Genomic DNA, 144179 nt, shown 5'->3' on the forward strand with positions numbered 1-144179 from the left:
CGAATGGAGTTTTCCTGGATCTTAGGATAGTTTGCAAGATGCACAAACTTAGGTATTTATAAACCAAGGTTGTTTGGACAACAAGGAAATTCCAAAATCGAAAGATTCTTAAGATATGCAATAAGTACTAATTTCGGTTTTCGTATTTCCAATTAATGTCAAATAATAAATCAAAATCTCTCATAAAAAATTCCTATTATTAGTTTAGCACATTAACTAATAATCATTTTTTAGAGTATATGCTTTACTTGCTGGTAATTAAAATATATAAAATCGAAAATCATAGTTAGATGCTTTTCAATTATTTCGGTTTGGGATCACCCATCAAGGAATATCTTTGAACAATTAATGATAAGAGTTATGCACATGTTCAAATAATGTAGACATTTAGAAGTATCCTATCTTAGTAAAACCTAATTCCAAATTCACACACAACATAAAAAAAAATGTAAATTTTGGAAACTTGGTTTAGCTCTTGGGACCGGTTCTACCATGACTCCCAAATTAAGTTAGGATCAGTTATACCATGACTTCCAATATAGGTTATGACTGGTTATACCTTGGTTCCCAATACTAGTTAGGATTGGTTATACCATGTCACTAGATATAGGTTATGACCGGTTCTACCTTGTCTCTCAATACTAGTTAGGATCGGTTATACCTTGTCACCTTGCATTAATTGTAGGAGTAAAATACCGCACACCTATTAAGACATGCGAAACAATGACCATCAGGACTGAGCAAAGACAACCGCATACATCACATCCAGAATGACGCAGCAGATGACGTCAGATTAATCACGAGGAAAGTGTGAAGAGCCGTGCGATGTTATAGAACACGTGCAGAAAGAGTCAATGTAAGCGTGCGTTAATATCGCACGCCAGATCCGAAAATAAGGGCTTTATTAGCTGCCATCCACTATGTAAACCCCTATATAATGGACCGAGCGACCTTGTAGAGGAGATATCTTTTTGAGAGTTTAGACAAGGAATTTAGGAAAGAGAAATATTGTTTGTTCTCCAAGTTAGAGTTTCTTTGTTATTTTGTATCAAATTGAAGATCTAATAAATGTTCTTATGAATTTTAAAATGTTTACTTGAATTGTTCTACAGATTTCATTAAGGGTGTGGTTGTAGGATTTCCTGCAACTACATTTTGGCGCTAGAAATCATCTCGGAGTGTTATACCATGTTGGTGGAGTTTCTTGAAAAAAGTTAGAAGATCTTCATAATCTTGGAAGAGTTTGAAAGATTCAGTGAACAATCTTTGTTGTTTCAGAAAAACAATCATCGTTAGTAAATTTTTAAAGAGAGAAAAGATGGTGAGACAAGACATTGCGACAGAACAAGTGGTAGCAATTAGAAGGAGTAGAAGAATCGCTGGTAGAAGAAGGAGTGAAATTGCAGAATCGTCAAGGATGGGAGAAAGAAACAACAGAGGAAATCAAATACAAACTCAGATTCAAAATGAACCAGTGCAGAATAGAGTTATTGATTATGATAGAGTAAGTGTTCATACTTCACAAACAAATTCAATAGAAGAAGAAGGATAACGAAGAATTGTAGACGAAGGAATTATAGAAGGAAATGAAGAAAACATGACGATTGAGGAACTTCAACAGAGGTTGGTGGCGGAAAGAAGGAGAGTAGATGAAGAACGTGAGAATGTCACATGCCAGAATAATGAGTTAAGAGAAGATAACTAAGATTGCAAGAGCAAAGATCAAGAAACGCCACGCGCTCAAGGTCAAGGTCAAGGTCAAGTAGAAGAGATATTAGACAAGAACCACCTTTGGAAAACATTTTTGAGAACTTTCAGATAAATGAAGATTTACAGAATCCACGCGGTGAATATCGCATTGAACGACAACCAATTGATGATCGATATGTACATCATGTCGAAGATTACCGCACACAAGAAGGTAACAGAGACAATAGGCATGAACAGAGGTGAACGATACCGCATTCCTCATGATCAAGATGATGGGAACGATCAAGAACAAGGAAGGATGATTTTACAAGGAGAAGAAATACTCCGAAATCATGACGAGCGCAAAAATGAAGCTGAAAGATACAATGACGCACATGACGAATTGAGGCGCGAAAGGGAAAGACAGAGAAGAATGGAATGAGCTGAAGAACGAGAATTATAAGAGGTTGTGCGTCATAACAATCATGACAATCGATTGAGAAGACGCGAATATTATCGCACACTCCAAAACCAGAATGGGGAAATTGATGGAGATATGGCAAGAATTTCACAAGATCGCATAGACGAAGATGAAAGGTATAATGACGCTCAAATGCATGCAAGGGATGAAAGAGAGAGGCGTAGGAGAAGAAGAGATGAAGCCGAAGAACAAGAACTACGGGAGGCAATACGACAAAACAGGCGTGAAAATAGAGAAAGACAAGCAAGGTTGAAAAAACCAATGCAACAGGATCAAGTGATGAATGAACAAATCTTAAGAGAGTTAGCAGAGGTAAGAGAGATGATGACAACAAGAAGAGAGGAAGGAAGGCGACAACTGGATGAGGCCATTGAAGAAGCGGGAAAAACACCATTTGCAAGACAAATACAGATGATGGGAATAGCTTCTAAAAAATGCAATTTACCTGTGTTCACTAATATTTTTGATGGAACGACCTGTGTTGTACATCACATCAAAGTGTATGTGAGATCATTATTACAGTGGGAAGATCATGATGCGGTTCTATGCAAGTATTTTCCATCCAGCTTATCAGGAGAAGCTCTGAAGTAGTTCGAAGGATTACCCCTAGGAACAATAAGGTCATTTAATCATCTGCAATCAATATTCCTAGGAGCATATATAAGTAATAATGTATTACGCCCAGGCATAGAGGAGGTGTTTGGTCTGCGAAGAAGGACAAATGAAAGCTTGCGAAGCTTAACCATGCGATGGAGAACGATGTGTAGTGACATGGCTGGACGAGTATATGAGAGAAACTTCATATTAACATTTATTAATGCATTCTTTGCAACAGACTTGCTGTACACACAAATATTTAGAATTAAAAATACCATATCAATGACAGAGCTAGGCGAGCATCATGAGGAGTACATCGCTCTCGAAGATAAACATAATGAAATGGAATCTTATCCTGTTGCGAAAACTAGTACAAAAGCTGGGAATGCAAGTCTACTCCCAAAAATAATGACCACAGTTACAAGCACATCTCAAGAAAGACAAGATAAAGTGATGGTTGAAGATCAACCGAAATTAGTAGAATGGGGAGTCGGGATCAAGAAGAATTTGAAATAGAAATACAGTTCAATAATCGCGGAGGAAATAATAAGATTCAAAGACTTGATAACCAGCCAGAAGGGTATGGAGGCCAAAAGCAATATTATAATCAAGGTCAAGGAAGCAATAAAGTAGTATGGGAACACATAAAGATGCCACATCTAAATATTGCAATAGACAAAATTTGGGAAGCAATAAGTTTGATGGAGGAGATACCAACACCACCAAATATGAGACATGAACCACCACCAGGAAGGAGAAGTGGAGAATTCTGTGCTTACCATCGCTTTCATGGCCACACAACAAATAAATGTAGGAATATAAAGAAAACCATACTAAGAATGATTGATCAGGGGAAATTAAATCATTTTCTGGTACAACAACCACAAAATTTACCACCAGCACCACCACCGCCAGAAGGTCATGCACCAGGTGCGGAGAAAGGAAGGAATACATATTTGATTGAAGTAGGGGCAAAGGCAAATAATATATATTGTAGTTCAATAATACATTCATTCAAGAGCATAGAGGATTTATATGATAACGTCCTGAGCCGAGTTTTCGCAAGAGACAGTGATGGAAGAGAAATATTGAATCTTGCGAAGATATCACTCTTGAAGGAATGGAAAAAGCAACCTATTTCTTTTACCGCAGAAGAAGTACCAGGAGGAGGAGGAACACACGATAATCCATTAGTGGTTAAGCTGGAAATCATCCCGAAAGCAAAAGATGACGAAGAAGAAGAGGAGAACGCGGACACATGGGAAATCAATAGGATATTAATTGATCCTGGAAGTTCAGTTGATATTCTGTTTTATCACACCTACAAGACTATGGGTGGTAGAGATGAAGAATTAATCCCATCTACTTATAAGATTTATGGTTTCAACGGGACAGCCAATAAGCCAAAGGGGGAGATAACAATGCAAATTCCTTTAAAGAGCATATCACCTAAAATAGTATTCTGCGTTGTTGACGTAGAATAACCCTATAATGCTTTGATCGGGAGACCATGGTTACATGGTATTCTACGAGTGGCGTCAACTTTTTATCAATGCATCAAGTTCCCACTTCCTCAAGGTGTTGGAGTAATAAGAGGAGATCCGATTGAAGGAAAAACATGCCATGAGATTGATGTTGACAAGTGTGAAGAACGCGCAAGCAAGCGAAGAAATTGGAAACATCAGATACAAGAAAGTCAGCGAGGTGAAAGATTGTTGGTGGAGGTTGTCATTAAGGAAGGTGAAATAATAAAGACCTCCACAAAGGCGATAATAACGCACAGAAGTACAAGCAAACATCCCATGAAGGAGATCTAGTACTGAGGCAGAAACCACGTTATCAGAAAAGTGGTAAAGGAAATGTGGAAAAAATGTGGGAAGGACTATACAAAATCAGAAAAGTAGTTGGGGATGGAAAGTATGAATTAGCATATGAGAAGAATGAAATATCATCTAATGAGTTGTGGAGCTAAATGTATCTGAAGAGATACGACCTTTTCGGAAGTTCTCGCACATCAGAAGAAATGGAACTCATACGAATCAATGTGTTGGATAACATACGCGAACTTCAGGAAGCACAGAAGGACAAAGAAGCAAGCAAGAAATCTCAGATATAAAATTTTCTAGAAGACAATTGTCAATGATGCAAATAGAAAAAGATAAGAAGATAGCAGAATTGTATTAATCAAGCATATGAAAGTGATAAACATCTTTTGATTATGATGATATTACACCAGAAAAAGGCAAAAATAAGACCTTATAATAAGACCTTAATATAAGGCATCATAAGTAAAGACTCCAATTAGGGAGGCTAGGTAACCAATTATGGCGTTGTTTGTGGGTGAAAACCGTTTCTGCTGATTTTGGTAATTTTGGGTGTATGGGTGAGAAACGAACCTAAACCCTAAACAATATACTGAACGGGAGTACTTTTGATTCGAGAGATCAATCTGTACTATCCTGGCCTAAACCAAGAAATGGTCGTTCCAGGCTTGCTTCGGTCACAAAGTGAAGGAGAAGGGTTAGTATTAGGGAGGGAAGCGAATAAAGTGTTGAGACCAGAATAGTTGATTCTGGAAGTGTGGGTGTTTTGTGACTTGTATCAGAAAGTAGAACTGGTGAGTCGGATGGAAAGCTACCAGGTGATTTCTAGATATTGTGTGTTGCCGACCAAAAAAACTTGTTCTTTGTAGGAAATAGGTGAAACCTATTTATACAAGTCATAGTGAAATGTACCCTGGTCTCATAGGAAGTGGAAACGATTGAGTGGTGGAAGAAAAGAGTAACGTGTAACTACCAGACGTTATGTTTCCATGATGAAGAAAGTGAATTCGTCTAATCGCCGGTCATTACTCTTCCATGATGAAGGAAATGAATTGTTTACACCGTTAATTTTCACCACCACTAATCATCCTACTTCATGACACTTTCTTGTAACGGGCGCATTGCACGCCGCACGCTGTAAACCGCCAGACCAATACCCTGATGAGCATCCCCCAGTTTGTGACATATTTTGATGTCTCGAGTGTTTTCATAGAAAACATGTAGCACTTTGCTAAGTGTGGCAAGTTAAAATGGAGAGGCTTGACGCAGGTAAATAGCATGTAATGCTAGGCTCGTCTTGGATAGTCGCCTAAAACTTGTCGCGAGCTCATCAGTTCGGTGGTGAACTTGGATGGCTGAGATTGCATCTCATGAAGAAGGATGGCCATTAATTATGGCCACATCTTGTTGTATAGTGAAGTGGCGTCATCCACATGCTAATGGCATGCCATTGGCGTATCCACGGCATGGAGGCATAGCGGCATGCTAGTAGTCGCGGCATTGCGGTATGCCAGTGATGATGCGGCATGGGCAAAGCTAAAATTTGGCTCCGCAGCCAAAGTTAGGATTTGGCGTCGTGGAAGGATTTGGTGTGGCCAAGTCTTGGTGCCGTGGAAGGATTTGGGGGTGGCCAAGTCTTGGACCCGTTGGAAGGACTTGGTGTGGCCAAGTCTTGGCGTCGTTGGAAGGATTTGGCGTGGACAAGTCTTGGCGCCGTTGGAAGGACTTGGCGTGGCTAAGTCTTGGCGCCATTGGAAGGATTTGGGCGTGGCCAAGTCTTGGTGCCGTTGGAAGGATTTGGATGGGGCAAAGCCTTGGCGCCATTGGAAAAATTCTCCGTTGAAGAATTAGGGCTTGGCGTGGCCAATTCTCCATGAAAGAATTAGGGCTTGGCGTGGCCAAGGCGCCATGGAAGAATTCTTCGTGGAAGAATTAGGGATTGGCATGTCCAAGGCGTCGTGGAGTCGGATCCACATGTGGCGTGGAAATGTTGGCCATGTTGCCACGCCCATCCCGTTGCTCTGGGAACGTTATTTGGCTTTGGTAGCAATTTTCTCAAATTAGGTTTTGTCGAATACCCTAAGTAGTGCACGTGGAGTGCGGCTGCGGCATGACGCTAATTTTGTGCAAATGGCGTCATGGCTATTCCGAAGGAACCATGGAAAGGCCATAGTGTGGAAACGTCCACAGGAGTAGGAATTGCCGTGTGGTGGCTATTTATGGTAGGTTTCCACGAAGTGGCATGTTTGCGAGGTAGCATGTTGCGAAGTTGCCGCGGTAGGGTGCGTTTGGCCTTTAATGTAAGGTGGGAAGTTTAGAGCAACCTGATTGGCCACAAAAGGGGGCTGGGGCCGGCCAAACATAAGGCACGACCACACTTCTGGTGAGAGTGTGGCGCCTTTAGGGTGACCTGATTGGTCAATGGGAAGTGGGGCCGGAAAGCTAGGGCGTGGCCACACTTCCAGTGCGCTGCGGCGGATTTAATTAATTTTTACAAGCAAGGTCTGGTGTATTATGCGGGGGGCGAAACTCTAACTTCTGCAAGTTAGTCAGGACGAATGACTGAATTCTATGTGTCGACACGGAGTTCTCTTAAGTTCGTTACAAGAGAGAAGCATGCTTTTCTGATTGAATACCTCATGCAAAGATCTTATTCTTGATACTTGGAGATTCGTGCTACTCTGCTGCGCGTGAACACAAATCGTCATGCCATATCAATATTAAGAGTTCAGCCGGGGAATATAGCATAAAAGGCATTCAGGGGAACTTATATTAAGTGAATATACGCGAGGCACCGAAATTTACAGAACATCTGGGATTAAACGGTCTGGATAAATTTCATATAAGTATATTAAGCGACTCAATAAATTTTCCAATGGAGAGGTTAGCACACGTGGCTCTGTTTCCTTACAGAGTGACGTCACATCAGATACAAGGTTTTACGATTTTAACCCTAAGCTAAAAACCACCATCAACATTAATTCCCCTGCTTAGCACGTAACAGTGGCGTTGTTGCGCGGTAAGCATGAGATAGTGACGGACAAGAGAAAAATCTAAGAGGGCGAGACGTGAAGAGTTTGCCAGGGAAATTCAACTAACCTTTAGCGGAAGGCATGAGGAATCCGTGAACCTTGTATTGACGACTTGGCGCATTTCCTTCTTGACCATGGGGTGTTGGAATAGAGTTTTACTTCCCGGAACGTTGGTACCAATTTGGGCCATGGGGTGGTGAAGATGGCGCTTCCGGCTTGGGAATGGCAGACGACGCGACTTTGAAAGGTGGAGATTGCGTTGCTTTGAACGGCGAAGATGGTGCTTCAATCTTGGACGAGCGAAGATGATGCTGCGGAATAGCGAGTAGCGCGGCTAGCTTGGAAGGGCCGATGACATGACTAGCTTGGAAGGGCCAATCGCGTGGATGGCTTGGAAAGGCCGATGACGTGGCTAAGAGGGGCCATGGAGCATTGGAGATGGAGTGGAAAGAAGGCGCTGGCTAAGTCACGGAATGACTTGGATACCAAAATCCTAATTATTCCGTATAAACAAATATTTAATCCAGCTGGTATCACGCATGTGAATCCTTAATTCACGGCTGGTAAAAGATTTTCTTCTGAATATAAGAGGTGATCTTGAATCCTTCGCTCATACAGATCATCATAAAATCGCATCCACCTTCTTCACGGGTATTGTCTCGTGTTTCTTCTCCTAGTCCCATTTTGTCTTTCTCATCATGTAGATTGCCGGTGCAAACGTGGTAAATATTTTTTTTGTGTATCATATAATGGGATCTTCTAGTGATAATCGTACCTCTTCGGAAAGAAATTCTGAACCCGACGAAACCCAGTTTTCTTCTCATGAGGGGGTATTAGACAGAATTGATACTCTGTTCCGTGAGGATGACGAGATTATGCAAGGCATGTCTCTCGTCCATTTATGCAGAGTGCGGATGTGTGTTCAGATTCTCTTGGCTTCAGTGTACATGGAGGAAAAGTGGAGGCACGATGAACCATCCCAGCTCGTCGGGAGATCTCAGAGCAATGAAGCTTCTCTACAAACCAATGCTAGGGCTGAATGATTCGCCTCTCGGTTGAAGCGACGGAAGACTGAGTCCACGAAACTTTTAGATGAGAACCAGTTTAATTACCCTGTCCATGATGGTATTGTAATCCTTGACTTTAATGCGGACGAACCGGGACATCCTCGAGAAGCTGTTGGAAAAGCTCATGAGGAAGATGTCGACATGGTTCACGAGGCTGAAATAGCTTCTGGAGTGGACGCCGAAACTGTTGTCAAGGACGTTGACGCAACCGTTGAGGATGTTGTCAAGGCGAACGAGGAGACGGATGCAACGTATGTTGGAGCCATTGGAGAAGCTACGAAAACATACGCCGGGACTGTTGTTGAAACAAACGCCGGACAAGAAGTGGAAGCTGCTGCTGAGGTGGCTTCTGGATGGGATGCCGGAGTTGTTGCTTCCGAGGCGACGTTTGGATGGAACGTTTGCTGCCAGAAAGGGTGTTGGGGAAAGTGCTTGAAAAAGCTCTGATGAAGGCGCTGTTGATCCAGACGTCTGCCATTAACACCCAATCTTTCCACTTTTGCTATTTCTTCTCGGCGTGTATCCTCTTTTGGTATTCCAAAAGTTTACTTTCACTTTCTTGTTTTCATGGCGGAGTTAGGGATTCGCCAAGTAACATTCTGTTATTCAGTTTTATGGTTTCACATCTCTGAATGAATTAATAAAACCTTCGTGCTGAAAAGATCCAAAAACCCTTTATGCGAAAATAAGTTGCTCTCCCCTCTTAGTCATCCAGTAGACGGACGGACGTCATACACAAATAGTGTGGATGGAATTTGCCGCCGGTACTGGCCGGCCTACTGCGTCGCCAATTCCTCCGAACGCCTTTCAATTTGTCAGCATTGATGAGTTTGCAGTAACCACCCAAGATAACATCTGCCACTAGATACGGCTCGTCCTCCTTTTCTTTGGGTGGACCGGGTCGAGCAACTATCTTCAGTGTTATATTTCCAACTTGAAACGAGGTTGTCTTGACTACCATATCTCCAATTTGAAACGGGTTTGGGCGTTGTGCAACCACTTGGTTTTTGAACTCATCATCTTTGGCTGTGACAGCTTCCAGATTTTTGGAAAAGCACTTGAAAGGCCTAACGTCCCATTCACATCTCCTAATGGCACCCGGGTTGATAATCAGAGAGAGTCCCCACGCCTAGCCTAGAGGAGATGTGACTGGGTGCAGAAAGGGTTGTTTAACCAGACTTACTTGTGTTCGGAGTCTACGGATGAACATCGACGGGATTTCTCTAGGTAATTTGAGTTACATTGGTAAGTTTTTGATACGGCAAATTGTAATCTTCAAAGTGAGACGGCTTGTTGGAAATCCTTTCGGGTATCGACATCGACAGATGGGATACTCCTAACTTTGGTTTGTTGTCGTGTACCCATGCGACCCCAGAATCATGTCGTAATTTGAGAGTTCTTTGACAATGTGGAATTTTCCATGTGTTAGAGTGTCTCCCACCTTGATTTCAAGGGTGATATATCCATACGCTTCCATCGCCTCTCCTTCCAAGTTTTTGACCATGGTTGGGGAATGGGTAGCCTCCTATTTCGAAACTCCTGCATCTCTCAGGGTTTTGATGATAATGATGTTGAAGTCAGAGACCGCGTCGATTAATGTGTTGTCGATCTCGGCGTCCCTCAGATGAACCGTGGTCAGCAGTTCCCAGTTGCAATTACCAGCACCGCTTCCCGAGAGACTTTGGGGTTCTGGCGTGGTTTCTTCAGTAGGAAAGAGTCGCTTGCCTGATAAAACACGATTAAAGGCTCTGAAGATATCTTGACGCTGTGTCTTGGAGAGATAGAGAATTTCGCACACACCCTGCATCATGGATTGCACAGTCTCGTGAACTCCTTCATTGCCCAGTTAAAGTTCCCCTGCTTCTATATTTTCTTTGAATATATGCTTTAGCTTGATGCAGTCACTGGTCGGGTGGTGGACAAATCTGTTATAGCGGCAACATTTGGGGTTTGCCATTTTCGCTTCGGTTGGTGGGCATCTGGTAGGAGGTATCTTGATGGCGTCGTCTTAGATCCATGCTTCCAAGAGTTCAATTACTTCCTCAATTGGGAACGGGAAATCCAAGATGTTTACTCCAGCTTCTTGATGTCGCATGGGAGCTTTAGCGGTAGTCTTTCGAAGCGGAGCTGCATGTCATGCTGGCGCTGGGTGCTTGGATTGTTGTTCTGCCGCTGGAGCCTTCCTTTATCCTCCTTCGTCTACCACGCTCACGGAGGAGGGACCAGTGTTGTATTGCTTATTGATGAGGCGTATGTTCCCTCGAGTTTCGCGTGCGTCCTCGCCTCTGGTTGGCTTGGTTCTTTCCAACAACGCTGGTGCTGTTGTGGCCGACCGTTTTGCATCTTCATGAAGTTCAGAGAACGTCTGGAATCACAGAATCTCTAGTAAGTATCGGTAGATGGGGATCATGCCATTGATGCAAGAATCCACCAATTGTTGTTAGGTCACGTTTGGGTCATGACAATCCAGTGCTTGAATTATAAATCTTTTGACAAAATCATTCGGATGTTCGTTGTTTCGTTGGAACATCCTTCCTAGATCTGAGAAGGTAATTTTCTCAGACACAAAGAAGTACTTCTTGTAGAAAGCCAAAACCATGTCAGACCAGTTGGGAATGCTTCCTGGCGTAATGCTGTTATACCATGTGTATGCTCTTCCAGTAAGTGATTTCGAAAATTCCCTCAAACGGAGAACGTGATTGCATTCGTGCTCCCACAAGGACTCCAAGAATCGAGAGACATGTTCACGCGCATTACCGGTGCCATCATACAGAGAGAATTGAGGGTAAGAGTACCCCCTAGGAAGAGGAATTCTTTGTACTTCCGGAGGATACGGGGGTTGATGCTGATGTATGTCCATAAAATCGCTTTTGTCTCGGTTTCGGAGAAGTTGTTCCAAATCTTACAAGGGTGCGCCCTGTTGAGGTGCTGGCGCCAGGGGTATTGGAGTTGTTCCTCGTGGGATCTGGCTTGCGTGATTCTTGTGGTATCCGCTCCGTTAGTGTCTTGAGAAAAACAAGCACTTCCTTCTGAGTCGAGGCCATGTCCGTTTGGGCTCTAGCGAGAACCTCTTGTCTTTCCATCAAATCAGCAATAGTGATATAGGATCGGCTCCCTCTGGGTCTTCCAGTTTCTCGTCCTGACGACGGAGTAGCTGCGGCTCTGGTGACGGTTGGATGTGTCATACTTGACCAAATAGTGGGAGCGGCGGCAGCAGCTCTAGCTCTGGTGATTGGAGGTGTAACACCTGAAGGAGTATTTTCCGCGGCAGAGGCTCTGGCTCTGGTAACCGAAGGTGTAACGTCTGATGGAACATTCTCCATGTTGTTGTTGTTGTTGACAGGTGGCGTATTAGCACCGCTGGAAAGAACGTTAACACCGAGAATAATTTCTGCGCCAGTGTTCTTAGGGTCTGTTGCTGATCCGGACCTGAGTTCTACCATCTTGAGATCGGGGTTGAAGGATAAGATCGAGAGTTGAGAAATTGATATTGTAACTGAGAGATTAATCTCTCACTTTGGTCGCCAATTGTTTGTGGGTGAAAACCGTTTCTGCTTATTTTGGTAATTTTGAGTGTGTGGGTGAGAAACGAATCTAAACCCTAAACAATGTACTGCACGGGAGTACTTTTGATTTGAGGGATCAATCTGTACTATCCTGGCCTAAACCAAGAAATGGTTGTTCCAGGCTTGCTTCGGTCACAAAGTGAAGGAGAAGGGTTAGTCTTAGGGAGGGAAGCGAAGAAAGTGTTGAGACCAGAATAGTTGATTCTGGAAGTGTGGGTGTTTTGTGACTTGTATCAGAAAGTAGAACTCGTGAGCCAGATGGAAAGCTACCAGGTGATTTCTAGATATTGTGTGTTGCCGTCCAAAAAATCTTATTCTTTGGTGGAAATAGGTGAGTTCTATTTATACAAGTCATAGTGAAACGTACCCTGGTCTCGTAGGAAGTGGAAACGATTGAGTGATGGAAGAAAAGAGTAACGTGTAACTGCCAGACGTTATGTTTCCATGATGAAGAAAGTGAATTTGTGTAACCGCCGGTCATTACTCTTCCATGATGAAGGAAATGAATTGTTTACAACGTTACCTTTCACCACCACTAATCATACTACTTCATGACACTTTCTTGTAATGGGCGCATTGCATGCTGCATGCTGTAAACCTCCAGACCAATACCCTGATGAGCATCCCCCAGTTTGTGACATATTTTGATGTCTCGAGTGTTTTCATGGAAAACATGTAGCACTTTGCTACGTGTGGCAAGTTAAAATGGAGACGCTTGTCGCAGGTAAATAGCATGTAATGCTAGGCTCGTCTTGGCTAGTCGCCTAAAACTTGTCGTGAGCTCATCATTTCGGTGGCGTACTTAAATGGATGATATTGCATCTCATGAAGAAGCATGGCCATTGATTATGGCCACATCTTGTTGTGTAGTGAAGTGGCTTCAGCTACATGCTAATGGCATGACAGTGGCGTAGCCATGGCATGGCATCATAGCGGCATGCTAGTAGCCGTGGAATACGGTATGCCAATGATGTTTCGGCATGGCCAAACCTAAATTTTGGCTCCGCAACCAAAGTTAGGGTTTAGCATCGTGGAAGGATTTGGCGTGGCCAAGTCTTGGCGCCGTGGAAGGATTTGGGCGTGGCCAAGTCTTGGCGCCGTTGGAAGGATTTGGGCGTGGCCAAGTCTTTGCATCGTTAGAAGGACTTGGCGTGGCCAAGTCTTGGCGCCTTTGGAAGGAGTTGGCGTGGCCAAGTCTTGGCGCCGTTGGAAGGATTTGGGCGTGGCCAAGTCTTGGCGCCGTTGGAAGAATTTTCCGTGGAAGAATTAGGGCTTGGCGTGGACAACGCGCCGTGGAAGAATTAGGGCTTGGCGTGGCCAAGGCATCATGGAGTCGGACCCACATGTGGCATGGAAACGTTGGCCCTGTTTCCACGCCAATCCCGTTGCTCTGGGAACGTTATTTGGCTTTGGTAGCAATTTGCTCAAATTAGGTTTTGTCGAATACCCTAATTAGTGCACGTGACGAGCGGCTGCGGCATGGCACTACTTTTGTGCAAATGGCGCCATGGCTATGCTAAAGGAACCATGGCAAGGCCATAGTGTGGAAATGGCCACATGAGTAGGAATTGTCGTGTGGTGGCTATTTATGGCAGGTTTCCACGAAGTGGCATGTTTGCGAGGTAGCATGTTGTGAAGTTGGCATGTTGCGAAGTTTCCGCGGTAGGGTGCGTTTGGCATTTAATGTATGGTGGAAAGTTTAAAGCAACCTGATTGGCCACAAAAGGGGGCCGACCAAACATAAGGCGCGACCACACTTCTGGTGAGAGTGTGGCGCCTTTGGGGCGACCTGATTGGTCAATGGGAAGTGGGGCCGACAAGCTAGGGCGTGGTCGCACTTCTAGTGCGCTGCGGTGGATTTAATTAATTTTGACAAGCAAGGTCTGGTGTATTGCGTGGGGCGCGAAACTCTAACTTTTTCAAGTTAGTCAGGACGATTGACTGAATTCTATGTGTCGACACAGAGTTCTTTTAAGTTCGTTACAAGAGAGCAGCATGCTTTTCTGATTGAATACCTTATGCAAAGATCTTATTCTTGATACTTGGAGATTCGTTCTACTCTGCTGCGAGTGAACACAAATCGTCATGCCATATCAACATTAAGAGTTCAGACGGGGAACATAGCATAGAAGGCATTCAGATGAACTTATATTAAGTGAATATACGCGAGGCGCCGAAATTTACTGAACATCTGGGATTCGCCAGTCTAGATAAACTTCATGTAAGTATATTGAGCGACTCAATAAATTTGCCAGTGGAGAGGTTAGCACACGTGGCTCTGTTTCCTTGCAGAGTGACGTCACATCAGATGCAAGGTTTTACGGTTTTAACCCTAAGCTAAAAACCACGATCAACAGGCGTGCATCCTAGTTCGCATACAACACGAGGCAATAATAAGACCTAACGCGCGTCATAATTGGGAAAACCTAGTTAGCATGGCTCAAGTGAAAGCTACACCGGCCCTGGATCTTGAGTCATGGAGATTTGGGGTGAAATAAAAGCCCATCCAGGAGAGGCGACTAAGTTGAAAAATTAAGGTGATAAGGTCTCTCCTAAGGAGTGCAGAAACTCGATCAAGGCGCCGAGGTACACGGTTGAGTCAAGAGTTCCTGGGCGTCTGGAGCGTACCTGGACGCTCTTGAAAAGTCTTGACTATGATGCACTCGGTCCGAAGAAACCCCACTTAGGGTGTGGTCTTGTAACCATAAGTCATATCAGCAGAGGGATAAGAGGCTGCGAAAACAACTGATTGTCGAATCACTGGACGTGAGGAGCCCACCCTAACCCGGTAGGGGTAAGCCTCCTTGAAGGGGAAATCATGGGGAATATAAGGACGAGACCCTCCATTAGGGAGCTGAATTGTGTCAAAAGACGCAAATATCATGAGGATTTTTACTCACCGGAGTATTAAGGCTTGTCGTATTTACGCGTCAATAAAACATGAAGAAGCAATAATACAAGAAGATGATAACGCGAGATCAATGGGCCGTTACACGAAATTGTAAAGGCCTCCTGCGATCTCGTCGCACAGAAACAAAATCATATACCAGGAAAAATAATACCATTAACTAGGAAGGAAAAATAAGACCTCATGAGAAAAGTCCAACAGAAATTAATAATCATTGTTTTGCAGGATATACTAATGAGAGAGCAGCTAAGCTTGCGAATATAACCGCATGAAGAAAGGGTATTTATCACAATAAGAAATCAGCAGATGCATAAATGTGACACATTAAAACAAAATATAGCTGAGGCAAATCAACACATAGTAGATCACCGCACGAGTTAAATACGCACATACATGATCACAAATAATCCTTCATAGTGCCTAATTCATTCATTTGGTGGAAACTAACAGAGGCAAGTATGGGAATGCAAGCATATAAAAGGGTGTTATTCGCCCACGTATGATAGACTTAGGCACAGGTTATTTGTCATCATAATTAAATATTATTATACATATTATTACCACCAAATTAACTCCAATTGTTGGAAAGAACGATTTCTTAACGCATGCATATCACAAGGAGAATTTAAAGTAAGAGATCTTAAACACTTAAAGAATTTGCGTTGAGGAGAAGTTTTAAAAGTTAGAAAATATTTGATATACAAGGAGCTGATAAATAATTTACAAGCATGACAAGATAGAAAGGATCTGCAAGAACAAAGATTTACTCCCTGCCTGTATAGTCTCCATCAGTCTCAGAGTCATTATCTTTCTTCATCAATCTCTTCACACTCTTCGTCTTCTCCTTCACTATCATAGATATCGGAACTTTCTTCGTTAAGAGGAACATCAGCAAGATTATATTGAGAAAGAGGAATGCCATTATCAGCATATACTTTCTTAATAGCTGCATCACGGACACGAATAGCATCCTTGCTATTATTGGAAACAGTGACAACTAACTTTTTCTTAAGCCTGCGATATTTAGAGTCACGAGCGGAAATCTTTGCTTCAAGACCCTCGTATGCGACAAGCTTCGCTTCTAGATTCTTAATTTGTTCACGAAATTCCTTCTCAGCCTCTGCGAAAAGAGATCAGAAGGTTAACATCGCTTATGAATATTTTTCGAGAAATGACGGATAAAAAAGTATAATGAACAACCTTCTTTATTAGAAATAATATCCTTAACCAAGGCAGTATGATCTAATTCAAGACTAACATTAACAGCTAAATCATTCCTGGCATTATCTAAGACCCTAGAAGCCCATTTAAATTCAGTATCACTCTCTATAAGAAGTTGGGAGCGTATCTGATTCCCTCGCTCAATTAGTGCGTCTTTTTCGCTTATAGCACGATCTCGTTCTAGTTGAACTTGAAGGATGGTTTCTTGAAATCCCTTCAAAGCCTTAGCACTTTTGAGAGCAACTTGATCCTTCTCATTAATAAGAATGTTAATTCTTAATTCTAAAGTGTTGATCCTTTCTTTGGATTCCAAGAAGCGACATCTAAAACCAGTACTTGTAGACAAAGCACTGCTGTGATCAGTCTTAAGAAGTTGAAACTTCTCCTTGAGATCTTCCAAGGAAAGGGATTTCATTTTGTCATCGTCAAAGGATTTTAGGGAATCATTAAGATACTCGAGGAGAATAAAGAAGATGCCTCATCAGTAAGACTGTAAATCTCTGCAAGAATAGATAATTACAAATGGAGCGAAAGTTACAGCTAATCAGTTTGACAAAAGGAATAAGAAATTACGCACCAACTAACTGATCGTGTATCCTCTGAAGATAGGATACATAATTCTTGTAAGAAGAAACATTAGTTTCTAATTGACTATTCTTCTTGCGAAGATCAGACGCGTCATCCTCATAAGAGGAAATCTGGGCCTTGAGCTTATTATTTTCATCCTCAAGCTTGCGAAGTTTTCTATGATAGTCTGATGAAACAACATAAGACATGCGGGCCACCTGCGAAGACATAAGATAAATATTAAGCATCATCCTTATCAAAGATATTAAAAGTATTATTGCAGAGGGTGCAAAAGTGTAAGGATTACCAAAGATCCAAATGAGAATTAAAAACTTGGAATTATCGCTGAGGCAACTCCACGAAGGGATTCATGATCCAAGGAGACGGAATTACAAATCTTCGCAATCGTTCCATAAGTACGGATAAGTTCTTGATTACCCACTGCTGACATAGGGTCAGTGAAGATGCTAGATAATTTCCCCATAGAAGAGGCAATAGAAGGTTTTTCGGTGAGGAAGATATCATCATCATCTTCACTAGAGTGAGAACTTGAAGAAGAGGGAGAAGGTGCTTTCCGCTTCTTTGAGGGATTCTTGGAAGAGGTTTTAGAAGCAGTCTTCTTAATGCGAACTATACCTTTATCTTTGACACCTACCGCCTCGCCAGAACCACTAACTTATATATCTTCAACCTTCGCATACAGATGAAGATAAGAAACAGAGGCAACAATATTATTAAAATATGAGAAAAGGTATTTCTTACTTCATCTGTGATTGAACGTAATGCTTCCAACGTGACCTGTTTCCCGGAGTCCTTATATCCTTCTTCAACTTGGCAATCTGAAGTCAATGAGAATTAGCAGAGCAAACAATATGATGAATAATGAAAAATAAATGAGCGAAGTTATGAATAACATACCACAGTCTCTCTCTCTATCCACTTGAATTCCCAAGGATTGTAAACGGGAAAATCCTCAGGGAAAGGATTAATCGATTCATTAACATCAACACCATAAATGTAAGGACCTTTTAGGATGATGGGGAAAACATTCCAGCGATCATGCTTGGAATGTCGTGCGGAATTATTGGTTTTGCATTAAAATGAATATCTCGCATGATTCTATTATCCCTTGCAATTCCATCCTTCCTTTGCAAACAGACAGCCAAACGAGATGACTCATTCATTCATGATAGCAACATCATAGTGAGCGAAGAAATTCTCTACTGTATACTCGTTGGGGTTGATATCTAAATCCGCATACTCCGCTTTCCTAGCCTTTTTGGGATAGAGGGAGCCTAATCCAGCTGCACGATGAGCGTACTCTACCATAATCCTGATGGAATCACCGCTTATCTGAAAGAACGCACGCGAGAATCTCGCATCAGAAATAATCCTATAGAACAAAGGAATCGGAGGATTGTACAGAGGAATAGGAAGTCCAGCGAGGATCTGCCCAACCGAAATGATGATCTTTTGGTCATTCCAGTGATCAAGAGAAAACCATCTGGGGTTGAGAGTATAAAAGTATTTTGAATTGGGAGGAACAGATAACGCAAAAACTTTATTCTTGAACTCTTCTCGAATCTTTTCTAATTATTTGTCATTCTTCCAACTGTAGATGCGGAAAAACAGTTTGCTGGTTTTCTATGAAAGTGGAGAGTCGAGCGTGCTGTCGAGACTCCTCAACCGAGCGAACTGATGAACCTCACACAGATGCACCGCTGCAAAGGGGGTGCTTAGATTCGGGAAATCAATCTATATGACTCCGGCCTAAACCAAGACAATGGTCGTTCCAGAGTCAATTCGATCGCAAAGAAGGAGATCGGTTGATCTGCAGGAGGGAAGCTGAGAGTTGTGTAGGATCAGTGATAATCAAGGATTGTGGGTGTGTTGAAGGTTTCTGCAATATTGCTGAACTGCTGAAGTTGAGTTCTGTGAATAAGTTTATATCGAGTTGTTGATGGATAATGATGATAATCGATGATTGATGATATCCTGATGTCCTCGACTTAGCCTTATTTATATTGCCAGAATGATTGATGATATCCTGATGTCCTCGATTTAGACTGATCCCTGTAAGTGTGACGGTTTCTTGATTGAAAGAGTGGGAAAGTGGGATATCGTGGTAAAGTTAGTTCCATGTCGTGCGGAGACTTGACTGATCATGCACCCACTACTTTGCTAACTCCTTCAACCGTTTACACGACTTACACACATTTCTCGTTGTGGATGAATCCACGTGCCATAGACCTCCAGACCAAAACCCTAAGTGATATACCCCCATTTGTGACGTGATTGATATTTCACGAATCGTGGAGTCTGCAAGGCAGACGTGTATTAGTTTGTTAGTTGTTGACTGATTTAGACTGTGAGTCTAGTTTTGTTGAATCGAGCATAACTGGTGAATGCTCAGTGATTCATGGATTGAACATGTAGTTCTCTGAGATGTCAATGAATTACTGACTAGAGAGACTGAGCAAGTATTGCTCAACTCGACGAATTGCTGAATATTGAGAGTTTGTCGAGAAATTGAGCAAGTATTGCTCAATTCGACGAATTTGATAATTTTGGCGTGCAACTGAGCAAGTGTTGCTCAATTCAACAAACTACTAATGAATTACTAAACATTGATGGTTGGATCAATATTCGAGCAAGTATTGCTCAATTCGACGAATTATTTACTGATGCCGTGACCCAATAAAATATTAATCAAAAATATTGGTGAATTACCGAATATTATTAATTTGGATGTTGATTGCTGAATCAACATTATTGTGTGTTTGAACTTGCTCAGAATGGTGATTCGTGGAGCGTTTGTTCGAAACCCTAATTTTTATCAATGTTTCATCAATTGGTGAATTGCTGAAAATTGGTCATGAGTGAGGAGGGACCGAGCACATGGGATGATGAGATTCCATGGGTTCCCAGTGCTCGAGTGAGCACGCACCAGGGTTCTCAGTTTGAGATTTGGTGAAAGAACGATGATTAAATGCAGGTTTCATCATTTATTGAAATATTGCTGGATTCAGCATTAGGCGATAAAACTTACGTATGAGAGATGAGGACCGACCAAGAGAGCATGGAAACGGATCTTGGTGGTCACCGGACCAGTTTTTGGTCATTTGGAGAATCTCCTAGTTGGTTGGAGAGAGTCCGGGACCAGTATGAGCAATTGAGCAAATTAGGTCAGAATTATGAAAACCTATGAGACCGGCTTTGTGCAAGACCTAGGAATGACTCTGGTCGGTCATGAAGGCATGCACATGTTTCCGTGGTGTCCGTGTTTCCATACTGAGAATTTCAGTATTTTCTGATGCGCGTTCGAGCTACATAGTGAATTTTCAGAAGAGTTTCATCTTGACTGAGAATTCTCGATTTTTGTTGGAATGAGCATTATGCTCAATTCATCAATATTTTGGGAATACTAAAATATAAGTGTTTTAATATTTAAAATTGCTGTGATAGGCTAGGCAGTCGTATGACTATGTTGGCTTTTGGTTTTTCGTGATTTGAGCAATATTCGAGAAAATAAGGAGAAATCATGAATTTTGCTCAAACCCCAGGAGTTTCATGAATTAAGGAAAATAATAATTATGAAAGATTAGGGATTGCAAGGTGTGGGACCGGCCATGGCTAGGGCATGGACGGACGACTAGGTTGCCCGGTCCCGCACACCTTTCCCTATATTATTATTTTTCATGAATCCTTGAAGTTATGGAGAATCCACGAGTTTTTGTTGAAACGGAGGAGTTTCGTGAGATTAGGGAATAATAATTATAAAAAGCTAAGGATTGTGAGGTGTGGGACCGGCCACGGCTTAGGCATGGCCGTCCGGTTAGGTTGCTCGGTCCTACACACCTCTTCTTATTTTATAATATTATTTCGTGAATCCACCAAGTTATGGAGAATTCACGAGTTTTGCAAAAACAAAGAAAGTTGCTAAAACCAAGGAGTTTTCGTGAGTTCATGAAATAAAAAAAAAATAAGAAAAATAATGGGAAAGGCACGGACCGAACATGGCTAGGGCATGGCCGGACGGCCGGCTGGTGGGTCCGGCCCTGGGCGTCTCTTATTATTTTATTAATATTTATTATTTTCTCCTGTTTTGCGAAGGATTCCTCGTTATTTCATATTTTTGGACACTCGTTTGTGCATCCGGGTGCTCAGTCGTCCATCATTGTCGAGTACACTCGCACCATTTTTGTGGGGCTTACTCAATGATGGTCCAAATGCCCGGTTGTTGAGTATCTATTACTAATCTATGAATGCAGTGGTGAATAATCCATGAAACTGAGTAATAAAAATGAATAGTTGTTCATTATTAATTCGCAGGATCAGGTGTGCATTCTACTACGAATTCAAAATAATAAAACAAGCATTACCATTCTATGGGATCGTGGATTCAACCATAGAATCGGAGTAATTAAGATTATCTAATACCATTTCATGAGATTTGTGGATTCGATCATGAAATCGGAGTAATAAGATAGCACAGTTGTTTTACTTCCATTCTATGAGATCAAGTCGTGGATTCGACCATGGAATAGGAGCAATTGTTATTGCCATTCCATGGGATCAGGCCGTGGATTCGACAATGGAATATGAGCAATTGTTAATGCCATTCCATGGGATCAGTCCGTGGATTCAACAATGGAATAGGAGCAATAATAGATTATTCTGGGAATTCAGTAGTGAATGTCACGGCAGGATTAATCTATTGAAGAAAAGATATTAGCCAGTTAAAGCGTCACATCTATTCTGAATGGTGCATAGTCATGGAGTCACGATGTTGTTTACGACCTGAAGGCGTTAGTATTCTCAATCTACGGAGAACCGCCTGAATCTATGCACAGTCTCTCCACATAATCAGGGAACGGTGAGTGTCACCGACGTCCTGAAGGCGTCCGCCTCCCAACTATTCTTCTATGTGGAGGTGGGTTTCTCTCCTGCAGTCAGGGAACAGTGAGTATCACCGACGTCTTGAAGGCGTTAAGCTATCAATCTACGGAGAACCGCCCAAATACTTTATTCTGCATAGAGGTCACGACGAAATGCCAGGAATCGAACGCTCAGCTGGTGGAGGCTTTTTGAAAACATATTCATCATGGCTTCGTAAAATATGAATCGTTGCATGCCTGAAACCCGTGTCAAAACATGCCTCATTATTTTACGGTTTTTGCCCTTTGTTGAAAATCCACCATCTACATTAAGTCCCCTGCTTAGTGAAGAACAGTCATGTTCCGCAGTAAGCATTAAATGGTGATTTTCAGTCGGCGAGATCAGTGGTTGAACTCGGTCTACAAAGGTATCGTTAGAATCCTCGATTTTCTCCAATGGTGTCATGTACGAGCAAATGTTTGGGTGAGGACCCTGATGGTATGATAGAGTGTGATTCCGTGAGCACGGAGATGAAGCATCGCTGATTTGGTCTGTTGAAAGTCCAGTTTTGGTCAGTTTAGCGTTTACGGGCTCGGCCAAAAAAAGGAAATCCTTGTTTTAGGAACAGACGTTCATTCGTTAGTTTAAGAAACAAACAAAATAGACCTGAGTCTATTGACATAAAATTTTGTCTATGAGATTTCATGAAAAAATTTATTTTTGAAAATATGCTCTTGTTTCAAAGACGGATGCTCGCACAAGGGAGCAAAATATATATTTTCAAATTTACGTGAGTTTCACGTTAAAAATATTTTCTGTAAAATCAATGTTTTGATTTTGAACAATTGTTGAAAGTAGAGAATCATACATGGTGAAATAATGTCCAAGTTTTCACAATTATAGAATGGACATTTGTCCAATTTTGGAAAATCAGTGGATGTTCACACAGTAAAATTTACGTGGGTTGTTCACAGTTTTATGAAAATCAATATATGATTTTTGAGCAATTGCTGAAAGCAAACAATTATATATGTGAGGAAATAATGTATGTATGAGTTTGGTGATTTTATAGTGTATGGACACATGTAGAAAATCAGCGAATGTTCACATGAAAAGTTATGTGAACTATTCATAGTTTTGTGAAAAGTCAGTGTTGACTCTAGAATGATAAGTTTTGCTCGTCTTCGCAGGTTTGAAGGAGTGAGCAAGTTTTCAAAGTTTCATGTCATCACTAAAGTCTAGTGATTCGTAAAATAGGTAAGAGTTGGGGATTACCATTTTTGCAGACGTTGATGTGAGCATCTCTATTCCATGATTCATTGTTTTGTTGAATCGTGCGCTTTGTATGAATGATGCGCTGAATGTTATGCATCTGTCACAACCACTTTGCAAGAATGACTGAATCCCATGATGACACTTTGAAAGACGACGTTTCCATGGATGACATCTCTACGGATGAAACTTTAAGAAATGGTACTCCTGGGACCTCTGAGTGATGGTGAGAGATCCTTCATAGCGAGTTGTACTTCTGGTTATTTTATTATCTTTACCGCAGGATGATCGTATAGTGAAATCCCGGATCAATGTAGACTCCACGAAAATGGAAGAAAGTCTACGGGAGCGGAGAACCCAGAAGTAAGGACTACAAGAGGTTAGCAAATGACGTGCAGTCCCCAGAAGTTTCTTTGGTGAGTTGTTAACGCTCCTTGTGTCATGAATTTGACGGTGAAATTAGGATCACGATACCAAGGTTTGTTATTTCTTTTCATACTTTTGCTCCATAGATTGACGGTCTTCAACTTGTTCCCCGGCAAAAATCAGGAATCCAGCACTGATGAAGAAGTCGATGTAAGTATCTTTTTTGTGCGCATCTCCTTGAATGAAATAATAATAATTATTGTTGATGAATCCAGGAAGAAATCATTGTAGATAAGCAGCATGTTGATGAAGCGTTCTCTTCTTTGGGACATGGGAATATGGAGAATTCCCGAAATCCCGAACCGATCCTTCAAATGATTTAGATTTAGAGACTCCCTTAGTAAGTATATCTCCTGTAATTTATTCATAGAAGTATGAAATTTTTGATTTGTGAATGAATGAGAATCCATGTAAATTTATGGATAACTTTGTCGAAATACGTCACCAGAAAATTTCAGACTTCAGATTTTACTAAAAATGCTGTAGAATCCTCGTCCGAAGTTGTATTTTCACGGTCTGCTTATGTATCTTCAAGCCCAGGAAATTTCCAAGCTTTTTGAAAGAAGATTTTTGAATTTTGAGCATTTTTAGGGCCTGAAAAAGGCGAAATAATGAACTTCCAGGAGACCTTCAGAACTTTTCCAGGTTGCATGTTGTCCGATGTTTTGGCAACATCTGTTAGCTCGTTCATCCGATTGCTATGAAATTTTGATATGTTGTATAAACAATCCATACGAAGAGAATGGTATATGTACCAACCTTAAATTCCTTACCAGTTGCTCCCAGTTCGTCGTAATATAGGGAAGTGTAGAATCTCTTCAGATGAGCTTGTCTGAAAAACGTGTTTCATGGCTTCTACACTATTTGCTCATGTTTTAGATGCATAGTAAAGAACTTAGATGATGTTAGTTCACTTACATGCTGGATTTTATGGTTGTGTTGGGTTTCCACACCTGAATCATTTTAATCCCATGTAATCTTCACATTAGGTGTCAAATGCTGAAGTTAGGAATAATGGATCCAACAATGATGACTTGAGTAACCATGGAGCCGTTGATAATGATACCTCCATCCTTGTACTTCAAGGTCATGTAACACTTGTTGTTGATGCCGTGGAGGTGACTGAAACTCCAATTGTGCGTGAGATGGTGGAACCCGATTCGAGAATGGAAGAAGCTGCTCCAATCGAAGTTATTCCTATGATTGCTGACATTGTTCCAGCGATTGAGAACCGGATAATAGTGCATGAGTATCCCAGCGCAGGGACTTCTTTTACTCCTCCATTTGGGGAGATACTCCCATATCACAGGTTTCTTGGTGGATTTAGCGTTCCCATTGCATATGTTGCTATGTACAAGAAACCGTGGAAGATGTATGGGCACATCGTCGTTACCAAGGATACGGAGCATAGATATTTCTTGAAGAGGCAAGTAGAAGTCATCTTGCGTGTTATAAATGATATCTGTATCACAGCTATAAATACTGTTGGTAGGTTCGGAAACCTACAATAAAATACTGCAAGTGCACAGTGTCTAACTAGCAGAACAATGGCAAGTACAGGTCGTTCCCACGAGGAGTGTGAAATACTACTACTAATTAATATCAAAACTAACTAATCGACAAGATGATGTTTGAACGATTTTCAGAAATTTGGAACAAAATAAAATAATAATAATTCTAACAGTAAACAAAATGAGAGCAGGTTATTAGGATTTTCGGTTTCCACCAATTAATTATGCAAATTCTAATAGTCATTAAAAATATATTCCATGCATTTTCAAATATTGTTTCTCCGTTGTAATTTTCTTCGCTTCATGGGTAGTGATTATAAAGAATTACCTATCAATCCTAAAGCATATCACGTCAAAGAACTTAACCAAAGCACGCCATATCAATTGAAAAGTATAAATAATCAAGAAAATCACATGAACAATAAAATATCAAGCCATATGAAGAAAAACTACTAGTCATTCAAATCATTATTGAGCATATAAATGTAGAGTTTACACAATTAAATTGGTTTCTACCTAAACCCTAACATGACTCTAGCTAGACATGGCTTTCTCAAAAGCCATAAACATATCAAAATCAAACTCTAGCTAATGAAAAATGAAGAATCGAACACAAAACTTCAAAACCCTTCTCTATGTACGGCCCTATGGTCGGGCTCTCCTCTCAAATAGTCGACCCCCTTCTTATAACCTTCCTTTTCTTTTATTTCATTAATCAAAGAATCAAAATAAATTATTCTATGAAAATATCTTGCATGCAAGTTGATGTCGTCATCAGTATATTTCCCCAAATATTATTGCCACCTCGTTTTTCCAATGAAATAATAATCTCTCCTTATTTCCAAAATCTCCCAAATGAAGAAAGAGTTACTTTATTTCCAAAATAATCTCACGTGTAAATATTCCTCAATTAATTCTTCACATGGCAAATAAATTATCTTTCCCGGTGGAATATATTTGTAATAAAGTAAGAAAGATAAAATACTCCCATTTTCAGTTTGCATGTGCCAACCCCACTTTGATTTCAATTCATTTGTTGCGTTTGTGCCTCGCCTATGGAACAATTTTATGCTGCTGATATATATGGAGATACCAGGCCAGCTACATTTTGTCATGTTTTTCATTGTGGTTGTTGATATATGGAAATACCAGGTCAACCTCATCTCATCATTGTGGTTGCTGATATATGGAAATACCAGGCCAACCCCATTTCATAATTGTGGTTGCTGATACATGGAAATACCAGGCCAGCATAATAAGTGTTGCTGATATATAGAAATACGAGGCTAGCATAATTGATCATTGTAGTTGCTGATACATGGAAATACCAGGCCAACCACATTTCATCATTGTGGTTGCTGATATATGGAAGTACCAGGCCAACCACATTTTTCCATTTTCGTCGCAAACACCATTAAGTCTCACATTTTGTTGTTTATTCGCTGGATGATCGAATTCACTTGTACTTTCTACAAAAGCACTAAAATAGTATTAGTAACTAAAATATTGTATCATAGATAATATAAATATGGGTATAAAATACAGCATATACATGCTTATGAACACCCACACACTTATATTTTGCTAGTCCTCGAGCAAAACATAGATATTATGCAATTGATTATTTTTTTCAATTCTAAGAAAAGTGAAAACCTGCAAAAATATGGATAATTACCCACTCCCCCACACTTAAACATTACATTGTCCTCAATGTAATTGAGTCACCCAACGTAGAAATTAGGATGGGAAATACAAAAATAAACAATAAAAATAAGAGATGGAGTACATGGAACAAATCTGATGGGATGACTCCCATGAAGCGAAATGTATTTGTTCCCCAACTTGCCAATAGCATGTAGTCTCAACAAGGTGAGTTTGGTACCCCAAAGTAGACATCCAATCATATATGTAGAGTCTAAAAAGTTGAGGATCATCCCAACTAATCCGGTCAGCTGAAAATATGCACCTGCAAATACCATAAACCTCCAGAAATATGTTTAAATTCATTCCCACTAGAAAATTGTAAGTGCAAATTACATCACTCCCATAAGCAACATGTTCAGATTTTTTGAGAATTTCTATTCGCAGAGCACTCTCTAAATCAGGTTCTAAATCAGCTGAAATGATTTCCGCAGCTAATATTGGTTCAAATTCATCCGCGGAACAATAGCTCAATGGAGCAATAATATCACGACTCATAGACCCATTATCATTTAAAATGGTTTCATTATCAATATCATCAAGACAAAAAAATTCACAACTTAATGACTTAAGGGTTAAGGTCGGAGCTTTCTCGTCAAATAGAACTAGTCGAGACTCTGACAAAATTAGAGGTTCTAGTTTGGGTTTCCATTTATTAGTGTCTAGCAGTTGTGTGGAGTATAATAAGGCATTGAATTCACATATAACACTATCATCATCAAAATCGTACCCAAAATGAGCTAATCAAACCTCTAGTGGATCTTCCAAGTGGCTCTTGCAAAAGCTTTGCGAGTGCATCTTTTCGCTGGTAGCACTTCAAACTAAGGTACCTGGAAAATTCCAAGCAAACTGCGTAAAAAGAACTAAAATAAAAATAAATTATGTATAGAAAAAAGAAAAAAAAATTAAAAAATAAAATATATAAACTATGTACAAGATATCAATCAGAGAGTATTATGCAACAGCTCCCCGGCAACGGCGGCAAAAACTTGGTAGGTTCGGAAACATACAATAAAATACTGCAAGTGCACAGTGTCTAACTAGCAGAACAATGGCAAGTACAGGTCTTTCCCACGAGGAGTGTGAAATACTACTACTAATTAATATCAAAACTAACTAATTGACAAGATGATGTTTGAACGATTTTCAGAATTTTGGAACAAAATAAAATAATAATAATTCTAACAGTAAACAAAATGAGAGCAGGTTATTAGGATTTTCGGTTTCCACCAATTAATTATGCAAATTCTACTAGTCATTAAAAATATATTACATGCATTTTCAAATATTGTTTCTCCGCTGTAATTTTCTTCGCTTCGTGGGTAGTGATTCTAAAGCATTACCTATCAATCCTAAAGCATATCACGTCAAAGAACTTAACCAAAGCACGCCATATCAATTGAAAAGCATAAATAATCAATAAAATCACATGAACAATAAAATACCAAGCCATATGAAGAAAAACTACTAGTCATTCAAATCATTATTGAGCATATAAATGTAGAGTTTACACAATTAAATTGGTTTCTACCTAAACCCTAACATGACTCTAGCTAGACATGGCTTTCTCAAAAGCCATAAACATATTAAAATAAAACTCTAACTAATGAAAAATGAAGAATCGAAAACAAAACTTCAAAACCCTTCTCTACTTACGGCCCCGTGGCCGGGCTCTCCTCTCAAATAGTCGACCCCCTTCTTATAACCTTCCTTTTCTTTTATTTCATTAATCAAAGAATCAAAATAAATTATTCTATGAAAATATCTTGCATGCAAGTTGATGTCGTCATTAGTATCTTTCCCCAAATAGTATTGCCACCTCGTTCTTCCAATGAAATAATAATCTCTCCTTATTTCCAAAATCTCCCAAATGAAGAAAGAGTTACTTTATTTCCAAAATAATCTCACGTGTAAATATTCCTCAATTAATTCTTCACATGGAAAATAAATTATCTTTCCCGGTGGAATATATTTGTAATAAAGTAAGAAAGATAAAATACTCCCGTTTTCAGTTTGTATGTGCCAACCCCACTTTGATTTCAATTCATTTGCTGCGTTTGTGCCTCGCCTATGAAACAATTTTATGGTGCTGATATATATGGAGATACCAGACCAGCTACATTTTGTCATGTTTTTTATTGTGGTTGCTGATATATGGAAATATCAGGCCAACCCCATTTCATAATTGTGGTTGCTGATACATGGAAATACCAGGCCATCCGGCTAATGATACATGGAAATATCAGGCCAGCAGAATAAGTGCTGCTGATATATAGAAATACGAGGCTAGCATAATAGATCATTTTGGTTGCTGATACATGGAAATACCATGCCAACCACATTTCATCATTGTGGTTGCTTATATATGGAAGTACCAAGCCAACCACATTTTTCCATTTTCGTCGCAAACACCATTAAGTCTCACATTTTGTTGTTTATTCGCTGGATGATCGAATTCACTTGTACTTTCTACAAAAGCACTAAAATAGTATTAATAACTAAAATATTGTATCATAGATAATATAAATATGGTATAAAATGTAGCATATACATGCTTATCAACTGTCCCCCGGGATGTACTCTTTGATTGGGAGTACAACTTGAAGAAAGCTGAAGAACTTGGCTTCAATCTGAAGTGGCTTCGTCAAAAGATTGATGTTATCAGGAAAGCAGTGGAAGGTGACACTCCTTTCACCACCAGTGACGCCGTGTTGAAGAAGATGGATGAAGCTGCTGAGCTGACCAAGAAGATGGAGGCGGAGAAAGCTGCTTTGCAAGTCTTGGAGGATGCAGAAAAGCAGAAATCTTATTTTTCTGATTTTCTTTAGTTTTCTTTCCATGATATCTTGAACCTTGGACTTCTAAGAGATGCGAGGTTTTATTTTGGTTTTTATTTCTTGATTGGTTTTGGATTGTGAAATCGATCGTCTTGACCAGTGGACCGTCAGTCCCCAGTATTTTGTTAAGTCTCTCCCTTTCGTTTTCCCTTCTTATGATGAGACCTAGATAGAGGACCCGGGTAGAAAAATTGATGTAAAGACCTAGGTGGTCGAAGTTGGAGGTACCTTGATGGAGGACTTAGAGGAAGGACCTGGTGGACATCGATCGACTGTGGAGGTTATGAATCCCATCTAAGAATTGCTGCTTGCATGTTGTATGCTCTGGAAGCTGTAGGAACCTCATACGACGTCAGAATTCGATGCTTGACCCCAAATTTTGAAGCTAAGAGACTGAGTTATCACATGAGAAAATAATAACTCAATTTTTAGTTGCATAGATCAGCCAACTAAGCGTGCACATTTGTAATTTGTAATCCCGTACAAATTTTTCAGATGTCGTAGACCTGACGGTAAAGGCCATATCTTTCAGCTCGTATGCCCGATTGATGTGCCCTTTTGGTATGTTGCAGGAGAAACATAGACAAACATCTTTCGTTGAGGAAGTATTGTCTCATTCCTCTCCCATTGGTACGTTTTTGTAAACCCATGTCCCGGAGCATGTCGTATCTCACTTGTAGAGGCGATGAGAACATCTTGTAGAAGATTTTGGTTTTGTACCCGTCTGCCCGAGCAAAATTTGGGAAGACGTTCATGTTAGCATGTTTTCATGTTTACACATCTTGATATGAATCATTAGGGATTGAAGAAGTATGATCCATAGAGAATGGATAGTTGATGAAGCCGGATGTTGCTCCCGAGAGTGATGTTGAGATTACAATTGGAAGTTCTCCATAAATTCTTGTTGATGCTGAGACCATGAATAGAGTTCCTCCACATGCTGATGCCGATACTATGATTGGATTTGATACAGATACCGAAGATGATAGTCTTTGCTCTTTCGTCCAGTGAGCATGCACGAACTAATTGGTGAGTTGAGCATTCCTAAGATGAAGGTGTATTAGGATTTCAACCCAAATCCTCCTGTTATGACTTTACTGTGAAGTGGCTTCATCATGGAATCGATGTTGTTGCGTGGTAGATAGCAGCAGCAATCTTCATTCTAGATATGATTGGTGAAGAAAGGAAGTTCCCCAGTCGTGCAGAGGATTTTGATGTAGAGAGGTTCCGTTTGACGACGTTTCATGGAATCACATTAGGTTGCAATGACTTTTTATGTGGATAACATTTTTTGAAATATATGTAATTGATATTTCCAATAAAATCAAGTCCCCAGTGCATCCCTCATTCACTTAGCAGAGTTGAAGGAGTTTGTAGCATCCATTGATGAACGGTGTTGCATCTACTTCAGAAGTCTTATCATGGGATAGTGAAGGCTTATCGATTGTAATTCAGCTATACTTTGATCGTGTCGGTGTTGAACCGGTGTGTCACGTTGAGATATTGTGTTGAAGCTAGAGGAGTTATTATTGAAGGTGTACTCTTTGATTGGGAGTACAATTCGAAGGCTTCTTATGTGCTTGAGCGCTGAAGCGTCGAATGTCTTATGCTTGATCGTCTTGGCTCCGTGTATCTTATGTTGATTCAGCATTCCGCTGCGTGGGATTTAACACTTGTGCAGACATCAGAGATTTCTGATTTTGTGGCACTCGTGGACATTCCTGCAAGTCTATGGAGAAATTCCCAAAGTGTTCTTTTCCATGCTTCCGTCATCTCTCAGTGGTGAATGTCACAGTGAGATGCTCGATTCGAAGCGGTGTCAGGTTCAACCACTTGGTAAAATATTTCTGGAGTGAGATTACCCACTCATAGCGTCTTGTAATAGCAGAGATGCTAGGTGAATTGAGTCCGCATGCTAGAATAACATGTGAGGGAATGAAATATATAGACATGGAAGGAATGAGACTTTTCTGAATGCGAAACCTCTTGATGAATTTCTATGTATCTTTTGCAGGTTATTGTTTCAACCTCGTCAGAGTTCGAATTTCCTCCAAGTGCTCTGATGATGGAACGTCCGCCAAATCTTCTGGATCAGAACTTTCTTTGTTGTAGAGATGTGCAACAAAAGACGCTTTGTTTGTAGTTATGTTTTCATCATGGGTCCATGCTATCGCGTCATATCTTGGATTTTCCTGATTATGTGAAACTTATTATATGTTCAGGTTGAACGTATTTTCACCTTGAGAGTGATGTAGTCATAAGAATATTTGAGCGTTCCTTCATGGTCTCTAATTGAGATGGGTGCATGAGTAGCTTCTTGTCGACTGATGCCTGTGACTCTGAGGGATTTCAGTGGAATGATGTTGATGGCGGTGTCAGCATCGATCAACATTCTTCTGAATTCATTTTCTCTAAGATGGACTGTGGTAAGAAGGCCCCAGTCATGCATCTCCTTGTCTGTGGCGGGAGGTTCTGGAGGCACTTCTAGAATATGGTTCAAAGCCGTGAACATGAGCCTTTGACAGATAAAGCAATTCGCATACATGCCTGACTGAACAACTTCTTTGACTGGTTATTCGGAGATTATGAAAGTTCTGACTGGAAGAGGGTCTCTGTGTACTCTTTCAGTCCCCAAGTTAAGTTCCCCGGATCCGACTTTTCCCTTGAATATGCGCTTCAATATCCTGCAGTCGCTGGTGGGATGATTGACGAACCTATGAAAACGGCAGTAGCGAGGGTTCTCCATTTCTTCTTTAGTTGGTTCATTTTTGACATATGGCAGCTTGATTGCACCATCCTGGATCCAGAAATCCAGTATTTCGATCACCTCTTCGATGGAGAAAGGGAAATCAGGTTCTGCTGGATCTGCATTTTGAGTTGGAGCTTGTACATCCTGGATTTGACTACCCCTTTTTTGGTGATTTCGGAGGAGCTAGAGAAGCGTACTTGCGCTGTGATTCGACTTTATGTTTGCTCCTTTCTGCAACAACATTTGTGGAAGGCTGGAGATTGTACTGATTGTTGACTAGGCGTCGGATGCTTCGAGATTCCTCGACCTTGAAGACTTCGCTCTTTCTAGTAAAGCATTGCTGATCGCTTGGTTGCTCCATGGAGTTCTGAGAAAGTCTGGAATCGCAGATTTTCCAGCAAGGCTCTGTAGATTGGGATCATTCCGCTGTGTTCATGCTCTCCTGGTGCCTCCATGAATCACGTGTTCTCGAGCGTTCCCAGTTCCGTTGTATAGTGTGAACATTGGGGAAGTGTAGCTCTTTGGGAGAGGAATTATTTGAGTAGCAACAGGATATGGAGGTTGATGACGGTGGACAGATGGTGCCTTGTCTTTTCCTCGATCCTCCATCAAGCGTTTCATGTCCTCACGGGTGATGAATCCTGCAGGTTTCTTTGTTGGTGGGTTATCTGCAGCCTTGTGAACTTTATCATCATCTACTACATGGATCAGAATGACTTCAGGACCAGCGGCCGGAGATGTTTCTTTGGATTTTCCTTTCTCCTGAGCTTTCCCTGACATCTAGGAAAGTGGAGAGTCGAGCGTGCTGTCGAGACTCCTCAACCAAGCGAACTGTTGAACTTCACACAGATGCACCGTTGCAAAGGGGTGCTTAGATTCGGGAAATCAATCTGTATGACTCCGGCCTAAACCAAGACAATGGACGTTCCAAAGTCAATTCAGTCGCAAAGAGGGAGATGGGTTGATCTGTATGAGGGAAGCTGGGAGTTGTGTGGGATCAGTGATGATCAAGGATTGTGGGTGTGTTGACGGTTTCTGCAATATTGTTGAACTGCTGAAGTTGAGTTATGTGAATAAGTTTATATCGAGCTATTGATGGATAATGATGATAATCGATGATTTATGATATCCTTATGTCCTCGATTTAGACTTATTTATATTGCCAGAATGATGTACCACTTATCCATGTAAGTGTGACAGTTTCTTGAGTGAAAGAGTGGGAAAGTGGGAGATCGTGGTAAAGTCAGTTCCATGTCGTGCGGAGACTTGACTGATCGTGCACCCACTACTTTGCTAACTCCTTCAACCATTTACACGACTTACGCACATTTCTCGTTGTGGATGAATCCACGCGCCGTAGACTGCCAGACCAAAACCTTAAGTGATATCCCCCCATTTGTGACGTGATTGATATTTCACGAATCGTGGAGTCTGCAAGGAAGACGTGTATTAGTTAGTCAGTTATTGACTGATTTAGACTGTGAGTCTAGTTTTGTTGATTCGATCATAAGTGGTGAATGCTCAGTGATTCATGGATTGAACATGTAGTTCTCTGAGATATCAATGAATTACTGACTAGAGAGACTGAGCAAGTATTTCTCAACTCGACGAATTGCTGAATATTGAGATTTTGTCGACGAATTTGATAATTTTTGTGTACAACTGAGCAAGTGTGGCTCAATTCAACAAACTACTGATGAATTACTGAACATTGATGGTTGGATCAATATTCGAGCAACTGAGCAAGTAGTGCTCAATTCGACGAATTATTTACTGGTGCTGTGACCCAATAAAATATTAATCAAAAATATTGGTGAATTACCGAATATTATTAATTTGGATGTTGATTGCTGAATCAACATTATTTTGTGTTTGAACTTGCTCAGAATGATGATTCGTGGAGCGTTTGTTCGAAACCCTAATTTTTTTCAATCCTTCATCAATTGGTGAATTGATGAAAATTGGTTATGAGTAAGGAGGGACCGACCACATGGGATGATGAGCGTCCATGGGTGCCCAGTGCTCGAGTGAGCACGCACCATGGTTCTCAGTTTTAGAGTTGGTGAAAGAACGATGATTAAATGCAGGTTTCATCATTTATTGAAATATTGATGGATTCAACATTAGGTGATAAAACCTAGGTATGAGAGATGAGGACCGACCAAGAGAGCATGGGACCGGCTCTTGGTGGTCACGAGATCAGTTTTTGGTCATTTGGAGAATCCCCCAGTTGGTTGGAAAGAGTTCGGGCCCAGTATGAGCAATTGAGCAAATTAGGTCAGAATTATGAAAACCTGTGAGACCGACTTTGTGCAAGACCTAGGAATGACTATGGTCGGTCATGAAGGAATGCACATGTTTCCGTGGTGTCCGTGTTTCCATACTGAGAGTTTTAGTATTTTCTAATGCGCGTTCGAGCAACATAGTGAATTTTCAGAAGAGTTTCATCTTGACTGAGAATTCTCGATTTTTGTTGGAATGAGCATGTATGCTCAATTCATCAATATTTTGAGAATATTAAAATAAAAATGTTTTAATATTTAAAATTTTCGTGAGAGGCTAGCCAGTCGTGTGACTATGTGGGCTTTTGGTTTTTCGTGATTTGAGCAATATTCGAGAAAATATGGAGAAATCATGAATTTTGCTCAAACCCCAGGAGTTTCATGAATTAAGGAAAATAATAATTATGAAAGATTAGGGATTGAAAGGTGTGGGACCGGCCATGGCTAGGGCATGGACGGCCGGCTAAGTTTCCCGGTCCCGCACACCTTTCCCTATTTTATTATTTTTCATGAATCCTTGAAGTTATGGAGAATCCACGAGTTTTTATTGAAACGGAGGAGTTTCGTGAGATTAGGGAATAATAATTATAAAAATCTAAGTATTGTGAGGTGTGGGACCGGCCACGGCTTTGGCATGGCCGTCCGGTTAGGTTGTCCGGTCCCGCACACCTCTTCTTATTTTATAATATTATTTCATGAATCCACCAAGTTATGGAGAATTCACGAGTTTTGCAAAACCAAGGAGTTTTTGTGAGTTCACGAAATAACAAAAAATAAGGAAAATAATGGGAGAGGCACAGACCGTCCATGGCTAGGGCCCGGCCGGCTGGTGGGCCCGGCCCCGGGTGTCTCTTATTATTTTATTAATATTTATTTTTTTCTCCTGTTTTGCGAAGGATTCCTCGTTATTTCATATTTTTGGACACTCGTTCGTGCATCCGGGTGCTTAGTCGTGCATCATTGTCGAGTACACTCGCACCATTTTTGTGGGGCTTACTCAGTGATGGTCCAGATGCCCGGTTGTTGAGTATTTATTACTAATCTATGAATTCAGTGGAGAATAATCCATGAAACTGAGTAATAAAAATGAATAGTTGTTCATTATTAATTTGCAGGATCAGCTGTAGATTCGACTACGAATTCAGAATAATAAAACAAGCATTACCATCCTATGGGATCGTGGATTCGACCATAAAATCAGAGTAATTAAGATTATCTATTACCATTTCATGAGATCAATGGATTCGATCATGAAATATGAGTAATGAGATAGCACAGTTATTTTATTGCCATTATATGAGATCAACCCGTGGATTCGACCATGGAATAGGAGCAATTGTTATTGCCATTCTGTGGGATCAGGACGTGTATTCGACCATGGAATAGGAGCAATAATAGATTATTCTGGGAATTCAGTAGTGAATCTCATGGAAGGATTAATCTATTGCAGAAAAGATATTAGCCAGTTAAAGCGTCACATCTATTCTGAATGGTGCATAGTCAGGGAGTCACGATGTTGTTTACGACCTGAAGGCGTTAGTGTTCTCAATCTACGGAGAACCGCCTGAATCTATGCACAATCTCTCCACATAATCAGGGAACGGTGAGTGTCACCGACGTCCTGAAGGCGTCCGCCTCCCAACTATTCTTCTATGTGGAGGTGGGTCTCTCTCTTGCAGTCAGAGAACAGTGAGTATCACCGACGTCCTGAAGGTGTTAAGCTCTCAATCTACGGAGAACCGCCCAAATACTTTATTCTGCATAGAGGTCACGACGAAATTCCAGGGATCGAATGATCAGCTGGTGGAGGCTTTTCGAAAACATATTCATCATGGCTTCGTAAAATATGAATCATTGCACGCCTGAAAGCCGTGTCAAAACATGCCTCATGATTTTACGTTTTTTGCTCTTTGATGAAAATCCACCATCTACACCAACCAGCAGGAGGCATTTTTAGTATGGGAATGAAGGATAACGAAAGAACGATAATCAAAGGTGATCAAATAAATCAAGATCAGAGTGATGATCAAAATATGAGGGGTAAAGCACGAAGATGAAGAGGTAAGAAGATAAGGATAAAAAAAACAATAAGAGAAGAGTAAGATGGCGATCAATTTTAAAAAGAAAGGTTGAATTAGAAGAACAGTATCAGAAGAAAATAGTTGTAGAAAGAAAAGGAAGAAAATAAAAGAAGAAAGAAGAAGACGATCGAGAGTAAATAAGAGATTTACTCCCAAATCCCAAAATAATTACTGAGTTAATGCGATGATTGAAAGTGAACGGATAGGAAGAGGCGGTTACGAGAGACGTGTCAGATAATGAATGGTTGAAAAGACACGCGTACGTTGACATGCCTAAATTAGGGAAATATGTCGGCAGAGAAGAATACGAAAAGATGAATGTGCGGAAATATAAATTAAAGGTTCTCACACCGCTCCCTTGTTCAAAATAACGATATGAGAAGAGGCAAAATGTAGGAGTAAAATACCGCACACCTATTAAGACATGCGAAACAATGACCATTAGGACTAAACAAAGAAAACCGCATATAGTACATCCAGAATGACGCAGAAGATGACGTCAGCTTAATCACGAGGAAAGTGTGAAGAGCCGTGCGATGTTATAGAACACGTGCGGAAAAAGTCAATATAAGCGTACGTTAATATCGCACGCCAGATCCGAAAATAAAGGCTTTATTAGTTGTCATCCACTATGTAAACCCCTATATAAGGGACCGAGCGACCTTGTAGAGGAGAGATCTTTTTGAGAGTTTAGACAAGGAATTTAGGAAAGAGAAAGATTGTTTGTTCTCCAAGTTAGATTTTCCTTGTTATTTTGTATCAAATTGAAGATCTAATAAATGTGCTTATGAATTTTAGAATGATTACTTGAATTGTTCTATAGATTTCATTAAGGGTGTGGTTGTAGGATTTCTTGCAACTACATTAATCATCCAAATATTCTTCAATGAAAACTGGACCAACACACTTATTGATTTCCCTTTCGATTACTAAACAAGTTCTTACATCTACTTCCTTAAACCAATGTAATAATACATAGTTTCCTATGATGAAATCACACCTATATCCCACACATAATCAAGTAACTAAATACATAGATTATGTTGATGTCGTATTTACGAAGTTCAAAAGGTAAGCATTATACTTCGTAATTAAATATAATTCTTTGATACTTTGATCATAATGTTATGACCAAGTCTAACCACTAGAGCGTTATAAATATGACTTCTTATGTTATGTTTTCAATATAAAGCGACTTGAAAATATACGTTAGGAATTGAAACAAGTCAAATCAGTATTACTAACCTCAAGTGAAAGGATTATGTCTTCGTTGTAGTTGTTACTTCTTCACATTCTTCAATCCTTTAGAGTAATACTTGTAAGTCTCAGCATTCCTAGACTTTCTAGTCTAACATAAACGAAATTGACTCTAGTAATTAATAAAGTGACTCTATATGTGTTTTGATAACATTCATATGCCCATTCACTATAAAATGATAATTGTTTCAGGGATAAATGTTATATTCACTAAAGTCTTGTCTCAAATAACCTCGAGTTCATGCATAAATGTATGTACACCGTCATTTGAATTGTTCCATAGAGTAAGAAATTGTTTCGATAAATTAGAAAGGTATAATTGAACAAGAATCCAAATGAAATCAGTAACCACATACATTTGCTGATGAAGTCCTCGTTGATATCTTCGTTTGATCTCCAATCTTCAAGGGTGTTCGATGGTTTCTGATACTCAACTGCACACTTCTAAACCTAATTCTGAAACTTGACTTAGGTAGACTAGAAATCAAGATATAGTTTTGATCAACTAAAATTGAAAACAAGTTGAATATAGCAACACTTGTGAGTTCGACCGAGTAATGATCTAGCATTTACTAACTTTCTCATTTCCGTATTTCCCTCACTTTTGATAGACTACAACTAATACCCTACCTGAATCTCTCATGGCCTTTTTCAGATCCTCTCCGATAGACAAAACCCCTATCGAACAATGTTAGTCGTTTATAATAGCACCAAAAACAACTCCACATTCGAGCCAATACTTAGCCGTTTTAACATAACTGGTCATTAAGGCCTTTTCCCGAACACTCATAAGCATTTTTCTAGTACTATACAACACTGATGTTAATATCTACCCATTTCACATATCCTGACCCAAAAGTCATTTTTTCATGTGTAGTTTTTGGAAAACTAGTTTTTCACCCGTGCGATGCACGGGTTGGTTTCTCGCTAATGGAATGTTGTCATGTAGTTTTAAAATAGAAAATTAATAAGAGTATTATGAAAATTTATAATGGGTTTGTGCGATGTACGGGTTTGCTTCTCATTTTTCAAAAAAAAAGAATTGAAAAACAAATAAGAGTACTAAAAAGTAATAAAATTGCGAATAATAAGCTCATGACCATGAAGATTAATAAAATAATCAATAAACTAATAAATATTCAATGGAAAACAGAAAAAAGATGCTATGCGCTCGTAGTTAACGACTTCTGATCCTTTTTTAAATTTTGGTATTCATTAAAGAAATTCATCTCAAGCTTTGTTCGTCTTTTTTTATCGTTACCACTTTTTTTTTACACAATCGTTATGCACTTTTACATCATTAGTGGAAGGGTCATCGAGATCGTCATACATCATATCTTCAAAGTAATAATGTTGTTCAGCAGTTTGATGAAATTTTTTTAGTTAGCGTGATATAAATCTGGTATTTTATTAAGATGAAATTTGCATGGAGCAGTGATTTTCTTATTTAATTTACTGATCTCTTTTTTGTTTTCTTTCTCTCTGCACAATCTTTAATAAATATTTTCATATGAAAATGATCTAACGTAAAATAAATCAAGAGTTTTACATATACGGCATGTAAGTGAATCCCACATACATCGAGTGTATTTAAACCCATGAGAGTATCTATGAGAGTGTTCGTTCCTTCAGGAACCATAAAAAATTAGGACACAAATTAAGAGATTATATATAGGTCGAGTGAGTGCACTATGTGTACCTTGGGACTATAGGATGAATCCCCAAATGAACCCTCAAATCAATATTTACTAAAAGAATGTGAGAGTGTCACTATATTGTAGGATGAACTCGTGTATTTTAACATATATTATATGTGTATATATATATAGAGAGCAAATCATCATGAAAATATTATGCACGTGTAATCCCTGGGAATAAAAGACTGTAAAAAAGCGAAAGGGGAAAGAAAGCAGCAAGGACTCCATCGCGTCAAAGAGAGAGTTACCTTTTTGAAACCGTAAGTTTATATATATTGAGCGACTGTACATATGGATATGCGTTTGAGAACTAAGAAATTAACACTTGAATTATATACACATTGAGGAACTCCGCATGTATCTGTGAATGCAGATGAGTTATATATGGACCTTGTTTAAGTGTACCCATGGCTTATGTGGTGAATAACGCCTTACATTGTTAAGTGTAAATATTAGTAACACATAGATTTTGATTAAGATATTTATCTCGAACTATTGATATATTGGTTACACTTGTGAGAATTGTGCATGTAGGTGTGTACATGAATTCGATATATATCGGGTGTCTTACGCCGGCCCTTGAATTCCATGAATTATCATGCTTTTTTATTTTAATCCCGTGAATATGTTACGTCACGTTAATTATGCAATCATGTATGCACACTCATGATTGTTACATATTGAATAGTGTGTATGCTTCATTTCAGCGCACCAAAAAATAAGATTCAAATTTAATGAAAAAATATTTATATGCACCTTAGAACTGCATGCAAGGTGAACCCCTAAGTGATAAAAAGAACCCATGAAATAAGAGAATGTAATATTACCACTAAATTATGAGATGAGGCCGTATATTATATAATGAACTATATGTATATTGAGTGTGTGTGTATGTATGGATGTGTATCCAACAACTATAAAATAGAAATTTCATAAAATATGAACATGTGAAACACTTATACACGTAGTTGTTTTATCTTTTATGTGTTCCCATCAATTATGCGGTGTAATTTATTGGTCGTATTTGAATCCAGAATTATATGCATATAACTGTAGGTGAACTGCATATATATTGAGAGTTTTTTATATAAACTTTAGATTACAATATCGTGTATATGCTAAAACCTTGAATGTACAGTGTACAAGACACAGTTTTATATAATTATTGTATGTTTACTTGTGGATTTTTAAATACTGAAGAGTGTGTGTTTCATTACTGCACAAATTTCCTTTTCCTTGACCGTGTTACACTGTAATTTAACAATCATTAGTATTTGAATTAAGAAATGCTACTTATGTTGAATGCATGTGAACTCTCAAACCACCCAAGGATGTAAAGAATCAAGAGGATTAATGCTCCAATTTTTTAAGGTAATGGTAGGAGGATGAACTTATTAGGAGATTTCTTCTTCAATTATTTATCCCAGGCCATTGCAGATAATTCTCTCAGATTATACACAACTTCAAGATAAAGACTAAAAAACCTCACCATACATATACCATAAAGTGCTTTGGTGATCTTTTTTCTGGTCAAGTCTGTGGTGAATACACATGATTGATTATTGAGCCTCAATTTTCGTGCTCATGCAGTAACACTACTCCAATAGATATGGATTCTGAAGGCTTGCATGTTACCTTTGTGATTAGCATTACCAGTCGATGGTTAGACCTGACGGGCCACGATTTATAAAAGGGGATACAGGCATCACTTGGGGGATGATACCAATAAATATAGGACAAATAAATATTAACAGATCCAGACCATTGGATCGCTGAATTAGTTTCACCCCCATTATAGTGGTATCCCCTTTATAAATCATATAATTGGCCAGTCACAATTTCGTAGGTTGTAGTTTAAAGAACATACCTAATGCATACACCAGTAGAGATAGGCGTAAAATAACACCGACACGTCCTTATCTTGGAGCATTTCCAATTTCCAACTAAAATATATAAATTTGTTTAGTCCATTATATTTCGATGATATCTCTTTCATGGATATCCATTATTTTTCCATAATAAGAGATTTAATACATGAATTTGTCATCGATTCTCGTTTGAGTAAGAATCGAAAACTCATCGTTTTTTTGTTGCTTTTGATCACATAAATAGGTTTGGATTTGATCAAATTAGGGATTTTGAAATAGTCTCAGAAATACATACGGTTAGGAAATATTGGTCTTTCCAACCATCAATCAATTATACAGTTGGGAAAATAACTCCCAACCGTATTTAAACCTGGGTTTTTCTACGGTTTGGAGTTCCATTGGAAAAATATAAACTCTCAACAGTATCTATTTTGAGGTTTTTTTAACGGTTGAGAGTCTCAACCGTATATGGTAGTTACTTTTGGGAAAATTAGAGACTCCTGATCGTATATTAAATTAAAAATATATATATATATATATATATATATATATATATGTTTTTTTGATTTTCAAATCCTAACCATTACTTAATCACGAATCATACTTAATTTAGTTATTCTAAAATTATACTAAGAGGTTTTGTTAATTGTTATTTCATGACTCTTTATTTTGTCATCTTGTGGGCCCTAAAACCTAAGAGTATGGAGCCCTATAATAGGATTCGAAATACAAAAATTCGTTTGTGGTTCCATTTTATATTGGCTTGGACTAAATAAATCCGTCTCCAAATAGATACCGTTTGTATTTTCCAAACCCCAGATACTTAGCCTCGGTCAATATGGGTGATAGGGATGATAATGTTTTAGTAGGGTTTTATATCCTGCAACATAATCGGTTAGATGAGAAAATCCTTTTTTTCTTTAGATGAAAGTTGGTAATTCTTTGTGTGTTTTCAATTTTTTCGTCAGTTCATAATTTTGAGATTTTACAAAAGCTGAAAATAGGCGATGTATTACCACGATTAAAACTGGTGCATTATACCCGCAACATCTTGTTCAGTGGCGTGTTGCCTGTGCATAAATGCAACGAATACATCTAAGTATATGGAAGTGGTTAATGAAATATATGGAAATGTTCAAACCTACTACAAAAATATATAAGTTGCATGGCTATAACTAAATCTAATTTGGTTTTGTTCTAACTATCAAGGAAAACTAAATGGATTAATGAATTATAGTCAAAGTCTCGGTAGAGCCTCCCTGAATTCCAAAGCTTACCTGCTAAAATCCCGAAAGAATATGCATTTACTATCATCATTTTAATATGGTAGCACATATCAAGTGCAAGCTCGACTCCCCAAACCAAACTCATGCCCGACATTACATGTTTTTTTACACCAGATGCGGCCCTCCATGTCCATGCTCCCAAAGGAAAATGTAAGCACAGAATTAAATGTAATTAGGACGACCTTGGTCCTTGACTAATTGTTGATCTAACAGAATCGGTCACCTTAAATACCACAAAGAACTAATTTACGGCATAACAATCGCCTAAAAGAATAGTTGATTCTGAAATGGAAAAAAAGATTTTGAAATGGAAAGAAGAGGACATAATAAACTGTTTCTTCCAATATATTATTGATCACAACAAATATATCTCAGAATTAAGGAGTTGTGGCATCATTTTATACTAATGCACAGATAGTGATACTGATTCTATAAACTAAATTAATTATATTGGATACCCCCTTTTCTTTTTCTTTTTTTTTTTGAAAGGAAATGAAGGTCTTTGAACCTTAGCTTAGTGTCATTTATTCAATTCTTTTTGTTTATTCCAGTTACAATTACCACAAATCAGTAGAGTACATGAAGACCCCAATCACTACTCAACTAATGCCCAATATCAAACTAAAACATCATTTAGAAAACATAATTCATATGTTTCTAAACAAACAAAAAACATAATTCACTGAATAGATAAAAACAGACAAAGAAAATGTATGAGAGCGCATAGAGAAGTGCTATGAGCGGGAGTGTGAATTTGGCAATCAGTAATCCTGGAAGTTAATAACCTGTAGTTCTTACCCCTAAGCAGAGGTAGGCAACACACGGACTGCGACTATAACGAAGAGAAAAAAATTGAGCGATAGGGAACTGGCGGGATATCCATTGAGGCTTACATTGGAAAAAGAAATGCAAATGGAATAGATAATAAGTAAAATAAAAAATTCTAATAATGATTCCATTAAATATACATCAACATTTACAGCGACGTGAAAAAGAGTAGAAGTAAGCACCACCACCCCTAGTACCTCCACAACCACCACAATTGCCATAAATAGAGCGAAGATCAAATGAAGATGATTACCCTCTACTTCCTCAAGGCCAACATGAATGCATAACCAAATAAAAATCAACCCGATGTATGATGCTAGATACAAATCGAAATAGAATAATGGCATGATTCCAATAAAGCGACAATCGCATCATAGGTATAGCCATCACAACCCGATTGCATCTTTGGCATCTCATAAATCCTCCATCTGCAAATCAAAAAACCAAAATAACAAATATTAAGAGAACATATTAGAATTAGTATCTTGATCTAGGGGTTATATAACCAAGTATAATAGGAGAAACAAAGATTTACCTCCCTAAACAGTATGTTACCAACAAACAAAACCCTAGTAATTTTCAACCCGAACGAAAAAGCACTACCAATCGACTAAACATTCAATACCTGCAAAGCAAACAATAAACACAAATCAGATGACAAACCCGTTCGGAATGAGAAATGAAAAGAAAAAATAAATACGCGAACATAAAGCGAAGCGGTGCAAAAACGGACAAAGAAAATCTTGGTTGAACGCCTTGTATAGGGAAACAGCGAGTCACAAAAGACTATTTTCAGAAATAATATTAATATGTAAATCTAAAAGTATCCAAAAATTTACTTATTAACGTATAAATACCATGTGTAGATGGTGGGGTTTTAATGATTATAAGCCAATGGACTTAAAAAGGGAAGAAAATCCCCCGTTACATTTTAAATACACAAAATTGGTAAAAAAGACCAAAACCAACAATTCCTGGGTGAAAAAGACATTTAGATTTTGATACTGTTTAAATGGACAAAAATGTAAAAATAGCGAGGATATAAAAAGTTTCATCGTACCCATTGTTAAATACTTTTTCTTATTTATAATTTACATCAACCTTGCTATTTTTTAAGTTTAAGTCAGGATGAATTCAGTTTCATCCTTGCTATTTTTTTGGTGTGCATTTCACCCATAATAATTTTTACTCGTCCATTTGAACCATGTTTTAAAAATATTTGGACAAATGACCCATTTTTCATTTTAAATATAGCCAATACGCCACCTATGCTTCCAGAAAAACGAAAGATACGCCTAAGGCTACCTAAAATAAGATATCCCTCTAATTTATTGAGTAAATCGAATTTTATCTAATATACTCATCACTATTTTCAATTTCTACTGTATTGAAATGTTTCTTTTTTATGGAATGAATAATATTAAGAAAAATAATAATGAAACCCATACACTGCTATCAATTGTTGTTTTTTTTTTCCCTTCTTTGCAAATTTTTTTGTTTGACGATTTTCACTCCTAATGATGTTGTATTATTTTTATTTGTACAAGATTAACAAGGCCTTTTGTAATCCATCGAAAGAAGATTTCTTGATTCATGTGTGACATCCATAAATCAGGTATTTTCTTTTAATTATCAATCTAAATTTTGTATTTTATTTTAATCATCAATCCAAATTTTATCAATGGTCGAGTTATTTAATACCAACTGAAAGTGTAATTGCAAGTATTTTCTTTTAATTGTACGTAGTTTGGAGTTGTAATTAAGCGTATTTTATTACTGTAAATGGACATTGGACATTGGATTTTTTTAATTCATATTGATTTGATTTTATGATGATATCATGATGAACATTGCATATTTAATTCTGTTTAATTATATCATGATGAAAATAAAGCTTTATGGACTAAAATGCGGAATTCTGCTAGAGAAATGAAATGATTTAATGGGTTAAGCCCAAAAGGAAACATGAAGAATTATTGGGCCAATTGTTTGGATATGGGAGTGTGTAGAAGTGTATCACGACATGTGGAGACCATGTGCAAGATATTATGATAAAGGATATTTTAAGATAATTTGTTTAATAAAGAAAATATTTCTTTATGATGTGGAATAATGAAATATATGAAGATTTGGGAAAGAATATTCTTCTTTATGGTTGGAAATAATAATTAAGATATTGATTGCAGTATTTGACACATGGCGCATTTTGATCGGAGGATATTTATGTTATTTGACACGTGGCATACTTTCATTGGATGATGATGTGGTAGTGGATATGAAAAAGGAAAGTGGTTTCTTTGGGAAACTATAAATATCGGTTGAAGCATATGGAAAAGAAGGAGGTTTGGTGTCCGTAGTCCAGAGCAAAAATAAAGGAGTTTTCATTTTTCTTTTCTTCTTGTTTTCTTATGTAATCTCTCCACTAGAGTCACTCATGAAACCCTATTATATGATAAAGATTTCAACTCATTTTTAATACTCCCTCTGTTTCCAAAAGACAGTCCGCTTTGACTTTGTCAAAATATTAAGGAGATCGTAGTAGTTTATATTCATACCCTTGGTTACTTGTCTAATTTATTTGGATAAAAATGTTAGTAATAAAAACTACCAAAAATTGTTATGGGATTGCAAATAGAAAATAAAAAAAGAAAGCTAAAAGGAATGAAGGATATATTTGTTTCCTTAATTATACAAATCTCATTAATATTTTAGATTGAGACCATTAAAAAAGAATTTATGAATATAAAACTTTAAGAGTATATTAGAGAGTTTATTAGAAAAATATAACTATAAACAGAAGCTGGACACAATTTTGAAACAGACCAAAATGGAATAGAGGGCGGTCTTTCAGAAACAGAGGGAGTAATACATTATCTTTGGTCCTATATTCTCGTGCTTTATCGATAATAGTTTTATTCATATGTCCTTGTGTTTGTTTTCTTTGTAATCATTTTCTAATTAGAGACCAGCACCTAAATGGGTAGAATTATTAGTATTTTGTGAATTTTAATGATTATAAAGCTTTATCATCTGAGACGTACCTGTGTCCTAAATCGCCTTGTGCTAATGAGAAAAATATTATAGAGAAGTGTTGAATGATTTACACATAATAGTGGTGGATTGTTGGAACCCTAGGTTTTTCTTTATTTATCTTATTAGTTTTAATTAATTTTTATCTTATATTATTTTCTTTCTCACTTTATTCAATTAGAAATTGAAGGTAACAAATTTAGTCCCTGTGGAACGAACCTGCATCTGTATAATGTCCAATCGGCAGCCATACGCTTGCGGTACACAATTAAAATCCCATCATTAATTATCAACTTCAAACTCTAAAACCCATTGGTTATCTTTAACGGCAATCACTAGAACCACGCCAACCAAAATCTAATAGATTTCAAGCTTCGTCGAGTTCTTCGACCACCATAGACTCCTCTATCAATCCACGACAAACGAGTTCTTCTCCTCTATTTCCCCCGCTCACAGAAAGAAGGAGACGGTTAACTGATTAATTATTATTTTAAAATAAAATTTTATTTATAAACAGTCAATTGGTCAACCGTTTGACCTGGATCCATTGGGCACCAAACTCAACTTTGGACAAAGTTGGGAACCAAATGTAAAAGTACAAAACTCAAAATATGTCTTTTATTTTCTCATTACAACATTTGGTTTTGGTTTATAAATGAACCCTTTGCCAAATATTACTCCCTCTGTTCCTTTTAATAGGTTGGTTTTGTTTTTAGAGAAATTTAAGGAAATTTAAGAGAACTAATCATTGAAAGTGGTCCTAATGAAACTTGTCAATAAAAGAAGTGAAGTGAAATGGTCTCCATGACACTTGTCAGCAAAAGAAGTAAAGTGAAATGGTCCCCATGACACTTGTTATCAAAAGAAGTTAAGAGAAAAGTGGTTCCAAAAAATTAAAGTAACATTTGACTTTCCCAATTAGGAAATTAACCTATTTTTTGAAACATATATTTATAAAAACCAGCCTATTAAAGAGGAATGGAGGGAGTACAATATTAGTTCAATCACTCCTCCAAAAAACACAATTGTTTATTTTTGGTACAATCCTACTATGAATATGAAGGGGACTGGAGATGATGCATACATAGAATTTACTTAATTTGATATTCAGGTTGTTCTTCATTGGGTTGCACAATTTTCAACAGGTTTGAGAGGTTCGAAAAATTATCTAATGTGCATGGGCTTTTATTACTTATTAGATTTATTTCCGAACCTAATTTGATTGGAAGGCAGAGCAACAAAGCGTGGTTGTTTCTTTGCATTTAAATTTTGCTGTTACTTGTAAGTATAAGAGGTACTTATAATGGCTATGCTTCTGATTAAAAGCTTTAAGCTATGGAAGCGAATAAAAAAATAAAAAAAATCCAATTAAATGGTTTTTGATTAAAAGCTTTGAAGCAATCGAAGCGAACAAAAAAAATAAAAGTAAGAGAATTTCAATTACAAGGTTTTTGATATAGATGTTGGAATCTTGCAACAATAAAAGAAACGTCAGATGCATCAAACAATAAATATAAAGAACCGTATCAAACAACTCTACCACGAACAAATTGATGAGGGCAGAATCACAGGTTCCACAAGCTTTCCTTAACACATTAGTTCGCGGGTATACTCTGAAGTAATCCTAAACCCCAACTTGCGAAGATGTGTCCAGGATAAGACTGCCTGATATAACTTGAGTTAGCACAACGCAAGTTACCCACTCTTGAACTCAGCAACAGGGATGGAAGTAAAAGGCCGCACAAAAAACAAGAAGAAGAAGAAAAGTAGACCTAGAGATAGTCGCTGCTTGTGTGTTTTGAAAACAGAATTTCGAGTCATATTTATAGGATGAGATACTTGCAAATCAAGTTAGGTTTTGGTTTTCTTTAAAAACAAGTAAAACTCGTAAAAGGAATTTCCCATAAATAAAACTCTTAAAAAAATATTTTTGGAATTAATTTCTTAAAGAAAAATTCGTCAAAAATAAATACGAGTAGAAGAGGAACTTGGTGCTAGGGTTTCGTTGTGAGAGCATATTGGTGAGGAACAAGAGACAAGGTTATCGTCTCGGGTAATTGTTACGGTGTAACCAAGGGTTTGCTGGGATTCACACGACGTTGTAATCATTTTTCTTCATAGTGGATTTGAGTTGGTGCGGCTCAAAGTGGACGTAGACAATATATACAAGTTGTATGTATTGGTCGAACCACTATAATTCTTGTGTCTTGTGAGTTGGTTTATCTTTCTCGTATTTTTAGAAATAGAATTCCCCAGGGAAATAATTGGATTGCTGAGAATAGGAATTTATTTATTTGTTCTATCAACATTGTTTGGTTTGGATCCTTTTTTTTCGAAGACGACTGAACACTTGTGTTTCCAAATAAACCATAGAGCAATAGCAATTTTTCCTGCTGCTTGAGCATAATTCGGATCATATATCCAGTTGCTGACCCCGTTAGTTATTGAGTCTATGGGAGACGGATTATTAATATTCCTTAGAGATAAACCAAACCAGATTGCTCTTGCAAATGGGCAGAATCTGAAAAGATCTTGTTCATTTTCTTGCACGTGAGAGTTACACATGTGACAGTCTGGAGAGATATCGGTCATATGTGCTGCTAGTCTACTTGAGGTTGGTAAAGCTTTTTGCACTAATTTCCAAATAAATAACTTAATTCTTGGAGTTGTTTTAATTTTACATAATAGGAAACGCAAATATTTACCTCCCCAAACAGTATGTTACCAACAAACAAAACCCTAACAATTTTCAACCCGAACGAAGAAGCACTACCAATCGACTAAACATTCAATACCTGCAAAGCAAACAATAAAAACAAATCAGATGAAAAACCCGTTCGGAATGAGGAATGAAAAGGAAAAATAAATACGCGAACAGAAAGTGAAGCGGTACAAAAACGGACAAAGAAAATCTTGGTTGAACGCCTTGTATAGGGAAACAACGAATCACAATAAGACTATTTTCAGAAGTAATGGTAATATGTAAATCTAAAAGTATCTAAATATTTACTTATTAACGTATAAATACTCATGTGTAAATGGTGGAGTTTTAATGATTATAAACCAATGGACTTAAAAAGGGAAGAAAATCTCCCATTACATTTTAAATACACAAAATTGGTTAAAAAGACCAAAATCAACAATTCCTGGGTAAAAGGGAATTTAGATTTTGATACTGTTTAAATGGACAAAAATGTAAAAATATCCAGGATGTAAACAGTTTCATCCTACCCATTTAAATACTTTTGATTATTTTTTATTTACATCATCCTTGTTATTTTTTAAGTTTAAGTCAGGATGAATCCAGTTTCATCCTTGCTATTTTTTTGGTGTCCATTTCACCCATAATAATTTTTACTCGTCCATTTGAACCATGTTTTAAAAATATTTGGACAAATGACCCATTTTTCGTTTTGAATATGGCCGATACGCCACCTATGCTTCCAGAAAAACGAAAGATACGCCTAAGGCTACCTAAAATAAGATATCCCTCTAATTTATTAAGTAAATCGAATTTTTTCTAATATACTCATCACTATTTTCAACTTCTACTGTATTGAAATGTTTATTTTTTATGGAATGAATAATATTAAGAAAAATAATAATGAAACCCATACACTGCTATCATTTTTTCCCTTCTTTGCAAATTTTATTGTTTGACGATTTTCACTCCTAATGATGTTGTATTATTTTTATTTGTACAAGATTAACAAGGCCTTTTGTAATCCATCGAAAGAAGATTTCTTGATTCATGTGTGACATCCATAAATCAGGTATTTTCTTTTAATTATCAATCTAAATTTTGTATTTTATTTTAATCATCAATCCAAATTTTATCAATGGTCGAGTTATTTAATACCAACTGAAAGTGTAATTGCAAGTATTTTCTTTTAATTGTACGTAGTTTGGAGTTGTAATTAAGCGTATTTTATTACTGTAAATGGACATTGGACATTGGATTTTTTTAATTCATATTGATTTGATTTTATGATGATATCATGATGAACATTGCATATTTAATTCTGTTTAATTATATCATGATGAAAATAAAGCTTTATGGACTAAAATGCGGAATTCTGCTAGAGAAATGAAATGATTTAATGGGTTAAGCCCAAAAGGAAACATGAAGAATTATTGGGCCAATTGTTTGGATATGGGAGTGTGTAGAAGTGTATCACGACATGTGGAGACCATGTGCAAGATATTATGATAAAGGATATTTTAAGATAATTTGTTTAATAAAGAAAATATTTCTTTATGATGTGGAATAATGAAATATATGAAGATTTGGGAAAGAATATTCTTCTTTATGGTTGGAAATAATAATTAAGATATTGATTGCAGTATTTGACACATGGCGCATTTTGATCGGAAGATTTTTATATTATTTGACACGTGGCATACTTTCATTGGATGATGATGTGGTAGTGGATATGAAAAAGGAAAGTGGTTTCCTTTGGAAACTATAAATGCTGGTTGAAGCAGATGGAAAAGAAGGAGGTCTGGTGTCCGTAGTCCAGAGGAAAAATAATAGAGTTTTCATTTTTCTTTTCTTCTTCTTTTCTTATGTAATGGAGTAATCTCTCCACTAGGGTCACTCATGAAACCCTATTATATGTTAGAGATTTCAACTCATTTTTAATAATACTTTATCTTTGGTCCTATATTCTCGTGCGTTAACAATAATAGTTTTATTCATATGTCAGTGTGCTTGTTTTCTTTATAATCATTTCTAATTAGAGACCAACACCTAAATGGGTATAATTATTAGTATTTTGAGAATTTTAATGATTATAAATCTTTATCATCTGAGACGTAGCCGTGTCCTAAATCGCGTTGTGCTAATGAGAAAAATATTATAGAGAAGTGTTGAATGATTTACACATAATAGTGGTGGATTGTTGGAACTCTAGGTTTTTCTTTATTTATTTTATTAGTTTAACTAATTTTTATCTTATATTATTTTCTTTCTCACTTTATTCAATTAGAAATTGAAGGCAACAAATTTAGTCTCTGTGGAACGAACCCGCATCTGTATAATGTCCAATCGGCAGCCATACGCTTGCGGTACACAATTAAAATCCCATCATTAATTATCAACTTCAAACTCTAAAACCCATTTGTTTTCTTTAACGACAATCACTAGAACCACGTCAACCAAAATCTAACACGATTTCAAGCTTCATCGAGTTCTTCAACCACCATAGACTCCTCTATCAATCCACGACAAACAAGTTCTTCTCCTCTATTTCCTCCGCTCACAAAACGAAGGAGACGGTTAACTTATTAATTATTATTTTAAAATAAAATTTTATTTATAAACAGTCAATTGGTCAACCGTTTGACCTGGATCCATTGGGCACCAAACTCAACTTTGGACAAAGTTGGGCACCAAATGTAAAAGTACAAAACTCAAAAATATGTCTTTTATTTTCTCATTACAACATTTGGTTTTGGTTTATAAATGAACCGTTTGCCAAATATTACTCCATCCGTTCCTTTTTAATAGGATGATTTTGTTTTTAGAGAAATTTAAGGAAATCAAGAGAACTAATCATTAAAAGTGGTCCTCATGACACTTCTCAATAAAAGAAGTGAAGTGAAATGGTCCCCATGACACTTGTCAGCAAAAGAAGTAAATTGAAATGGTCCTCATGACACTTGTCATCAAAAGAAGTTAAGAGAAAAATGATCCCAAAAAATTAAAGTAACATTTGACTTTCCCAATTAAGAAACCAACCTATTTTTTTGAAACATATATTTATAAAAACCAGCATATTAAAGAGGAACGGAAGGAGTACAATATTAGTTCAACCACTCGTCCAAAACACACAATTGTTTATTTTGGTACAATTCTACTATGAATATGAAAGGGACTAGATATGATGTATGCATAGAATTTACTTAATTTGATATATTCAGGTTGTTCTTTATTGGGTTGCACAATTTTCACCAGATTTGAGAGGTTCGACAAATTATCTAATGTGCATCGGCTTTTATTACTTATTAGATTTATTTCCGAACCTAATTTGATTGGAAGGCAGAGCTACAAAGCGTGGTTGTTTTTTTGCAGCTAAATTTTGCTGCTACTTGTAAGTATAAGAGGTAGTAATGGCTATGCTTCTGATTAAAATCTTTAAGCTATGGAAGCGAATAAAAAAATAAAAAAATTCCAATTAAATGGTTTTTGATTAAAAGCTTTGAAGCAATCGAAGCGAACAAAAAAAATAAAAGTAAGAGAATTTCAATTACAAGGTTTTTGATATAGGTGTTGGAATTTTGCAACAGTAGAAGAAACGTCAGATGTATCAAACAATAAATATAAAGAACCGTATCAAACAACTCTACCACGAATAAATTGATGAGGGAAGATTCACAGGTTCAACAAGTTTTCCTTAACACATTAGTTCGCCGGTATACTCTGAAGTAATCCTAAACCCCAACGTGCGAAGATGTGTCCAGGATAAGACTGCCCAATATAACTTGAGTTAGCACAACGCAAGTTACCCACTCTTGAACTCAGCAACAGGGATGGAAGTAAAACGCCGCACAAAAAACAACAAGAAGAAGAAAAGTAGACCTAGAGATAGTCGCTGCTTGTGTGTTTTGAAAACAGAATTTCGAGTCATATTTATAGGATGAGATACTTGCAAATCAAGTTAGGTTTTGGTTTTCTTCAAAAACAAGTAAAACTCGTAAAAGGAATTTCCCACAAATAAAACTCTTAAAAAAATATTTTTGGAATTAATTATTTAAAGAAAAATTCGTCAAAAATAAATATGAGTAGAAGAGGAACTTGGTGCATGGTATACGCGCATGTGCATGGGTCGAAACATGTATTTTTCGCACCACCCGCTCCACCCACATTGTTTTACAACATATCCATGAGCACATGGTTATATAGTGGAGCACCTCTTTAGTTTTCCACAATGTGGGACTAAAAGTTCTATTTCATTCACTAAAAAATGAGTGAGTATCCTTAGACTCTTAGGTCATGAGATCAAACCACACCAAGACCAAAAATCCATTTATTAAATAACTCATTTTCTCTAACAATAGGTGCGACCTACTTGCCATCCATCTTAGAATTTCTAAACATATTTTACTTTTCAATTGTAACTAGGCTCGGACATATTTTTTTCTTTTAATTTGGTGTGTGCGTGGTTTCCCCATGGCAATGTATTTTTGGTTTGTTGTGTACGGGATTCGTCCCGCCCCGTGGCTAGGCATTTTGATTTGTTGTGCGCGGGGCTTCGCCCCTCCCCATTACGATGTATTTTTGATTTGGTGTGGTGGGAAAAATACATTAAATAAGCGGAGAATATGTGTAGAGTTTATTTATTTATATATTTTAACTTGGTGTGCGTGAGGCTTTGCCCTGCCCCACGACAATGCATTTTGATTTAGTGTGCACGGGCTTCGCCTCTCCCTGTGGCAATGTCTTTTTGATTGGGTGTGGAGGGGAAAATATATTAAATAGGTGAAGAATATGTGAAGATTTTATTTATTTTTCCATTTGTTTTCATTGAAAATATGTGGAGTATTAATTTGGAAAAAGAGTCCTAATACAGTAGTTATTCGATCTCCAAATTGGATTTGGACTTCCATGAAATTCCAAACAGGGTAAGTTAGGTTTTCTTTTCAAAATTTTATTTTTAAACTAATTATATATTGCCAAGTGTCTTCACATGAATATTGAATCTGATTTCCTTTTTTTAATCTTTTTTCCTATCTGGTTTCATTTTTTTAATCTTTTTCCTATTCTTTTTAGAGTAATCATACGCCGTTAAATGTCCTTACCAAAACACTCGTTTCACAAAACTCAAAAAAGGCTTATTTCAGCCAATAAGAGCGAGGATTTCCTTACCGTTCAACGTGGGAGCTTTATTTGCCCAGATCTTTAAGTCTTTTCCTATTAATTAACCACCTAAAATAATTAAACATACAAATACGTCGAACCAAAAAGAATAAAAAAAATCAATTAAAAGGTCTATGATCAAATCTAATCTATTTCTCCAGGACAAGCGGGCCTGCCGTGGCCTCTCAGATCCAAAAATGGGTGTCGAACCAAAAATAATAATATAAGATTTTTAATTAAAAGGTCGATGATCAATAAATCTAATCTAATCATACTATTTCTCTCCGGGACAAAAAAAATGGGTGATGATCGTGCAACCACAACACAATTCCTACACTAGTGCTTGCGGCTGAGATTCTAGACTTGCAGTTTATAAACCAAGAAAAATTTCTCACCTCCGCATTGTGGGACAAAACACCCTAAAGTAAGAACCCTATTTCAGGGCATACAAGAAAAATTTAGGGCATCCAAATCATTGAACTAACTAGGGTGGGGTGATAAAGGGTACCTAAAGATAAGTAAATTACTTAGTTACCCTTGATTAATTTATTAATATAATTATTATTATTTTTAAATAATTTTTTTTTATTTTTCAATTTTTTTATTTATTTTGTTTAATGAATACTAGCGACACTGTGACATTTATATAAAAAAAATTGATTTTTTTTAAAATTAATTTTCTTGTATTTTGTTGATGGATTACCTTTAAATTAAAAAACATGAATTTTTCGGTAGTTACAGAATGAAGTTCAGCTTATGATTGAAAAGAATTATCAGCGGAACTTCTCTTCTCACTCTAAAGGTGTTGATGAACAGTTCGGCTGATAATTAAACACGAAAATAATAGCCGAATTTCACTTTATGAAAAAAACACGTTAGGATACCCTATTTTTCTGTCGAATCACCCGAACCTAGTTTGGCAATTACAGAGTGAAGTTAGGTTGTTAACATGTTAGTCGGACCTAGGTATGTTCCCAAAAGACCTAGGTTCGGCTGACTAGTTATCAGCCGAACTGCTCATACCCGGAAGTTTGGCTGAGAAGTTATCAGCTAAACCTAGTGTGTTGTAAATATAAAAAAAATAAGAAAAAAAAATTAAAAAAAAAGCTAATAAAAATCTTTAAAAAAAAATTTAAAAATAAAATAAGATAAGTTTTGTTATTAAGCAAAATATATGGATAAGGGGCTTTAAGGATTACAGTACTATCTAATGACCCATTTTTGTCCTTATTTAATAGTCATGAAATTTTAGCGTATGCTCTAAAACATGGTTCTAAAGTAAAGAGAATATACAAACCAAATTGAGAGCCCTGCTATATCCCTGAGGTCCCAGTTCGAAACTACACGAACCATTTTTAAGTCCCAGTTCGAAACTACACACGGACCATTTTTAAATAAAGGGAAAAACTAGTAACATTGAAAAATCTCATGTCTACACCGCTTAAGGTTTGAACCAATATTTATTAAAGGAAGATAATTTGCTACAGATAGAACTCAGTCTTATATAGACTCGACACTTTACTCAATCTCTGAAAATCTCAATAGACTCGCACACGTGCATACAACACACACACTGCACACTCACAACTCACATGCTCTCACACTCTATGTTATTACCCTCCCTCAATCTCAAGTGGGGTGTTAAGCTAACTTGAGATTGCACTCACAACTCACATGCTCTCACACAAACCAGCATGTACTCTCTATCCGCACCAGAAGTATGAAGACCAAATGACAAAGGAGAATCAACAACAACAGTTTGTTCAATAGTTGATGCAGTGACAGAAGTAACAACAGCAGTTTCCAATGTTGCAGTGAAAGCATAAAGGGAGAAGTCTGAGAAATGACCTTGCGCAATATCTGGAAAACAGTATCACACTCATATTGTACAGTTGAAACAGTTGTGGCATTAGTAGATGCAGTAGAAAACTTTCGCAGGGAATAGAAGGCATAGATGTTGAGCATAATAGGATCAGGTATAGGAGAGAAAATATGTTGTTGCAGATGAGTAAAATAAACCATAAAATCTGCAACCAGAAGCACAAAATTACACCATATCCATACTCATTAGCTCCATTGGATCTTACAGATGGTGAAAATTTGTCGCAGAGATAAACAAATACGCTGGCAAGAATGTACTTCCAAATTTGCACCATGCTGAAGATAGGACCAAGCAGAAAATTTTGTTGGTTTGTTAACTGCCATCACACTGTCATAGTTCCCATGATGGTGACCAATTTACTTAAAAACCATCTGAAAATCTCAATAGACTCACAGACGCGCATACAACACACACACTGCACACTCACAACTCACATGTGTGAGGACTGCCTTGAAGTAAGATATGAGACCAACAACTTCTCAATCTTCTGCTGAATCCAATCAATGGAACGACTTTAAGTTTTCGCCCTAACTAGACCTTGGTGTAGCGGACTAGAACACGCTCAGACTCTCATGGCATCATGGAACAAGAACAACGGATCTTGATAAAGAAATTAGATACAAGATACATGTTAATTATGATGTATAAGGCAGTTGAAGATGAAATTGGATGTAGTTGAGCAAGTGATGTAGAAATTGAACATATGAGTTTAAATTTGAAGTAATCTAAACATATAAATGGAGACTACCAGCAGAGACTTGAATTGAACCAGTTGAGGTAAATGAATCCAGCTCCAAATGAAAAGGGTAACCAAAAGCATCAAGAGCTCAAGTGATTCAACCAAATTTCAAATCTAAAAATCATACTTAATCTTGTTTGTCGACGTAGCAGGGGTATCAAACCAAATCAAAACCCTAATTCCTACCAGAAAACACCATTAATGGAGGTGGATGAAGAAAATTACCTATTGATGTTGTTGATGTATATAGAAACACATGATTCCATCAAATCATCCTTCGAATTTGGATTTACAGTAGCAGCAGCAGAAGATGATGGATTAATGGTGGTGATGATTGTTGAAGATGAAAGTAATGGTGGTTTTGATGAAAAAACAGGCTAGGATCGGTACCCTCAGAAATTGATTTCTGAGTCTCATACCATAGTAACATTGAGAAATCTCATGTCTACATTGCTTAAGGTTTGAATCAATATAAAAGAAAACAGTGTAGAGTCTGTAGAATGAAACTTCGGTAGACCAAACCTTAAAGCATGTTTATTATCTGACAAAAAGTGAGCTGATGTGTGCGCCATCTGTGGGAATTGAACCCACAGCTACATGTCTCAAATGAGCCATGTGCTCTACCATTGAGCTAAGATGGCATGTAGCTGCACAAACAAAACAATAGGGACCCTGGCCTGGTGATGCTGCTCCAGCAGGAGGAGGATTGGAATCACAGTTCCTCCTCCGTGACTCGCATTGCTATACCAAAAAATAAAAAACAGAATTTCGTGAATTTTGCAGGCAAAAGATGATTCACAAAGTTCAGTAACTTAATGCTGGACATATCAAAGGAATATGACGCATATCAATCTACGTTTTTCGCTGATAGTATAAGTACATTCGATGTAAGTTTAAGTTTACATTAATACCTTGTTACAAGCCCAATCATAAGGCCCTCTGAGTTAATAACAGCACCACCACTGCCACCAGGATGCACTGCAGCTGTTGTTTCAAGCATAGCTAGATAATCACTTTCTGCGCTCTCTTGCAGACCTCGTCCATTGGAATGGAGTGGTTCTGTGCTTTTACCACACGTGCTACTACACCAGAGCAAACTGATGGGTATGCATCTGATTCAAAATACAAGCAAAACAAGATAAATGCTGTATCCTTTTTCTAATAAAATCACGATTTTTGCCTGAAACTAATGTACTAAGAGACTTACCACATCGTGGTCCAATCAATCCGTGCCCAATAACATGTGCCTTTGATCCAGCAGATGGGCATTTAAATTCTGGAATAATTGTGCATAGCTGGTCCGGAACAGACTCGAGTTGTAGTAATGCAACATATAAAGGACCCTTGGATACGTATACTAACCTAGCATCACACCAAGTCCAGGGATTTGTATGATCCAATCGAACACGTATCCTTCTATGGGTATTAAAAACTGACCCACCTCTATACGGATTTTGCTCATCATCCTTATATGCCTTGGATGTCTTCACCATCCTCGGAAGCATACCTTCCCTCTCCTCTTGATGCTCTCCACTTCTCACACCCCATGTAACCCACAGATTCCGTGGAATTCATGGAGAGTGAAGACAGTGTGGATTGATACATTCCACCCTGCAGGGTGGTTTTGCCAAACCTCCATGGTTCCAACAGGTGAGCGTTTGTGAGTATTAGACCCTGACTGTTGATTACCACTCCTGAAGCCCAAGCTCCCTCATTTATGGTTATCAGAGCAATAGAGGTCATTGCCTTCTCAATTGGAGATTTAAAAGGCTTATGAACAATAAGGCTGTCAGAAGAATGTGCATTGTCTCTCCACACAGATGCTATCGCTTCCCGTGGAATCACCAGCTGTTAGCCAGAGCTAGAGGGTCCATAATAAGTTAACCAAAAAAAACTATAGATGGGACACAAAGATGTTCAAATGATACCAGGTTACCTGAATTTCAGCACCACCAACTCGTTGTCTTATAGGTCTGCCAACAAGACCAATAAGACGTGCATGTTCACCAAAAACAGGACCACCTTCCATCCCTGATACATCAAATATTAGAATGGATTGAAGAAAACTAATAGCATATGAACTCACTGGGTACCGTAAGCCGAATACTATCCTACCAGGAAGGCAGCGGATATCGGCCATCAGTAACGAGCTTTTACTAGAGTCCGAGGGATAAGAATTTGCGACAGATCCAACAGAAATGCTGGTTCAAGCGAGAAACGTGTCACAACAAAATAGCCAAATCACAGCATTGGAGGTAACTGAATAAAAAAAACAGCAGTCCTTAAAAGAAATGCACCACATGGAAATCCACCTGACAATTAGGCATCACAAATTGGTCATGCCTAATAACTTTCATAAAGAAGTTCACTGACACATGAATTGGCTCTTTCACAAATTCTAAATCTAAGTGAACCACACTCTATTTTCACAATTTAGGGATCAGAAATAACTTTCAAGAGCACTTCCATGACATCCGCTTGACCTTATAAAGATAACCAGAAAGACTCGTAATTTTAATGCTTTATGGATCCACTATTTTATTTTGTTTTGCGTAAAACAGGTACTGTAACCTCCTTAACATTTTGGCAAAACAAAAGATGTGAGGAAAATGACAAAAGTTGCATCACAGCCAAGAAAGAGAAATTGGAAAACATTTTAATCTAAAATGTTCTCTAAGTTTCACTGCATTACCTATTTAGGAAGTGGACTGGTGACAAGATACCAAATGGAGATCCCATAGCTACAAGAAGATCGCCCCTTTTGTTTGATGGTGCAATATGCACATCTGGGAGATCCTGAATAACCATGATCCATCCAATCATCTTGATGAGCATATAACTGAAGTAAAATGCATGGAAAAGTACAAAATAAGTACGAAAGAGGCCAAATTTTTGTGATGACTAAACAATTTCCGTAGAACCACCTGGTAACCAGAGAAGGAAACTATCTATCACCTCAATATGAAATGAAACTCCAAGAAAAGCAATTCTAGTGGTTGACATGGCCATCCATCTTGAATTGGTCGATTCACTCATTGGACGACCTTGCTTCTCCAGTGAAGATCTGGTGTCATTCCCGACCCGGATGAGTTGATAAGAGCGTTAGAAAAGAAACATATCCTTCAGATGCTCATCATGATACTGAATCATAATCGAAGGTCCAAGATACATCCAAGCATAAATTCAAGAAGCGCCTTTCCGAATTTGATGAGAGTTATCGTGGTTCTTAGTGCTTATTAATTATGATCTTTAAGTCTCGGTAATTAAGCATCTAGTGACATTAAAAGAATCTAGTGAAGTTACAACTGTTGTTGCCTACATCACTTGGCTACAGTACAATGGTATTGTATAACTCTGATGATACAGTTGATTGTATACTCAGAATCCACTAGTTACTTCTCTGCCTATCAATACAGTTTCTAATATTATCCCAATGGTTTAACCCAACGAAAGAAGGATACAACTTCAACAGATGCTAAAGAAGACTAAATGAAGCCAAACATGCCATGAGTGCGACCGCGCGAGTGAAAGCCTACTTTGACTAACCTGTTGTCGAGGTGGGTCATTGAAAGCTTGATGATTAGTATTCGATGAGGCCAAGGACCAGCCTACTTCCCATGACCCTTGTTCAGTTAAGCTGGCAGGAGCTTCAACTAGTGCCAAGAGTGAACATGATGCTACGGGGACATCCACCTTATAAACGCAGACTTCATTAGTTGCACGGAAAAATAAAAATAAGAAAACAGCAACAATTAGTGAATATTGGAACCTGCTGATTACAGTACATTAATACAACTATATATAACATATCATACATGTGATGAATTCCCATCTCAGAACGACATTACTAACATGAATCAGTATTTGCCCTACCATTTATATTGTATCTTTATATGAAACTAAGTTATACCTACTAACCATTATTAACATGAATCTGTTTACCATTTACTGGTTCAAACGGATTTCTGAAGGGGGGACCTTATACCTACTAAGTTATAATAGTAGATCTTTTTACAGTAAGGTAGCTTAAAACTACTCTGAACTCTGGTGATCATGAGGGACAACATCATAGCTGACAAATTTTAAAGCTTATTATCACATCGAAGGAAGAAGCCACACCTATATCCTAATCGTAAGAAGAGCTTTCTGATATCTTGTAACTAACAGGAGTCATGTGACATACCCGACATTCCTACCTCTAGACATTTGCTCTTAATACTGACCGATACATCAGATAATCTAATAGCGAAGTGTAGACCACCCAAAAATCACAAAACCATATTAAGCTAAAAGGACGTAGAAAAATACCAAAGCCAAGAGTTGTGAATTCAACCACATAGGCGTTCCTTTATCAAGCTCATCATCATTTACGGTTTTATGTGCACTCACTTTTACCTGCACATCAAAGTAAATAGATAAACCATATCTAATTAAGCTTAAGGCCTGTCGAACCTCCATTACAAAAAGAAAAAAAAAAGTTTAATATCTTGTACCTCAGTCATTACATCAATTTGAACTCCATGAATCAACTCGGGAATTTCCTGAATCAAATTATATACACACGGAAAAAAAATAACAATAAAAAATATCAAACCTAAACACCAAGAACTGAACCCAGTAAACAAAAAATACATTCATAGAAAGTCTCTTTTATGAATCTACAATGTACAGGTACTCTAAGCTCATCTAGGTTACAGTGCTGCTGCTCGATATTTTGCAAGAAAGCATGCCACATGTACTGCCATTTGCTTCTTCAAGACTGTCTATATCATCAATCTCCTATCACCATGGCCTGCAATATTATACTGCCAGATTTGGTTTTCGGAAATCAATTGGAGTCACTCGATTATGGTACAAATGAAAACCCTGAATACTTCTTGCCGTGCTACAACGGATACCGCTGCTACATTACTTCTTTGTTGCGACATGTGCTAGTGACTTTCTCTACATTAACTAGTACTGAACTACATATGCTCTTATTAGTTAAATGTTGTACATCTCATGTATGACATTTAAAATTGTAGATTAATCTAGATCAAGCCTGTACCTCTTTATACAGTACCAGTACAACTTTAGACAATGCAATAATAGAAAGATGTGAGTGGACTTGGCACTTCCCCTGCACTGAAAAGCTGCCGAACACAAAATCCCCAATGGACCATTTTCACCAAGTGCTCTAGGAACAAAACCCTGCAATCAAAATTGTAAATATGTGTGCAGAAGCCGTCCAATTTCTGTTGAATTGGCAAACACCTAATTTCAGTGAATATGAATCATTAAGCGGCCTCTAACCAAAATTTCAGTACTCTCACACCCTTAGAATCTGAACAAAATCTGGTTTGATTTGATCTTCATAGTTGTTTGATAGATCTTCTTCTTCTTAGGTATGAAGAAGTGGAAGAGATATTTAGAGAGAGGGGGAGATGAAAGTTCAATCGGGAGGAAAATAGAAACCAAATCCCTAATCCCTAGAAGAAAAACTTTCAAGCAAATCCAACGGCTAAATTTCGTATTTACCAAAAAAGAATAAACAGGCAATTGCTAGCTTACTTACATCGGAACGAAGTAAAAAGAAGTAACCCGTCATAGGGGCGGCATGGTTTATGAGGGGCATTTTAATAGGATAAAAAGGGTCATTACATGATCATTCAAGGTGCCCTTATAAAAAAGATACTGAAAATGACAAATTAACCCTCATAATTGATAACCTAGTTTAGTGATGATAATCAAGCTTAGTGTTAATGATTAATTTCACTTATATTAGCTCAAAATCAAAACCAAAATCAGATTTTTAGAGTTAAAAAAAAAAGTTTAGAAGAGAAGGTCAATCTCAATCAATTGAAGAAATTACCCAACAAAATGAAGAACCAGGACCTGAAAATGACCGGGTATACTTCTAAATAGTCCCAACTAGCTTTTTGTTGCTCAAAGTTATCTAAAGTACGTAAAAAATCAATTTTTTTACATTTTCAAAGCTAATTACGGTTGGAATTTTGCTCAAAACCAACCGTCAATCGAAGAAAAGATGAACTACCAACCGTAACTGGTTAAATTTGAAGAAAACCCAATCGTAAAACCAGTTACGGTTGGTAACCAAATGCTCGATACCAACCGCAACTCAGTTACGGTTCGTAAACTAAAATGGTTACCAACCTTAACTCAAGAAAATTCTCAGATATAAGAACATACGGTTGGTAATTGAACCGTAACAACATCAAAATATCCAGTTACGGTTAGTAATTGAGTTAAAATCAACCGTAACTCACATAAACCCAGAAATTCAATTTCAATTTTCATCTAAAACCCTAATTTTTGATAGAAATTAAACTTAAATCGAACAAAATAAACCAAATCGTAATTGGGTTTTCAAAACATACCTCATATAAGTCATTACACTACACTTGATTAATTTTCGAATCGTCGATTAATCGAAGACGATGAAATTTTGAGTTTTAATGGAGGTTACGGTTGATGGGAGGAGGAGAAGAGAAGAAGAAAGAAAACAAATTTTCAATTTAGCTTTGATTTAGGTTAAAAAATGGGGAGGGTAATCTAGTTAATTTACACTCCCTATAGGACATCCCCTAACCAACTAGAGGGACATTACTATTACACTGCCGCCCCTCTAATAAACCATGCCGCCCCTATAACAGGTTACAAAAAGAATATAAAATTCCATGTTCTACGACCAAAGCCCAAAAGACAGTATATGAAATTACAGTTATTACACATTCCATTCTGCAAATTCTTTTTTTATTTGATGGCAAATTTACAAATAGCTAACTTTTTCCCTTATTTGAGGCATTAGCCTTCTCTTTGGCATATGAGGAACTATGTAATCATGAGAATTCTGCAAAAAAAAAAAAAAAAAAAAAAAAAAGCACAGTAACCGGAAACCTGTATATGAAATTTATTTCAAGAAGAAAAAAAATTCAACATCCACGGGAGTAAAACTCCAAGCAAATTCACTAGGTCGCTGAGTGAAGGAAGAGTATAAAAATTTAGCCTATAGTTCATAAGAATTACATGACTACAAAGCACGGTTGCATTTACAACGACATTATACTTTGAAATGTTATAACAACGACTACGAACTCAGTTTTAGCGGTAAAAGCAAACAAAACGGGAATTTGGAAGTTTCACAAGAACTAACATCAAAACATCATCGACAACAGTATCCTAGTGCATACGTTGTAATTAACAAAACTTCAAACCAGAACTCTGGCACCCTCCAGTACCCTTACCATCTGAATTCTGAACACCATCACAAAAAATAAGATTTTGACAACTAATCTTTGGGAGCAGGTCAACTACAACTACAGTTCATTACTGTTAGAGCATCAGTGTTTTCAATTACTGTCATGCGAACGCATCTCAGTCTCCCATTAGAACAAATCCATTATCATTTCACTCAAAGGAAATGTGGCATTAACAAGTATAAGACCTACACACTTAACACCAGGTCCACGACTTCATACTACAGCAAATAAAAGAAGTACCAAACTTGAACACGTTAACATACTCATCAAAGCTTAACGAGTAGCACAAATTATCCCTAGCTTCAGCAGTTATGCCCATCTAGATTTGTGCCGAAATTTCCATAGCTACAAGACCACAATAAATTGTTCAGCACAACACTTTAATTCAAGCAGCGACACCTAATATCAGTGTGCAATATTCTATTAAGTTTTGATGTATGGTATTTCCACTCTCACCAGGATACATAACTAGGTTCATGACATCGTGCCATCAAGGGAAGATAAATTGACACTATAAATAAGATAACACAGGAAATTTAATAGTTTAGCATAACAAGATGTTAACCCCTGACTAGGTGCATACATAAATAAGAAAAAATCATTAGTGCATACAGGTTTCACTACTAGATCTGTTTGCCATAGTCTACCACAACACGTACACATCAACCACATACAAACAAACCCGTCATTCCATCTTAAGGAAGTTTAACAAACACTAACACATAACGTGATCAAACATAGGCTTAAAAGGTAAGCCCTGGAACAATATAATTTCTTAACATTTAGATCTAATTGAACACCATTCAAGGAAGAAACGAACACGGTAAGATTAACCAAGCATCACTAACTTCAGAAAAACAAGTAACTAATACACAATTCAAACCTAAGTTACCTTTCTAGACTGTATAAACTACTGATTTTAAATCCTTATAACCAACATTGACAAAGAGATCAAGTAAACTTGCCTTAGCCCTGCAGAAGATGCTACCACAAGAATTTACCATCGAAGCGGAGGTCTCGCAAACGCTCCATCCAGGCGAATCTTATCCCCATCGCCGACCATCACCTTCACATATGGTCGCCCCTTGTTTTTGACGGTAACCTTCTTCTTCCATCATGTTACCCCACTCATCTTCCTTATCTCTCTTAATAAACCCTATTTTATAAAAGGACACGGTATATTTTCTAGTAGGCACCTCAGAAGTGACTAAATGCTAATTACTTAACTTGGTATGGGCACCTCCCCATCACGTACATAGAGATATTTACTTCAAATCGGTAAAATGTGTACGTATTATAAATTGAAAAGCTGGGATATTACAGTCTACCCACCTTGAAGAACGAATTCGTCCTCGAAGTCAGGCTTACTTCTCTCCCAAGTTGTATGCGACAACACCCTCTTTTTTTTTTCATGTTCTAAAATATCAAGTGCATCTTGTAAATGACCCTGCGCCATACCCCAAGTATATTTCTGCAACTATAGCCCCTTCGGATGTGAAATTAACTTACTTCTGCACCAAAGATGGGCTTCGCTTGCACTATCAACTCATTCATTAAAGTCTGCATATGATAAGAATAGAGAATACATTTTACGGTACTCTCATCTGCAGTGGTAACTACATCTCAAAGTAAAACAAATCTCGGAACCAAATTTCAATTCTTTAAAACTACAATGCACCCATAAATAGAAATACATCAGTTCCGCATTCTCTCCAACTTCCAACAATAATAGTTTTCATTTACTATATATGCATAGATTTCTTGCCTATTCTTTGCCGAGAGAGAATGGACTTAACATAAGGCATTAGGGAATAACTAGTCTTTCAAATGAGCCAAGGAAAATACTCGCCTCAATTACCTTAGAGATATTGCACTCAAAGCATGGTTTCTGACATCTGATTCACTCTCCAATTGACCATATGCTTGTCAAAGGTAACATATACAAAGGTTCAACTCTGAACCATAATGGCATGCTGATTCAGATCAAAGTAATTCATGTACCTCTAAAAGCCGAGAATGTCGAACTTACAGAGATTCTCTTACTGTAAATAGCTTAATTACACAAGTAAAACGTGCAACGGCTACACAACATGCAAGACATGAACATATCATAACGCACCCGATATCATGCCATATGCATGCATAAGGGAAGGCATCCGCCACTACGATTTGTTCTCGTAAGCGTAAAAATGTTATCTAGTAGGACATAGGCGTACACAACACCCCCAAAATCAATAACCGCGAAGGAGCTGAAACATATATAAACATTTATCTACACAATAACAAAAAATTATTTACCTAGAAATATCACAGTGACATAATGACATCTTTTTCCGCTTCTAAGTCCATTTCATAAAGTTAGCAAGATTGTTCATTCCCTATACACTAACATAAACCAAGTAGTGTCATCTGAGGTCATAAGTAGCGTTGACATCATAACAACGAAACCACTATTCCACATGCCAGTTTCAACCCCTACTAGGCTACTACCATCTCCCTGAAAAATGACGATCCAAAAATCGTTTCTCCTCCTTCGTCATTGTACCACTTAGTATATTTTCTAGGGAAGATCATCACTATTTCGTGTCACTTAATTAGATGGTCTTAACCAACAGCAACACCCTCTACAGAAAGATAAAATCATACAAATTTATTATATGCTAGTATGTAGTACATAGGTTAATGACTAAATGTTCTTCTTAGCCATTTATGCTTACTATTTATGCATACCACTCATACTCATAACAAATTAATCATTTATGCCTCTACTAAATTTTTGCTATTGGTCCAACTTTACCGACCAAATTCATGTAAAGTGAATTCATAGATCGGGTCATACAACATATCTATTGATCAACTACGATGTCACCTAATCACCGTTTAAGCTACACTGTCCAGCATCTTGGAGTGCACTCATCCTAGGATTATAAATGGAAGGCATGTTCCAATCAACTGATTAAAAATTAATTATATCAATTCCTGATGCTTTAGCACACAAACAAGTCCAACTTTTAAAAAAGATTGAAGGAAAATGTTGCCCTAATTCACAAATCCTAAACTTCAATTCATAGCTGGTGGATTAGTAATTTTCCTAACTATGAATCTAAATAATCTTGCCTTTAGTTGTCATAGATGCCATTGCCAATACTGAAACGTCTCAAATCCCAATTATAAGAGTCCCCGACTCTAAAATTATTAAAACAAGTAGAGAGGAAAACAACAGTACGTAATAACTAATGTAAATCCTAAAAGGATAAAATTAAACTACAGACCCAATCCAAACAAAGCCACCAGACAGATGTTAAAAACATTCTGCACAAACTAAATTCCTATACACCAACCAAGTGCCCCCTTATCTAAATAAAAACTACATGCATGCCAATTCTATGATCCAAAATTTGGCAATAAGGTACTAATGCTCTCTCAAGTCCACTACCCTAACCTTGGGCGTTCCTTTTACTAAGAACAATTAGTCCCTATTCGTAAACGTAGCATTTCATTAAATCTCATCAAGGTTACTAATTTATTCCTCTTTTATTTTATTTTTCTCGAATGAAAAAGTTTATATTAAAGAGGAAAAAGAGCCTAGTCAAGGCCATGATTACAAAAGAAACAAACTGTAGACACCAAGACTACAACACAAAACTGAAAAGAGTCTGCAGTAACTATCCAAAATTTTCATAGCCTAATCAATGTCTGCAGTACCTAATCTAAGTATGCAGAGCCTAAACCAAGTTTGCTTTACAAACTGAATTAATATCTGCATGAGCTATCCTAAGACAACAACAAAACTGGAAATACAAACAAGCTGACAAAGAAGTCCAATTGCGCACCTGTAGCACAGTTAGACCACCAGATACAAACACTGCATACAGCAACAAAGACTGCAGAGCAATTATTAAAAAAAAAAAAAATCTGTAGATATCTGAAATCCCAAAAGAAGACTCCAAAAAGGGAAGCCTGTACCCAGATTTCAAAGCCAGCGAAAACTGTCCAGAAATGTACTAGGAGATTGTCAATGTCTCTGGTATTCGTCTTATTTTTCAACTTGTAATCACATATGCAAAATCAATTCCCAGATGTGAAGTATTTGATTGCATTCAAAGGACTTGAACATATCTACATCACAGATCCATAAAACTGAAGTTTGTTTGATCAGCAATAATTTCATAAACTGACTTCGCTCTCTCCCCAAATAACTAAATAATTTCGTAAACTAAAGTCTGTTGTATTCCTTATTTCTACCTGACTTAACTAGGATACTCAGTATGCTACTTAATGATTAATTTTTCACAAATGAAATTATTGCTCAACGGGAAACCAAACTGAGTTATTCTCTAGTTAAATGAATGCTAACAATAATAAAAAAAAAAAAAACACAGGCAGGCACGACAACAGAAAAAAAATTGCATTGGGTCACAACCTACACATTTCAAAGAGTTACCAAATAGGGAATCATCCTAGTACTCCAACCCCAACACACAGAACGCAGGGAACAAATCCTACATATAACTCGTAAATTAAGGAACATTTTCATAAGACCACATCCAAATACAGAAACGTCAATGTACTCAAACGTTCTGATTCGTAAACGTATCCACACTCGTTTCAACCCTTTATTAAGGAATTGAATATCCGGTGTACACAACACCACGCGGAACATATCCACACTCGTTTCAACCCGTTATTAAGGAATTGAATATCCAGCGTACACAACACCACGCGGACCATATCCACACTCGTTTCAACCCGTTATTAAGGAATTGAATATCCGGCGTACACAACACCGCGCGGAACATATCCACACTCGTTTCAATCCGTTATTAAGGAATTGAATATCCGGCGTACACAACACCGGGCGGAACATATCCACATTCGTTTCAATCCGTTATTAAGGAATTGAATATCCGGCGTACACAACACCGCGCGTGAGGCCAATGGACACACCAAGAGGCCTGTGGCCGCACCACTTCAACACAACACCATATGTGAGCCAATGGACACACCAAGATGCCATTGGGCACAACACTTTAACTACATGAAAAAGGCCTGACTCACTCCCTTGGTACAACCATGTAATTAGTGTGCATCCTACATATCAGTATGGTCTCTACCTAGGGAACATATTCGTAAAGATGACTTACCCAAAACCCACAATTCGTAACGTCAATTGTCCAACTCAACCGCAAAGTGTCTCACAAATGTATATGTTAGAAATCGTTAGAACCCATTACTACCACATTTAACAAAATTAACTTTCATTTCCTAACACAATTGATAGCTTTCATACCCACAACTCATGCCACAAGACACAAATAACGGCCAACGAAAACCTAACATAGTAAGGACGCATAGTATATAAACAGAAAAGTCATCAAATTTGATAACTGTCAATAACTAATTTGTAAACATCAGATCAATACCAACATTAGTTCATCTTCATAATCAAATGCATGTTCATAAAGACCAACCATATATCAACCAAGTGCAGCTATACATATATGTATAAAGAAACAGACTTTTAAATAGGGTATCCAACTTATGTGTTACTCATGGAAACGTTGTAGGCTCACTCCCCAAGTCCTACAGGTTCTCGAACCTAAGCTCTCGTACCAACTATAACAACCCTCATAAATTTCTCAAACCTGGCTTACATTTGTACTTTTTCGAATTAATAAAAGACAGATCATTTATTAAGATTCAAAGCCAATGACTAAAAAGGATTTCTGATTCTCCCAACCTACAATGGATTCAAATGATACGGATGCCATATATCATTTCATATTCTCAGGGAGAAATATGTAGATATGTTGAATATTAAAATGTAACGTACCCATTGAAAATTTGAGATGCTGATTCAGAAATGGGCGCTGCAGTAGCAAAGATTACATACATACGGTAAGTACTTTTGGATCTCCACCTAAAGGATAAAAGGCCAGCAATAAAGGTGAACTCCTTGTAGTTAACATGATGACCATAATCCTCCATGAAAAGGAATATCAACAACAACTAAATTAGTAAAATGCACATGGATATGGAAAAATATGACATATTTTTGTAGTCATGTTGGGTTATTATTTTTACATGCGTGTTTCTCCCAAAGTGACGAATAGAAAGCTAAGCAAAGGGAAATTTTGAGATGTCACAAAAGATGACAATAAAAGGAAAAATGTATAAGCTAACAACCTATAGGCATTTACCAATGGCAATACATGACTGTACATCTCATCGGGTTTTGACAATAAGTATCTCCAGTTTCAAAAAAAGAAAAACTCGTCAACAACTTCACTACGAAATACGAACATATTCAGTCTCCAAATGAAAAGCTCCATATTTAACATCCGACATATTTTCAAACTTAGCAGTACCTCATGTCTCATGACACCCGTATGGTTCAACATTTCAAGCTGCATATCAAAAGAAAACAGTTGCTTATTACATCAATGAAAGAATTGCAGGAGCAAGGACGAAAAGCATAAGCATTGAGAATAAATAACAACTTGCTTAAGAAGCATTGAGATAAGAAATGGTCAGGAAATTGTACATACTTTTTGAGATTCCCAGTGGGTAAACCGTCATATATGAGTTTGATATTTTGATTATTAAAATATGATGAAATATCCAATGATAGTGTTGTTTCAGAATATGCACAACTCAAGATACAATGAAGATTACATATAAGAAAGTATTTTTGGGTCCTGAAGAACCATAAAAACCTTTGAAGATGAAGAAGAATACTAATCATATACGGAGATGGAAGACTTTTCAAACTGAAATCACGTAAATTTCTTTGAAGTGTAAAATCTGAAGATGAAAGAGAATAAAGTACCCTGCGTGACAAATTTAGTTTCCCGATTATAAATGAATAGAGTGAAATACTCCAGTCTCATACATGTCCTCCTCGAATTTGAAGTGAAAATCAGCTTTATAAAGAAGCCAAAACTCACCATCATTAGATTTCTCAGCTCTTTCTTTTATGCTCCCTCTCTGTAGTGTAGGGACGTGTTGTTGCTTACATAACTTATAAGAAGATAGACCTTTGTGACACCACCATCAAGTCTGTAGAAAATGATAACTTTTAGTAGTTTAGAAGCATCGAAAGGGAATAAAGAAGGAGACAATCAGGTTTACTTACATCCCATCAAAACTGGTTTGGTGGAGGTGGTGAGAGACCAACTATTGATTCCTCATTCTCATTCGAAAAAACCAGTTTACTTAATCATAATTCCAAATCATGTAATTTCAGCATGTTGGATTTTTTCATATGCACCGACGTTAATTGGTTGGATCCCAAACGGGCGATGAAGCCATTGAGACGCTAAGTGTTTAGGCAAATAATTGGGTGAATTTCTGAGATACCTACAAAAAAGAGAGTGTATATTCTGCAATATATTCATCACTAACTTGTATGTTCAACTAAAAGGAGTAATACCATAAGAACTAAAGCAGTATGACGGTTAACACAACCTGGCATGATTCGAACTCGCAACTTTCTGACACAACCTGGCGTGATTTGAACTCGCAACCTTCTGACATGGCGTCAGACGCGCTACCGTTGCGCCACAAATTCGTACTCGTGGACATAAATGATGGGTTAGTTTAAACATTGAAGGATTCCCAGAATGTCCATCCATGAGATCATAACTTAGTTGGTTATATGACTTCTGGTTACATATAATACACATCTACTACATATGGAACTGAGATAGTAAAAGTCTGAGAACATGGATATGATGCAACTTTGTAAATATAGAAATGATAAAATTGATCTACTGAATTGCAACTGGGGATCCTTGGTTAGAGTTCAGATTTCATGAAGAATATTTTGTGAAAGTAAAGTAGTAGATGCACATGCGCATCGGCGTCTTTTACATGTAGATAGTGAATTAAAAAAAATTTACCCTTCACAGTTAGTAATTTATAAATAACAAAAATACATTTAACAATAGTTCAAGAAGTAGTTCGTTCTTCGAAGAGCTAGTCGGATAATGAAATAAGTATTGTGGACGATGCAGTTAGATGATTTAAGAAGTGTTATCTAATATGTGGAACACACCTGTTTACATCCTTGATCGGTATTTCATGCACCTCATGAGCAGTAAAATCATTATCAAAAAATATGTTTGCATGGATGACTACTTTAGAAACTACTATAGATAGGTGAATCGTATCAGCTTTCATATCATTTCATCGAATGGTTTCGCCACCAAGGACAGTGAAAATTTCATCCAATTTCCAGATATATTATTATAATAAATTGATAAGAAAGTTAAGGAACAAAAACCTAACCAAGTTATTCATATTCTGGAGCAATATACCCGCGGAAGGAGAAAAAAATAACATGTTGCTGAGCAAATTTCATGGAAGCATTCTCTCAAAAATTGGGCATATCTTTCAGCAATCTCAGCTTAATTGCAAGTAATTTACCTGGTTTAAAATGAAGAAAAGTCCGCTAACATGTTGCTTTATCATAAATTTTATTCTTGATTCAACTCTATTGACATGCTTCTCATATTTCACATTCGCCTCTGATGAATGGAAACGACATCACCTAATCCAACCCTTACGTTTGATCAAACACAGTACCTTTGCTTAACACACGCCTCATTAAACATATTCTATTTCCAAAGGCTCTGGTGTATTTTCGCAAAGTCAGAAGATTGCCTGCAAAATATGGTTGCATATATAGTTTGCGGCAGCAGCCAAATGGTTAACTAATCGTATAACTGAATTAGGTTACTATAATGTATATGTCCATCTTAGAGGCATGTTTAGACACCAAAGACAAACATATAAATACTAATTAAATCAAGAAACAGGTGGCATCCTCCTCATTGAACCCGAAATCAAAGATCTCACTGAGACCTATATACTCCAAAGAATCTTTTACAGTCGTAGTCTAGTGTGTATTGAAGAAAGCTGAAATGCATAAGACGAGTATCACAGCCTCGGAGCCAACTATCCAAGGAATCTAAAGTACCTCATCGAGAAGTTATGTCGGTCTCTGATCTTCCTCAACCCCAGCCAATGCTTCCACCTGATTCCCGTGTTGAAGAAGCCAAACTAATATGATCTTCCGTATCCCGACGAAGAATAATAAGCTAGCACTGAGTAATTCAAATGAAGTACATCAACGGAAATGAACATAAAAAGGATAATCTTTATGTCATTCTAACAATAATAACAGACACCGGAGTACTTGTAAAGATCAAAACTCATCATGTCATTGCACTTAGTAGGGGAATTTAATCTCCCAACACGTCTTCGTCATCTTCCTTAATTTAGACAAAATGGTCATTTACTTACATTTGAACACCAACTAATCATGGGAATACTAGCACGATGCATGTCCTTGATACACTGCCTGACAACTTTGGATATATGCAAACTGGTGGAATAATATACCACAAGCTCGGTGTGATCGAGTTTTTGTTCTAGTTTTTCCTCTCAAATTAAAATTTTAAGCATCTTGTAAAACCTCTTATTTCATTAAGAGTACATATCATGTCCATACGTTGACATAGATAGTTACAATTCCAATTCATGAAATTTCTTTGTAGTATGAAAAACATAATATGTTAGTTGTTTATATCTTCCCAATCAAATAGTCACTTAAACTGTTTGATAGACACGTTTTTTGTCTAATTTGATCTCAATTGTCTATTTTGTTAGTGCTCGGTTTTGTACTTATTATGGTATTTATGTGTTTGTTGGTGTTTTTGGAGAAATAAACTTTTGCGGGAAAATTGGCTCGAAAAATGGTATTTGCATCTCCTGGGAGAAAGTACTAAAGGCACCCATAAGATGTGTTAAAGGAACCCCGGTAAAGTGTAATTGGCACCCAAGGGAAAAGTTATAAAAGAACCCACGAATTGGTAAAGGCACCCACGAATTGGTAAAGGCACCCACGTGTTGGATAAGGGCACCCCAAATGTTAACACCACCTACACTTTGGATAGGGGCACCCCCTTCTTCTTTGTTTGAAAATGGAACTGGCTGAAAAGAGTTACAGTCTTTTACGAGTTTTGCTGGATTGATTTCTATTGAGTTTTTTTCGGAATTGATTAGTGGATTGGATTTATATTGGCATGTTAAGGTAAACAGGATTGGTAATGGTAATTCGAAAGAGAAATGTTTTTCATGTAGCTTTCCTAAAACAGGGGTGAAGAAAAAATATCTAGATTTTGGTTGTACTTTGGAAGTTACTGGAGGATTTAATAAACATAGACTTTCCTAATATTTTGGCTCATCCAAGTTTAGGAAGTTTCAAACAAATCATGATGATGTTGATGGTGGTTTTTAGCTTAGGGTTAAAATCGCAAAACCGCACATCTGACATGACGTCACTATGACCATTAGCGCATTTATTGAATCAATCAACATGCCTACGTAAGAATTACCAGGGTACCTTTTTTCTTTTATATACATGTGTCATGTTCCACGGATGAATCCTTAGCATTGACCGACATCATCTACATCAAACCCTAATTCTCATGCTACATGTGCCAATGGCATGCCATGCCAGCCACGTCTCTGCACCAAGGCATGCCAACCATGCCAGCCACGTCTCCGCGCCAAGGCATGCCAACCACGTCAGCTGCACCACCGTGCCAATGGCAAACCATGCCAGCCACGTCTCCGCGCCAAGGCATACCAACCATGCCAGCCACGTCTCCGCGCCAAGTCATGCCAACCATGCCAGCCGCACCACCGTGCCAATGGAAAACCATGCCAGCCACGTCTCCGCGCCAAGGCATGCCAACCATGGCCGCACCACATGCGCCAATGGCATGCCATGCCAGCCGCATCTCCATGCCGAAGCATGCCGACCATGCCATCCGTCCCAACATGCTATGCATGACGTTGGATGACAAAACGAAGGGTTGCAATAATCAATGGATACCCTTCCATCTGAGATGCAGATCTTAGCCGTCCAAGTTCGCCACCCAACGCATGGCAACTTGCGTCCCAAAGCCAAACATCACGGTTTGTACCAAACCCTAATTTTGGTCGCGCCTAACACATGCCAAAGCCATGGACGACGTTGGATGCCAAAACGAAGGGTTGAAATAATCAACGGTCGCCCTTCCTTCTGAGATGCAAATCTCAGCCACACAAGTTCCCCACCCAAGGTATGCTAGCTATGCCGCACCACATGCGCCAATGGCATGCCGTGCAACCTCTCTGCGCCAAGGCATGCCTACCATGCCACATGTGCCAATGGCATGTCGTGCCAGCCACACCTCCACGCCAAGTCATGCCGACCATGCCACATGCGCTAATGGAATTCCGTTCCAGCCACACCTCCACGCCAAGGCATGCCAACTATGCCACATGTTCCAATGGCATGTCGTGCAACCTCTCCGCGCCAAGGCATGCCAACCATGCCACATGTGCCAATGGCATATGTCGTGCCAGCCACACCTCCACACCAAGGCATGCCAACCATGCCACATGTGTCAATGGCATGCCGTGCTAGCCACACCTCCACGCCAAGGCATGCCAACCGTGCCACATGTGACAATGGCATGCCGTGCCATCCACATCTTCGCGACAAGACATGCCAACCATGCCAGCCTTTCCTTCATGATGTTGGCTTCCAAAACGAGGGGTTGCAACAATCGACGGCCACCTTTCCATCTAAGATGCAGATCTTAGCCGTCCAAGGTTACCAGCTAACGCATGGCCACCTTTAGACCGACGTCAAGCCCAAATTTTGATCGTGCCCAAACAATGCCAAAACCCTAGTTTTTTTGCCGCGCCTAACCTATGCCAAAATCCTAGCTTGAACATGCCTAACCATGTTAAATCCATGCCGACCATGCTTTCATGTCGCTGGCTACAAAATGAAGGGTTGCAATAATCAACGACTACCCTTCCTCTCAAGATGCAAAATCTCGACCGTCGAAGGTCACCACCGAGCCGGCAAGTCTCCAAGATCAACTTGCCAAATAGCAGCAACATGCTACATGTTTTCCACAAAAACACTCGAGACATCAACACATGTCACAAACTGGGGGATGCTCATTGGGGCATTGTTTTGGCGGTTTACAGCGTGCGGCATACACTACGCCCGTTACAAGACAGTGTCATAAGGATGAGGCGGTTAGTAAATACAGGGAGTAATGGGGAAACGCTTTCCTTCATTATGGAAAATTAATTCTAGGCGTTACCAGTTACCACCTCCTCCCATTTACTCATTCGTTTTCCATTTCTTACGAGATTAGAGTACGTTTCACTTCGACTTGTATAAATAGGTTTTACCTATTTCCACCAAACAACAAGTTTTGGTCAGGATCATACAACACTCAGAATTCACCTGTTAGCTTTCCCATCTGTTAGCTTACGCTTTCTGATACAAGTCAAAACAATTACTCTTCCAGAATCAACTATTCTGGTCTCAACACTCTCTTCGCTTCCCTTCCCAAAACCAACCCTTCTCCTCCACTTTGTGACCGAAGCAAGTATGGAATGGCCATTTCTTGGTTTAGGCCGGACTTGTACAGATTGATCTCTCGAATCTAAAGTACTCCCTTGTAGTACATTGTTTAGGGTTTAGACTTTTTTCTCACCCGCATCACACGAAATTACCGAAACCAGCAGAAACTGTTTTCACCCTCAAACAATTGGCGATCACAGTGGGAGAACAATCTCTCGGTTGCAATATCGATTTCCAATTTTCAGTATCACCTTTCAATTCCAACTTCAACATGGTGGAACTCAGATTCAGATCAGCTGCAAGCTCCGAGAACACCAACGCAGAATCTGTCCCTGGTGTTAACGCTACTTCCAGTGGCATCGCTACACCACCTATTGACCCCAGAAACACTGAAAGTACTCCTTCAGGTGTAACACCACCAATCACCAGGGCCAGAGCCGCTGCCTCTTCTGATGTTTCTACGCAACTTGCCAATCCTGGCAGCACCGAAAGCGCTCCTTCAGGCGTTACATTGCCAGTCACCAGGGCCAGAGCTCCCGCTACCGCCTCTAATGCCTCGTCAAGCATGGAACCTCTAACCGCCGCTAAGACTCAAATTACCCCACCAACGGGACGAGAAAACGGAGGAGCCAGTGGGAGTCGACCCTATGTGACCATTGCTGATTTGATGGAACGACGGGAGGTTCTCGCTAGAGCCCAGACGGACATGGTCTCGACTCAGAAAGAAGTACTCGTATTTCTCAAAGCCCTAACAGAACGTCTACCGCAGGAGTCACGCCATCCAGAGCCGATGAGAAACGCCTCCAACACCCCTTGCGCCAGCACCTCAGCAGAGCGCATCTCCGCGGACGAGGAGATTCGTGTCAGAACCCTATTGGAAAGAAATAAGTCGTCCAATTTTGTCACACGATAGGATTTGGAACAAGTTCTTCGGAATCGAATCAAAAGTGATGAAATAGACATGCATCAGCATCAACCCCCTTACCCACTGTTAATGGTGGTTTTTAGATTAGGGTTAAAATCAAAACACCTTAAATCTGACATGACGTCACTACAACCACTAGCGCATTTATTGAATCATTCAACATACCTACGTAAGAATTACCAGGGTAAATTTTTTTTTTATATACATGTGTCATGTTCCACGGCTGAACCCTTAGTATTGACCGACATCATATTCGTACATACCAAACCCTAATTCTCGTACTACCGCGCCAAGGCATGCCAAACATACCAGCCGCACCACTGTGCCAATGGAAAACCATGCCAGCCACATCTCCGCGCCAAGGCATGCCAGCCGCACCACTGTGCCAATGACAAACCATGCCAGCCACATCTCCGCGCCAAGGCATGCCAACCATGCCAGCCGCACCACTGTGCCAATGGAAAACCATGCTAGCCACATCTCCACACCAAGGCATGCCAACCATGCCAGCCGCACCACTATGCCAATGGAAAACCATGTCAGCCACATCTCCGCGCCAAGGCATGCCAACTATGCCAGCCGCACCGCTGTGCCAATGGCAAACCATGCCAGCCACATCTCCGCGCCAAGGCATGCCAGCCGCACCACTGTGCCAATGGCGAACCATGCCAGCCACGTCTACCGCACCAAGGCATGCCAACCATGCTAGCCGCACCATGCGCCAATGGCATGCCAAACCCTTGGCCCCACCATGCCAAGCCAACTGCACCTTGCCTTGGCCCCAACCATGCTAGCCTCACCATGCGCCAATGGCATGCCAATCCCTTAGCCCCACCATGCCAAGCCAACCGCGCCTTGCCTTGGCCCCAACCATCCTAGTCGCACCATGCACCAATGGCATGCCAAACCCTTGGCCCCACCATGCCAAGCCAACCGCACCTTACCTTGGCCCCAACCATGCTAGCCGCGCCATGCGCCAATGGCATGCCAAACCCTTGGCCCACCATTCCAAGCCAACCGCGCCACTGGCCTTGGCCCCACCATGCCGGCCTTCCCTATGCGGCTACCAAACCGAAGGTGTGCGACGATCAACGGCCACCCTTCCATCCTAGATGCAAATCCTAGCCGTCCAAGGTCGCCAAACAACGCATGGTAACCTTTGGCCCAAAACTCCGCGCCAAGGCATGCCATGCCACATGTTCCAATGGCATTCCAACCACCTTGTCGCGCCACACCATGCCGGCCTTCCCTATGCGGCTACGAAAACGAAGGCGTGCGGCGATCAACGGTCACCCTTCCATCCTAGATGCAAATCCTAGCCGTCCAAGGTCTCCAAACAACGCATGGTAACCTTTGGCCCAAAACCCTAGTTTTGGCCACGCCAAACCGCGCCAAGGCATGCCATGCCACATGTGCCAATGGCATGCCAACCACCTTTCCGCGCCATATCATGCCGTGTTTCCCTATGCGGCTACCAAAACGAAGGCCTGAAACAATCAACAGCCACTTTTTCATCTAAGATGCAGATCTTAGTCGTCCAAGGTTACCAGCTAACGCATGGCAACCTTTGTCCCTAGTTTGGTCGCGCCTAAACAATCGCAAAACCCTAACTTTTGGCCGCGCCTAAACTGGGCCATATTAAAGCCATAATCATACTTCCATGCCACTGGCTACCAAACGAAAGGTTGTAATAATCAACGACTACCTTCCTCTTAAGATGCAAAATCTCGACCGTTGAAGGTCACTACCGAGCCGGAAAGTCTCCCAAGATCAATTTGCTAGACAACAACAACATGCTACATGTTTTCCACGAAAACACTCGAGACATCAACACATGTCACAAACTGGGGATGCTCATTGGGTATTCGTTTGGCGGTTTACAGTGTGCGGCGTACACTACGCTCGTTATTAGAAAGTGTCATAAGGATGAGGCGGTTAGTAAATACAGGGAGTAATGGTGAAAAGCTTTCTTTTATGAAACATCAATTCCAAGCGTTACCGGTTACCACCTCCTCCAATTTACTCACCCGTTTTCCATTTCTTAATGAGACCAGAGTACGTTTCACTTCGACTTGTATAAATAAGCATTACCTATTTCCACCGAACAACAAGTTCTGGTCAGGAGCATACAACACTCAGAAAACGTTTGCTAGCTTTCCATCTGTTAACTTCCCACTTTCTGATACAAGTCACAAAACAACTACTCTTCCAGAATCAACTATTCTGGTCTCAACACTCTCTTCGCTTCCTTCCCCAAAACCAACCCTTCTCCTTCTCTTTGTGACCGAAGCAAGTCTGGAGCGGAAATTTCTTGGTTTTGGCCGTATTTGTACAGATTGATCTCTCGAATCTAAAGTACTCCCTTGCAGTACATTGCTTAGGGTTTAGACTCATTTATCACCCACACGCCCAAAATTACCGAAATCAGCAGAAACCGTTTTCCCTCTCAAATAATTGGCGATCACAGTGGAAGACTGGTCTTTCGGTTACAATGTCAATTTTCAATCCTCGATCTCATACTTCGACCCAGACGTCAGGACGGTAAAGGCAAACGATCCGCTCAGGGATCGACGACTCGGCTACCATACGGCCCGATACGATCTTCTCAGGGATCGACGACTCATTTACCAGATGACTCGATTACCAGTCATGACACGACAAGGGGCGACTAGGGACTTCCCAGAGGTTAAAAGCAAACGATCCGCCCAGGGATTGACGGCTTGATTATCAAGTGACTCAGGGACGACTGGGGACTTTACAAAATTGCGGTGCTTCTCACAAAACTCGGACTTGCACCTGACTCATTTTTAGTTAGCAGATCCAAAAAACCGAGTAAGTCTTGCCTAGAAAAAATACATGGTTTACTATTTCAAGTTTTCACGGGATTGATAAAACCGATAGCCATGTTATGTTTCATCCCATGTCATCTACCGGCAAGCAACGTTCACGGTTCCATATCTTCCCTGGGATGTTTGTGTCACTTACAATCATAACCAAAAACGACATCATCCTAAAATAGTTCATCCCGAATAATAATCCAAAACCCTCATAAAGCCAGGTGTTTCATTTTCCTTTCAAAAAAAAACGAAACAGAAGAATTTCAGAAGACAGAAGTGCATTCAAAGGAAGCCATTCAACGGTGTTTTTATCTTCTCAAAGAAGGCGTCCTTCGTCATTTGGAGGACCGCCTGTTTCAGCTCCAACTCTTTGGACATCCTTTCAACCTCCGCTTCTTGTTGTTTGACCACGTCCGCAGAAGGACCTTCGGTCACCTTGGCCTGCAACTTTTGGATCTCAGAGAAACCCTAACGCCCAGTTCCTCGTGGAATCAGTCACCTACCAGCACATACCTACTTTGCATAATAACGATTACCAGTCACTATTCATGAGGTAGCCGACGCTATTACAGTGATATTCGAAGAGAAAAACAATATTTCTACAGATTCATGGAAGGCATACCTATGGCTTGCCCCAAAACAAGAAAACAAATTGAAAGAGAAATGCTGGAGTACATAGCTGGAATATGCTTGCCCACTTTATTGCTACCGCGCTACCGCTAACACCAGGACGTGAGAACAAAGATACGAGATAAAAAGGAAAGCCAACCCCTTTCATACGCATAACACTTTTGGAATTTGAATAAGGAAATGATTTCATATTTGAGCTACGTATGGAAAAAGGCAACTGGGCCTGCAAGAACAAGTCCGCGCCACGCCAAGCCAGCGTCGTGCCAAGCCAACAGTCCGCGCCATCCCCATCCAACAGTCCGCACCATACCAAATCCAAGCCAGCGTCCACGCCAAGACAGCGCCCATTCCAAGCCGATCCAGCGCTAACAGCTTGCATCTTTCCAGCGCCAGTAGCTTGCATCCTTCCAGCGCTAACAGCTTGCATCTTTCCAGCGCCAGCAACTCGCATCCTTCCAGTGTTGCCTTTTGAACGCCCAGTAGAAGGAAATCAGCAATCTAATTTCATCACACGTAAAGATCAGAAACGAATTCTCCAAAATCGAAGCAAAGAAAATCAGCAACCTCACAAAGATTCTCTTCCTGTCAGGAGCTGCATGATTTCCGGGGATTTTTCCCACAAAATCGTGCATTCTATGATGAAACACTTATGTGAGATTCTGTAGGCGCAGCGTTAAGACATATTCGCAACCCTCAACCGCACTGCATCAGGAAAGCAGTTGTTTCTAACCAGAGAAGCCATTCCAAACCCCAACCTCTCCTTGAAAGCATGATTGATAGATGGAAGTGAGGACTCCTAACCATTGTTCGCTTGAAGGGTGTCCAGTTTGACAACACACTGATTAACGTAGCCGCTCCGCTTCAACATTCGTTCCAACAGCCGCTTCATTTCAACGTCCTCTACCAGCGGATCCGCTTCAACGTTTGCTCCGACAGCCGCTCCTCTTCAGCGTTCTCTACATAAGCTGCTCCAGAATCCGAAGTCGAAGCTTCATCATTTGGATCCTTAAGTTTCAACATCCTTTCCAAGAGCCGAAGCTGCTTCAACGCCGTTTCTTCCTGCAAAGGGTCGTACCACCATGCTCCCCATGTCAAGGATCATGATCACATCCATCCAACCTTCGTAGTCATGACCGCCTTTTGATCCATCTCGCCAAAACTCGTGATCATGGACAGTTTGATCGCTTACGCGTCCTGCCAATCCATTTACTTCTATGGATGCCCATACAATTCCAGCCAACCTACTTTGTTACCACGACAATGTAGTCTCTTCTGATTACATCTGCTACCAAGAACGGTTGCCGCTCATTTGTTGATACCATCCAGATCTTCACCACAGCAGTAATCATTATAAAAGTAACCTGTACTCCTCCATATTTTAAACTCCACGTGGAAGAAGTAACAAAATCACCAGTACGAATGCACGATGGTGATGTATTTATCATGGTTAACCCACTGACCATACAATATGGAAACATGTAAACCATACTTGGGGACTGAGGATATACACGAAATCCCTTCACTGTCAAAGCTCAGAAGACACGTTCAACCAAAAGGTCATAGCCACAACAAGGTCATCTACTCTTCAAGGATGCAGCGCAAGAAAATCATCACCTATCTGTCCAGAAGACGCCTTCAACACTTTACAAGGCCGCGGAAGATCCCAAGCTTGCTCAGAGGAAAACAACTTCAGGAACTGAAGAAAAATGCGACTGGGGACTGCTCATCGCAGTCCATCCCGACGACTATCAAATACTCATGAGATAACTCCAGAGACGCGGCTGAAACATTTTCTTGAAGAAACAGAGGGAGCCATGATAAAAAACATAACTCTCTCATTCCTACCACTTCACTATCCATGATATTTCATCATGTGATATTCTGATCCCCCCAGCGTCACATCCATAAGAGTACGATAAGCTTATATCAAATCCTTTGGACGTGGATTCAAGGCGATGCAATGAAAGTAGGCTACAAATGGGGACTACCAACATGGGACGCTTTCACTCCCCTCAACCAGGTTATTTCTGATTTCAACATCATCACTGTCGAAGTTTTACGAGCCGCAGGAATTTCTCAACATGAAGTCGTACATGTGCACCGAAGACTCCAAATGCACGCCACAAAGATATGTTCACATATTCGGCCAAGCCATCGGATCTAACAGAAGCATAACTGGGTACTTCTCACCACATCCCATTCCACACGATAGTCCAAGATTCGGAAGATGGTTCTAAGGATGCCACTTGGAACCAAGTCCTTGAAGACTTGATAGTAGCACATCGCCAACGAAACGTCTCACAACTCATCTATTTCATCAGTGTCTCCGGAAGATTTCGACCAATACAAGCATCCACAACATATTGTCATCGCGATCAGAGGGTCCAGGCACTGAACAACCTAAAATCAAGGATGGACCGAAAACGCAACCATATCCATCAATCCCAAGAATGCAATGGAGTTTGATTAATTTTGGAATCCACTGGAGAGACACTGCAGGCGAAAGCACGGATCCGGACGAGCAACAGAAAACAGAAGAAGTCAATATCTCTTTTCATACGGACGGAGTTTCTAGAGTTGAACAAAATAAAGATTCCTTCTTTCTCCATGAAAAGGATGATTGGCGGGCCCGCAACATCCCTCCTGAGTTCTTCCTGAATTTTACTGTCGAGTTGTTTTTCACCTCCCGAACGAGCTCAATATTCACGCATGGGGAGATAGGAAATTCTTTTCCGTTCAGAATGGAGGGGCGGACCGTCAAAATCCTAATTCATACGAGAATTCTACATCGATTCTAGTAAGGGGCACTAATTAGGGTTGCAGCATGCTAAAATCTGAAGCAAGTTGTTACCTTCCCGAAGCCAGACGTCACCTTCCCAGGGAACTGAAGCAAGTTTTTATCTTCCTGAAGCCATTCGTCACCTTCCCAGGGAACTGAAGCAAGTTGTTACCTTCCCGAAGCCTGTCGTCACCTTCCCAGGGAACTGAATCAAGTCTTCGCAAAGCAAGTCATCATCTTCCCACGGAACTAAAGCAAGCTTCCATCATTCCACGGGCCCGCAATTCATCATGAATTTTACTATCGAGATGTTTTCACCTCCCGAACGAGCTCAAAACCTAAATATTCCCACGATGGGAGATAGGAAATTCTTTTCCATTTAGAATGGAAGGACGGACTGTCAGAATCCGAGTTCGTACGAGAATTCTACAGTGATTCTAGTAAAGGGCGCTAATTAGGGTTTCGGCATGCCAAACCCTAATTCAGACAAAGTTGCAATCATCCCATGAAACTTAAGCCGGTCGTCATCCTTCCACGGAACTGAAGCCATTCGTCATCCTTCCAAGAAACTCAAGCTAGCTCCACTCCAAGCCGAGCAACGCAAGCAACTCCATTTCAAGACGACCAATGCTGACGGCTCTCATTCCAAGACGACCAACACTTGCGGCTCCCATTCCAAGACGACCAACGCCTGCGGCTCCAATTCCAATCCGACCAATGCATGCGGCTCCCATTCCAAGCCGACCAATGCCTGCGGCTCCCATTCCAAGCCGACCAATGCCTGCGGCTATCATTCCAAGCCGACCAACGCAAGCGGCTCCGCTCAAGCCGCACCAACACCTACAACTCGCTAATCCAGCACCTACGCGTTCCCTAGCCCAGCCAAGATGACGCGTGACCAAGCCAAGCCGACAGTATCATCTCAACCAGCAACCGCTTCTATCAAGGTCTAGCTAGCAACACCACGAGTAGAAATTACGCAAGGCTGCCAACACAAGAATCACGAATTCTCCTTACCTCTCGAAAAAGGTTAGTCGGGTCTTCCTGATCATCTTTTCATGACTTTCCATTTCGATTTTGTCCTGGCCTGTCACTATCTTATGCTTACCTCGCAACAATGCTCATGTTCCGAGCTAAGCAAGGGACTTAATGTTGATGGTGGTTTTTAGCTTAGGGTTAAAATCGTAAAACCTTACATCTGACATGACGTCATTACATACACTAGCGCATTTATTGAATCATTCAACATACTTACGTAAGAATTACCAAGGTACCTTTTTTTTATATACATGTGTCATGTTCCACGGCAGAACCCTTAGTATTGACCGACAACATCTTCGTACATACCAAACCCTAATTCTCATGTTACCGCGCCAAGGCATGCCGACCATACCAGCCGCACCACTGTGCCAATGGAAAACCATGACATCCACATCTCCGCGCCAAGTCATGCCAACCATGGAAGCCGCACCATTGTACCAATGGCAAACCATGTCAGCCAAATTTCCGCGCCATGGCATGCCAACCATGTTAGCCACATCTCCGCGCCAAGGCATGCCAACCATGCTAGCCGCACCACTGTGCCAATGGAAAACCATGCCAGCCACATCTACCGCGCCAAGGCATGACAATCATGCTAGCCACACCATGCGCCAATGGCATGCCAAACCCTTGGCCCCACCATGCCAAGCCAACCGCACCTTGCCTTGTCCCCAACCATGCTAGCCGCACCATGCGCCAATGGCATGCCAAATCCTTGGCCCCACCATGCCAAGCCAACCGCGCCTTGCCTTGGACCCAACCATGCTAGTTGTACCATGCGCCAATGGCATCCCAAACCTTTGTCCCCACCATGCCAAGCCAACCACACCTTGCCTTGGCCACCACCATGCTAGCCGCACCATGCGCCAATGGCATGCCAAACCCTTGGCCCCACCATGCCAAGCCAACCGCGCCATTGGCCTTGGCCCCACCATAGCGGCCTTCCCTATGCGGCTACCAAAACGAAGGCGTGCGACGATCAACGACCACCCTTCCATCCTAGATGCAAATCCTAGCCATCCAAGGTTTCCAAATAACGCATGGTAACCTTTGGCCCAAAACCCTAGTTTTGGCCACGCCAAACCGCGCCAAGGCATGCCATGCCACATGTGCTAATGGCATGCCAACCACCTTGCCGCGCCATACCATGCCGGCCTTCCCCATGAGGCTACCAAAACAAAGGCATGCGACGATCAACGGCCACCCTTTCATCCTGGATGCAAATCCTAGCTGTCTAAGGTCGCCAAACAATGCATGGTAACCTTTGACCCAAAACCCTAGTTTTGGCCATGCCAAACCGCGCCAAGGCATGCCATGCCACATGTGCCAATGGCATGCCAACCAGCTTGCCGCGCCACACCATGACGGCCTTCCTCATGCGGCTACCAAAACGAATGCATGCGACGATCAACGGCCACCCTTCCATCCTAGATGCAGATCCTAGCCGTCCAAGGTCTCCAAACAACGCATGGTAACCTTTGGCCCAAAACTCTAGTTTTGGCCACGCTAAAACGCGCCAAGGTATGCAATGCCACATATGCCAATGGCATGCCAACCACCTTGCCGCGCCATACCATGCCGGCCTTCTCTATGCGGCAACCAAAACGAAGGCCTGCAACAATCAACGACCACTTTTTCATCTAAGATGCAGATCTTAGCCGTCCAAGGTTACCAGCTAACGCATGGAAACCTTTGTCCCTAGTTTGGTCACGCCTAAACAAAGCCAAAACCCTAACTTTTGTCCGCGCGTAAACTGGGCCATATTAAAGCCATACTGATCATATTTTCATGCCACTGGATACCAAACGAAAGGTTGCAATAATCAATGGCTACCTTCCTCTTAAGATGCAAAATCTCGACCGTTGAAGGTCACCACCGAGCCGGCAAGTCTCTCAATCTCAACTTGCCAGACAACAACAACATGCTACATGTTTTCCACGAAAACATTCGAGACATCAACACATGTCACAAACTGGGGGATGCTCATTGGGTATTGGTTTGGCGGTTTACAGCGTGCGGCATACACTACGCTCGTTACTAGAAAGTGTCATAAGGATGAGGCGGTTAGTAAATGCAGGGAGTAATAGTGAAACATTTTCTTTTATTGAACATCAATTCCAAGCGTTACCGGTTACCACCTCCTCTAATTTACTCACCCGTTTTCCATTTCTTAATGAGACCAGAGTACGTTTTACTTCGACTTGTATAAATAGGCATTACCTATTTCCAACGAACAACAAGTTCTGGTCAGGAGCATACAACACTCAGAAAACGTTTGCTAGATTTCCCATCTGTTAGCTTCTCACTTTCTGATACAAGTCACAAAACAATTACTCTTCCAGAATCAACTATTCTGGTCTCAACACTCTCTTCGCTTCCCTCCCCAAAACCAACCCTTCTCCTCCTGTTTGTGACGGAAGCAAGTCTGGAACGACCATTTCTTGGTTTAGGACGGATTTGTATAGATTGATATCTCGAATCTAAAGTACTCCCTTGCAGTACATTGTTTAGGGTTTGGACTCGTTTCTCACCCACACGCCCGAAATTACCGAAATCAGCAGAAAACGTTTTCACCCTCAAACACCCACTTAAAATACAAAGAATTCCTCTTCTAAGAGGGTACTCCTCAATTCACTTTGTACGACGGCACCGAAAATTCACGTGAGTATATCTCTCGATTCCTGGAGTCCCTATGCTAACACGAATATAATCACGTTCTTCGTCTGAGGGAGTTTTCGAAATCGCTTACCAAAAGAGCATACACGTGGTACAACAACATCGCGCCGAACAGCATCCCCAACTGGGGTGACATGGTACCGCATTTTACAAGAAGTACTTCTACGTGTCTGAGCAAGTTACCTTCTCGGACCTAGGAAGGATGTACCAACGAGACAACGAACATCCAAATGATTTTGTCAAGAGATTCAGGGTTTAAGCACTAGACTGTCATGACCCAAACGTGACCGAGCAACAGTTGGTGAATTCCTGCATCAATGGTATGGCTCCCATTTACCGCGCCTTGCTAGAGAACCTACGCTTCCAGACATTCTCTAAACTCCATGAAGCTGCCAAGCGATCAACCACGACAGCACCAACATTATTGGAAAGAGCTAGACCACCAGAGCCGAAGACATACGCGAAACTTGCGGGAGTAGACGTCTCATCAAAAAGCAGTACATCGCCGGTCCCTCCTCTGTGAGCTTAGTAGACGAGGGAGGAAAAAAAAAGGCCCCAGCTGCGGACCAGCAACCTAAACGCGCGGCGCCAGCACGAAGAGCAATACCGCCACAGAAATCCGCCTCTAAAGCTCCCGTGTGTCATCACGAAGCTGAAGTAAATGCTCTGGATTTTCCATTTCCCATTGAGGAAGTGATCGAACTCTTAGATGCATGGATTCAAGATGATGTTATCATACTACCATCTCCCAGACGTCCACCGACCGAGGCCGAGAAGGCAAACCCCAAAGACTGCCACTACCAAAGATTTGTTCATCACCCAACCAGTGATTGAAATAGACTAAAGCATATCTTCAAGGAAAAGGTAGAAGCAGGGGAACTTCAGCCGAGGAACGAGTGAGTGCATAGAGATCCACTTCCGGTGAGAAATTGCGGAGTCTCTGGGGACTCCGTGCACGAGACTGTACAATCCATGATGCAACATGTATGCGAAATTCTCTACCTTTCCAAGGCGCGACGTCAAGATATCTTCACGGCGCTCAATCGTGTCGTGTCGGGCAAACGACTTTTTCCTACTACGGAAGCCGCGCCAAGAGACCAATCCCTCTCAAGAAGCGGTACTGAAAAGCACAACTGGGGACTGCTGACTACGGCCTATTTAAGAGACATTGAATTCGGTAACACACTAATCGACGCGTCCTCTGACTTCAACATTGTTATCTTCAAGACTCTGAAAGCTGCGGGATTTTTGAAACAAGAGGCTACCCGTTCCCCGTCTGTGATTAAGAACCCGGAAGGGGAATCCTTGAACGCGTACGGCTGCATTAACCTCGAAATCAAGATGGGAGACGTTATAACGCATAGCAAGTTCCACATTGTCAAAGAACTAAGTTACGACATGATCTTAGGGCACTTGTGGGTCCTCGACAACAAGACAAAACTGAGAACATCCCCTCTACCGATGTCAACACCCGAAAGAATCTCCAACAAGCCGTCCCACCTTCTATCGTATCAACGATTTACCAATGGAACTCGGTCACCTGGAGAAAACCCGTTGGCGCTAACTCATAGATTCCAAACGCAAGTAAGTATGGCCGAACGAGCTTCTCTACAACCAGTCATTTATTCTATTATCTCGTCATGGGGACTCAGCACGATTATCGGCACGTACGCTGTCAAGAGATGTGAGTGGGGCGCTAGGTCATTCAAGCGCTTCGCCAAGAATTTGGAAGTTGCAGTCGAAACTGACGAGACCAAGATTCAAGCGGTTACACAACACCCGAACTCGTTTCAAATCAGAGATATGGTGGTCAAAGCGACCTCGTTTCATGTCGGGAATATGACGGTGAAGATATCTGTTCAGACCGATTTACCCAATGAAAAAGAAGACGAGCCATATTTGGTGGCAAACGTCCTTCTGGGTGGTTACTGCAAGCTCATCAACACAGACAAGCTGGAGGGCGTGATAGTTCACTCGCGATGGATCAAGCCTTTCAATCCCTAAAATGTTGTACTACTTTTTCTTCCATCACTCTCCCTTTAGTATTTCTTCAGCAATTTCTCTTTCCACTCAATATTTGTATCCCCCGATATGAATGCACCGCTTGCATTCTTTATTAGGGTTTCGTTTTTCATTTAAAACATACCTTTCCTTCCAAATGAGTCTTCCGAATCTCAAAAAAAAAATATATATATATATATCAAGTAAACCCCAAATCACTGAGAAACCATTAACCATCAGATCACAACCATAAATACCTTATTCAATTATTCAAAGCTATGAAGGAAAAAATATACAGACATGGAAAGTCGAACAACCCATTCTAATGGAAGATTTGGGTCTTTCAAATGAGAAGTTTTATTCAAAGACGGAAGCTGCAAGCGGGATGCTAATTGGAGAAACCCTAACTTCGCCACGAATACAAAGAAGGTAAAAATCAGTCTGCAAAGCATCAGGACGACTAAGCAACAAATATAAATAATAAAAAGGAGAATCTAGTCATCGAAAGCTAATGCGTGAATTTCCAATGCCTCGGTCAGAGCTCTTTCAAGCACTTTCCCCAACAATCTCTCGGGCAGCAAATGTTCCATCCAAAAGCTGCATCAGCAATAGCAACCTCAACATCCCACCCGGAAGCCGTCTCAGCAGCAACAACATTCGTCTCTTTACCGACATCCGCTTCAACAACCGACCCAGCATATGCCACCATGACTCCCCCAATGTCACCGACAACAGTTTTGTCGTCTACTCCAAAAGATGTTTCAGTTTCACCAATCACAACATCATCATCTTCCTCGGAAGTCTTCTCAGCGACCTTTCAAGGAGGATTTCCCGATTCATCTACATCAGATTCAAGGTTATGACACTGTCCCGGACAGGGAAGCTACGTTGATTTTCCCCTAAAAGTTTCACAAACTCAGTCTTCCGCGGTTTCAACTGAGAAGCAAACAGTCCCGCCCTACCAGTGGGTCGTGAAGAAGTTTTGTTGCACTGAAGCCTCTCAACGCACTGGAATGCTTCGTCACCTTCTCATTCCTCCTCCATGTTCATCGAATCCAAGAAGGTCTGAACACGCACCCATACTTTTCCTAGATAGGTAGAAGGTATGTCCCGAATAATTTCGCCAGCTTCACGGAACAAAGATTCGATCGAATCCAATGCCTCCTCATGAGAAGAAAACTGGTTTTCGCCGATTCCAAAGTTTCTCTCCGAAGAGTTAGAGGAACGGCTTCCACTGGAAGATCCCATTATGTGCTACAAAACCAGGGGGTAAGTTTTCACCCTGTCTACACCAGCAACTTACATAAGAAAGAAGACAAAATGAAAAACCAGGAGAAAGCACGAGACGATACCTGTAGAGAGGATGAGCACCATTTCAAGAAGACTTGTGCGAATGAAAGCTTCAATATCATCTCTTATATCCAGCAGAGCGATGAAGTCCCGAAAAGGAAAGCCTTCTACTAACCGCGAATTAAGGCGTGACATCAGATTTTAATTCAAACCTTATTCTACCAGCAAATATGAGGAAAGGCCTCATGCCTGTCCATGCGAGATAATTAGGGTTCAGTGAGAAAACGTAAAGTACGTGTTTAAGACACACTCACCTGCGTTGTTGCTTCTCTGCCGCCAGCACCGAGACTTGAAAGCAAAAACTGGCAACGTAACATGAGGAGAAGGAGTAACGCCCCCTTTTATGAACATAACACTTTCGGAATTTGAATAAAGAAGAGACTTCCTATCTGAGTTATACAAGAAAAGAGGCAACCGGACCCGCAATAGCAAGCCGCACGGTGCTGATGTGATTTGTAGATAGTGGTAAAAGTGGTTCGATTCTCAGATTTGTGAAGGATATTAATTAGACTTAAATTCTAATATTAAAATAGAAAACTCACTAAAAATTATAGCAAACTCAATCAAAGATGATATCAATATTAAAAGAAACACTGAGGCTAAGATTCCACTATTTTCCAAGTTCAAAGTGATTAAACCAATACTTATATTTATGCAATTTTCTCGTTTAATTTGATTCTAAAATATTGCAACAAGTAGATTTTCAAAAGTAGTAATTGTAAATACCAAGTATGAAGCATCAAAAGTCTTAAAACTAAGCATGCTCCATCAAAATAGATCACAATCACTCAGATAAAAATCATATTCAATAATAGTTCAAGGAAAATAATCATATAATAATTACAAATAAAAAGATAATATAGAATATACCACTTTTTTTTGGAAAAATAGCTTCCTCTATCGCCTCAACAATGGGGTTTAGATCCTCATATTAATCATGATCTCAAAATATTTGTTTATGGCTCAAAAGATGATTAAAAAGATGAAAAGTGATAATACAGACGATTCGCAACAGTTTGTTGGTGTTGCAGAATCACTGTTACAGGGTGAAATAGTAGCTAAAGACCTAATGCAACCGCTATGATGAACGACACATAGGTTCTGTTGTGAAACAACGATAGTTTTCTGCGACAGTTGCTTGTGCGTCAATGTTCTTCGTGTTCTTCCTCTTCAGCAGCAGCAGCAAAATAAGGTATTTTCCTTCAACTCGATTTCTGGAGCTCTGTGCTGTTCTAAACTTCTCTGAAAGGATTCGTACCCCTTATATGACTTATCCCCTCTCCTTTTATAGGCCACAGCTCGATTAAATCTCTCTCAAATCTTCCAAAATCTCTTCCCTTCTCTTCACGGCAAAGTTGCGGCAATTTCTTGTTTTAGAATTGCTACACGTTTCTGAGCTTTCCTTTTTATTATAAACTCTTCCTTAGATAGATACAAATCTTTGGGAAGGTTCATAGAACTTTAATCTCTCTAAAATTCCCTAAAACAGGTCACACACGTGACTTTCCATATATTTCGGTTATGATAAAAATCCGTCGATTGAGCCCAGTCTAATCGATTTCAACACCCATATCAGATTCCTAGACCCATAAGGAGTCTATCCTATGAAAATCAGAGGTTTAATCGACCTCAAACTCCTCCAAATCAAGAACCCTAATATGTTCTTCACTGCCAAAAAATTTCCCGTTTGAGGATTTGAAACCGTGAAGAAGAAGGGGCGCCCCCTATCCAGAGTAGGGGTGCCTTTAGAAGATGCCTTAAGGGGTGTCCTGGGGGTGCCCCTTATCCAAACTGGGGGTCCGAATAGCAAGTGTCCTCCGGGTGCTTTCCGACAACTTTTAGAGCCAATTTTTTCCTAAAATGTTTATTGGCCAAAAATACCTACAAATAAATAAAACACCATAATAAGTACAAAAATGAGCCCTAACAATATATAGAATCGAGACAAATCGGACACAAAAATGTGTCTATCAAATACCCCCAAACCTATTATTTGCTAGTCCTCGAGCAAAAATAAAATAGAAATAAAATCCTAACTCACTGTCGCAGGCATCGTCGATTGCATTTAGCATATGCAATAAGCCTTTAAACCCCTAGGTGTTTCTAGTGGCAGAGTGTTGTCTCCGGAGGGCTTACCAGAGGTATACCCACAAAACCTTTATACTCCAGACCCTAGCTATCTACACAGAACCTTGGAAGGCACTAAAGAATCTCCTTGGTTGGCATACTTATTGACTACAGGAGGAAGTACCCTGATTCGAAATTCCAATTGTTGTACACGAGTTTGCACTCAAGCATACTAAAATTCATGTATAAGTGACAGAGCTCTACTCAGATAGTTGCACTATGGACATCAATATCCGGAGTCGAAACTAATCACATGGATAGATCAAGAAGATGGATATAGAGAAAAACATAGATGGTTTTGATGTTTACTAGGTGAACGGTGTTTCTCTTATCTGTCTGAAGGCCTCCGCCAAAATGAACCTATCCTAATGGACTGGGATACTAGTCTGACTAATATCAATACACTGGCATATACAAGGGAACCAATGATTGATAATCCTAACTCTAGGTCAACACAACTGGCATATACAAGGGTTCCAGTGGTCGACTTTATTGAATTTATTCCAGTTGGTCTGATGGTCTGGTCTCAGTTTCTTTTTTTTCTTTTTTTTTATCTCAATCACTCTAATTCACCCTAGCATCGGTAACAACTTGAATCGTGAGACCCACCTAATCACTTAGAGAAACGTAGTTTAAAAACAAAACAAAATAAAAATAGAAGTGAAAAGGACTCAACGAGATATGGTGAAACTATCATGTTATTTCTAACACCTGAGCTCTGTGCTTTTATGAATAGACTCTTTAGATGTTGCCATCTAGTCAGATTGGTTCCTCAACTCCTACAACCAAAATTTTTCCATCCACTTAGATTGGTTAGTGCCATCCTTAATAGGCATAAATTTTTAGGCTCTGGAGTTTATTTATTGCAACGAAAAGGTAACAAAAAGTTCTACCCCACCCCCAAACTTAAATCTAACATTGTCCTCAATGTTTCTAATCAAAGAACAGTACCAAAAATATAAGTAACATGAGGAAATAGTAAAGAGAGAAGTCGGAAAGATAGTACCTGGGTGAAGTGTAACCAAAAACCTACAAAAATATTATACAACATACAAAATCGCCTCGATGGTCAATCAAGGTAAACAGGGTCCTCCAGAGGGACCTCCTGAACATCACCTGTAGGAAAAGGCTCTAAAAAGGGCTTCAATCGCTGACCGTTAACCTTCGAAGAACTACTACCATCTGGTGTCTCAATCTCAACAACGCCATGAGGAAAAACAGTACGGACCACAAAAGGACCGGTCCACCGAGAGCGCAACTTTCCGGGGAATAGATGCAAACGAGTGTCATACATAAGAACTTTTTGACCTGGAGAAATTGACTTTCGTAAAATATTCCTATCATGCAAAAGTTTCATTTTGTTCTTATACTCCTTAGCACTATCGTATGCATCTCTACGAATATCGTCCAACTCATTGAGCTGGAGCTTTCTTTGAGATCCTGCCTTGTCAAGTGAAAAGTTTAAGTTCTTAATAGCCCAATAGGCTCGATGTTATAACTCAACAGGCATGTGACATTCCTTGCCAAACACTAAACGATAAGGTGACGTTCCAATGGGTGTCTTAAACGCAGTACGGTAAGCCCATAAGGCATCAGTAAGCCTCGACGACCAGTCTTTCCTGTTTGGATTAACTGTTTTCTCTAGAATACGTTTAATTTCCCTATTGTAAACCTCTACCTGACCACTAGTATGAGGGTGATATGGGGTTGCTACTTTATGGGTAATACCGTATTGTTTCATTAAAAGAGCAAACGGTCTATTACAAAAGTGTGAACCTCCATCACTAATTATAGCTCGCGGCGTACCAAAACGTGTAAGTATATTCTCTTTCAAAAACTGGACTACGACCCTGTGGTCATTCGTTTTACACGGAACCGCCTCAACCCACTTAGGCACACAGTCTACAACAACCATTATGTAAAGATAACCAAACCAAATAGGAAATGGACCCATAAAATCAATGCCCCACACATCAAAGACCTCAATCACTAAAATAGGGTTCAAAGGCATCATATTTCTACGGGAAATGGTTCCTAACTTCTGGCAATGCTCACAAGAAACACAATGACTATGTGAATCTTTAAACAACGAAGGCCAGTAAAATCCACACTGCAAAATCTTAGCAGCAGTCTTCTTGGCACTAAAATGACCCCCACATGCATGTTCATGACAAAAGGAGATAATACTAGACTGGTCACTCTCAGATACACATCTCCTAATAATCTGGTCCGGACAATACTTAAATAGATAAGGATCGTCCGAAAAGAAATGCTTAACCTCGGCTAAAAACCTAGAACGATCTTACTTACCCCAATGTTGAGGCATTCGACTAGTAACAAGATAATTCACTATATTTGCATACCAAGGTGATTGGGAAACAGAGAACAATTATTCATCAGGAAAATTGTCCTTTATAGGAAGGGAATTATTAGGGGAACTAACAACTAGCCTAGACAAGTGGTCTGCTACTACATTCTCTGCACCCCTTTTGTCTCTAATGTCTGGAAAAAATTCTTGTAACAAAAGGATCCATCTAATCAATCTAAGTTTGGTATCCTTCTTAGACAAAAGGTATTTCAAAGCAGCATGATCAGTATAGATTACGATCTTAGAACCTAATAAATAGGATCTAAACTTATCCAAAGCAAACACGATGGCTAGCAATTCCTTCTCGGTAGTTGTATAGTTCATTTGGGCATCATTCAGAGTTTTGCTAGCATAGTAAATCACATGGAGTAATTTTTTTTCTCGCTGACCTAGCACAACGCCTATAGCATAATCTGAAGCATCACACATAATTTCAAAGGATAGGTTCCAGTTAGGTGCCTGGACTATCGGGGCAGTAGTGAGTAAAGTTTTAAGCTTATCAAAAGCCTTTAAGCAAGCATCATCAAAGACAAACTTAACATCTTTTGCAAGAAAATTGCAAAGAGGTCTAGAAATCAAGCTAAAATCCTTAATGAATCGACGGTAAAAACCTGCATGGCCTAAGAATGACCTAATATCTTTTACGGTTTTTGGGACCTGTAGAGTCTTAATAAGGTCAATTTTGGATTTGTCTACCTCTATACCTTTTGAAGAAACGATGTGCCCTAAGACAATTCCGGATTTAACCATGAAATGGCATTTTTCCCAATTAAGCACTAAATTTTTTTCCGTACACCTAGTCAACACTAATGTCAAATGATGCAAGCACTCATCGAAAGATGAACCAAACACTGAAAAACCATCCATAAAGACCTCTAAGAACCGTTCTACCATATCAGAAAATATGCTCATCATACAATGCTGAAAAGTTGCAGGGGCATTACATAGCCCGAAAGGCATGCGTCTATACGCAAAGGTACCAAAGGGACGGGTAAAAGTGGTTTTTCCTTGGTCTTCTGGGGCAATAACGATCTGATTATAACCGGAGTATCCATCTAAGAAGCAATAGTGACTATGTCCAGCTAATCGCTTTAGCATTTGGTCGATAAAAGGAAGGTGAAAGTGATCCTTCCTTGTGACCTTGTTCAATTTCCTATAGTCAATACACACACGCCATCCCGTGGTCACTCGGGTTGGAATTAATTCATTATTATCATTCTGGACTATAGTGATACCTGATTTCTTGGGGACAACCTGAACATGGCTGACCCACTTACGTCTGAAATTGGGTAAATAATACACGCATCTAACAACTTAAGCACCTGTTTTCGAACTACCTCTTTCATGTTAGGGTTCAGTCGACGTTGCATCTCCCTAGAAGGTTTGGAGTCTTCCTCTAAATGAATCTGATGCATACACATAGTAGGACTTATACCCTTAATGTCTGCTATAGTCCATCCTAAAGCTTCCTTATTGTCTTGAAGTACATTTACTAGCCTACTTTCCTGATCACTATCCAAATCGGAAGCTACAATCACAGGTAAAGTCTCATATGGGCCTAAAAACACATACTTTAGAGTATCGGGTAATGGTTTAAGGTCCAACTTCGGAGGATTTTCTAAAGAAGGAATTAGGGTAGTTTCAGAAACTGGTAATGGTTCGAACCTAGATTTCCATATATCAGTGTCTAACACGGGGGTAAAATCTAATAGAGCATTCACCTGTTCAATAGTGCTATCGTCGTCAAAATCTAAACCAAAATGCGATAGACAACTTTCTAATGGGTCTTCAGACAAAATTTTTGGTAATGACTCCTGAACTAAGGCTATCATGTTCACCTCTTCAAAACCTGTGTCATCTAGCTCATGAGGTTGCTTATTGACATTAAAAATTTTCATCTCCGTAGTCATATTACCAAAAGATAAACTCATCACACCATTTCGACAGTTAATGATCGCATTAGACGTAGCTAAAAATGGGCGACCTAAAATCACAGGTATCTGGTTCTCTGGGTCAGGGAAAGTTTAATTGACTCGGAGTCCAAACCATATAGCCACGACTTGACCTTATCTTTCAGGGAAAATGGGAATAACCTAAGTTTCAAAGCATCATCATCTAAGATTCTAATTCTTAAAGTACTATAAATTTCCTAAAAATCCCTAACATGGTAATAAGGGTTTTCATTTTCTTTCCCTAAAAATATTGGGAGAATCTGTAAGGTCCCATGTTTCAGTTCATAGGGTGCCTCCGTTTCAGCTAACTTAATACACGAAGGACGAGTAGTCCTAGTTGGATTCAACAAAGCTTTCAAAGTTGCCATTTCTGGCGCTATCGGAGCAACGGGGATTCTCTTCTCAGTCAAAGGACGTTAAAAAACAGACTCTTCAAAAGTCGGACTCTCTAGATTAAGGTAATCGAGACGCTTCGAACTACTAGGTTTCTTTTTTAACAAATATACCTATTGTGTCTCTTTTACGTTCAGGCATACAATAGAATTTTCTAAATTGGAAGGGTAAGCAAACACAGATCAAGGCCGACTCAACCAAATCAAACCTATTGATTTCTAGCAAACAAAAAGCATGATGGCTCCACTTAGATTATTTCTAGACCAGCTTATAATCCTTCGAACGGGAATTCGTTACAATTTAAGCAAACCCCTCTGGAATCAATCCGAGTTAACGTAAGTTGAATAGAGGCGAGGGAATCTCGGTGGAGCTTTGATACCCAAGGCCTCACCGGTATTACAAGGCGGCGCAGTCACGCATTCAACTTACAAAAACCGTCAAGAGTTTCGAAGTATGCTTAAAAGAGTAACCAATATTTTAGGCTTAGGTTCGCGTAGGTTACGTGTTCCTAAAGCGGGCAAGAAGAGAACGGTGATGAAATCCGAACGCTTATCTTGTATGGCCAGTCCTTGCCCTTTACTAGAAAAATAAATGTTCGTATTCACTTCTCAACATATATGCATACGAAGGAGTCCAGTAACTCGCTGACAGGGAATTCGCGAGTGTTTAGAATCTTACCTCCCGTTCCAGACGGGGGATGAATCGGTTGTAGTCGACTCGGGCCACTGACTCTGATGTCAAGTGTACGAACCCAAGGTGCAGAGACAATATCGTAATTTTCCTCCTTCTCTGCAAACAGTTTATATTTAAAGTACCCTTCCGTAGGGTAATAAAAAAAATAATGTCCCAAAGTCCAAAAGTCCAAAAGTCCAAAAAGTAAAGAAAAATTACAAAAATAATAAACCCTAATACAGTTTTTTTTTTTTAAAGAAAATAAACAAACCCTAAAATAAAATTGTCTTCTTTTCTGTTCTTTTTGCTTTAATCTTTAGCTCCAAGTCTTTATGAAATCACCAAACTCTTTGGCTCAATTTTCTTTATGATCCAGAACCTGTAGACACAAGATAAATACCCAAAAACATAAAAAAGAACAAAAAAAATAAATAAAATAAAATAAATCTAAAACCCTAAAAACAAGTCTGCATCGGCGGCGCCAAAAATTGTTGTGATTTGTAGATAGTGGTAAAAGTGGTTCGATTCTCAGACTTTTGAAGGATATTAATTAGACTTAAATTCTAATATTAAAATAGAAAACTCACTAAAAATTATAGCAAACTCAATCAAAGATGATATCAATATTAAAAGAAACGCTGAGGCTAAGATTCCACTATTTTCCAAGTTCAAAGTGATTAAACCAATACTTATATTTATGCAATTTTCTCGTTTAATTTGATTCTAAAATATTGCAACAAGAAGATTTTCAAAAGCAGTAATTGTAAATACCAAGTATGAAGCATCAAAAGTCTTAAAACTAAGCATACTCCATGAAAATAGATCACAATCACTCAAATAAAAATCATATTCAATAATAGTTCAAGGCAAATAATCATATAATTATTGCAAATAAAAAGATAAAATAGAATATACCACTTTTTGTTGGAAAAATAGCTTCCTTTATCGCCTCAGCAATGGGGTTTATCTCCTCATTCATGATCTCAAAATATTTGTTTATGGCTCAAAAGATGATTAAAAAGATGAAAAGTGATAATACAGACGATTCACAATAGTTTGTTGGTGTTGCAGAATCACTGTTACAGGGCGAAATAGTAGCTAAAGACCTAATGCAACCGCTGGGATGAATGACACATAGGTTCTATTGTGAAACAACGATAGTTTTCTGCGACAGTTGCTTGTGCGTCAATGTTCTTCGTGTTCTTCCTCTTCAGCAGCAGCAGCAGAATAAGGTATTTTTCTGCAACTCGATCTCTGGAGCTCTGTGGTGTTCTAAACTTCTCTGAAAGGATTCGTACCCCTTATATGACTTATCCCCTCTCCTTTTATAGGCCACAACTCGATTAAATCTCTCCCAAATCTTCCAAAATCTCTTCCCCTCTCTTCACGGCAAAGTTGCGGCAATTTATTTTTTTTAGAATTTCTACATGTTTCTGAGCTTTCCTTTTTATTCTAAGCTCTTCCGTAGATAGATACAAATCTTTGGGAAGGTTCATAGCACTTTAATCTCTCTAAAATTCCCATAAAACAGGTCACACACGTGACTTTCCATATATTTCTGTTGTGATAAAAATCCGTCGATTGAGCCCAGTCTAATCGATTTCAACACCCATATCAGATTCCTAGACCCATAAAAAGTCTATCCTATGAAAATCAGAGGTTTAATCGACCTCAAACTCCTCCAAATCAAGAACCCTAATTTGTTCTTCACTGCCACAAATTTTCCCGCCAATTTTGAGGATTTGAAACCGTGAAGAAGAAGGGGCTCCCCCTATCTAGAGTAGGGGTGCCTTTAGCAGCTGCCTTAAGGGGTGTCATGTGGGTGCCCCTTATCCAAACCGGGGGTCCGAATAGCAAGTGTCCTCCGGGTGCTTTTCGACAATTTTTCGAGCCAATTTTTTCCAAAAATGTTTATTGGCCAAAAATACCTACAAGTAAATAAAACACCATAATAAGTACAAAAATGAGCCCTAACAATATATAGAATCGAGAAAAATCGGACACAAAAATGTGTCTATCAGGTGCCAACAATCCGCGCCATTCCAAGCCAACATCGTGCCGAGCAGTCAATGCCCACACCAAGACGCGCCAGCGCCCACGCCACACCGAGCCAGCGCCCACGCAGGTCTACGCTAACGGCCCTGTTCCGAACAGATACTACACCTGGCGGCTCCAATTCCAAGCCGCACGATTTCTACGACTCCTAATCCAAGCCGACAGTCTACACCTCACCACTCCACGATCTGGCCAGCAACACCAATAGTAGAATTTATGCAAGGCTACCAACACAAGAATCACGAACTCTCCTTACCTCTCGAAAAAGGTTAGCCGGGTCTTCTTCACCATTTCTTTCACGACTGGTCATTTCGATTTTGTCTTTTCCTGTCACCATCTTATGCTTACCTCGCAACAATGCTCCTGTTCCGAGCTAAGCAGGGGACTTAATGTTGATGGTGGTTTTTAGGTTAGGGTTAAAATCGTAAAACCGCACATCTGACATGACGTCACTATGACCATTAGCGCATTTATTTAATCAATCAACATGCCTACGTAAGAATTACCAGGGCACCTTTTTTCTTTTATATACATGTGTCATGTTCCACGGAAGAACCCTTAACATTAACCGACATCATCTATGCCAACCCTAATTCTCATGCTACATGTGCCAATGGCATGCCATACCAGCCACGTCTCTGCACCAAGGCATGCCAACCATGCCAGCCGCACCACCGTGCTAATGGAAAACCATGCCACCCACGTCTCCGCGCCAAGGCATGCCAACCATGCCAGCCGCACCACCATGTCAATGGCAAACCATGTCAGCCACGTCTCCGCGCGAAGGCATGCCAACCATGCCAGCCACGTCTTCGTGCCAAGGCATGCCAACCATGCTATCCGCACCACCGTGCCAATGGCAAACCATGTCATCCACGTCTCCGCGCCAAGGCATGCCAACCATGCCACCCGCACCACATGTGCTAATGGCATGTCGTGACAGCGCATCTCCACGCCGACCATGTCAGCCGTCCCAACATGCCATGCACGACGCTTGCTGCCAAAATGAAAGGTTGCAATAATCAACGGCTACCCTTCCATATGAGATGCAGATCTCAGCCGTCCTAGTTCGACACCCAACGCATGGCAACTTGCGTCCCAAAGCCAAACATCACGGTTTGTACCAAACCCTAATTTTGGCCACGCCTAACACATGCCAAAGCCATGCACGACGCTGGATGCCAAAACGAAGGGTTGCAATAATCAACGATTGCCCTTCCTTCTGAGATGCAAATCTCAGCCACACAAGTTCGCCACCCAAGGTATGCTAACCATGCCGCACCACATGCGCCAATGGCATGCCGTGTAACCTCTCCGCTCCAAGGCATGCCAACCATGCCACATGTCCTAATGGCATGTCGTGCCAGCCACACCTCCACGCCAAGGCATGCCGACCATGCCACATGTGCCAATGACATGTCGTGCTAGCCACACCTCCACGCCAAGGCATGCCAACCATGCCACATGTTCCAATGGCATGCCGTGCAACCTCTCCGCGCCAAGGCATGCCAACCATGCCACATGTGCCAATGGCATGTCGTGCCAGCCACACCTCCACGCCAAGGCATGCCAACCATGCCACATGTGCCAACGGCATGCCGTGCCATCCACACCTCCACGCCAAGGCATGCCAACCGTGCCACATGTGCCAATGGCATGTCGTGACAGCCACATCTCCGCGACAAGACATGCCAACCATGCCAGCCTTTCCTTCATGACGTTGGCTTCCAAACGAGGGGTTGCAACAATCGACGACCACCTTTCCATTTAAGATGCAGATCTTAGCCGTCCAAGGTTACCAGCTAACGCATGGCCAACTTTAGAGCGACGCCAAGCCCAAATTTTGGTCGCGCCCAAACAATGCCAAAACCCTAGTTTTTTTGCCGCGCCTAAACTATGCCAAAATCCTAGCTTGGCCATGCCTAACCATGCTAAATCCATGCCGACCATGCTTTCATGCCACTGGCTACAAAACGAAGGGTTGCAATAATCAACGGATACCCTTCCTCACAAGATGCAAAATCTCGACCGTCGAAGGTCACCGCGGAGTCGGCAAGTCTCCCAAGCTCAACTTGCCAAACAACAACAACATGCTACATGTTTTCCACAAAAACACTCGAGACATCAACACATGTCACAAACTGGGGGATGCTCATTTGGGTATTGGTTTGGCGGTTTACAGCGTGCAGCGTACACTACGCCCGTTACAAGACAGTGTCATAAGGATGAGGCGGTTAGTAAATACAGGGAGTAATGGTGAAACGCTTTCCTTCATTATGGAACATCAATTCCAGGCGTTACCAGTTACCACCTCCTCCCATTTACTCATCCTTTTTCCATTTCTTACGAGACCAGAGTACTTTTCACTTCGACTTGTATAAACAGGTCTTACCTATTTCGACCAAACAACAAGTTTTGGTCAGGAGCATACAACACTCAGAAATCACCTGTTAGCTTTCCCATCTGTTAGCTTACGCTTTTTGATACAAGTCAAAACAACTACTCTTCCAGAATCAACTATTCTGGTATCAACACTCTCTTCGCTTCCCTTCCCAAAACCAACCCTTCTCCTCCACTTTGTGACCGAAGCAAGTCTGGAACGGCCATTTCTTAGTTTAGTACGGGCTTGTACAGATTGATCTCCCGAATCTAAAGTACTCCCTTGTAGTACATTTTTTAGGGTTTAGACTTGTTTCTCACCCACATCACACGAAATTACCGAAACCAGCAAAAACTGTTTTCACCCTCAAACAGACGCGTGAGGAGAAAAAATAAAGTTATATCCCGGAGATATATCCGTGACTTGGGAAAGAAGAAATAGAAGAGATTCTTGCGATATTTTGTGTTCTGTGAAGTATATAAAAGCTGTCGCGAGGTTCAAAGAAGTTTTATCGAGAGTTTGGGGAGTGATTGGGATACAGAGCGAAGAAGGAAGTTACAGAGAAGCTTTATCTGCAGGTGAAGAAGAAGACGGAGGTAAAGAATATTGGGTCACTCAAGTCAGTCACAGAATGCATATGAGTGTCGCAGAAACTGTCGCTCTTGACATGCAAAAGACCTTATACTACTGATATTATTTTTTTCAATTGTTTTGTCTGTAACAGTCATACTGTAACGCTCATACAACATTGCAGTTTCGTTGTTTATTATCTTACTTCCTTTTCACTTTTGTAAACAATTTTTTAGCCATGAATAATTATTTTGAGAGTGTTTTCAACATGAGGAACTAAACCCCAATACTGAGACAATGGATGAAGCCATATTTCACATTTGTGATAATTATATTTATTTCCTTTATGACTTTTTGCAGTGATTATAATCGATATATGATTTTTCTTAATTAACTGTAAATTTATTTGATGATCGATGAAAGAAAAAAATTCAAAACCCTGACCTAATAGTGCCAGAACAGATGAATGAGAATGGGGGATATGATATTGATTTTTAGTTTTAAGTTTTTATTTTGAGCGAAGGGTATTATAGTCTTTTCAATATATTTTTAATTAGTAGGAAATACCGTTTAGTCTTAGAAATAATATATTAGAGAGAGTTTGTTCCAGTAGACCTTGTCAATGTTGGTCAATTTTTAAGATATACTCCCTCCGTCCCACCATTAGATGACTTATTTAGTTTAGAATTTTGTCCCACCATTAGTTGAACTATCTCAGTAAACAAGAGGATATTTCTAAAATTGTCCTTTTGATTGATTATCGTTATCATAAGAAATATGTATAATTTTATATTTATGTTTATATTCGTTGCGTAGGTGTTTTAAAATGATTTTCAACGGTACAAAGTTTACGAAAATCTATGGTATAGTTTGAGAGATAAATGATTTCTAAATTTTACAAGTTATTATCCACAAGGGTATAGTTGTAAAAAATACTTAAAAACACTCATTTCATTCATTGCCTTAAGAATTGTGCAAACTTCAACTAGGTCATCTAATAGTAGTACGGAGGGAGTATATAATTATGTGGTCCTAGAAATTATAGTTTGGTCCTAGGGTGACGTCATGCATGATGTAATTGTCATTCGGTGGTGGCAGAAATACCCTTTGGGACCTTATATATACAAAAAAAGTAGTAGAAAATATCTCATTCTCATATTTAATTTCTCTCTTCAAATCTAGTTTCTCTCTTCTTTTTTTCTTCTTTTTTTCCTGCTGCTGTAACAATGGCGTCTCCACGAGCAGCTATTTTTTTTCTTATTTTTCTTTACGACGCTTTAACAATAGCGATTCGAAGGTGAAAATATAGATCTGTGATTTTTATATGTAGATTGGTAATTGTAGACGATGAATACGATGTTGCTACTACTGTTGAATACGTTGTTGCTGCTCATGTTGGTGATGATGAAGACGATTACGAAGAACTCATGTGTTGTTGTTGTTGAAGATTCATCTGATGTTGTTGAAGATTTAATTAGGTTTTTCTTCTTTTTATATGATATTGTTCTTTCTCTGCTACTATTGAAGGTTTGAGCTGAATTAGGTTTTGTTTATGTATTCATTTTCAAGAATGAACTGTGTTTTTATATCTTGAACTAGTGTTCGTATTGAGTGTACATTCTTTCGAATGAACTCTATATAATGATGTTTTGTTCTTCTGCTGCTGCTGCAAATACAAACGACGAAGATAATAGGTTTTTTTTTCTAGGATTACCATGATGTTGTTGTTGTTGCTGTTTTTGGAGTCGATGATATTTTGATGTTGTTGTTTCTGTTGAAGATAGACTCATGTTGAAGATGAACTCGTGTTGAAGATCATGTTTTGTTGATGTTGTTGTTTTTTAAGACGATGATGTTTTTGTTGTTCTTTTATATGTTGTTGTTGTTGTTTTGATGTTGTTGTTGATGTTAAAGATGAACTTGTGTTGAAGATGAATTCGTATTGACGATGATGTTTTACTGCTACTATTTTTATGGATCTTTATGGATTTTTATGTGTGTTCATGTTAAAGAATGAACTCTATTTTTAAATCTTGAATTATTAGGTGTTCATCTTAAAGAATGAACTCAATTCTAGGTTTGAATTAGTTAGTTTTTGATAGATGTTCATTTTGACGAATGAACTCTGATTTTTGTTCATAATTATGAACTTTGGATTGGTATTCATTTAAAAGAATGGAATTTTGATAAATTTCCCCCGTTTTAAATATAGCAAAAAAAAAGTGCCCCCGTTTTTTCCAACTTTTCAAAAGTGCCCCGTTTTTTTCAAAAAAAAATGGGTAACGGCTAATTAGGGGGGTTAAGTGCCAGCTGGCACCCTACAAATGACATATACACCCCTCGCGTGCATCTCACACACACATCAGTAACATGGGATGGAAATTCTTACTCGGCTGAGTTATCTAGGCCAGAATAGTTGCCAACGCCAAATCAATACTGCACCATGATGGCGCTGCACAACCACAACTTCAACCATGCTAGCACTCTTTTGTAACCCTGTTTTCGTCTCAACTCTAAACACAGCTGACTGCATAACACAAAGGCAAGACATCGTAGTTATTATCTAGACCACCATAAATTCAGCTGTATCACAATCAACAACTCATAACACTCCTAAGCTCTTCCATAACCCTCAACAACACTGCCTGCAACATCAATATGTAACCTTGAATCAAGCAGCAATAACACAACTCCAGTTACAACATCCATCATTTCTTCAGGCCATTTATCACCAGCAACTTCTACTCTGTAAAACCACTTCAAGAATCACCATCCAGACTCAATTCCAGTGCACCAGATCACTACTGCTTCAAACATTCAACACACACAACCCTTCCACTTTATTACAGTTGTAGCTTCAACTCAGCTGCAACACTAACTAGCTGCAACAACATGCTTTAACTGCAGTTGCTCTTGTCAGTTCATCCCTGTCCTAACATACATCTAGGATACTCATTCAACACCATTTCAGACCGTGCGGCAGTAACTTGTCCTTCCTCCTTGTATTGCAGCATTACCAGCACCAAGTCATTCATACATCTACTTCATTTCAGTAACCTATGAAATCCACATCTAATTTGAATAACAATCTTGAAATAATCATCACAACCTGCAATCAATCTCTTCTAAACCCTTTAAGCACATTCATTCCTGCAATTTCACCATTCAATCAACATCAGTAAGCCCATAATTTCTTCCCTGTTTTCATCACAATCCACCTCCAACCCTAATTTCTTGATTTCTGACTCATCTTCAACATATTCTCAAATACCACCATCTCTTCCTTGTTCTTTCTTCACTGAAGTCATCCTTGGTGACAACTATCCCTGGCCATAATCATATTCTTCTCAATTCCAAGAGTCAAACGACCAACATCTTCTAATTCTTCTCTTTATTTTCTGAAATCCACCACTGAATTCAACAGAACATTTCACAAACCCTACAATTACACAAACCTAGTCTTTCATCTCAAAAATTCAGATCATCTTATCCATCGATTACACATCTACTGCAAACCAATTTCATGACTAAACTTCAATTTCTTAAGCCAAATCTTTGAAGAAGACAATAACCCATCTCTTTTGGTTCTTCATAAGCTTGAATTCCTCTCTACATTTCTTCCCAAATTACACAACTAAGAAATCATCATCAAAATAAACTAGGGTTCGGCAAATCTCACCTGTCTACAACCTTCTTCTTCTTCTCGTTTTCATTCATAGTCAAATCAAGCAGAACACGAAGTTAAATCTCTCAACCTCTCTAGATTACATAACGATATCGATCTGCAATCCCTCAATCGCAACTGCTAACCTAAACTGAAACCCTAAGAGAAATGAGAAATGACTTTCTCTCGATCGATCGATAGGTCATAAAGACCAAGGGACAAACAAGTTTTAGTTGTTATTTTTGACCACGTGTTGACCTGTTTGACCAATAAACCTGAGTTTTTGATGGAAAAATAAACTGAAGGGCACTTTTGAAAAGTTGAAAAAAACGGGGGCAGTTTTCTAAACCGGTAATTGGAAGTGGGGCAGTTTATCAAAATTCCCTTAATAGAATGAACTCTGATTTTTTGTTCATAATAATGAACTTTTATTGGGTGTTCATTTGGAAAAACGAACTCTGTTTTCTTATAGTCAGGTGTTCATTTGAAAGATGAACTATGTTTTCATATAAGTTTTATCAGGTGTTCATTTGAAAAAAGAATGAACTCTATTTTTTTCATAATAATGAAGTTTTGTGTTGCGTACATTTTACAGAATGAACTCTGTTTTTCATACGTGATTTAGTTTGGTTTTATTAGGTGTTCGTTTGAAAGAATGAACTCTGAAGTTCATCAAACGGAATGAACTCATGTACGAAGAGTTCATATGTGATTTAATTTGGTTTTATTAACTGTTCATTTGAAAGAATAAACTCTGAAATTCATCAAACATAATGAACTCATGTACGAAAATAAGTAGGAATTAACACGTAAGGGTATTTTTGTCCATTTAGCATTTTCAAATAATTATAGATGGCCAAACAGAAAACACGTTTTCCCGAGCTGGACCAAATTGTGTTGAGACCACCAAAAAAAGGACGAAACGATTATTTCTCCTTTTAATTAAAAGCCAAAGGGTATTTTAATATTCTCCCCCAAAAAAAACCCCTTAACAAACACTATATGATGGGGATAGTAATTTATATCCCCAGTTAGCTTTAGTATGATGCGCTTGTAGCTGGTCAACATGGACACCTAACCTTGCCCCTATCCTTGACTTTGCACGGCTAGCTAATTGTTGGGCTTTGGACAGTCCGACCCAGAAAAGGAAGGCTGAGTAAACCCAGGGAAAATGCAATAAGGAAATACGATACATGGAAGAATAAATTCTTAATTGGCGTTGCCTAGTTGTTGGCTATAAATACAATCCAATGTTTCATGTCTCTTTTATAGCCGGATAACTTTAGCTATCTTATGCTCTCTTTTCTTTTCCATCAGCGCAAGTAAGCTTTGTTGGTGAAGAATAAATCAAGATAATATGCTACGGTTGATACGGTGTGACAATATACGGAAGGTGACAGTATTAGGAAACTGGTTTATATTTGGAAGGCGGCAATATTTTGGAAACTTTTGCCATCAAGGAGTTTGTTTGGCTTAGGAATCTGTTTTGAATTTTGAGTTTCCAGATGAATTCTATGTTTAGAGTTTGAGTTATATTAGGAAAGTGTTTTCTTAATCATCAAGTCTGTTAAACAATATATATAGGGTGTTGAGCCATGAGTTTTTATTACAATAATTAAGAGAAGTATTTCAGTGTCTTGTTTTTGTGTCTTCCATTAAGTCTTTGATATCAGATTTTCTACGTTTGTTATACAAATCATGGAGAATCTTCAAGCAGACATAACAATGGAAATACTTTCTCGATTACCTGTTAATTCAGTCTTAGAGTGCGTAAAAGTATGTATAACATGGCGAAATCTCATACGTAGTTAGTTACTTTGCAAATACTCACTCTCGTCGTCAGATACAATATCGTCAACAACTTGATGCACGTGACGACGATAGAAGGTATGTTGATGATTATATTAGTCTTGGTTACATTTTCTTGATTAAGAAACAACATCAGATGTCGTTATTTGGATACCCTGAGAAACTCCAACTTCAGTACAATGAGAATATCGATAATATTAGAATTGTTGATTATCAGTCTAACGAGGAACTTATAGCAGATAATAAGGAATGGTGGATACCAAATAATATGCTAAGTAGTTACCGTTATTCTTTGGTTGGTTCATGCAACGGCTTAGTCTGTTTTTCTCGAGAATGCTATAATGAACCTGGTGGATATGTTGATGTAGAGGATACAGTCTATTACGATCCGGTTTTCATATGCAATCCTATCACAAGAGAACGCATTAATCTTCCAAGCTATAATGCTGAAAAGCGTAGTCGAATTGTAAGCGGGTTCAGTTACCACGCTTCTAAGGATGAGTACAAGGTTGTCAGAATTATATATCATCCGGAGGAAGAACCAGATATTGGGTATGTGCAGGTGTATACTGTTGGCGATGGCAATGGTTGGAGGAACAAAGAAGAAATTTCCTACTGTTTGTGGCCATCGGCTTCATCGGGTATCCTTATGAGTGGAGCTCTGGTTTGGATTGATGAAAACTTCAATATTGTGGCCTTTGATTTATCTAACGAAGTATTCTGTTTGCTGCCTCAACCACCTTGTTATGTGCAGATTGGTCGTCGTAAAGAGTACTACCCTGAACTCCGCGAGTTCAAAAATTCTGTGTGTGTTGTTTCTCGGAATGTGTTGAACAACAATGAACTAGGCAATAATGTCGAAATATGGTTATTAAAGGGAAATGTCAGTGACATGACAAATCAGAATCAGAATAAGCGGTATTGGACAAATATTTTCTCTACACCACGGGAAGGCCTATTCTTGAGTGGGGATCATGATGAAGTTTCCCCTCTCGCGCTTACAAATGGTGGTGAAATTCTATTCTGGAACAACGTGAAAAGAACTATCTTCCGCTTTGACCCGAATACCGCAACTACTAGAGTGATTGTAGGGGATTTCAAAGGCTTGGAAAATACACGTGCAATTACCCACATGAACACTTTCGTTACATTGATGGATCTAGGAAGAAGTTATAGATTTCAAAGAGAAGGTGATATAGATGAGGTAAATTACCTACCAGAAGAAAAATCAGATAGAGTTTTGGGTAAACGAAAATGGGAATCCGAGGATTATTCACGTTGAAACTAGAAATCTGCAGAGAATGCGTAGCATCTTACACATAAACATGTCTATTATTTTGATACATTTTGGCGGCCAAAGGGTCTATCTTCACAGAAAACACCCAATCGTCAAGATATTGCCGCATCGTTTTTGATCTTACGGCTTTAAGTTATACGAGAATTGTAACTCATTCATGACTTGTCCGCCATTTTCGGCCTAGTACTTTTATTTTGCACTATTTTGAATTTTTGTTGGTTTTGATTTCTTTTTGCCCCATTAAGTTAAAGTTACTGCAAACAAGTTAACTAAGAGGGCGGATCCGTTGACAGCCCTCGTTTTTTGCAAGATCTAACAATGCATCTTAACTGTCCAAATCCAATGTCAACGCTTTCTGGAGCTAAAACGATTATAAAATCTTTTAACTCCAGACTAGCACCTTTAACTCCAGCTTTACAAAGATAGTAGCTCGAGTTCTAACTTCTCATAGTCGTCTCCTTTTATAGATTAAACCCCATTAAGAGTTAATTTCCTTTTATGAAACCTCTAATTAACCGAATTTGGTTTAAAACTTGATGCCCCAATTGCTAATCCGTGTAAAACACATTGACAAGGAAAAACTAAGTAGGCTTAAGTAAGAGTTAAGACATCCTATCCACGAGTTCCCAAGGATTTATATGGGCAATCTCACATTCTGATAGTTCTAGTGAGATGACAATTTGGAATGAAGAATCATTTGCGTTTTCAAATGTAGAATAAATGATCAGAACAACTCACATTCACATGAAACAAAAACTCTTGTTTCGAATACATTGAAGTCTGACATACGAATGTAAAAACGAGTTACGCAGATGATAATAAAGCTGATGAGTTATCAAGGGCTGTTCCAACATGATGAATGACAAACCCATAGATCTTTCGCTTGAGTCGTTCAATCTTCTCTGTCACCAACTCCTCGCGTTTTGCTCCAACACTATCTAACCAGTCGTTCACTCTCTTCAACTGTGATAGAACTACAGCAACTGGACCACTGTTATCTTTACGTACTGCTAGCCCTCCACCACTCGAGTTTTGCTCAAAGATCTTGAAACCAGCATCCAGAGCCTCCTCGACAAATTTCAAAAACCACATTTGCATCTCCTTTCTCAGATTCAGTGCAAGTTCTGCTGTCTCTTTAACTCCACATCCTCTTGACCATGATGACGCATTAACTTGATCGGGTAATGGAATCCTTGAAGTCCTTTTAGATAAAGTCGTCTTTGGAGGTGATGGAAGAGGCCTTGTATCAGTTGCAGATAAGCATGGAATTTTTGGTGGTGTCCCTGTTTGGTTGCTCAAGAGACTGACAACTTCAAGATCAGTAGCTAAGGCAGCTTCAATCCAAAGATTAATGGGTTTTGCACGTTCAGTCGACACAAGTTCATCACTTTTGTCATTGCTTCGGCTAGCAGCAAGAGAATCCGCGAGCATGGTTGACTTGACGACGGATTCATAAATAGACAGGAAACTGTCTATGGTTGGAATTGGATATGCAACCTTGGATGAGAAACAGAGGTCCGAAAACATGCTGTGACAAAAAAAGAAAAGAAATATAACCACACAAAATTAGTTGCAGATGAAAAAAGAATTAATTTTACAAGGATAGCTATGATAGAACCAGTTGTATGGAAAAATATAGTTAGAGTAACACTAAGCATTCATATAGTAATCCATCTTTAGTTGTTTACCTCAAACTTCTGATGATGGACTCGGTGATAGATGCTTCTTCTAGAGCTTCCATAGCAGCTGTAGACGCTAGAGTTCTCCTTTGCAGTGCTTCCTATAAAATTAGTAGAACCGAAGTAAGTTGCCTAGACTGATTCCAAAAGAAAGAATGTGAAATTAAAAGGAATACAGCACTAAAACATCTTCTGACATGTCACATATTTGATTTCCACGGTTGCAGTATGCGTACCTTCCCAAGCTTTGCAAGGTTTGCAGGGACAGCATCTAACGGAATGCTACCATCAGTCCACTTTCGTTCATGGATAGTGATTTTTGGAGTTGTTTGAATTGGCTTATCAATAACTGATAAACTCTCAGCTTTGCAACTAGCCTTGGGTTTTTTGTTTGATGGAGGATCCTCCTGATTAGTCTGCCCAGCATTGGCATCACTTAAACGCCTAGACATTGCAACCTGGAACATTACATATTACAAGATAGACATAAGTGGTGTTGGTTATTATTTTACAAAAAATCACATTTTCCTCTTCTCTAAAGTGGTGTGGTTCTTGTTTTACAAAAATTCACATTTTCCTCTTCTCTGAAGAAGGGCTTTCTTTAGTTCCATCTCCACATCAAGTTTTCTCAACTAGGCCGATTGCTTTTACTAGGCCGGTAAAAGTATAAAACAGCGACACATGAACATTTATGCTGCTATATTACAATTTTGCTCATCTCCATTATCATTTCAAATTATTCAACAAACTGTATGGCTAGGGGGGATCATGATTAACAAGCACGGAGAAAACATAAAACCTGCTAGTACAAGAGAAAGCCTATGTAGGATATGTTGCCACATAGTATGCCATCATTTAGTAATACAACCATCTGGCAGCTTATGGATCAAAGGAGTTCTTTTATGTGATGATGAAATAGTTTGTTAACTAGTAATATACGAAATTTCAAACAACAAAACTAAAGCAAACACATGCTATAGCAGAAAGATAAAAACTCAAAAAACTCAACCAGAATAAAATACCTGAGTTCGCAATATAGCTCGCATATCAGGTTTACTCTTAACAGCAACCTTTTCTTTATGCTCCACCAATTCTGCGAATTCTGGTTGTTCATCCCAACTCTTCCTCATAGACTTGCCAGATACCAATGCCTCTGACACCTTCGATATACCAGCAACTATACTTGCCATTTTCTTCTTACTAGCCGAATCACCAATAGCAGGAGAAACCTTCACTCCTCCAGAAATTGAAAGTCTTCTTCCAGGAGAAGCTGAAATCCTTCTTGAATTTGGTGATGGTTGTTTTCGACTAGGAGAAGGTTGGCGATATCTAGAAGGTACCACAATTGCAGGCTCTCTTGAAGTCTTCTGGTTGTCATCCCGAGCTTGCATCAAGCTTGGTACTACACACTTAGACGGCACTGGAGACGCGGACCTTGATCCAGCCTTACTAGCTGGCGAAGGTTGTCTTTCCACAATGGATCCTCCATTTTTCCTCCCAACTGAATTAGATCTCTGCTTGGCTGACGCTGGAGATGAGAATCTTCGCGGCTTCTCGAGCGGTTTAGATCCCTCAACACAGTTACCTAAATACCAATACGTATTCATTCAAAAATTAGGTCTATAGCAGCACTCTAATCCCAAAAATTCCAATAAACAGATGAAATATAGGGTACAAAGTATATGAAGCTAGTAAATTGTGGCACTAAGATGTCATAATTTTAACAGTACTAAAATCAACCATTCAAGAAAACACAAATCTAGGGCATTCTTTTCTATTTTGATTGCAATTTCCATTTAAAGAGGGATGCTAATAGAATTAGGGCACTAAACTGAAATCAAAATTAAAAAGAAATAAGCTTCACTGCTTGTTGAGATTACCTGAATTTGAAGATGGAACATTATCACGAGAAGCAAGAGCAGGCCTTGAAGGTGTTGATGTATCTTTCTCAGATTTCGATGGTTCTTCACGTTTCTTATTAGAAACATAAGCAGATATAGGATGAACGGATAGATCAGAATCAGAAACAGGTTGAATAACAAATCCACGTTTGGAAGGTGAAATTTTAGCAATCAGCGGTTCAGGAGTTCCAACAAATGAATGACGACCATGAATAGGACGAAGACCAGAAACACGAGGAACAGGAGAATCGAACTGTAATCGTTCAACATAAACAAATTGACCTAGTTGTAACCGATTCGTAAGAATCAATTCATTATCCCGCTCTGATAAAGATACATAAGTTGAGTTTGTAGAATCAGAAAGTTGAACAAAAAAACCATTGTTTGGCCAGAGATCTTGACCTGCTAAAGCTGGAACTATTCCTATGACTTGTAATAGAACTGATCTATGTTCTCCTGCTACTTTTGTATTTGAATTCATTGATTGTAGAAGTTTTAGTAATTCCTGGTGTTAGAGACGCCATTTGATCAAGTTTCTCAGAGAGATGGAGAGGAGAGAAAGAGAGAGGAGGGATGGGGAAAGTAAAGTTAATATTTGAGGAGTGATGAAATCTTCAAAGCAATTGATGTGCATACAAAAATAATGTGGCCGTTACATTTTCTTTTTTCAAATTTCAAAATCGCGCTTGTTTCTCTCTAGATTTGAATCTATGTACGTGGAATATGGGTAACGTTAAGGGAAGAATGATAATGAGTGGGGCGTGGATGTAATATCTAAAAGCACATTCAAGTTATTGATTCCAGCTGATATACAGAAGTCCAATGAGAAGTAGAGAAATGTTGTTTGACATATTCAAGGCTAGTGCTATCACGCAATGAGCAAGCACCTTTAAACCGTCAGATTTTATATTACAGAGATGCACATAAGTGGATGTATAAATCTGACGACTTAGAAGAGCATGCTCATTGTGTTACGCACTCGTGCATGTCAAAAAAAAAAGGTCCAGTTTAAGAAAGTCTTTAGTTTAGCAACAGGGAACAAAAAGCTGTTCAGTCCAACTGCTTTTAATCCAGGCCTTAACTGCTAAACCACGGTTTAGATGGAGAAGCAGTTAAGACGCCTTTCTTCTGGTGTTACCATTTTTACAAATAACAGTTTTTCTTTTCTTTAAACTTTGCAGAGCAGCAATCTCATATAAATTATATACAACAACAAAAGAAAGAAAGACACAGATACTGTTGCACCAAGAACGCTTGGACTTAACTATAAACAAAAAAAACGGAAATTTTCCCCAAGAACTCATGGAATATTTCACACTTTCTCGAAAGTCCAGCAGAAACACAGACACATAACTAGCGAGTGGGGCAATTCTTACAGGGGATGATGAAAAACAATTAATCAAGAAATATTACCTTAACAGCTTGATCAGCAGCCTTGCAAGCGACAACAGTTGCCTCAATGTCACCAGTGTGTCCAACCATGTCACTGTTTGGAATGTTGACACGTACCTGGAAAACAAAGATATACACGTTAATTAACTCGAAAGCCCATCCAAAATGTTAGTAGCATTTTAATTATCAAATCATTTGCATTACCTGGTCGAATTTGCCACTAAGAATAGCATCCCTTGCCTTCTCACCAATTTCCAAGGCCTTCATTAGCGGCTGGGCATTGAATGTAATTCCACTATCACTTGGAATTTCAACGTATTCCTCCATATCTTCTTTAAAGTATCCAGATCTGTTCCCGTTCCAGAAGAAGGTAACATGTCCAAACTTAACAGTCTCACTGTTGAATGAATAAGATGAATTATATTAGAAATCAGCTACAAAATATATACAGCTCTACTCAACAACAAAAATTACGGACGATTATACCTGCAGGCAAAAGTACGGACACCATTGTGCACCAAGTATTCACCAGATGTTCTATCAATCTCTGGTGGTGAAACTAGGTATTTGTTTGGAAGCTTCAACTCACCATCATACTGGAGCATACCAGCATAATGGATCTTCGGGAATCTAACGCGGTCAAAATCCTTGAAGTCATCGTATTCAAGGGCCTTAGCAAGCATAGTCATACGATCTGCACGGAAGTTGAAAGTCACAACAGCATCACCGTCCAAAACTGGGCCAACAGCCTTGCCACTATCATCAACTATAACAAATGGAGGCAAGTATTGGTCATTGGCCTTTGGTTCTGCCCTCAGTGTCTTAACTGCTTCTAAAGCACTCTTAAATTTGTATGGTGCTTCACCAAGAACTTGAGCATCCCATCCTCTTTTCACAACACCCCAGTCGTTCTAATAATAAAGAAAACTGTCAGTTACCCAGCTGAAGTCATAATCAACAAAAAAATATACAATAATATCAATCGATAATCAAGCAGATGGAATCATGGTATTTAACAAATACTTCAGCTACGAGTGCGGCAATCTACAAGGTCGTTGATAGCCCTAATTGCACATGGTCCTATAAGAAAGGATATCCAACTTTGAGAGGCATTACTTTTCGTGGATATATACCAGCACAAATGGTCTACTTCAGCCAGATTTGGTGTATTTCTGCAAATAAAACCTTAAAGCTACAATTGACAGGTCAAGAGAGTTTCTAATACCTCATAACGGTCCATTGTGACATTCATGCGACCCCCACCAGATGCAATTTGTGCATCAACGCCATTTGCTCGCAGTTGTGCAAGGTCATTCTCAATAGTTTCAACAAACCCTACACTTGAACCATCCAAAACATCACGACCATCGGTGAGAATATGAAGGCGGATTCTTTTGGCACCCCTCTCGCTGGCTCCTTTTAATAGCAACTGCACAAAGAAACGAACAAATAAATATAGTGCCTCAAGTACCAAAGATGAACCAAAGCACAAACGGAGCAACTAACAATGGTGTTTTCCTTGGTTAATGAAGAAAGAAGGATACATTCATCAAATGTAACCGTACCTGCACTTGATCAATTCGAGAGTGGACACCTCCATCACTCAATAACCCAATTAGGTGGAGGGTGCCATCCTTAAAGGATTCCTTGATGTACTGAAAGCCTTCTCCATCGAAGATCTTTCCCGAGGCAAGTGCAATGTCAACAAGCTTGGCACTGCATTCAGAACCATATAGGTCTTTAGAAAATATACTCACCAACACAAAGTTACGCAGCATATTACGTGAACAGAGTGGCAAACAAAATAGGATGAAACAATACATGTGATACAAAAACTTACAGTTTTTCAAGGAAATGAAAACAAACTTCATGACTAGGCAAGATTTCATCCTAGAGTAAAAACTCACTATTTTGATTACTTAAGAAAGAGGGAAAAGAGGAATAGACAAAAGAACGAAAAGAAATTATCAAATTGAAAGGCTTACCCTTGAGCAAAAATTCTTCCAGCACCAAGGGCATTATGTCCAACTTCACTGTTACCCATGTCATCTTCAGTTGGGAGACCAACTGCCTTACCATGAGCTCTTACCAATCTCCACTTCTCAGGTGCACCCTTCACGCCAGACAAAGAGTAAATGTCAGCTAAGCAAACATATTACTCGCATTAATAAACATATTGGAATTGTGGAACAATATTTACTTCAAACCAATCAAGATGAAAGTGAGAGTACAAGAAAATCCATCAGATAAATCATGTTTCTCTAATATCAAAGGTTTGTACCAATATTAGGCCATAAAAAAATATTAAAAAAAATAAAAATCAATGCCCTGATATTAAAAAGAAAACATAATATTAGTGAGCAAGGTAAAGACAATCAGTGTAATATTTCAGCAAGTTCTGAATCAGATTGGCGAAAATTTTAGTATGCCACTAGCCTTATTTTAGTATTCTCATCAGAGGTTTACAGTGGATACCTGACAAGTTTTGAAAGGACGAGATATAAAAGACATACCTAAGCAAGTCTAACAACAACAAAATTATAAGAGGTATTTTGAAGTGATTACTCAAAACCTACGGGATGTATGGGACTTTCAAAGTACCCCAAGTCAAGCAAGGTTTAATTAGCTTCAACAAACATTCAGAAGACAGCTTATATGAAAATTTAGATTCAACTACTTGTATATTTGTTTATTCTCACAAAAATAATTAGATTGAACAAAGCGATTAAGATTAAAGATTCTAATGATGTACAAGATTAAAGATTCTAATGATGAACAATGATTGGGTTTAACACACATTCACATGATTACATACATGCATGCAATGAAGTGAACTATGAATTTAGCTTATATTAATATAAATAAAGAAAGAAAAAAAAAGAAAAAAAAAAAGACATCAAATCTGATAGAAACTGATTGAATAAGTGAAACACAAATAAGAATAGAAATGGCCCAATGACTACCACCAAATCTAGATAAAAGACAAAATAAAAATCATCGAAAATGGAACAGAACAAGATCTATGAATAAGATAACATCAAAATCATCGAAAAATAGAGCTATGAGATTAACTTTTAATCTTTAACCAATAAATTTTCACCAGATAATCGGAAATAAAAGAGGAATTCAATGGAGATTCAATAAGATTTTTACTTGTTTTAGAGAATCCATGGTTGGTGTTTGAGCAACATGGATACAGTTAAACTGGTCGGGATTAGCTTCTCCCCATCCATCCAACACAATCTGAGCTACTACCTTCCCTTTAGGAAGCTTTGGATGATCCGCCAATTTGAATGAGACTTCAGCACTTCCCATCTTAAAAAAAAAAAACAAGATCTCAAATCAGAATTCAGATAAATAAAAACATGGATTCTGTTGATAACATTAATACAACTAAAACCTAAATCTTAAAAAGAAATCAAAAAGATAAGATCAGAGATCTAGTTTCACCTTTGTTTGTTGGTGTTTGTGTTTTTGAGTCGGAGAGAAAAAGATTTAAGAGACAAAAACCCCAACCACAAATTTCTTGTATTTATAAACAAGTAGTTCGATCGGTGATGAAGGGCAGTATTTTGCGTGATGCTTGCCGTTGTTTCGAGTGATCGAGAGAGCACGCCAGTTTTTCCTTTTTTAATTATTTCTTCTAAGTTCGGTTACCCTACCGTGCGCAGGTTAAAACTGTATCTAACTACGGCTTATCTTAGCATTAACTAATATAATCTGACGGACAATAGTCACAATACCACGCCTAACTCTAACTAACAAACATAAGCCGTCCAATCAAAATTAGTTTAATATCGCTATATTTTGATTCACTGATAAGGTGTGTCTCTGGAGTATTAAAATTTGTACATCTTTTAATCTGACGAGTGGAAAATTCCAAAGTTGACTGCGTGGCAAAGATATGTCGTGTATGCTTTTTTATCTTTTTGGTAGACAAATTCTATTGGCTTGGGACTACTGTTTTATTGGAAGTAGGACAATTCTTGGAATATCCGCCTTTGTGCAACCGTGTCACGTCACGTGTGCACTGAGATAGTGAAAGAGTTGTACTGCTGTAGTGCGTGAGAGTGTGCCTCAAGAAAATTAGTGTATTTAATTTCTTGATCAACAATAAATTTCCAAAATTTTAGATTCATAATTGCAGTAATTAAATTATCGGGTTTTACATTTACTGAGGTGGTTTTTTCTAGTAATTGTTAGCTACAGGAATAATCAGGTATATGCTTACTAAAGGAAAAATAAGCGGTGATGGCTAAATAACTTTTAAATGGTTATGGCCCTTATGGGTAAATTGCCACCTTGACTAAAAATAAATAGATATTTGTTAAAGGGAAAGCAAAAAAGGATTTGAGGAGTGCAAAAATCGTGGTTGATTCGGTGATTAACATCGATTTGATACACCATATAAATCGCAGAACTATGCTTAATGACCATAAAAGTAAATCACACATTCAACATCTCTCGTATGCATCTTCCAACCCTAATCTCTCACCATCAACAAAAATGCATGATATCTTATACTAAATCAAAATCATCTCTACCTAATTAACCAGCTATAGTGATGCATTGGGCATCACTTAGTAATGATTTTTATTAGTTACGCGTATTGGTCCTGGTTTTTGAATGACGTTAGATAAATGGAGGAGGCTTCATCATTTCTTTTTTGCTAATGGGATTTACTGGAATTGCCATTAATCTGCTAAATGATGGTTTTGCTTCCATTGCATTTCGATCAATCTCGACAATTAGCTGCAATAATTTTCTCCTTATTGTTGTCAAGGGTTTCTTCAAACACTCGTCAATATCTATAATATAAAACAGAAGGGGTTTTGAGCCTCGGACGGTCGGATAACATTTTGAGAGACAAACGTTGCATTCGACCATCCTAGTTTCATCCCAGCCAAAGACATTTGATGGATGTAAGAGTTATAACCTCTTTTCATTATGAATTCGTATTGATTGGTTTCTCTCATAATTAGATCATAAATAATACAAGATCATTACTTTAATTATCTCATTATTTGATTTTTCCATTATAGTCTTTATCTACAAATATACAAATATTTTAAAAAGATATATATAAGTATTGACTAACATGTGATGGATTTCCTCAACATATCAAATGTAGGGTATCTATGTACTTTGACATCACGTCGTAACTTAAATGGCTTAAAACTAATTATTAGGTCTCAAATTAATAACAATATCGACATTTATTTGAATACATCATTTATTTTTTCAAATATGGGTTTTGTTTTTTCTTAAAAACTCTATATATTTAGAGAAAATCCGTTAAATATAAAATTTAAAATATTTAAGAAGTATTTTTGGGGTTTCTTTGACCAATCCAATTCTTTATTAATTCTTTTTTTTTAAGGAATTTAAAAAATCCCTTAAAAAAAATTATTTTTCTTGAGAAAGAGAGAGACGTTCGGGCGATGAAGTCCGACAGTTGATTTGAAGGGTTTTTGAGGTTTCTTTGATCAACTCCATTCTTCATTGATTCTTCTTGTTTTCATTGGTCGATCTTTCTTTCTTTCTTTTCTCTTTCTTTTTTTACTCTAACCTTATTACTTCCACGGTCTGCACAATAAGTTTCTTAGGTTTTTGATTTCTAGCACAATCATTTCGCATGAACCTAAGTTGATTTCTGATTCTCTGGGGTTTCTTCCACTGCCCTTTCAAAGGGTTCAATGGTAGGGTTCGGGGTTGAGGTCGTGTGAAGTACTCTTTGCTTACACACCTGAAGGATAAGCATTTCGTCAATGGTAACGAAAATGATCATTGCAGTAATAGATTGGCTACCATTCCTGAAGTGTATAAAGCATGGGAAGTGGTTCTGAGACAACTTCATATGTGGTTATGCGCTGATTGTATGGTGCCGAGTTCTTGGAAGAGGACATACATACATGCCGGTGATTCCAGGCCCTTTTAATGGAGATGGTGCAGACTTCCTCATTCATGAAATTTATTGTCCTTCATTTCCTGAATTTGTGGCCGATACAGTCGACTCTGGTAACTCTGCAACCCAATCTCCTTGTCTTAATTTGGATCTTCTCGACAGGGTTTTACAGAAGCAATTGCGTAATGTCAAGAACATTCCACCTAAGTGCAAGTTTTGGTTCGCGAGGGCACTGAAGTTTATGTTATATGTAGTCATTGCTTGCCCCCACGATGTTTCTGTTTGGGTGCAGCTTTTAATGTTGTTGTTGTACGTTCTACATACTTATGTTCCTAAGAGCAGTGTTGAAGAGAAGTCGGGGAATATAAAGAAACTTCAGATTTCTTCTATAAACTAATCTACTGCACACTGGTATGAACCTGATGGTTGTATCAGACTAGCACATGAGTTATTGCAGGATTGTCAACATCCAACTAGTAAAAAGCATAGCAAGGTTAAAGACCGGGAGTCCCTGAACTTTCAAAGTTTGTAGAAAAAAGATACGCAATGGTCTCTTTTCTGATGCTATAAAAGTGCTTGCATCTGATGGTTTAGCTCCACATGGTGAGGATACTTTCAAAATCATGTTGGACCCCACCGACCATTCCTTCCACTCCGAACTACACAAACAAAATAATTTCATCTTCTGAAATTATCTTAGGGAGATTGAAGAGATTTCCAAAGGGCACTTCGTGTGGTAAAGACGGGTTGAGAGTACAACAGCTACTTGACGCGCTTAATGGTCCGGCTGCTGGGGTTGCAGACGATCTTATTGTGTCTATCAGTGAAGTTGTTAGCCTATGGTTGGATGGTCTTTGTCATGCTCAATTGGGTGAGTATATGGCAAGCCACCACTAACTTCGCTCCTTAAACCAGTCGGTGGGATACACCCCATTATTATTGGCACGGTGTGACGACGTCTTGTTTCTAAGGTTGATACTCTTTCGGTGGGCAAGAAAATGTGCACATACCTCGAAGACTTTCAATTTGGTGTTGGTGTTCTGTGTGGTGGGGAAGCAATCTTGCATGTTTTTAACAGGCTCATCAAGGACAAAGGTAAATCTCAAACTATGACAATGTTGCTTGTGGATTTTAAAAATTCCTTCAATCTAGGCGATAGGTCGGCTATGCTTCAGGAAGTCTGAATCCGTTGCCCTTCCATTTCAAAATGGGTAGAGTTCTGTTATTATAAGTCGCCTAGATTATACTACAATGAGTTTATCTTGTCGTTGGCCCAAGGTGTTCAGCAAGACGACCCATTCGGCCCCCTCCTATTTGCACTCACGTTACATCCCTTGGCCAAGAGGATTGCCGATCAGTGCCAACTTGATTTACAGGTTTGCTATTTATAAGATGGGACAATTATTGGTGATACTCTTATGGCCACCAAGGATTTTAACATCATCCAGACTTAGGGGAGTAAGCTTGGTCTTCATCTCAACATCTCAAAGACCGGGTTTTTTTTGCCATATGCAGATTCTCGGTGTGATGACGTTTTTTCTCCTCAGGTTAGTAGACCTTACAAAGGTGTTAAATTGTTGGGTGGTCCTGTGAGTCTATATCATGAGTTATATAGCAATCTAATTCAGTCAAGAGTTTGTAAGACTAATGTTCTCATGGATGCAGTGAAAAAGATTGAAGACCCTCAATGTGAGCTTCACTTGTTGAGGAGTTGTGCAGGGGTTTCTAAGCTTTATTTTTCTGTGAGAACTAGGGGTGGGACTTGGGTTGGTTGGGCGGGTTAGAAGTCTTGGTCGTGTCAGACCCGAGCTAGGAATCCCTTGTCCAGATTTCCCATCGAACCCGTGGAACCCATGAAGGTACTGTCCAAGTCCGCCCAAATTATGTTCCTCGGGTTGACCCAAGTTTCACTAGACATATGAGTTTGTTATTACGATAATAATAAATTTTGGTAATAATAAGATTTAATTGCTCCATTTATCTTAAATTTCCAAATAACCGAAGATTATGTACAATAATATAAACTTTTTTCATATTGAATGATTGATTAATGAGATAGATATAATTTATATTTTCATTATTAGATGTGAAGATAATATCTAAAGTTTATCTTTAAATAGCTTCATCATAGTTCTTCGGGTTGTGCGGGTTGTTTGGGTTATAAATATTTGTGCCCATGCTTGCCCAAATTTAACTCGGGTTTATAAAAATTATGCCCAAGCTTGCCCAAAGTTTTGATGTACGTCGCTCATGCCCGCCCAACGTTCGGGTTGGTAATGGGTTGGGTGGGTTAACCCAACCCAAGTCCCACCCCTAGTGAGAACTACTTTACCTGAGTTTTTGAAGGAGGTGCAAGTTGTTTTTGACTCTCATATAGCTCTGCACCAGAGTCACATTGTGGCATGATGGGCCATGCATGGGACCGTTGCAGCTTCATTTGGCCTCGCTTCCTCTCAGATATGATGTGTTGGGCCTGTATTTTATGAATGATACTATGCATTATTGTTATTTTGCGTCTGTTATCCAAACTCAACCTCTCCAGTCCATTATCTTGCGAAACTCTTGACTGCAATGCCCTGACCTCGGTTTGCAAAGGGCCATTGATTTGTTTTCCAGTGTATATCCTAATACCAGAATCAATTTTACTCCCCCCCTCCCCACCCACCCATCGAAGTTACTGGCGGTTAAATATTTTGATGTTGTTATGAAGGACATGCCGATGAAATTTTTAATGTCTCAACGTGATTGTGCTCTTTGGAAATGCAATAAGTCTATTCATGCTCAAGACTTTCTTAAAGTTCAACCTATCGACGACCTCAATCAGAGAGTGGGTACGCGCCAATTTAGCGTTGTCATATGCTACCGTTTGGGTATCCCTTCTGAAGGCAGTCTATGTGCATTCTCCAACCGTGACATGGATTGTTTTTGAGACCATGCCATGCATTGTGCCTATGAGGTGGGACTTAAATTTAAGCATTAACTTGTTCGAGATACCATTGCTGACATGTCTTTTCGTGCTGGGGTGCCTGCCAGGAAAGAAGTTTCCTTAGGTCTTATGTCTAATGAGGGTGATGCTTTGCGGCCTGCTGATATTGTTGTTTATAATTGGGACAATGGTCGTGACATGTGTTTTGATATAACTAGGGTCTCCCCTTTTACCGGTGATGGGGTTCGTGCGTTCCAGCCTGGTCTTGCCTTAAGTAATGTCATTATGCGTAAGAATAAGAAATATCTTGATAAGTGTGTTGCTCAGGGTTATGGGTTTGGTGCTTTGGCCTTTTCCACGTTTGGTGAACTTGGGGAACACACAGTTGTGTTTTTTAAGAGACTGCACAATCACTTGTCTAGATTCGATGTTAATGCAAGGAAATGTAATTCTTTTTTCATAGACTAGGGATTGTATTTAGAAAGGGGTAGGAGCCCAGCTTGTTGCTAGGATTCCAACTAGTTTTACTCAGTCATCTCTTGTTGTTGATGATTTTAATTAATAAAAAGTTAAGTGATTTTTTTAAAATCATCATTTAGAAAATCTTAGTTTAATAAATTTTCTGTTATTTTTAAAAAATAATTATCTAAGCTTTGGTCATGAAGGAGTCGATTTAATAGAAGAAAAATGGTTGTAGTATGACTATTCCTGTGCAGTACAGTTCATTTCAGTAAGTACACACATAATATCGAAATATGACATGAGTATTCAAAACATGTCATATATAAAATAAAGGAAAGTATTCGCTCATTACATGGCCAGTTACATCTAGTTGTATATATGATGATCTTAATCATGTTAATTAATTACGTCGTCGTTGTTTTTATGATGATCTTAATCATGTTAATTAATTACGTCGCCGTTGTTTTTAGGTTGTGTTATTACCTCTTACAAACTCTTATATTCCTAGAATATATAACTTTTAGTACACTGCATTTTCTATTCCACCAATATAAATAAGTAGCCTTAGCCAGCATAAAGTCTCCAGCATTAGCAAAATGTATTCACCCGTTGATTGCATTCAAAAGGAATGTAAGCACTTGGATGAAATACTCATAGTTTTCATAATTGTCTTATGACAATTCTTCAAAGAAACATGGATAAGATAGTTTACCATGCTTTTTATACTATTTTTTTTAATTAGCAAAAAAAAAATATATTTATTTTTTCAACATAACTATTATCAATTTATTAGAATTATATTACACGTAATATTGATTCGGTCTTAACCAGTGTCGTTATAGCACGGGTTATTTCTAGTGTAGAGATAAAACAAAGATCAAAATATAATATTTTGATTGATCATATAAATCATCTTTAAAATTATGATTTCGCAATTCATTTTTAGATATGAGTGAGGAAACAATGGCTAGATAAAACTGGTCGCCATTAATGGAAGTCTGAAATTTTTGTGCAACTGCAAGGGTTCGGTTTGCATAAGCAAGCGTGTGAAAGAAGATGATATGGCCAGCAAGGATAATTTTGTCTGATTCCCACAAATATATGAAACTGGTCGTGATGAACATGTCAACTACGATTTTTATGCTCCTCAAATCCGTTTTTTCTCTCCCTTTAACAAAATAAAAATATTACCAGTATTTTGCTTTCACGGATAAAAGATGATATAAATATAAACTGGATATAGTAATAAAACTAGTATATACGAAAAGAACTAACGATGTTACAATTTTTGAGGCAGTATCTAGATACAACATGTTAGAGCACTGCTCGGTCGAACTCGCAAGCGTTTCTATCTCAAGGTTGTTTGTCAAGTTTAGGTGATCAAAACTATAAGTCTTGATTTCTAGTCTACTTATAGTTATGTCTCGGTTTATGAAATAATGTGTAGTTGACTTTAGAATTCACGACATTCATCGATTGAAGACGAAGATCTACTGAGGAGAGCTTGGAGGAACTTCATCAACAAAAGGTATGTGGAAACTAAAAGTTTTCTATCACTCAGAAGTCTATTTTATTCTATCTCCTATTGAGACTAAGTCATATAGATATATAGACTTTTACATTATACACATTTGATATTTCGAGTTGAGTTTAACTCGCTTACATATTTCTCGAAATATGTGTTGGAAGCTTTTTGCTTTAGCTACGTTCATCATTATTCTTGACGAGTTTAGTTGGGAACAATTTATTTGTTGGAAACTAAATAATAAGTCAAAATATGATCATGTGAAAATTGTCTTGAAACATCTTACATGATTTGTGTGAGACAGTTATTTGATGGTGACTCGGAAGGTTTCGTATTGATCATTCGATCACTTGAAAATTACTTATAAGCTAATAGTTTGTGTGATACAGCTACTGTCGTCTTATAAGTATGTTTCAATGATTTAAATTGGAGTTTAGAACAATTAACTATTGTTTGGATATAACACAGTATGCATACCAGTGTGCAAACTGTTGTGGTATGATTCAGGTTCGGAAACCAAGTTTGCATACCAGTATGGGAACAATTTTAACTGTTAAAGTCCGAGAACCAAGTTTGCATACCAGTATGCGAATGGTTCTGTTGAGTTAGGTCTGGAACGACAGTATGCATACCGGTTTGCAAACTGTCGGACAAGACCAAAGTCCAGAACTTAAGTTTGCGTACCCATTTGCAAATTGAGTTGATTTAAGTTCTAAAATCGGTTAAGTATGATTCCATACTCATGAAAAAATATATATTTTTATAAATTAAGGAATGCAATCTTTGCAAACCGTGGCCTAATCTTCATGATTGATTCTTGAATAAGTACTTTGTATAATCATGAATGAAATTCGATTTTGTTTCAATTGTGTCTTGTATACTTCTATGAGAATATAAACAATTGAACAACTCTATGAGTAACACAATTAGATTCATTTGATTATCATTTGATCTATAAGTGTTAGATGAATGTGGTTAATACAAAATTGTTCATATGGCTAACTTCGGTTAACTATTGTTGAGACGACTCAATATAAACATTTAGGTACGGTTACCCATATCTAAATGAAGGTATATTTCATTTGTGTGTAACCATCTAACTGTGGAGAGATATTGCTTTTGTTTTAAGCAAACTTAGCTTGAATCTTAAATCGGGATTTCAACTAACGGTGAGTATTGATTACTTTGTTTCTAAGATATCAAACCCTGATTTGAAGACTATATAAGGGAGAACTCTGGCAACTAGAAAATCTAATCCCCACGCTTTATGTGCGATGCTAGTTGCGTACTAGAGTCGATTCTCCTTTAACCTAAGTTTTTGCTAAAACCATAATAGGTTAACTGTTAGAGCACTGCTCGGTCGAACTCGCATGCGTTGCTATCTCAAGCATGTTTGTCAATGTTAGTGATCAAAACTATAAGTCTTAATATCTGATCTACTATAGCTAAGTCTCGGACTAGGATAGAAAGTGTAGTTGAGCTCAAGAACTCCATGGAGATCATCACACAAGACGAAGAACTACTCAAGGAACTGGTCGAATTTCATCGACTAAAAGGTATGTGGAGACTTGAACTTATCTATCACTCAAAAGTCTATCTACTTTATCTCCTATCTTGAGAAAAAAGTCGTTTTGCTACATAGACTTTGATTATACACATTTGTTATTACGAGCCGAGTTTATCTCGCTTATCTATTTCTCGAAATATGTGTTGGTAAGCTTTCGATTTGGCCAAGTTCATCTTTACCTAGTGACGAAAGTTATGTTATGTTTCAATCACTTTGGAAATGGCTTTGACGAAAAATGGTTTGTGAATAACAACTATATAACGTCCTCTAAGAATGTTTCAATGATTGAAATGAGAGTTTAGATTATATAACCATTATTGGATATAAGCATTGTGTGGCAACACATATATGTATAAGTCCTTATTCCTTGAACCAAAGTATGCATACTTTGTTGATCAGGAAAACCAGAACAAGAGTTGTGAACTCAGTCCGCGAACCCAGTCCGCGAACTTTCGGAGGTTCTCATCCCGAGAATATCTGATGGAGTTTGTGAACTCCTTCCGGGAACTTAAGTCCGCGTACTTGAGTTGATTATATCTAAAGACGATTATTTGTGAACTTATATTTATATTAACTAAGGAATGCAATTTGCAAACCGTGTCTATAAATTTCATGAATCGATTCGAGTGAATCAAATCGTTTTTGCTTCGATTGTGTCTTGTATAGTTATATAAGATTTATACAATTGAACAACTCTCTAACTAGTTGATTTGAGTCATTTGAACTAGTTATGGTGAAGAAGAATATGGTTGATATGAAAGTGCTCATATGGCTAACCATTTGGTTAACTAATGTTGAACCAACAAATGTACATGTTTGGGTACGGTTACACAAACCTAAAATCGTGCATTTCATTTGTGTGTAACAAGCTAAGTTTTCGATCTAACGGTTGAAAGATATTATCTTGAATCTAATCAGGTTTTCATCTAACGGTGAATATTGAATGCTTTGTTACTAAGCTAACACTGATTGCAAACCCTGATTTGAAAGACTATATAAGGGAGAACTCTAGCAACTGGGAAACCTAATCCCTATACCTCATTGTGATACTAATTGTATAATCTAGATTTGATTCTCCTTTAACCTTAGGTTTCTTCTCGAGACCCTGTAGGTTAACGACTTGAAGACTTTATTGGGATTGTGAAGCCAAACCGATACTACTTTCTTGTAGTTGTGTGATCTGATCTTGCTGATTCTATCCTGTTAAGTATAATCCTAACGATTGGCTTGAGATTGTTATCTCCGATAGGAAAAATATAAAAGTAGTCACAAACATCTTCGTCTCATCTTTTGTGATTCCACAATATCTTCTTTCGCCGCGTCGATTAAGATTATTGTGAGGTGATTGATAACATTAGGTTATTCTTCGGGAATATAAGTCTGGGTTATCAATTGGTTCCTGTTCACCTTGATTTATCAAAAGACGGAACAAAACTGAAAAAGCGGGGGTCTAACAACACCACCCAATATTTCTCTTAGCAATCTGTATGGACTAACTCCGAAATACTTTCTAGAGAATCAACTAGACAGACAAACTCAATCTAGGTAAAAGTATCTCAAGGAGTTAATATCTCTCTCTTGTTTTGATTTACTCAAGTTAATAGAAATCATTGAGTCTTCAATCAAACACAAGGAATAACTTGGATGGTACCAAAGACCAATATCCAAGGATCAATGAATGACAATCAACAACCAAAGGTTGGATTACTCAAATTGATGATCTAAATGCACAACCTGTATTATTTCAATTATAAAAACAAAACAATATAATGCGGAAATTTAAATAACACAAACACCAGAAATTTTGTTAACGAGGAAACCGCAAATGCCGAAAAACCCCGGGACCTAGTCCAAATTGAACACACACTGTAATAAGCCGCTACAGACACTAGCCTACTCCAAGCTAACTTCGGACTGGACTGTGGTTGAACCCCAATCAGTCTCCCACCGATCCAAGGTACAGTTGTACTCCCTACGCCTCTGATCCCAGCAGGATACTGTGCACTTGATTCCCTTAGCTGATCTCACCCACAACTAAGAGTTGCTACGACCCAAATCGCAGGTTTGACAATAAACAAATCTGTCTCACACAGATAAGTCTATCAAAGAATCAATCTGTTTCCCACATATAAACCATAAAGGTTTTGTTTCGTGTTTTGATAATAATAAAGGTGAACAGGAACCAATTGATAATCCGGTCTTATATTCCCGAAGAACATCTTAGAGTTATCAATCACCTCACAACAATCTTAATCGTATGGTAGCTAAACAAGATGTTGCGGAATCACAAACAATGAGACGAAGATGTTTGTGACTACTTTTTATATCTTTCCTATCGGAGATATCAATCTCAAGTCAATCAATCCGATTGTACACGTATGATAGAAGATGCAAGATCAGACCACACAACTACGATAAAAGTAGTATCGGTTTGGCTTCACAATCCCAATGAAGTCTTTAAGTCGTTAACCATGTTTTAGAAGAAGAAAACCAAAGGTTAAAGGAGAAATGACTCTAGCACGAAAACTAGTATCACACGTAAAGTGTGGGGATTAGTTTTGCACAATACTAGATGTCTCCTTTATATGTTCTTTCAAATCAGGGTTTGCAATGAAGTTACCTTGGTAACAAAGCAATCAATATCTACTGTTATATGGAAATCTGATTAGATTCAAGCTAATATTTCTCAACAGTTAGATCGAAAACTTAGCTTGCTACACACACTTGACAATGCACGTTTCTAGGTTTGTTAACCGTACCCAAACGTATGCACTTGTTGGTTCAACAATAGTTAACCAAATGGTTAGCCATATGAGAATTTCATATCAACCATGTTCTTCTTTACCATAACTAGTTCAAATGACTTCAAGATGAACTAGTTAGAGAGTTGTTCAATTGCAAAGAAATCTTATGTAATGCACAAGACACAATCGAAGCAAAGATGATTTGATTCACTTGAATCGGTTCTTGAACTTTTATATCCACGGTTTGAAAACTGCATTCCTTAGTCTTTTTAAGTTTAAGTTCAGAAATCATCTTCAGATATATAACCTTCTCAAGTTCGCATACTAGGTTCGTGGACTTAAGTTACCGGGCAGAGTTATAAACTCCAGCAAAAATTCTCGGGTATGAGAACTTCGCCGGTTCGCGGACTGGGTTCGCGGACTGAGTTCGCGGACTTAGCTTCACGCAAGTAGTTTGTCAACTCCAGCATAAATTCTTGGGTTTGAGAACTTCGGCAGTTCGCGGACTGAGTTCGCGGACTTGGCTCACGCCATTCTTCCGGTTCTCTTGATCAACAAAGTTCGTAAACTTTGGTTCAAGGAATAGGACTTATACATAAATGTGTTTCCACAACAATGATTATGTCCACCATTGGTTATGTAATCTAAACTCTCATTTCAATCATTGAAACATTCTTAGAGGACGTTATATAGTTGTTACACCATTTCTCGTCAAAGCAATTTTCAAGATGATTGAAACATATCATGAATTTCGTCACTAGGTAAAGATAAACTTGATCGAAGCGAAAAGCTTACCAACACATATTTCGAGATATAGATAGGCGAGGTATACTCGGCTCGAAATACCAATTGTGTATAATCCAAGTCTATATATATAGCATACGACTTCTTGTCTCAAAGAGTAGGAGATATAGTAGATAGACTTTTGAGTGATAGATAAGTTCAAGTCTTCACATACCTTTTTGTCCAGAAGTTCCACCGGTTCCTTGAGTAGTTCTTCTACTTGTATGATGAATCGCCATGAAGTCCTTGAGCTCAACTACACTTTCTATCATAGTCCGAGACTTAGCTATAATATACTAGAAATCAAGACTTATAGTTTTGATCACTAACATTGACAAACATGATTGAGATAGCAACGCATGCGAGTTCGACCGAGCAATGCTCTAACAATGTCCCCGTTTTTTAATTTTATTGACAAAAATATCAATACATATGGAATACAAAAAAAGATAAAGAAACTTTAGTAGCTCCTATTCCACATGTATAATCTTCAACGTTCCTCGAAATCTTCGTCACTTCCAAGTACTTCAATGATCCCAAAGGTTGTAAGTTTAGCATCACCGCTGTTGAAGATGCGTAGCTATAACAATGAGAAAACATAGTTCTCGATCATTGTTATACAGTGTCACAGTATTATTACACAACTTCAAAGTTCAATTGTATCACAACTTCAACAATAATACTATGGTGATATGTATCACTCCCCTATAGTCAATACTCCATCTCATATGGAAACCACTCCCCCTTACACAATGATCCTAAAACCATATGTATTTGTAGTGTGAACTACATATTAATTCTCCCTCTTTTTGTCAATAAAATTGGCAATGGTACAAGAACGGGATCATAATGAAATTTCCGAAAGAGACATTTCATGACAAAAGGAAAAATACATACCGACTAATTTAGATGCAATCATAAAGCCGAAGCTAAATGCATTCATCAAGGAGTTTAAAGATACAAGATAACCCCCCTAAATTTCATAGCCGCACACCCCTCAAGATATGACCATTAAGCACAAGTTCAAAAGAACTCTCCCCCATTTGATGTCATTCCCGAAAGAACAACAAGAGCGACCTTAATTTCGAAAGAAAAGAAGGATTTTTATTGGACACCAAAAACCATAAGAATGATTTTCTATATCCAAAAACTCAATAAAATTAATCACAAGTAAACCCATGAATAATTTAATCGGAATACACAATCAAATTAAACACAAAAAGTGATCAATTCAATTGATTGTGCTCAACATAAGAGAACTTATGGTGACACGAAAATACTCAAATAGATTAATTACAAGAGAACCCATAATTAATATAATTGGAATACACAACCAAACCAATTACAAAATTAATCAATTTAATTGTCATTTGTTTTGATCGACATAAGAAAACTTACTGAGCGATAACTAAATAACCAAACAAGATGATTAATTTAGTTCAATATGCTTGACATAATATACCTCACGGAACACCAACTAAGCTAAAAAATCAACTTGGTTGTATAGTGCTCAACATAAGATACATTACGGAGCCTCACAGTAATACATTAAATATGGATCAGGGATGATCAATACTGCGGAGTACACAAGGATTCATTCTATTTTCCATCACTATTTGCATAACGATATTAATAGACATAATCCTTGAAAATAAAAGATTTTAACCTATCTTCGATCAGGGAATTGACAATATCTAGGCTTAACTTTTGTATTTGTCAAAAGTACATTCATTCTTTTACCAATACCGATCACGAGCGACTTTACTTTTGACAAAGTATGGGACAAACATAGTTCACGGACGTAAACACCAATCCCATAACAAATTGCAATATAACAAATCATAAAGATTAATACTTCAAAAACATCATCCTCCAAATATTTTTAGAATTTAATACCAATAAACCTACAAAAGAACAAGAAGATGAAAAATGATAGCTATGTGTAGTCACAATCATTGCTATTCAAAGCTAGTTATTCTTCCAACTAAACCAAAAAGAAGACATACTAGGCAACAATGTCTTTGAGAAATTCCTTATCATTACCGAACTCCTTGTCGTCAACATCCATTGGAATATAAGGTTCGTGGAGGAAGGAGTCAATACCAACAAACCGTCTTGGCTGATGATGTCGAACCAGGGTCTTCTGAATTTCCAAAGATCTTAAAACGCAAGCCTTTATTTCACTAATCTCCTTTCTTACTTTCTTCAACTCATCAAGAACATCGGAAAACTTTTGAGAGTTAGAAGGGACAGTCCTTGGCTTTCTTGTATTCCTCCTCTTTCTTTCCAAGGAAAAAGTTACTGGAGATTTCTCTTTTTCGTTGATTGATGGATTAACAATCATATTGACATCTTTTCCATCCAAAGACATGATGCTTAGAAGACAATTATAAACAACTAGTTTTTGTGAGTGGAATTCACAATCTCATCAAGCAGTCTTAAGATATGAAAATATCAGAGAGGAAAAAGGAATGTAGGGTTCACAACCTTTAAACAAGTTCGTGGACGTCCAACTCTAAACCCTATAAAGAGTAGAATTATCGATAATAACCCTTTATTTTATTTGATAGACATGAAAAATAAACCTAAGAAATAAACTTTTCCTAAATCATGAGCGGTACACAATCTTATCTCTTTTGATCAGGCACATGAGACAAGATTTACCAAACAACACAATTAATTTGTGTTGTGGTGAACAACAATTTGTCCACCATTTTCCTCTTGAGAGGAATCCTCTGACTTCTGTCTATCAAAGCCATTTGACCATACCTTCTTCTCTAATGGTCTTATATTGTCTTTGAGAACCAACTTCTTAGACGAAGATAAAATCCTACATACCTCAGCAGTCTTCTGAGAAAGTTTAAGCTTCCTTGCCAATCGATTTTCTATTCGTTAAAGTTTGTTGGCGTGCCTCACTTGATGTTTGTACTTGTAACATCTTGATAGTTCATGACCCTTCTGAGAACAAAACGAGCACGTCAAACTTGGATAGTATTCAGGCATCTGTGGTTTGAAAGCAGCCAGACACATAGTAGATCCCGAAACATTACAAACAGAGTTTCCAAATGATGGGTCAATTGATTCTTCCATCTTGATTGGATTCTCTTCTTCAATGAAACCATCAAGTTTGATACATGTACTGCTACAATTATCAAAATCAATGTTTTCACACAGAAGACCAACACTTGATATCCTATCTTCATCAGAATCATAGATCTCAGACATCTCATCAAGTGTTACAGCAAGACCTTTGTCCCCAGTGTATTTTCTACGACTTGGGCACTCGTTTGCAAAATGACCAAAACCTTTACACTTAAAGCACTGTGGCATATCCTCCTCATCAGCCTCGTCAGCATCCCTGTTTTTAGGAGGGACGCGATTGTGAGGTTTATCTGATGACCTAGGTTTGTCTCTTGAAAACTGGTGTGCTTGGGAACGACACACAAAAGACTTGCAAGTATACAAGGCCAAGTTTTAGTATAGAGAGTAAGCAAGGGATCAGTCCACAGGGAGTGGGAGCATACAAGAAATTTTCCTAAGCTAGCAATGAAGACAAGGCACTATGGCAGTGAGCAAGGCAAAGTAATATGGCAATTGCAAAGAACCAAAACAGTTAACAAAGCAAAGATGACAAAACATCATGGAACCAAGGCTGTGAGCCAAGGGAAGGGGTGAGTTTGTGCACTGATTTCAGTGCACAACAGCTTCAAAATGCAAGAAAAACAGTGAATGAAGGTAAATTTAGCAGGGAACAAAATAGAACTGAAATTATAAGTGACTGAAATAAGGTATTGTGGTCTAAGCTAAGGCTTAGAGTCCACCTTTGTGTCCTAGCCAAACAATGTGATCCTAGGTTGAGTTGAATATCCTATGCATACATCTAGAATGGGAGGAAAACTAATTTGCTCACTAGTTTGCCCCTAGTATTGACTGTCTTTTGACAGAACAATTAATCACAGGCACTATGAGCATTAGTCTCTTCCCATTGCTCAATCAAAACAATGCACTAAGGCTCTAACCTAGCATTCCACTATCAGACAGTGCACTGAGGTTTCATCTAAACCTCAGCTGCAACAATTTAGCTCATGCTCAACATATAAACAACATTAACATTCATCACATATGATAATAAGAGCAAATTCAAACAAAACATGACTGAAAATTTACAAAACAAATGAACCAACAGTTGAGGAACTGGCTAGTCCAGTCCTCTTGGGTGAAGCTCTGGCTAATCCAGCATGGTTACAACACACACCCACACCTTCTATTTATACCCAGAATTCAAAATTAGGGTTTACAATGTTTTCCCCCAAATTCTCAAAATTAGGGTTAGATATTTTACCTAATTTGATGTGACAAATCACTCAAAACGGTCGACCCATTTCTTCTCTGCCTCTTCTGGTCCTTCTATGCCTTCAATTGACGCCTCTGCTGCTCTAATTGTTCCCTAGTTCGAGTTATTTTACTCACCCCAAAACCTAGGGTTTCAGTGGTTGTGAGATGGGGAAAATAACTAGGCTAGGGAGATGGGTTTGAGGTAGGGGAGGTGATGGTGGTTGAGACAGCGTCTCTGTGATGGTCGGGGAAGAAGGTGGAAGTGGTGAAGCTCGAGGTGGAGGCAGAGAGCAGTTCTGCCATGGTCGGGGAAGAAGAAGATGGGTTTTGGGGAAAATTGATTTGGGAAGAAGGAAATTTTTGTTTTAGGTCGATGGGTTCGATGGCTAGGGTGTTGAGCGGAATCATCTGAAGTTGATGCGCAGCGAGGTGATCCGTTGGATAATCACTTACTAATTGAATCGAACGACACGATGTAAACAAGCTCTGAGCGACCGTTGGATTAAGTGATACAACGAAGCTGACGACTCCAGATGGAGTTAGGTGCTGTAGTGTTAGACAGGAGTTTCAGACTTTGATGTACGGCGATGCTGCGACCGTAGGATGCTGAGATGATCCAATCTGACGGCTAGAAAGGGAAACGGGTATGGATAATGGAAATGGATTTGGGTAAGGATTTTGGGCCTTGGGTATACCAAGCCCATATCTTCTTTAAGAACAATTCTTCCTCTTCAAGCCCACTTCTAGTTGATCCGGCTCTTGCAAACATCATTCTTCGCTTCCTCCTAGCGAGAGTCTTTGCCGTTTCTTTGCTCTTTTTGCTCCGTGAGTTAACCAGGCTTTATTTAGTACCTAAAAATGCAAAATTAATTAATAAAAATATTTATTCTTGAAAACAATGAAAATACAGAATATGGGTTAAAATGGAGAATTAATGCACAAAAGATGAGTTAAATGCCAAGAAAAATATATAGAAATATGCACTTTTTAGCACTCATCAAAAACCGTTTACTTCTCTTCAATAGAAGATCCCTAAACTGTCTTGTGATCAAGGAGACTGATTTGCCAAGATCTCCATCCTAAAAATCACCCTCAGACTGATCATCCTCAGAGACACATACACTTTTACTTTTATCAAGTAACTTAGTGTTCTTCTGTGCTTTAAACGCAACATCCTTTCCGATTTTGGATGTATGCTCATGACCAAAGATCTTTAGCTTTCCAACCAATGTATTTCTGGAAAGATTATCAATGTTATTTCCCTCAACGATGGCATGATTCTTAGACTCGGATCTAGATGGCAGCGATCTGAGAATTTTCATCACAATGTCCTTTTCAGGAATAGTCTTACTCAATGCAAAAGATGCATTAACAATTTCAGGCACTATGTGATTAAACTCATCAAATGTATCTTCATCTGCCATACGAAGGTTCCCAATCGGAATTAAGGTTTTGAAGCCTAGCTTCCTTTTCACTAGAGTTACCTTCAAATACAGTTTCTACGATATCCCAAGCATCTTTAGACCTAGTGCAAATTGACACATGATGCTGAGGATTTGTGGTAATAGCATGTATGATGGCATTCAAACCGTCGGAATTTTGCTTTGTAGCAAGTATCTCGGCAGGATTATATTCACCAATATTCTTTGGAACGTTTACATCTCCAACTGCCACACCGGGAACATCATAGCCACTAACAATATATACCCATGATTGAAAATAACGCGCTTGAAGAAAATCTCGCATAACAATTTTCCACCATAAGTAATTAGGGTCATCGAAGACTGGTGATACATTAATAGATATACCACCTCTGTCCATAGAGTCAGATCGCTACAAACACAGACTTGTAAGGTCTTGAACGTGTTTGCCTGCTCTGATACCAATTGAAAAAGTGAGGGTCTAATAATACCACCCAATATTTCACTTAGCAATCTGTATGGACTAACTCCGAAATACTTTCTAGAGAATCAACTGACAGTCAGACTCAATCTAGGTAAAACTATCTCAAGGAGTTAATATCTCTCTCTTATTTTTATTTACTCAAGATAATAGAAATCAGCGAGTCTTCAATCAACAAGGAATAACTTGGATGGTACCAAAGACCAATATCCAAGGATCAATCAATGACAATCAACAACCAAAGGTTGGATTACTCTAATTAATGATCTAAATGCACAACTTGTATTATTTCAATTATAAAGATAAAACAATATAATGCGGAAATTGAAATAACACAGACACCAGAAAATTTTTTAACGAGGAAACCGCAAATGCAGAAAAACATCGGGACCTAGTCCAGATTGAACACACACTGTAATAAGCCGCTACAGAAAATATCCTACTCGAAGCTAACTTCGGACTGGACTGTATTTGAACCCCAATCAGTCTCCCACCGATCCAAGGTACAGTTGTACTCCGTACGCCTCTGATCCCGGCAGGATACTTCGCACTTGATTCCCTTAGCTGATCTCACCCACAACTAAGAGTTGCTACGACCCAAAATCGCAGGCTTTGACAATAAACAAATCTGTCTCACACAGACAAGTCTATCAAAGGATCAATCTGTCTCCCACAGATAAACAAGGTGAACATGAACCAATTGATAATCCGGTCTTATATTCCCGAAGAACAACCTAGAGCTATCAATCACCTCACAACAATCTTAATCGTATGGTAGGGAAACAAGATGTTGCGGAATCACAAACAATGAGACGAAGATGTTTGTGACTACTTTTTATATCTTTCATATCGGAGATATCAATCTCAAGTCAATCAATATGATTGTACTCGTAAGATAGAAGATGCAAGATCAGGTCACAAAACTACGATAAAAGTAGTATCGGTCTGGCTTCACAATCCCGATGAAGTCTTTAAGTCGTTAACCTGGTTTTAGAAGAAGAAAACCAAAGGTTAAAGGAGAAACGACTCTAGCACGCAAACTAGTATCACACGTAAGGTGTGGGGACTAGTTTTGCACAATACCAGATGTCTCCTTTATACATTATTTCAAATCAGGGTTTGCAATTAAGTTACCTTGGTAACAAATCAATCAATATCCACTGTTAGATGAAAACCTAATTTAGATTCAAGCTAATATTTCTCAACCGTTAGATCGAAAACTTAGCTTGTTACACACACTTGACAATGCACATTTCTAGGTTTGTTAACCGTACCCAAACGTTTGCACTTGTTGGTTTAACAATAGTTAAACAAATGGTTAGCCATATGATCATTTCATATCAACCATGTTCTTCTTTACCATAACTAGTTCAAATGACTTCAAGATGATTTAGTTAGAGAGTTGTTCAATTGCAAGGAAATCTTATGTACTACACAAGACACAGTTGAAGCAAAGATGATTTGATTCACTTGAATCGGTTCATGAACTTTTATAACCACGGTTTTCAAACTGCATTCCTTAGTATTTTTAAGTTTAAGTTCAGAAATCATCTTCAGATATATAACCTTCTCAAGTTCGCAGACTAGGTTCGCGGACTTAACTTACCGGGCAGAGTTTACAAACTCCAGCAGAAATTCTCGGGTATGAGAACTTCGCCGGTTCGCGTACTTATCTTCACGCAAGTAGTTTTTCAACACCAGCACATATTCTCGGGTTTGAGAACTTCGGCAGTTCATGGATTGAGTTTGCGTACTTGGCTCACGCCATTCTTCCGGTTCTCTTGATCAACAAAGTTCGCAAACTTTGGTTCAAGGAATAGGACTTATACATAAATGTGTTTCCACAATAATGCTTATGCCCACCACTAGTTATGTAATCTAAACTCTCATTCAATCATTGAAACATTCTTAGAGGACGTTATACAGTTGTTACACCATTTATCGGCAAAGCAATTTTCAAGATGATTGAAACATATCATGACTTTCGTCACTAGGTAAAGATAAACTTGATCGAAGCGAAAAGCTTACCAACACATATTTCGAGATATAGATAGGTGAGGTATACTCGGCTCGAAATACCAAATGTGTATAATCCAAGTCTATATATATAGCATACGACTTATTGTCTTAAAGAGTAGGAGATAGAGTAGATAGACTTTTGAGTGATAGATAAGTTCAAGTCTTCACATACCTTTTTGTCGAGAAGTTCCACTGGTTCCTTGAGTAGTTCTTCTACTTGTATGATGAATCGCCATGAAGTCCTTGATCTCAACTACACTTTCTATCCTAGTCCGAGACTTGGCTATAATAGACTAGAAATCAAGACTTATAGTTTTGATCACTAACATTGACAAACATGCTTGAGATAGCAACGCAAGCGAGTTCGACCGAGCAATGATCTAACAAAAACTTGTAGGTATTTCTGTGGGAGACAGATTTATCTATTATCGTAGACTCTTCTGTTTGATACAGATTTGTTTATTAAAGTCTTCGACTTTGGGTCGTAGCAACTCTTAGTTGTGGGTGAGATCAGCTAAGGTAATCAAGTGCGTAGTATCCTGTTGGGATCAGAGACGTAAGGAGCGCAACTGTACCTTGGATCATTGTAAGATTGATTGGGGTTCAACTACAGTCCAGACCGAAGGTAGTTTGTAGTAGGATAGTGTCTGTAGCGGCTTAATACAGTGTGTGTTCAATCCGGATTAGGTCCCGGGGTTTTCCTGCATTTGTGGTTTCCTCGTTAACAAAATTCTGGTGTCCGTGTTATTTCTTTTCCGCATTATATTTTGTTATATAATTGAAATATCACATGTTGTGCGTTAAGATCAATCAATTAGAATATCCAACCTTTGGTTGTTGATTTACATTGATTGACACTTGAACATTGGTCTTTGGTACCGTTCAAGTTATTTCACATAATAATCAATCTCACGGGTTTCTATCTGTTCGATTTGCTGATTACATTGTGAAATAGAGATATTAGAACTCTTTGATATACTTTATTAAGATTGAGTCTAGTTGATTCTCTTGAAAGTATATTGGAGTTAGTCCATACAGATTTCTAATCGAAATATTGGGTGTGGTTGTTGTATCCCCGCTTTTTAATTAACGACTTAAAGACTTATTGGGATTCTGAAGCCAGACCCAACTATTTTCTCTGTAGTTGCATGTTCTGATCTTACTTGTTCTATCGTATTGAGTACTATCTTCTCTAAGATTTGCTCGATATTTATCTCCGATAGGTAAGATATAAAAACTAATCACAAAGCTCTTCGTCTCATTCTATGTGATTCCACAATAACCTGTTCTACTACCATATAGTTAAGTTATTGTGAGGTGATTGACATTTCTAGGATGTTCTTCGGGAATATAAGACCGGATTATCAATTGGTTCATGTTCACCTTGATTTATCAAAAGACAGAACAAAAACTTCATATATATTTCTGTGGGAGACATTTATCTATTAGAATAGACTTTTCTGTGGGAGGCAGATTTGTTCATAAAGTCTTCAACTTTGGGTCGTAGTGACTCGTAGTTGTGAGTGAGATCAGCTTAGGGAATCAAGTGCGTATAGTCCTGCTGGGATTCTGAGGCGTAAGGAACGCGATTGTACCTTAATCAGTGTGACACTTGGTTAGGGCACAACTACATTCCAGTCCGCAGTTAACTTGTTGAAGGCTAGTGTCTGTAGTGGCTTAATACAGTGTGGTGTTCAAATCTGGACTAGGTCCCATGGTTTTTCTGTATTTGCGGTTTCCTCGTTAACAAAACTTTGGGTGTCTGTGTTATTTTTTTTCCGCATTATGTTTGTTTATATGATTGAGATATCACAGATTGTGCGTAGTTCAATCAATTGGTAAATCCAACCTTTGGTTGTTGATTGAAATTTATTGACACTTGAACATTGGTCTTTGGTACCGCTCAATTCATTTCTCATATCAATCAGGCTCTTAGATCTCTATCTGTATGATTGCAGATTATATTGAGAAATTGAGATATAACTCTATGATATATTTCCTTGATTGAGTCTGACTGTCTAGTTTATTCTCTTGGAATTATATTGGAGTTAGTCCATACAGATTGCCGAACGAAATATTGGGTGTGGTTGTTAGACCCCCGCTTTTTCACAATCCACAATAGATTAAACACAACCAATAATTTACTTATAATATTTTGATTTATTTCATCTCAAAAATAACTAAAGACAACTCAAAAAAAAATCAAGTCAGATTTTATTCATGAGTCGTAACCCAAAATAACTTACCAGATATAACTAACAGTTTTTCCATTAAACCTAAAATCTATTTAGGTTTTTTCCATTTTTTTCTTGTCACTGGATCAATTATTACCCAGACCCTAGTCATGACATTTATTTCATAATCCTACTTTAGATTTTCCAAATTTGGATCCCCAGCCATGTCTCTATCTGTAGTATGGTGAGAGTTTAACAAGAGAATAAACATGGTCTAACATAAAGTTTAGTCTCAAACAGAGATTGGGTTCTTCATTTTCCCCCATATTTGATTAAATATCTATATCGTAAGTACCTTGAATGGGACAGATTTCACAAATCCTTCCATCTTTTAGATAAAACACTTGTACCAACTACACATTTAATTGGAAGAAATGAGAAAATATGGTGAATAAGTAAGTTTTTTCTCAAACAGATATTGAGTTCTTCATTTTTTTTCCCAATATTTGATTAGAGATCCATCGTAAGTATCTACAACGGATACGCTTCGTAAATCCTTCCATCTTTTAGATAAAACACTTATACCAACTACTCATTTGATTGGAAAAAATGAGAAAATATGGTGAATAAGTGGATCATAAAATCCACCGATCCGACCTAGATAAAGAACCGAAAAAGCTTTGGGCCAAGAGTAAAGATACATAAACAAAAACGATAATGGTTGTTTCATGATTAAGTTCAACACTCACGAAGAATATGAGGTGGATCTAAACTCAATACTTGGTTTATAAAAGGAAATCTGATAGTTATGGAGCCTTGGAACCCTATGATTCCTAAAAGCAAGATTGATCTTTCTATACAACTTATCTGGCTAACGCTCTATAACATGCAACCTGAGTTTGCTAACTATCCTGTTATTAAAAGTATATCGGTTTTTATGGGTGAAGTAAAGGATCTGGATCCTCGAGATTGTATTGTTCCAAAAGAAAATTAAAGTACAAAAAGTTTCAATCTTGGTTGATGTTAGTGATCCCCTTCGTTGAGGCTTTTAGATAAACAATGATGTAGGAGAAGAAAGTTCAATTTGAATTTCTTATAAAAAGCCACCTTTTAACCTTTGCGGATATTGTTATACTATTTATCATAAGGAGCATGACTGTGAAACTATTGCAAACTTTCTTCTTCAGCGGCAAAAAGGTTTTCTCTCAAACTTTATTTTTGGATCTGTCGTTTTGGAGTAATCTTGACATGAGAGGAACAAAAGCTACTACTCAAGACAACAGTCATATACTATCTGAGTCAGAGAATCCACATGCGAAGGATATTACAAATGTTCAAGTTCGTGCATTAAATGAGAATATTTTTAACAAATGGATTATGGCAACATTAATGAATGTCTTGCTCAGTTTTCTGCTCCAATGATTACTTGTTCTATAAATTTGTGCTCGGTAAAAAATTGAATCGGATCACGGAGCTTACTCAGTGACTCATCATGAACCAACTACAACTGTGGGTTACAACCAACAAGGTATGATTCAAGTTATGCCACTCGTGGGAGAGAAATAGATGGTAATCTTCTTATACATGACTTGGCAATACCAACATTTTAGATCCTCCAACTCACCAGGAAAACACTATTGAATCAAGTAACATTTTGGAATACACTTTAATTACAGTAAAACATCTATTAAATAATAGGCTTGGGACCACCTAATCTTATTATTTTAAAGAGATATTACTTAATCAATAATGTAATAATTTATTATTTTACAAATATAATAGTAATATATTAATTTAATAAATAATTTTTAACTTTTTTGAATTTGAAGAATTGTGGTTTAGTACAAAGTACTTATGATGTGCAACCATTGATTAAATTGATAGACGTTACTAGATGATGAACCATTGGAAATCGTAGAAACGTTAATACTATATTAGCATAACAAACCCTGAGAAAATTATTAATTTTTATCTTTCGAATGGAATTATCATTTTATATACCTATTAATATTTAAGGGGAAGTTTTTAAATGTATTATTTATAATATTATCGAATTTATTATTTTAGCACTAAGGGTCCGAGTCGGGACTGGAAAATTTTGTTATTTTAGCGAGACTATTATATTATCGAGTATTATATTAAAAACGTTTTACTGTAGGTTTCATTCCAAAACAAGAAAACGCTCTCCTTAAATATGTCTTGGGCTTTGGAAGTGGTTTTGGTTATAATATACTCAAACCCTCTCTAGCTATGGGAGAGTTTGATGTCTCATTTGATAATTACAATCCGGAGAACACAAATCCTCTCATCATTCATACCTCTAGATCTTTTAAAGAAAATATTCACTCTCTTGTTCGTTATTTTGAACAGAATTATTCAAGACAAAATTCCTCTAGTCAAAATATCGACTCATCTAATAATACCCAAATTGTTTCGAATGATAACAACAATTTTCCTAATTCGTATCCTTCATATCACGGGATAGTTTCAGAGATAAATCACTCTCGA

At 38.7% G+C, this 144179-nt stretch overlaps 2 protein-coding genes and 2 pseudogenes across 2 annotated transcripts; 1 reads left to right on the forward strand and 3 right to left on the reverse strand.

Moving 5' to 3' along the window:
• Positions 1-16830: 16830 nt before the first annotated feature.
• LOC113324221 lies at positions 16831-77671 on the reverse strand (annotated as a pseudogene).
• A 31278-nt stretch (positions 77672-108949) lies between these two features.
• LOC113324222 (F-box protein At3g07870-like) lies at positions 108950-110342 on the forward strand. Its single transcript, XM_026572541.1, has 2 exons — positions 108950-109027; positions 109095-110342. The coding sequence occupies exons 1-2, from the start codon at positions 108950-108952 to the stop codon at positions 110340-110342; spliced, it is 1326 nt and encodes a 441-aa protein (XP_026428326.1).
• A 736-nt stretch (positions 110343-111078) lies between these two features.
• LOC113321143 lies at positions 111079-114531 on the reverse strand (annotated as a pseudogene).
• Positions 114532-115116: 585 nt separating this feature from the next.
• LOC113322372 (2,3-bisphosphoglycerate-independent phosphoglycerate mutase-like) lies at positions 115117-118989 on the reverse strand. Its single transcript, XM_026570443.1, has 8 exons — positions 118780-118989; positions 118483-118644; positions 117315-117442; positions 116895-117045; positions 116555-116758; positions 115816-116240; positions 115534-115726; positions 115117-115446 (listed from the first exon to the last, which is right to left on the reverse strand). Exons 2-8 carry the CDS (start codon positions 118642-118644, stop codon positions 115333-115335), a joined length of 1377 nt encoding a protein of 458 aa, XP_026426228.1. The 5' UTR covers positions 118780-118989; the 3' UTR covers positions 115117-115332.
• Positions 118990-144179: the final 25190 nt, after the last annotated feature.

This window comes from Papaver somniferum, chromosome 11 (genome assembly GCF_003573695.1).
Source record: "Papaver somniferum cultivar HN1 chromosome 11, ASM357369v1, whole genome shotgun sequence".
Taxonomy (NCBI): Eukaryota; Viridiplantae; Streptophyta; class Magnoliopsida; order Ranunculales; family Papaveraceae; genus Papaver; species Papaver somniferum.

Excerpts from the sequence above, each read along its gene's own strand:
- LOC113322372 (XM_026570443.1), bottom strand. The coding sequence starts at position 118,644 with ATGGGAAGTGCTGAAGTCTCATTCAAATTGGCGGATCATCCAAAGCTT. Across the intron at positions 117,443-118,482 it reads CCATGGATTCTCTAAAACAA|GGTGCACCTGAGAAGTGGAG; the intron begins GTAAAAATCTTA and ends TCTGGCGTGAAG. Across the intron at positions 116,241-116,554 it reads TCACAATGGACCGTTATGAG|AACGACTGGGGTGTTGTGAA; the intron begins GTATTAGAAACT and ends CTTTATTATTAG.
- LOC113324222 (XM_026572541.1), top strand. The coding sequence starts at position 108,950 with ATGGAGAATCTTCAAGCAGACATAACAATGGAAATACTTTCTCGATTA. Across the intron at positions 109,028-109,094 it reads CAGTCTTAGAGTGCGTAAAA|ATACAATATCGTCAACAACT; the intron begins GTATGTATAACA and ends TCTCGTCGTCAG.